Source organism: Centropristis striata, chromosome 14, assembly GCF_030273125.1.
Source record: "Centropristis striata isolate RG_2023a ecotype Rhode Island chromosome 14, C.striata_1.0, whole genome shotgun sequence".
Lineage (NCBI taxonomy): Eukaryota > Metazoa > Chordata > Actinopteri > Perciformes > Serranidae > Centropristis > Centropristis striata.
The window spans coordinates 15062722-15205266 of NC_081530.1; the positions used below are offsets into that span (position 1 = coordinate 15062722).

General features: G+C 39.7%; 9 protein-coding genes and 1 long non-coding RNA gene across 14 annotated transcripts; 5 read left to right on the forward strand and 5 right to left on the reverse strand.

Moving 5' to 3' along the window:
- Positions 1 to 4172: 4172 nt before the first annotated feature.
- On the reverse strand, positions 4173 to 9702 carry LOC131984324 (polypeptide N-acetylgalactosaminyltransferase 15-like). Its single transcript, XM_059349182.1, has 10 exons — positions 9101 to 9702; positions 8809 to 8975; positions 8518 to 8722; positions 7352 to 7519; positions 6386 to 6503; positions 5770 to 5964; positions 5527 to 5658; positions 5055 to 5156; positions 4831 to 4974; positions 4173 to 4745 (listed from the first exon to the last, which is right to left on the reverse strand). The coding sequence occupies exons 1-10, from the start codon at positions 9625 to 9627 to the stop codon at positions 4554 to 4556; spliced, it is 1950 nt and encodes a 649-aa protein (XP_059205165.1). The 5' UTR covers positions 9628 to 9702; the 3' UTR covers positions 4173 to 4553.
- Positions 9703 to 14985: 5283 nt separating this feature from the next.
- gpnmb (glycoprotein (transmembrane) nmb) lies at positions 14986 to 24510 on the forward strand. The gene is made up of 13 exons (XM_059350069.1): positions 14986 to 15058; positions 16496 to 16524; positions 16873 to 16999; positions 17080 to 17220; positions 17818 to 17991; positions 18078 to 18239; positions 18360 to 18683; positions 20692 to 20751; positions 20932 to 21150; positions 22061 to 22166; positions 22580 to 22800; positions 22913 to 23003; positions 23688 to 24510. Exons 1-13 carry the CDS (start codon positions 14989 to 14991, stop codon positions 23839 to 23841), a joined length of 1878 nt encoding a protein of 625 aa, XP_059206052.1. The 5' UTR covers positions 14986 to 14988; the 3' UTR covers positions 23842 to 24510.
- A 1670-nt stretch (positions 24511 to 26180) lies between these two features.
- On the reverse strand, positions 26181 to 50254 carry igf2bp3 (insulin-like growth factor 2 mRNA binding protein 3). 2 transcript variants are annotated; one of them, XM_059349628.1, is made up of 15 exons: positions 49508 to 50254; positions 48550 to 48610; positions 42805 to 42853; positions 38713 to 38764; positions 37270 to 37333; positions 36152 to 36430; positions 33579 to 33713; positions 33165 to 33287; positions 32897 to 33032; positions 31913 to 32044; positions 30595 to 30714; positions 30363 to 30437; positions 29982 to 30113; positions 29202 to 29315; positions 26181 to 29039 (listed from the first exon to the last, which is right to left on the reverse strand). In XM_059349628.1, the coding sequence occupies exons 1-15, from the start codon at positions 49680 to 49682 to the stop codon at positions 28938 to 28940; spliced, it is 1749 nt and encodes a 582-aa protein (XP_059205611.1). In that variant the 5' UTR covers positions 49683 to 50254; the 3' UTR covers positions 26181 to 28937. The 2 variants fall into 2 exon arrangements, with proteins under 2 accessions (XP_059205611.1, XP_059205610.1); XM_059349627.1 differs by having other exon boundaries at positions 30595 to 30717; positions 49508 to 50253.
- Positions 50255 to 53885: 3631 nt separating this feature from the next.
- LOC131985381 (uncharacterized) lies at positions 53886 to 55315 on the forward strand. The gene is made up of 2 exons (XR_009395630.1): positions 53886 to 53970; positions 54042 to 55315. It is a non-coding gene; the product is annotated as an uncharacterized LOC131985381 (long non-coding RNA).
- A 2242-nt stretch (positions 55316 to 57557) lies between these two features.
- Positions 57558 to 64880, reverse strand: tra2a (transformer 2 alpha homolog). Of its 2 annotated transcripts, none has more exons than XM_059349568.1 (9): positions 64707 to 64880; positions 63082 to 63215; positions 62723 to 62888; positions 61744 to 61797; positions 60160 to 60348; positions 58836 to 58951; positions 58513 to 58644; positions 58352 to 58422; positions 57558 to 58187 (listed from the first exon to the last, which is right to left on the reverse strand). In XM_059349568.1, the coding sequence occupies exons 1-9, from the start codon at positions 64740 to 64742 to the stop codon at positions 58177 to 58179; spliced, it is 909 nt and encodes a 302-aa protein (XP_059205551.1). In that variant the 5' UTR covers positions 64743 to 64880; the 3' UTR covers positions 57558 to 58176. The 2 variants fall into 2 exon arrangements, with proteins under 2 accessions (XP_059205551.1, XP_059205550.1); XM_059349567.1 differs by having other exon boundaries at positions 58507 to 58644; positions 64707 to 64879.
- Positions 64881 to 65562: 682 nt separating this feature from the next.
- Positions 65563 to 71331, reverse strand: ccdc126 (coiled-coil domain containing 126). Of its 2 annotated transcripts, none has more exons than XM_059349569.1 (3): positions 70987 to 71331; positions 67842 to 68525; positions 65563 to 67475 (listed from the first exon to the last, which is right to left on the reverse strand). In XM_059349569.1, the coding sequence occupies exons 2-3, from the start codon at positions 68077 to 68079 to the stop codon at positions 67225 to 67227; spliced, it is 489 nt and encodes a 162-aa protein (XP_059205552.1). In that variant the 5' UTR covers positions 68080 to 68525; positions 70987 to 71331; the 3' UTR covers positions 65563 to 67224. The 2 variants fall into 2 exon arrangements, with proteins under 2 accessions (XP_059205552.1, XP_059205553.1); XM_059349570.1 differs by lacking the exon at positions 70987 to 71331 and adding an exon at positions 70266 to 70906.
- Positions 71332 to 72032: 701 nt separating this feature from the next.
- fam221a (family with sequence similarity 221 member A) lies at positions 72033 to 75176 on the forward strand. The gene is made up of 6 exons (XM_059349571.1): positions 72033 to 72242; positions 72427 to 72600; positions 72700 to 72890; positions 72995 to 73068; positions 73147 to 73279; positions 74985 to 75176. The coding sequence occupies exons 1-6, from the start codon at positions 72178 to 72180 to the stop codon at positions 75095 to 75097; spliced, it is 750 nt and encodes a 249-aa protein (XP_059205554.1). The 5' UTR covers positions 72033 to 72177; the 3' UTR covers positions 75098 to 75176.
- A 12815-nt stretch (positions 75177 to 87991) lies between these two features.
- npy (neuropeptide Y) lies at positions 87992 to 89913 on the forward strand. Its single transcript, XM_059349448.1, has 4 exons — positions 87992 to 88065; positions 88383 to 88570; positions 89703 to 89792; positions 89874 to 89913. Exons 2-4 carry the CDS (start codon positions 88383 to 88385, stop codon positions 89893 to 89895), a joined length of 300 nt encoding a protein of 99 aa, XP_059205431.1. The 5' UTR covers positions 87992 to 88065; the 3' UTR covers positions 89896 to 89913.
- Positions 89914 to 91851: 1938 nt separating this feature from the next.
- pals2b (protein associated with LIN7 2, MAGUK p55 family member b) lies at positions 91852 to 115458 on the forward strand. 2 transcript variants are annotated; one of them, XM_059349446.1, is made up of 14 exons: positions 91852 to 91947; positions 99238 to 99300; positions 102624 to 102881; positions 106882 to 106982; positions 107798 to 107950; positions 110297 to 110449; positions 110688 to 110915; positions 111736 to 111867; positions 112111 to 112207; positions 112476 to 112544; positions 112852 to 113013; positions 113106 to 113308; positions 113399 to 113527; positions 114933 to 115458. In XM_059349446.1, the coding sequence occupies exons 3-14, from the start codon at positions 102749 to 102751 to the stop codon at positions 115107 to 115109; spliced, it is 1737 nt and encodes a 578-aa protein (XP_059205429.1). In that variant the 5' UTR covers positions 91852 to 91947; positions 99238 to 99300; positions 102624 to 102748; the 3' UTR covers positions 115110 to 115458. The 2 variants fall into 2 exon arrangements, with proteins under 2 accessions (XP_059205429.1, XP_059205430.1); XM_059349447.1 differs by lacking the exon at positions 102624 to 102881 and having other exon boundaries at positions 91858 to 91947.
- A 4299-nt stretch (positions 115459 to 119757) lies between these two features.
- On the reverse strand, positions 119758 to 141918 carry ago2 (argonaute RISC catalytic component 2). The gene is made up of 21 exons (XM_059349195.1): positions 141723 to 141918; positions 140400 to 140447; positions 137907 to 138087; positions 137698 to 137818; positions 137389 to 137570; positions 136747 to 136883; positions 136525 to 136659; positions 136078 to 136165; positions 135577 to 135724; positions 135350 to 135469; positions 134465 to 134587; positions 134169 to 134302; positions 132748 to 132932; positions 131711 to 131870; positions 131506 to 131596; positions 131090 to 131284; positions 130719 to 130853; positions 130126 to 130227; positions 129493 to 129692; positions 129208 to 129332; positions 119758 to 128767 (listed from the first exon to the last, which is right to left on the reverse strand). Exons 1-20 carry the CDS (start codon positions 141739 to 141741, stop codon positions 129224 to 129226), a joined length of 2613 nt encoding a protein of 870 aa, XP_059205178.1. The 5' UTR covers positions 141742 to 141918; the 3' UTR covers positions 119758 to 128767; positions 129208 to 129223.
- Between the last annotated feature and the right edge of the window lie 627 nt (positions 141919 to 142545).

A 142545-nucleotide genomic window follows, 5' to 3' on the forward strand; every position in this document is an offset into this window, starting at 1 on the left:
GAAAATTGGCAATAGAATGGAGACAAACTAGACCATTCCATACACATTCAGATAAAAAATAAACTCTGAAAGCTGAAGATGCCTTAAAAACATGTTTTTCAATTGTTATTAAGTCATTTAGTCAAACACAGGAGAGTTGAAAATTGTTAAGGTCATGTTTAAAAAATGGATCACCAGAGTTTTTTTTCTCACTTTTTTAGGGCTTCAGGTAATGAAAAAGCAAAAGAAATGTATGTTGCTCATAGTGAACTTACACCCCAGACAGGTTTAACAGAAATACATAAAGGCTTTTTTCTGTTGTTCGTGAAGGTAGCTTTGCATAAAAAATAGTGTCAACTCACAGGTATAGATCAATATCATAATCTGTTTTAACCAACCGTTTAACCACTTAAAGTTAGGATTTTTGACTGAATAAATGTGTTGTCTGACACATATAACCGGTTTAAAATCATCCCTATAGGCAGTTTTTCATAAATGGGTAAGTATCAAAACAAAACTCATATATTTTGAGTTGTTAAAGAGTGTCTGGGGTGTCATGGACCTTGGACCTATAAGGTTTGTCACTGGCTTTGACTTTTCCTTTAGTATACTTTATAGCTAAGCAGCAGTGGTGGAAAAAGTATTGATATCCCTCAGTTAAAACCCTCCTGGTACGTTCGTTTCTCAGCAATAATGTTCATGGGTCAAGTTGATCAACCAAAACCAACCAAAAAATCCCAATAAACATTGTTTATATTTCATAATTATCTCCATTACTACAATCTCAATCAATATTTAGTGCAATGGTGTTCTTTCCCTCTCACAGATCATGGTTCAATGAGGAGAATTCACTTGTTTTTTTTATTTAAAAAAATACATGTTAAAACTTTTTTGAAGTACACTGGAAAAACCTACATATAAATTCCATATTTAATTTTTTATTTTACATTTATAATTTTTTTCTTTTATGGAGTGAGTTGATAATTTAACTCGAGTCACCTCTTCTGTTCAGGGTCAGATTGACCATTGAACAGTCTCTATGTAATATAAACATGCAAATATGTGAAATAAACCATTTTCATTTTATATGTTGATTACACTTATTAAGCCAAGCAGAACAAGTTTTGTATATTAAGATGCCACACTGTTAGATTACTGCACTTAGGTAAAGTACAAAAGTATCAGCATCAAAATTTACTTAAAGTATTAAAAGTAAAAGTGCTCATTATGCAGAATGGCCCTACTCAGATTGTTATATATAGTCTAAATATATTACCAGTTTATTTGTATTGATGCAGCATACATTACATTTGTATGTAAGCAGCATTTTAATTTTGTGAAGATAGAGTTCATTTTAACTTCCTAATATACCGTTATGTGCTTTAATTTATAAAAATGTGTTATCATTTTAAATAAATCATGCTTTTCATGTTAAATCTTGACCTGAAAAGTAACTAAAGCTGCCAGCCAAATGTAGTGGAGTAAGAAGTACAATATTTGCCTCAAAATGTAGTGGAGTAGAAGTGTAAAGTTACACAACATGGAAATACTCAAGTAAAGTATATGCGCCTCAAAATTGTACTTAGCTACGGTCCTTGAGTAAATGTAAATGTACATTAATTCCATCACTGTTAAACTGCTAATGACTGATTGATTTTCACACTGAAATTAGCCGAACAATAAGTCTGTGACCTTTTGCCATCTTCTGAAGCCTCAAAGTAGAGAGATGCTGCCGTTCTTGCACAACAGCTCAGTCGCCTTTAGTTACGTAACTGACAGAAGACGTATTAATCAACATGTTGTTTGTGCAAGTGTTTGACCTATGCCTCGAAGCTGCAGACATACCATATGACTGATTTTTATTGAAAAGGTGCTGTGTAGTTGACTGGGCTAAGTGCACCATGGGTTAAGAAAAGCATTACTGGGACGGAGTATAGGCGGTTTTTAGCACTCAGTGCCCGGGGGCACTGAGTGCTACTGAGGAGGAGCTCAGGGTCTTCCCTGCCTGCCAGCTGCCATCCTTACCTCCAGCTCTGTGGCTGAAAGAACACCTACACTTATGATTTACAGTAGATATCGTAACCTATAGCACAAAAAAGACATCACATGCACTTCTGGATATATCTTATGGTAAGCGTACTGTATAGCGTAAATACCCAGGTTAAAAAAAAAAAGAGTACACATAATCAAGTATACTTCTATGTGCACTTGATTGAAGTAACAAAAGTGTGCTATTTTTAATACACAATTACTTAGTATACTAGTGTATATAATTAAAAAAATATACTGAAATCCAAGTGTACTTTACTCTACTAATGTAAGACACCACTGGCACTTCTGGATATATCTTATGGTAAGCATACTGTACAAATAATCAAGTATACTTCTATGTGCACTTGATTGAAGTACCAAAAGTGTGCTATTTACACAATTACTTAGTAGTGACATATAATTAAAAAATATACTGAAATCCAAGTTTACTTTACTCTACTAATGTAAGACACCAATAACATCTAAATATATTAAGTACATTGACGAATACTGTAGTTTAAAAAACTAATATTTTTTGTACTTTTTGAATATATTTCAATACACTTTTCAGATTATTAACTATTAATAGTATTATTAATATCCTTATATTTAAAATGCATTTATAATTCAATTAAAATGTGTGGATAATATATTTAAGTTATAATTATTAGAATTTGCACTGAAAATGTAATTCAAATTGAGACAAAGTTGACATAATTGAAAGTTGTTAAAATCATCATAAAAATGTAAAAATTGGGAAAATAGAACAGTCAAATAAACTACAATTGCATTTTAATATATGTATAGAAGCACTAATGATACACCAGTATCAGCATGTTAAGTACATCAGAAATAGCACACTTTTAGTACATTAATCATAAGTATATTAAGAATACTTAATCTAAGTCTACTTTTTTTTTTACCTGGGCATGTTAGTTTTAATGACAGAAAGTCTATATGAGAACATGTTCATGGAAATTCTCATAAGTAAATCATATGGGAGGTTATTGGTGTATGACAATAACAAAGTGATCAGTTGGTGCTTTAGGGATTTTGAAGGCAGATGGCTCCCTCTACTGTCTGCAGCTCATGTATGAACAGAGTCATTTATTTATGTGAGACTTAATATATATTATAAAAATCAAAATAATAAGATCCCAAACACAATAAAAACATTTTAGAAAACAATATATTAATAATAACAATATTTTTCGGGATGTTAATCACTTATACAGCCCATGTTTCTCACTCTCCTGCACCTCAGGTTTTCATTGAGGATGTTTTCGACATGTCATGACATGTGGAGGGAAAAGTGCATGTATAAATAATAAAATGAATGACAGCTGCCTCAGCTTCAGTTTTCTGACTCACTGTCACACTGTCATGTCTTACTGGGATACTGGGCCTTCATTATTGTGATTATAGTGACACCTGTGATTTCTCTTTTATGACAAGTCAAAATGTGGATGGATAACTCCACTGAATGGACATCTGATAAAACAGAATTAGTGAAAACACCTGGCTTTGCAGGGACTTTTTTTTTATTTTTTAACTTTCCTGCAGAACTACACTACATGGCCAAAAGTATCTGGACACCTGGATAGTAAAGACTTCAGGAAGTTACTTTTCAATGCAAATATAAGTGGCTTTTACCGGATCCCTACCAGTAATTAAGGAACCATTCAGAAAAAAGTTCCGATTTACTATTATAACTTCTTATTCTGCACGTTATATATATATTTTTTAAACTACCCTGTTTTTTATTCTAACATTACTTTAAGATAACGGGTGAGGGACCATGCACTGGCAGTATAGAGGTTAAAAGTTTGATTCAGAATAAAGAGACTGAAATCAACCATAGACTCATTTTTGGTGCTGTCTTCTACTTGCTAATAATCGGTTCCCTTTTACCAGGACATGCCTGTGTTCCCAGTGTCCTCTGTTTCCTACATTAAAATGGCACATAAAGGGAACATGACAAAGGTTCTATATTGTGTTCACAGAATATTGAATTGGGACCCACACAACACATGACCCTGGAAAAATAGATACCCTCCCCTCTTTCATTTTTTTTTGTCTATCAAACCTGAGGTCAGTTCACGAACATGTTTTTTTGATGTCATTTTATCTGCATTTTTTTCAGAAATGTACACAAAAACATTCACACATAAATTCATAAAAGAATTTACTTCAGTAAAACATGTGTTAAGATCATTTTCTCTACATGTTTTTCACACTATATTTGATTAAATGTACATAAATACAATAAATTCCTTCCTAAAAAAGCTTTTTTAAATAAAGACTTTGTTTCAACATAATCATATCTTGCATTCTATTATTTTCGATAAATGGCTGTTTATTATTTAACACAATAAAACGTATTTGCAATCCTTAAAACAGGAACAAAAAGTAGCAGAGTGGAGTAATGTTTTGTGCATTTTTCTACACAATTTAACTACTGTATGCCACTATTCATAGTACATATATGATGATTTATGTCTAGCATTTACATCTAGAAAATCCACAAATCCCTGCTTTCTGTTTCAGGCACCTTTAGGAGCTACTAGTTGCTCAAAGTGCCACTGTTGTCTGGGGTGATGGGTGCAGGGGCGCAGGAAGAGACTTCCTGTCCTGGTGTGGGTGTTGACTTCCCTTGGACTGCTCTGAGGAAGCCTGTCTTCCTTTAAGACCTCCAGACATAACTGGGACTGCTGGTGGACGAGTTGACCGCTCAGCTGAAACAGAAAACAGACACACTGAGTTAGCCAAACGCCCACTGAGACCATGTACAGATATATGGCAAAAAACTCTCTGCCTTGCCTTTATGAACTTCCACTGGAGTCTGCTGCTTGTTGGTCGATGTGTGGGGCACGGAGACAAGACCGCCCTCTCCCCGTTCGCGTCCAAACACAAAGCCCCCATGGGACCCCATCGCACTTCCAACTCAGAGTTTAGATCGCAGTGCTGCGTTGACAAGAGAGATCATCTTTGCCACTGTGCGCTACCTGTCTGTCTTCAAATTTCACAACTGTTGTCATGGTTACCTGGCTGCCCGTCCCGCTGCACGGTGTTACGATCATGGCGCCGTCCTGCAGTCCCTGTCCTCGGGGGTAGTCTGCACAGCTGCCGGTACCCACATTGTACAGCTTCAAACAGGAACAAATAGGACACATCAGTCCGTCATCTCATCTATGAGTATTATAAATCCTGTGTGTGTGTGTGTGTGTGTGTGTGTGTGTAGTAAGGACATTTGAGCTGGACCTAACTTCTTCTGGGGCCATAAAAATGTTTGAGGGTTGGGACTTGGTTTCAGTTTCAGGTTTAAATAACGTTTAGGTTAGGGTCAGGGGCTACAAATTCATTATGTAAATGAAGTGTCCTCAAAATGATAGAAGTAAGAGGATGTGTGTTTGTCTGTTCTCGTACTTCCTACTTGGTGAGGACCGTGGCTTTAACTAGGGAATGCATTTGGTCACAACAATAGAAGGACATGTGTGACGTGTGTGTGTGTGTTACCTCTCCTGACAGCGAAGGTCTGTCCTGGGGGATGTAAAGTTGTGGATAAACTGTAGTCAGGAACCAGTGGAAGTTCCTGCAGCCCAGACTCCTCTTTAGCCGCAGACGCTCTGTGATGTTAGGGCTCTCAGACTACACAGAAAGAAAGAGCACTTATAGCCTTGTATACTCTATTAAATATTATTATAAAAAAATCATCAACCGATCTCTTGATTAAAAAATTCCCACAGCAGTCATACGTACCTGCCTGATGAAGTGAGCCAGAGTGTCTCTCCTGTAGAAGATCTTCCTGTATGCGTCCATCCAGGTGTCTGCAATCCGGATCTTGTTCCTCTGAAGCTGCTCCTGGTCTGGGAAGCGGTACGGCAGGTGTTGGTGGTCTACGTGGGCCACACGGGAGCAGGGAACCACCTCCATGGAGCCTCCGCATGACCAAACCTAGGATAATATCTTTTATTTATTTATTTATTGTTACAAACTGGACTGTTTTACATTTCAATCTATCACATAACATGCTTTTCTTCCAAAATGTGAACTTTAATTGTAATCATGGGAAGACAAGTGGTCAAGCAACATTTTCTTCTCATACTTGTGCATTTGTCAACAGGCCCAGACATTCCCAGACCACTATTCAACCTGAGATTTCCATTTGCAAAAGGCATCATGTCCCCTCACAACATTCCTGAGGCCCTGACAGAAGGCAACTGAATCACTGTGAAAGCATCGCTTAGAAAGATTATGAGATTTAAGATAAAAAATTTAAAAAAAGCAATCTGTCATCTCTCTGTCCTGTGTGAGCAGGTGAATTGTGGGATTTGGATGGAAAGTTGATACTGTATATAATTATGTTTTGCTTTACCCTGATTGACAGCTCAATTTGTTCCACTCCCCACAGCAGCATCCCCGGGTCGTAGGCTCCCACACTCTGGAAGAAATGTCTGTCGATGGCCACAACTCCACCTCCTAACGCCGGGCTCCTGTCGGACACAGAATCACCATCACTTATTCTTCAGGAACAAATACAGGACAGACATTACAAACTTCAGAGTATTACAGTCTTAGTTAGGACACTGCTGATCACAGCACATAAACCAGAACAATGGTTCCTCACCTTTTTGGCTTGTGACCCCTTAAAACTAATCACACTCCTGGTCGAAGGTTATTTATTTGTATTAAAGCTAGAAGATTTAAAAAATATATGTATATTTTTAAAATAACTTTGTTATACCTTTTTTTATTTTTACAATAAAAAAATATTAACAAGCAAACAAAGATTAAATTCCCTATTGGTACTTATATATTACTTAAAAATGATAAATAAAATGTGCGTCTTTAAAAAATCCCATCCCTGAAAAACAAAGAAAACAAACACACTTTTGTAAACAAAATTAAACATGGTCCGACATCATAATCTCTTAAATACTAAAATTGATTTATCACCCAGCTCTAACCTGTATAAGATATGAGCACACTCAGCAAAGAGTGTCTCTTTACCTCCTTTGTTTTATTTATTTTTTTACTCAGAATAGGTTTTATAGGTCTAAAGAGAAAATGGAAAGAAAAGTGTCTTAAAAAATCTATTTCTTTTATATAATAAAATATACGACTTTTTAAAAAATCTTTTCAAACTTTTATTGCAGCTTTGCAAAAATGTTCCAGTTCATAAACCTCACTAAGCTGCAGATAATAAATTCAGCATCTACAAACATAAAAAGATAAAAACAAATTTCCTTAGCGATTCCTCTTAGGCTTCATTCAACATTATTATCTGTAAACTTTTGTATAAACTCAGTTCATGAATGCACAACTTTAGCTGTAAACTCACTGTACAGGTCGAACAGCAGAGTCTGGGTCGTTTTCTTGCAGAGGAGGGTTAAAGTCCCAGTGGAAGTCCAGTCTCCAGTCGAACACTCCCCTGACTGGCCACTGGGTGGCATTGTACTGAAAGGTCTGCCAGTCTATCACATCCATGATGGGGGACACCACTCTGGTCCTGCACAGTAAAACCACATTCATCTGAACACTCATTTTCATATTCGCCTTTTTTTCATTGACATTTATTAAGTAGGGTGAGTCAACATGCCGTTTGTGTTATGAATGAGAATTATGTTCCTGTCAGTCAGACATTTGGAAGAATAATAAAATTCCTAACCAGCCTCATTTAGTTTTATTTTCAATTATTATTCAGGTGTGTGCAGTAAGATTGGCACTGAGAAAAGGAAGAATGTCACCTCATCAGTGTGTGTGTGTGTGTGTGTGTGTGTGTGTGTGTGTGTGTGTGTGTGTGTGTGTGTGTGTGTGTGTGTGTGTGTGTTTGTAACAGCCAGCATTTCAAGTGTGTCTTAGGCTCATGTCACAAGGGCCAAGTTCAGAGACACACAGTCCTTTGTAGGGTCTGCTCTGGTTCACATATGTTATTTGAAATATTTCTCCCAAGAGGCCATGTGTGATGTGATGCTCAGAGGAAATGGAATGAAGAGATTATAGCAGAGGGAAGAGAAAGAGAGCATGAAATGGGAGAAGGGTCAAACATGTGGCTGAGAGAGTTGAGTGGTTGCAGATTCCAGGTCTGAGAGTTCAGCCTAATTACCTAGTCTAATTAGAGCCACGCTGCAGGCAGCCTGAGACATAAGGCTAGAGCCAAATCATGAGAGCTGAGCTTTGGATACACACACAGCACATGTATCTCATGCCTTACTAATGAGTCAGGACAAGTGATAAATCTGAACCCTCCATATTCTCACTTCTCTCAAGTGGTTCTGTCAAAAAGCAAAACACTAAAGAAAAGGAAGCAGATAGAATTATGAAGTTGCTGCTGGGTTTTTCAACACCAAATTCATCTAGATCTTAATTATAAATTCCTCTTACATTATTTATATTTAAGATTCATCCAACAGAGCAGCTTAAAATGAGTGTAATTAGTAATCATGCACTGAAATAACAAGTTTTTTGCACAATTACTTTTTGGTGCATAATTAGAGCAAATAGTACCTGTCCTGGGCCACTCTCTCCAGCAGGGGTTCCAGCCAGCCTTTCTGACACTCACAGTGGGAGTCCATGAACACCAGCACCTCCCCTGCAGCTCTGGCTGCACCCAGAGTACGGCACCCTCCAACACCCAGGCGCTTAGAGCTGCGAATCAAACGCACCCCGTCCAGATGGGACACATACTCACTTAGCACGCTCTTCAGGTGGCCTGAGAAGTGAACGGAGACAAAAACAATGAGGTCAGCACAAGTCAGGTGGATAGATGGATGGATGTGGAGAGATAGGGGAGCTCACCGTGCTGGCTTAGGTCGTCCACCAGCAGAACCTCCTGCAGATACTGTTTGGGTGCAGTATCCAGCACGCTGTGCACGGTGCGCAGGAGCGTGGACCAAGCCTCGTCATGGAAACAGATAACAACACTGGCAGACGGAAGCGACTCACTGTACTGCTCCCCTAAACATCTGTTATGTGGCAAACAAATTCACACCGTCAAAGTGACAACTTTATTAACTTTACCGCTAAAGTGGGCTCGTTTGAGCGCGCAAGTTTGGGTGAATCTTTCCAGTCGTGCGCTTTGGACACTCACTCGGGATGGAGCGTTTCGGGCAGCCTGCGATGAAGTGAAATTCTCTCGCTCACCACCTCGTTGAAACCGTACTTCTGCAGCGCCGAAACCTCCAGATCCCTCTCCGTGCCCTCCAGGTGTAGCCGCACTGCTTTCCCCATGTCCCCGTGCGTCATAGGCGCAGGGGCGCGGGTATCCTTATTTGCTCCAGGCAGAAGCACCTTGTAACTCCCCTTCTTCTGCGGCGGATTCTTGGTGCCCTGCGTCGATGGCACGAATAAAAGCTGGTCCTCTTGCAGAGATTTGAGCGGGGCGAGATCGACACCGAGCTCTAATGCAGGGTCCCGGGAGTCCACGATGACCTCCAGGTCCGGTGCGTTGGGAATCCGCTGGAGGGGGCGCCGAGGAGGGCCTGGGTTCTGATTATTGTGGCTCCGGTCCCGGTTAAACAGGTCCGAGAGCGCCAGAGTTACCAGGGCGAAGCCGAGGAGCAGCAGCCAAAGGCAGAGCACCCTCCTCCGGACAGCTGCTCTGCCCCACAGCCTCATGATGAGACACGCAGAGGAGAGAGGGATACGAAGTTGTCCCGGTGCAGTTTTGACTTCCCCATTATTATTATTTTAGCTAAACTTTGACTACATTTCACCAAAGTGATCGAAGATTATCCAAAAAGTTGAAAAACAAATAACTCGCCCACGCAGTCGTTTGGAGTGCAGCGCTGCATCCATGGAGCACCAGACCTGAGTGACACACAGCAGGTTCAGGACAACCCCCTCAACTTCTTCTTCTTCTCATGGTGGAGGTGCGCGCACTTTGCCTCTCATCCAGCTCATCCCGCGGTCCTAAAGCCCGCGTAGCTTTCAAGTCTGAGCTTGAAGATGCACCTGATACATCCACCTGCTCCTCCACCTGCAAAATTGATCCTCAAAGCAATCTCAACCGTTCAGATGATAATAACAGTGATTAAAACACCTCTTTGGACAATCTCTAATTGAAAAATACTAAAATATCATATGTCACTTTTATGTGTTTTTTAATGTTACATCACTTTAATATGTCTATTTATAGATTTAAATAAGTATGGAAGTCAGTATTTAAATCACATGGCGCCTATTGCAGCAAAAAAAAACTATGAATTTCAAAACTCAGTACATTTCCCACCAGAAACAACAGTGAGATATAAATAAGCTCACATTGCAGTGGAATGAGACAGTGTTTTTATATTTCCTCCACTTTGTGTGTCTGTCTGTGTGTGTGTGAGAGAGAGAGAGAGAGAGAGAGAGAGAGAGAGAGAGAGACATGGTTTGGTGCAGGCGTCTCCTCGCCCGGTGCGTCACACATCAAAGATGCTCTCTCCGGCCAGCTGGCGGCGGGCCTCGCAGTCCCATGACCGTCTGTCGGTGCCGGGAAGCGGGGCGGTCGCAGCTTCGATCTCCCCGGTTCTCCGAGGAGATCTTGGCAGCCCAGGCAGCTGTTTTCAACTGAGTGGAGACAAAGACCTCAATCCACCTCAGTTTGAGTTTTTCTTTTATGTGGAAATTTCCTTCTTTTTTTTCAAAGTGGAAAATTGTTTTTCCTACTTTATCACATGAATGTAAGTCAGCCTATACACAGCAAGTGGCACCAAAATCTAATTAGAGGGGGGAAACGCCCCCAAAAGTCATGTCAGGATTTCAGTGGAAAAAGTCTAATAATTTCCAAACGCATTTTCCAAGTGACCTCAGGGTGATATTTTCTCAAAGAGGTTATACTGTACTCTGTTTTTCTTCAGCACATCACTAGAAATGAAGACCATCTGCCTGCTCTGTTCTGCGTTGTGGTTGACTGGAGCTGTAAAAGGCCACTGCATGCAACTTGGCAGTGCAGCCAGTGGGAGCTTTGGAGACAGTTTTGGCTGTAATCAGAACCCAGTTCCTGGCCCTGGAGCTGCTGCTGGTGGTGGTGGTGGTGGTGGTGGAGGTGGTGACTGTCTGGTGTCTGAGTGAGTGGGTGGGTGGGTTGGATTAGCAGCTCCCACAAAAAAACACACCGCCCCTCTGCTCAGGATGACAGGGCAGAATGGCCTCTGATGATTACAGCACACAGAAAAGGGAGGAGGACACCTGGAGAAGTTGAAAGAGTAAAGGAGCGGCAAGATGAGGGTGTTGCAGAGAGGGTGGAAGTGAACGAGAGATCAGAGACAGCTAGATGTGTCCTCCTGTCCCCTTGTGGGAATATGTTTATAAGCCCTGAGATTGAAAAGGAAGAAAGTCTTCATGTATTTCCAGTGCTGCACAGTGAACACTCCCATATGTTCCGTCCTGCAGCCAAAACACACACTGAATTGGAGTTTCCACTGCCAGCACATTTGCAGACACACACACGCACACACATAAACACCAAAAGAACATGGACACACTTACACACACATGCACACACTGAAGGTCCAGTTCACATTGTCAGGAATGTGCCTGCATTCCACCATCGGACTAGAAGCCAGAGCTGTAAATGAGAAGGCACGACAAGTACTCGCATGCATCCATCCCTCACACGCACACGCACACGCACGCACGCACGTGCACACACACACACACACACACACACACACACACGCACACGCGCGCACGCACGCACACAGAAACAAAGACAGTGAGAATAACAGTGACTCTTGGCTGCATAATGCATTTCTGGGTTGTTGTTCATTCATTTCTGTTTTACAACCAGTGATGTCTGGAGCCTGCTGTGATGACACAGAACAGAGATTTCACTTTGTTTTATCTTTCTGAATTATTGGAACCAAAACAATTAGTTTATTCATCTAAAAGTCCATCAAAAGAAAATTAATCTGCTTTTGATTACCTATCATAATAAATCATTTTCAGTCATATTATGTAGCAGTGTCAGTAAAATGTCATTATTTTTGCTCATTCCAGCTTCTCAACGGTGGTGTTTGAATGTAACTAAGTACTTTTACTCAAGTACTGGGCTTACATACAAATTTGGGATACTGGAATTTTACTTTAGTCTCATCTTTTCATGCCGCTCACTACTTCGACTCCCCTACATTTCAGATGGAAATATTGGACCATTTACATCCACTTTACATCCGCTACATTTATCTAACAGTTTTAGTTACTTTACAAATTAAGATCTTTGTGCACAAAACATGTGAAGAGTTTATATAATACGAGGGTTTGTTATAAATTAAACTATCCAACAATAATAAGGCAAAAAAGTAGAGGTAAAATAATGAGCCAAGTAATCAATCAGTTGACTGACAGAACCTATTTGATCATAATGTGTTGTGTAAATAAAATTAAAAATTCCAGCTTCTCAAATATGATAATTATTTCATTGAGTACTTTTACAATTTTAAATACATTTTCCTGGTTGTACTTACATACTTTTTCTTAAGTAACATTTTCAATGTATATCTTTAATTTTATAATGTGGTATCAATATTTTTACTTAAGTAAAGGATGTGAATACTTCTTCCACCACTGGTCTTCTGTGATTGATTGACTTAATATTTCTGGGTGTTTGTGATAGATGCTTACATGATTCTGAAACAGGATATAGTACAAGAGTAACTGATAAAATAATCAGCAAATTAATCAATAATGATAGCATTGGTTAGCTTACTTGCTGCCATAAATATGTTCTAAGAAAGTGTACTGAATTTGTTATCTTATGATGGTTTGACAATTTTATTTTGTTAAGTAATAGACAATAATATGAGCTCAAGCAATAATGTAATTAATGCCAATAAATATGATTTGAGAGATAGAAATGCCACCCTGTATGTATGTATGTATATGACAATTTTGAGGCAAATGTCTTTTTTATTTTCTGTTACTTTGTACTATCTACTCCACTGCATTTATTTTAGTAACTCATTTCTTTTCAGATTCTGATTAATAATACTTAATAAATCATAACTAATAAATGAAGCAGCATGTAATATTATAGATAGGCCAAATGTGCTTTATAAACACACTGTATCTGTGAGGGGCCACCCCAACTGTCCCAGCAGGCTGTGAGCAGCAGCGGAGTGGTGCTGCCCTCTACTGGACGATGAGCAGCACTGTTGTTTTTTTCTGGATTTCATTTTTATCTGAAAATGAAATAACTCCACCTAACAGATTTCCTTCGGAGCCTTCAGTTTCATCTCGTGACCTTCATCAGTACATAAAGTTTGCTCAGTTTTCATTGAAAACTAATGAATTAATCAAACTCAACATATGATGTTTTGTTTCAGACACTCATTCATGTTGCTCAGTAAAGTCTGCACGACTATTGACGTTATATTGGGAACACGTGCATACACATGAAAGCTATTTAGTAAACTGTGTTATGTTGCCTTCTGCGCTTCTTTATCGGCCCTTTATGAAACACTAAGGGCACTGAAATGCAAAGAACAAAGCATAACTGACCTTGAGATTGCTATTATTATAACTTCATATAGTATCATTACAAAGTAGGATTTTTAAGAAGATATTTGTGGATTTGATTTCTAAACAGCTGGATTTAAAATTATAAAGTATGAAAGCTTTAATCAAGAAACACGATCAAATTATATTTTTGAATAATAGTGAAGCTTTTTCTCGGTGAATAAGGAAGTCGTGGATACATTTCAGAAAGACGATTTGTTGCTCTGTTATTGCCTCCAATAAATGAGGACAGTATTATTTATTATACACTGTATATGCTACTGTATCTATTTCATCTATGTTTCTCACTGATTTTAAACAGTAACTAGTTTTATCAACAGTTACAATATTGTATGTCTTCACAATGCGTTTTCTGATTCGTTACTTTATTAACTAAATATCGCGATATGTTTCCCAAATGTTCCATACAGCACACAGTCTCCCAATCACAAATAATAGTTTCTTTTTGTTTCAGGGTTAAAGAAAACATTTTTCTTGACTTTTGAACAGAATTTTAACTGTAAGTAAGACGTCACTCTGGTTTCCAAACAGTCCTTGTGACAGCAGCAGACCCGCTGAAAAACTGCCGTTCATCACATGTTGGATTGTGTTGAAAATAAACGAAACTCGGCTTCACATCAGACACTTTTCCTTCTGCTTTCAGCGGCGCAGATGTGGCGCAACGACCTGCTCGGTCCGCACATCTCACGCAGATGTGCGCTGCGTCTCACCGTGACACAGCTAGATCACTCATAATGTATTAGGTCATGTGCTCAGCTGGTACACGTGGGCGTTTAGGGTCGTCTAGAATTCAACAAAAACATAACTTATAATCAAAAGATATCTCTTAAATAAAATAACGTAATAAAAAAATTGGGTTACATTTAATACGATTCAACTCATTTCGAATTAGCTGTCATTCCATGTTTGCCCCTTTTATTAAACATTGTTCTCCAATCCTTAATTTTAGTCAAATGATGGCGAAATGACTTTTAATAATCAAACACAATTTCATAATTAAATCCCGTAAATTGAGGACAAAGATAAGATTTCAAAATAAAACTATTGAGAGAAATTTGTCTGCAAGTAACTTTTTTAATAAGAGACATTATAGGCTGCAAACATTATTATCACATTTTCAGGATTTGAAAAAAGTAAATAAATGAGTGATGATAACTTTAAAATAAATAAACTCTCCTTCGAATTAAAAGCCTTAATAATAATTTCTTATCAGGGCATAGAGAGACAGGGACGTGCGCAAACATCTTCCTGCGTCTTGGAGACTAATGAGGGATGAGTCGCGTCCTGTTAGGAAACATCACATGTTTGTGCGCTCAGCGGCCACCGGATTAAATTACTGAACATCAGGGCAGACAGGGGGAAGAGCTGGGAGAGCTGCAGAGAGAGGGACATCTCTGTCCGCCAACACAATTATTACTATTAGACATTTTCAGGTTTTTTAAATATACTGGCATCAAATTATCCTGCTGGAGACTGAAGATGGAAGCCTTACGATTTGTTTTTCTCCTGGTTTGTGCCTGCTCTGTTTACCAGGCTCATGGACGCAAAAGTAAGTTATGATACAGCATTAATAACAATAAGTCCAGGTCCAATAAGTCTAGATCTGCTATTGAAATATTAACTACAGACTCGTCATGTTTATTAAATGTCCCAGATTTATATTGGGATATTAATGCTTAAATATCAGAAATTATTTAACCGAATGGGCCTTGATTAACAAATTGTTTTGTCGCAGTAGATAATACGTAAAAAATAAATAAATAAACTTTTGATTTCCAGTGTTTGTGTTTTAAAGTGCCTGTTTGGTGATCAGTTCTCAGTGTCCCATGAGTCTTATTAACGCGTCTGACCTGCTGGCTGACGGTCTCCGGACAGAAAACTATTTAAAAAAAACGATTTTATATCAGTAGAAATAGAATATATCTTAATATATCTACTTATTTCACAATAAAGTATCTTTACAATAATTTCGGGCCCTTGTCACTAATGATTTCATATTCAGACAATTCAGAAACTTCAGAAATACCTTTCATTAAAAGTAAAGTTTTTTTTATTTATGATTATGTGTATATATATATGCTTATGTAATTAAAATGTCTAAATTATGCCATGAGATGGTTATCTACAGATGTCTGCTTACACAAAATATTTCCCCACAAATGTCTGGATTGTTTTTCCTTTATTCAAATCACATGAATGGAATCTGGGGGTTTCCCTCTGCTCATTAAAATATACCATTCACTAATTACAAGTCTAAATTCAAACAGAAGCCAGACATAAAAGCAAGGAGGACCATATAATTAACAAATAGATATGATCAGATCAATTCCACTATTATCTGGTATCAAATTCATGAACATTTCTCTTACAGAACAGCTGTGCTGGATATTAAAAAGTTATTCCAAATTTCCGAATTGCCCACAGTTTTTTTTTCTGTTTTATGTGTTCATTGTGTGCTATAGCCTTCTATTTGCATTTCAGTCAAAGTGAGCTTTTATTAAAAAACTACCATCTAGAGAAAACCTGATTAAGAAACCTGGTCCTCAGAAGGATTCCCGCTTCAGGTAGGGAGTAAATTTCTTTATTCAAGGAGTCAGATTATTATTTGGAGGAGGGTTTACAGATTCAGAGGTTTTTTTTCCTACATTGCATGTCAAGTGACACAACAGAAAATGTTAATGTCATGACAAAAAAACAATATAGAAGCCAACCACGGTTGCAGATTTGGAATCTAAACTCTTCTGGAGCTACTTAAAATCATTTTTAAGTTGATTAAAAATCATAATAATTAACCCATTTTCTGTGACTTTTTTCTTTCCAAAATAAAAGGGAAGAAAAAAATTCCAGGGCATGCTTCTTAATGTGTAGAATGAACTAAAAGTTTTCACTCAGGGACCCTCAAGCATTCCAATTAGTCTTAGTTTCCCTCAGTGATCCTCAAAACATTCTGAAGAGCCTGAAAATGTTCTTTGTTGTCTCTCTGCAGCGTACGCCGACATGTTCCCCCACAAGCACGCAGCAGCAGGGAAGCTACCATTTCCAATTCCACCAATCCCCGGCTGGGATCCTGACACCAACCCTGACATGTTCCCCGACAAGCAGGCAGTAGCAGGGAAGCTACCATTTCCAATTCCACCAATCCCTGGCTGGGATCCTGACACCAACCCTGACATGTTATCCCAAAAGAACGTAGCAGCAGGGAAGCTACCATTTCCAATTCCACCAATCCCTGGCTGGGATCCTGACACCAACCCTGACATGTTACCCCAAAAGAACGTAGCAGCAGGGAAGCTACCATTTCCAATTCCACCAATCCCTGGCTGGGATCCTGACACCAACCCTGACATGTTCCCCGACAAGCAGGCAGTAGCAGGGAAGCTACCATTTCCAATTCCACCAATCCCCGGCTGGGATCCTGACACCAACCCATGGGACGATTACCTCTACCCTCCTCTGAACCCAAAGCCCAAAGAGCTCACACACCACAGAGGTCAGTAAAGACAACTTTCTCCTCTTACTTATTCCTGTTATGTTTTGTGTTTTTCACCTGGAATGTCCACTTTTCTGCAGGTAAACCCAAAGTTCGTCTGACCAGCGACAGTCCGGCTCTCAACGGCTCTAGCATCACCTTCACTGCCAAGCTGGAGTACCCTCCATGCCAGAAGGAAGATGCTAATGGGGACCTTGTTTGGGATGAGCACTGTGAGGACGGTACGGAGCTCGAGGCCTCAGGTGCTGCCAAAACGCCAGGCCAGGCCACGCCCCCGAACACATGACATCATTGCCCAACACAAATGGCACTGCATCATATTAGACTGCCCACCCTCGCTACACCACAGAGCAGTCAGTTGGGGGTGGCACAATTAACTGTAAACACAACAACATATTATCACCTTATAAACAACAACAACAACAACAACAACATAGTATCACCTTATAAAAGTAATATGTTGGCAAAAAGAGCAATACAATAATTCATTGGAGTCAGGCTTTTTGTGAATATTATCTGGTGAATGTTAGTCCAGTATCTCCTTTTAGCTCGATTTTTGTTCTCCACCAAGCAATTACTAGTGATTAGGACGATAAATTCCTTAGGAAAATACTATTCTCAAGTGAGAAGTGTGGCCATTTTCTAATAGACGTCTATACAATTGGACTTCTTTTACAGCCAGTGGAGTCGCCCCCTGCTGGTCATTAGAAAAAAATGCAGGTTTAAGGCACTTCCACATTGGCTTCACTTTTCAGATCCATAGGTTATATTATTCATTTGAACCATTGCTTTGCTTCACTCTCTCTACTTCTGAGCAGCCAATGGACAGGTGCGTTCTGGCTACGTGTACAACTGGACTTCCTGGATGGACGACTATGGCTTTGGAAAGTGTACAGACAAGACGAAATGCAACGTTTTCCCCGATGGGAAGCCCTTCCCTCAGAGCAACGACTGGAGGCGCAAGAGCTATGTCTACGTGTGGCACGCAATGGGTGAGACACACAGGTTTACAGATGCACGCCCAAAAATAAAATGAGTAACTGTCTAAATCTCCATCCGTCCTCTCCGTTTGTCCCAGGCCAGTACTACGAGACATGCGACGGCTCCTCGTCCAGTTTGACCATCAACACCACCACTGTCCCTCTGGGGGCAGAGGTCATGGAGGTTCTGGTCTACAGGAAACGTGAGCGCCGGAAGTACAGCCCCCTCACCACTGACAACACCGTCTTCTATGTCACAGGTGGAGACAAACTCACACATTCAGCTCATACAACTATATCTGTCAGCTAAACAGACAGCAACAAACACAAACTAGAGAATGAATTATTTCTCACTCCCTTTCTCACTCCCTCTCTCTTAGATAAGATCCCATTGGCAGTCAACATCTCCCAGAGGGCTGCGGTCAACCAGTCTGACAATGTTTTTTTTCGTGGCGAGGACGTGGTCTTTAAAGTCCAGCTCCATGACCCCAGCGGCTACCTCAAAACCGCAGCCGCCATTGACTACATCTGGGACTTCAAAGATGGCAACCAGCTGGTGACACACCGCGACATCACCACACACACTTACAGTGCTCTGGGGAGCATGAGTGTGAAGCTGGTGGTGGAGGCAGCGTTCCCAATAGAGTGTCCACCCCCCTCTGCCACTCCGACTCAGAGGAGCACCACGTCAACACCGCCCACAGGTACTGGACACTGACACATGGATATGGAGATTTCACATCCTACACAAACTGGTCTTCAAAGTTAATCAGGCCAAAAAGATTTTACCACTCAATGTTTTAAAGGTCCCCAAAGTGGGATTTTCATGTCTTTTTTTTGTTTTGAAGCAGGTCTAGGTGCTATATAAACACTGTGAAAGTGTCAAAATGCTCAATCCATAGAGAAATGTCTCTAAACAAGCTGTCAGGACTTCTGTGAGGTTGTGATATCACAACTATATATAGGTAGAACTTGCTGCTACAGTGCAGTTACAGATGCACTGATGATGGTGTCGAGAATTGATGAATTATAGAGCTGGATATGCTGCCATCACTCAGCCTTGCATAGAACACAATAGTAAAAGAGTCCTCCAACTGCACACAAGGTCAATTATGATTTTTTCAATTATTCATTTTTGATCCGTGGAGTTGTTATATTTGTTAAACTTTCCCCAAGCTGAGAAATGTAATGTCATTGGGCTTAATGGGAAACTAAATGGTCACCATTTTTGGGTCTGGCATCCAGTTCTTGTAACAGCAGAGACAGCACAGATGAGGAGACCTGGAACTGACCACCAGATGGTTATATACAGTATATTCCAAATAAATATTTTGATTATTATTCTTGATGCATTTATGTAAGCAGAATTCACCCTATACTTATTTTGACTACTTAATAAAAATAATGTGGTTCAATTTATGAAAATGCATAAACATTTTAAAATTATAACATGTTTTCATGTCAAATCTTGACATTAACAAATGCTGGCAGCAAGGTGTTGTTTCCCCCTAAAGTGTAGAAGTATAAAGTTACATAAATGGAAACACTCAAGTAAAGTGCAATTATCTCAAAATTGTACTTAAGTACAGTACTTGAGTAAATGTATTTAGTTACATTTCAACACTGGTAAAAAGATGAAACACAAAAAGCAAGTTCGAAGTTATGTCCACATCAAAAAGTGCCAATGCATGTATAAAACAAATGGTGATAATGACCCTTTAAACACTACAACTGAACTTAAATCCAGAATGAACAAAGTCTTCAAAACTGCTATAACTTGCACACACTCATTCAGCTCACACAGATCGACAACGGAACAACCACGAATTGCAAAAAGGAACAAAGTGCTTATAGTTCAGACTTCTCCAGACTCACTGTAACATCAGCAATAACACAACAGCTGCAGTGTTAAGGCAAACCGAACACAGCACATAATAACATCAGCCGCTGGACAGCAACGAGTTCATACCTATGGTTAATACAGGTGAGCGTCATTGTGAGCGCTAACATTTTATCGAACCAGCAGTCAGGACCGATATTAAGTAGCGTAATGACGCTGCGTGACGCTTAAACTATAAATTAATATAAACAAAACTCACCAGCTAAACATCCCCGCTGTGTGTCTGCAGCGTCCTGCGTCACAGTTGCACGTGAGCAAAACAGAGGCTACGTCACATGATGACCTGCGGCAGGTGAAAGGTCATCATGTGACGTAAACTAACTGACTGCAGCCAGGTTATTGTATGTGTAGCTTAATTACTAATAATTGTGAAATGTTTTTCTTAATAAGGGCCACTGGCAGGCCTTCACAAAAAATACAGTTAAATGAAATAAAAGTAAGGACATCACATGCATGGAATTTATCATTCATTTTATGGCTTACTTCCAATAAAATACTTTTTAGTAACTGCTGACACAACTGCCTTTGAACTGTTTTAATGTAATTGATCACAGCCTTAAGCATAATAACATCTCAGGGAACATTGTTTCAAATCTTGGGTAAATATGTCTTTTGGTCATTTGGATGAACTGACCAGGTTAAGTGTAAATGCTACTGACACTGGATCACTGCTGTTACACAATCGGTCCTGCAGTCTCACCTTTGTGGACAGGACAAAGCAAAAGGTGGCTTTCCCTGCAGAGATCACCGAAGTGAGACCTCACAAAACTTGATGGGTCATGTTAACTGTGTTCGTTTGTCACTACCTGCAGAGGCTCCCACACATCCAGCCGGTACTCATGCTGCCACTGTCAGGATGGAGACCACTCAGGGTGAGTTACACAGCCAACAGTGTGTTGTTTTTTATGTTTAAAGAGAAAAAGAGCGAGACAGATTGAGGAAGTGAGGGCATCATTAAATATTAAAAAGAACCAAATAACTTCCATATAAAACACTTGCATAACATACACACATTCTTGTCCAGTGAGTCCATATCTTGTTTCCTGTTTCAGTGCCACCCAGCACCAAACAGCCCCTTCCCTCCTCCTCCTCTTCCTCTTCTACCACTGCTACAACAGTAGAGGTGCCCACTACGGAGCCCCTCCTCTCTACTGTTGACAGTGAGACCTCAGAGTCCACTGCTCTGCCCTTTCTCCGCTCCACGCACCTTAAGGGCAACGGGTGCTACCGCTACGCCCATGGGACCTTCATGGGCAACATCACCATTATCGGTAGGTAGTAGGCTGTCATCATTCAAATTGAATTATGTATTCTGAAAGCTGCATGCATTGCCGTCTGTCACTGTGTCTTTTATGATACTAACACCAGGTGGCGCCAAAGGCTGACATTTTTAAATCATGCACATAGTTGCTTTAAAATCATATATTATTTATTTAGTCACTTAGTTGCAGGAAACTTCCTCAGTGGGCTACTGACATTAAGACATTACTTTGTTTTACCAGTTTTTTTTACCTTTTATTTCAAATAAAGGGTAAAAAAAAAAAAAGTCTGAAAGTAAAGGTTTTGCATTTCTTAAAGCACTGTATCCAGATTCACAGAGCTGCTAGCATGGCTGTTAACTCTCAGTCTTGTTTGGAACACATTGTTGTTTTCATAAAGTGAAATATATGCCATTCCAAAACTCTTATGTAACTCTAACTCTTCTTTTCATTTTAAATTTCAAGTCAACAAGTAGAAACCATAGAGAGTAAACAAGTGACTGTGTTGTCCAGCTGTTAAAGGAACGCCCGCTCCACTGAGCAGAACAGAGCTCCAGTCACCCAGGAGGCAGGGTGAACAGCCAGTCAGTGGTCCTCATATGAAACTGGCCTTTTGTGTCCTCAGTTGAATTCTGTGATGATTTTTTTTTTTGGAAATCTAATAAAAAACCAAATTCAATTCCGTGTGACGGAAGGATTATAGTTTCATATCAAAATTGTTACTCCTTATTGTTATGGTTCAGTTTTCCCCCTTTAAACCTGTCTTTGTGGAGTCAAACACACACACACACACACACACACACATACACACACACACACACACACACACATCACCATCCACTAAGAAAGCTTTGTCATTCTAATTTTATGAGAAGATGATTATACGTCGAAAAAAACAACTGCATGAATGTGTTCTCTGCAGAGCCCAAGCATGCGCTAAAAAGCCAGCCAAACAGCCGTATTGTGGACGTGTTGGCTGCCAGGGTGACCAAAACTGACATCAGCTTCCTGGTCAAATGTCTCGGCAAGTGAGTATATCATTATTTCATTATCAATTATATGTCAAAATGTTGAAGCATGCTTTTTTTCATGATTTCTGTTGGGTGAAATCCAAACTTTTACCTCAATAAATACACATTTTCTCTCCGTAATCATATCCATAACATGTTTTAAATATTTCTAGCTGATGAAAATAAATCAATACAACACAGAAAGTATGTCATTTAGTTAAAGGTGAATTTTAACTATAGCATTGTGAAACAATTATGATAAACATACAAGGAAATTGGCGATTTACACAATTTAAATGTCATTGAGCAGAGTTAAAAACTTAAAACCTAAGCATTATAACATATTTCATAAGGAGAAAAAAAGGTTTTAGATAAAGAAAAGTATCTGTGATTTGATTTAACCCTTCATCTTTCCACCCCCTCATCCTCAGCATCCCCACATCAGCCTGCACCATTGTGTCAGACCCCACCTGCACTCATGTGCGCAGCATTATGTGCGATGATGTGCCGCCATCATCGGAGTGTGAAGTGCATCTCAGGAGAACTTTTCCAGAGCCTGGCACCTACTGTGTCAACATCACCCTGGAGGACTCCAGGAGCCTCACCCTGACCACCACCACCGTCACCATCAACAAGTCCCAGGAGCCACCTGGTGGGCCACACAAAGACATATCCTGCACATGTTCACAGTCTGTTTTCTGCATAACTAGGAGATTTGGAGTGGACAGATTGATGTCTAACTGTGCTGTTCTCCGTCCCCACAGTATCCAAGAAGTCTCACACTGCAGAGGTGGTGCTGTCCTCGACTGCTGTGCTGGTGGCTGTCTTTGCATTCATTGCCTATCTGGTCTGCAGGTGAGTCTTAAACCTGACTCGTCTTAAAGTTTGTGCTTCCACATACAGGGTTCCTACACCATTTCCGAAGACAAATCAAGCAATTTTCAAGGCACTTTGAACCTTTTTTTCAAGCACCTTACATATTTATATACAGTGCATACAGTATATACACCATACTGATTATTTTACTCCTTCATTTCATTAAAACATTTTTTTTTGGTGCTATAACCAACCAAATTTCTACAGAAGGGTGACAAAATAAAACACAACAAAGTTTGATGTCTCAAAATGTATCTGTTTGTAAGTAAATTTTGCATCCTATATTGGAGCTGCAACTAACGGTTATTTTCATTATCAATTAATTAGCCCATTATTTTCTCAATTTATTAATTGAACTATTAAAATGGTGAAAATGTCCATCCCAGTTTCTCAAAGTCCACGGTGAAGATATTCAGTTTGATATCATATAAAATGTATGTTCTGCCTTTTTTGCATGAAAATATAATATTTTTCTGTTATTTGACAAACTCTAAATTTGGAGCAGTTTCAAACACAATTCAAAGATCGAGCACCAACAAACCTTGAAAACAGTCTTGCCAAAGAATGTCCAAGTACCACTTCTTTCTGTCTCATTTTTCTCACCAAATCTTTCTTCTCTCCTCCACCTTCTCGTCTCTTCTCGTACTCTTCCATCTCTCCCAGGCGCTACAGAGTGTACCGTCCCATCCGTAGGTCACTGGTGGAGGACGCCTCCGGCCGTGCTGGGGTCAGAGGTCGCATGGTCCGCCTGAGGGAGACACTCTTCCCCTACACCGAGGAGAGCCATCACCTGCTGACTGAGAGACGCCCTCTGTAGGCTCTATGAAGGAGCACTAGAGCATTTAATGGCAAAAAACTGAAGAAGAATTATTATTGATACATGCAAATGCAAGCAAAGTTTTAACCACTGAAAAGTAAAGATCGCAGGAATACATTAATGTCTTTGGAGAAATAATAGAAAGTAATACGAATGTCTTTTCTGTGTCTCAGTTCAAGTGTTGGCTGCAGCAGTGTGTGATTATTGGGATGAATAAATGAAGAGGCTGTTAAATATCTGACTGAAGCGTTGCTCATCAGATCTTTTGGTGAAGTAGTTGCTAGGAGATTAATTGGGTTCAAGTCGTGGTTGTTGTCTGATAAAAATAATTGCTTTGTGTACATTTTGTGCCAAGTGCTGCTTTACAAAACTCTGCCTTACACTGTTATAATAATCAATGGTTAAGAAATGCTTCAGATGGTTTTTAAATATAAAATGTATACTACTAGTGACTTATGCATGCTCTTCTTCAGTCGAGTGAACTGAAATCAAAATTTTAAGAGAACTAATTCAAAGAACTGACTAGAAACTTTATGTGAGGACTTTAATAAAGGATATGAACTAACCATTCAATGCCACTTCTCTCCACATCTTTGTTATCTGACCAACTTCTCTTCAGTACAACGGAGATGACTCAAGGTTTGGTGAAAAACTTGTTGAAATCTTTTTTTTCCATTCACTTCGGTAAGTGAAGGTAGTCAAGGTTGAAGCTTTGAAAGCTTAGAATGACAACTAGTGACACTGAGAAAAGAATATTTAACACCTTCATCTGCATTAATATGGAAATAAAGACTATCCTTGGGGTTTCTTCACTTTGTTAAAAGTCAAATTCAAGCACTTTTCAAGCATTTCAAGGTGCAGTTTCAAACACACAATATATTAGTGGTGTCTCAAATCCATGCTACATACCAATTCAGCCCAGCCTTTCACTATGTTGTGTGTTCACACTGGAAGCCAACAACCCCTCACTTAAAAAGTGTGCTGTTGATGTGCACTATTCTCCCACGATGCAATGCACAAAGGAAATGGAAGAACAGACCTACCCTGAACTGCAGTGGTGGAATATAACTAAGTACATTTACTCAAGTACTCTACTTAAGTACAATTTGTGGTACTTTGAGTATTTTCATTGGTTACTACATACTTTTTACTCTACATTTAGCTGCCAGCTTTAGTTACTCTACAGGTCAACATTTAACATCAATTTAAAATGATTACACATTTTTATAAATCACATAACAGTATATTAAGTAGATAAAATCAGCCCTACCTAGATAACGGTAAAGCATTGCTTACATAAATGAGTCAATAATACAATAATATATTGGGAATATATATATATATATATATATATATATATATATATAACAGTGAGTGTGGTCATTCTTGCAGGAGTACTTTTACCTTTGACACTTTAAGTACATTTTGATGCTGATACTTTTGTACTTTTACTTGTAGTGAAGTAATTCTGCACTACAAGTAAAAGTCCCTTTTAAGTAAGGGATCTGAATACTTCTTCCACCACTTCCCCCACAGACCCTATCACATGAACATTAAGAGCCTCAGTCATGCTGGTTTGGTGAAATTTGTATTTATACTTCTCGTGGCTAAATCAATTACTTTTAGCTGCCTATTTGACCAAGTATTTTAAATGTTTGCGATTTTAAAACTACTTTAACGATGTGTACATTGCTTACCAGTTTTGAGCTATAATGACATGTATTCTTTATACCTTTAGGCAACTGTGTTATTTTTTGTGTTCTTGGATTTCAACCATTTACTTTTTAGCTATAACATCATTTATCAACAGCTATCTCTTTCAATACATTTTATTTATGGGCACCTTTCATGTCACTTAAGGTCACCTAAGAAACCCAGCAAAAAACATTAAATTTACCCACTTGTATTGTTTCATTTAGATAACCATGTTAACATTTAGCCAATACTCAACTTATGACAGCACTTTTATCCACAGTTGAGATAGTGTTAACTGTGTGTGTGTGTGTGTGTGTGTGTGTGTGTGCGCGTGTGTGATCACAATTTCAGCTTTTTTCAATTTGGCGGAGCACTCCACAATCTCCCCATGTAGCCCCCTAACAGCTTCAGTACTACCAGCAGCCCTTGTTGAGAATGACTCGCATTAAAACAATCCACCATAATATTACATTAAATCCAGTAGATACCTTGCAATATCAGACCTGTGTGCCACAATATTGAATATGCAAGTCAGTTTTCTTTAAAAAAAAGAAAAAAAAACACAACCACAAACATTTTTTCTTCTTTTTTTATTCAGAGGCATTTGACAAGTGGAGCTGTGTGTGAAGGGGAGGTGAAGGGGCACAAGCATGGTTGCAGAGAGGGGGAGAAGGGAATATCATGCTGAAGTTAGATCGCTTTTCCAAGAAACTCAGAGACCCAATCCCTCATATCTGTCTCATACCAAGAGGATGTTCCACATTACACAGCCAAGAAATGCTAACAGAAGAAAAAATAGCTACCAAATCAGCAAGTGAGTGTAGCATCTGTGAAAGACAAAAGGGAAAAAAAGACAGGACTTGTATCTATTCTGAAGTCTTACAAATCAGAAACAAAAAAGGCAGGCCCTTTTTTTTTTAAACTGTATTTTCTCGTTTTAACTATTGAATGCAAAATCAAACGCGTGATTTGACCTTTTTTCACAAAAAAAAACCCAAGCAAAAGTTCAAATACATGTAAGCCACACCACCAAAAATAGAAAGCAGAAAGAAATAACCATCTTTTGAGGATTTCAATTAAGCCAAAAAGAGTATATATAAACACTGGCAAAAGAAAATATTTTTGATCACTTTCGATTATTCGATTCTCAATTCTAAAGAGTAAATGATTTTAGTTTAAGTTTTCATTCATATCTGGGGAAGCATGGGGAGGCATAAAGGAGGGGTGGGGGTAAATCCTAACAAATAGAAGAATGCCTCTACTTCAAATACGTGTCTAAAGAGGTAGATCAAAACAAACTGCGGAGGAGGGGAAAGGGATGGGGAGGGTGGTTTGGCAGAAAGGAGGAAGCAGGGAATTGGGAGGTGTCGGGGATATTTTTAAGTATCACTTGTGCCCCTCAGTTAAGCGCGGTGTTAGGATGGCGCGCCCATGTAGAAACAAGTGTTCGGGGGGACTGAGGTATCAGTGCGCGCTGGCGCTCAGTGGGGGCAGGGTGGGGTGCCTCGTGCCACGACAACCCCCCACCCCCTCAGCTGAGGTAGACGGCGTTCTACTGTGGAAGCATGGATACACTCGAGCACTTTTACCACAATCAACATATTTACATTCGGCATGAAGAGACTAATGAAATAAATTGTATATTTAAGTTTTGGATTCCTTTCCTTTTTCCCTGTTTGAACAACAAATTGAAACATCAAGTTTACATTTGTGGGTTACAGAGAATGTCTTTTTGTTTATTAAATCATTTTCCTATAGCGCAAAAAAAAAATAAAAAAAAAAATGCATCTATCAATCAGTGTGACTCCCCCTACCCTCACCATGCAGTGAACGACGTTAACATTGATGGCCTGGCTACAAGGGCCACTCCGAACTGACAAAGCTTGCTCTATGAAAATAAACCTAGTCGTGCTTGGACCTTGCTAAGACACCAACGTCAAGAAGGTGGCAGATGGCCTGGGAACAGAACAGACAAAAAAAATTAACAGACGCTCTGCTGACTGTAGGGCAGCTAGAGAGGACCGTTTGAGCCCACGCTGCACTGCCCTGACCACAGCCCTCCTAGGAAGGCAAATTAAAGTACCATTACCAATAATAATGTCAATCCCAAAACTAAATGGCATTGCTGCAATTATGTACGGTTGGCATTATTTGCATGTCTTAGTTGTTTTGTACTTTTTTCAGAAGATGGTGGACCCTCAGGGGAAAAACTGAGGCGATTTTCTCTCGATACTCCTGTCAGCCGCCAGCTGAGGGGGCGCCAACTCTTGCTCTGGGGCTGCTATGTACAAATAGACTTTATGTACAAGATCATCTTAAGTCACACATACACATGAACAATGCCACCTAAAGCACCAGAGTTGAAGGCAAGGTCAGTTGGCAGCTGACCAAATTTTAAATTTTCTTAAAAAAATAAAAATGTTCAAAGACTATCAGCTTTATAAAGTATACAAAATACCACAAAAGCAAAATAAAAAAAGAAAAGGAACATTTTTTCATATATATATAATCATTTTCTTTTCTCTTCTGAGGTACTAGATCCTGAGGTAGTTAAGTAAAATGCATATTAAATTGGTTTTCCTGGGCAGCAGCAGTTCGGCACCGTTTCCCTAAGTGTCAGTCATAGCGCTGCCCTCACCTCTAAATATATATTCATCTATGTATATAGGTCTATCTATAAAATGCATCCAAATTTATAAAATGCCACTATCATTACAAGGGCAGGACGCCCAATATAATCCACCCTTTCAGGGGTCCTGTCCTGAAACAAGAATCTTTCCCCTAAACATGGCCCACCCAATCTGAGCCAACCCTCCCCCAAAATAAACCCCTCTGTTGGTCCAACCAGGACCTTGATAGCAATGCCTTTTCCTTTCCACAGAACTCATGAGAAAGCTTCATCAACCAAATAAACACTAATAAAAAAAAAAGAAAAAACTAAATCTGAAGTCAACCAAAACATCTTGTCAGGTTTGAAGTACCACACCAAGGAGGTGATAGGAGGGGGATCCTTATTTCTTCTTTGTGTTTCTAGTGTAAAAAGAGGACAAAAAAAAAAAACAACAACACACCCGTGGGGGGAGGAGGAGAGCGGTCGAGGGGTGTGTACATGTGAGGGCAGGTGACGTTGTTGGGAGCCCTCAGAAGTACATTCTCACAGAGATGCAGAGAGATGAGGTGGGTGGAGGTTCAGAGGCGTAGGGTCTCTTAGTAGCCACACTTGAAAGTTCATCAAGTTAGACAAGGAGGGGTTGGATGTTTGGTTTTGTTCTGATAACCTTTGACCCCTGAGATGAGCTTTTTACGACCCCTCGTCTTCTCCACCTGGACTCTGCTGCATCTGTCTATCTGTCAAGTCTTCTGGCAGATTCAGTCACCATTCCTCCAGGTTCGCTGGAGCTTTACTTCCTGCGGGGCTGTGGAGGTTGGGCTCCAGATGTGGGCTTAGGCTGCTGCTGCCTCCTCACCTGGGCCAAGATCTCTTGGATCTTTCTCTGGGCCAGCTAGACGACACGAGAATGTGTTAAGATCAAATCACAGCACAAAGTAATCAAATTAGCAGTTCTGATCATGACAAAGTCCGCTTACTCTCCGTGCGTTTGCCCAAGAGGACCATTATTCAAATACAGAGGTGAAATCAGACCTGGAGCTTTCGAAAAACCCACCTGGCATGCAAAGAAGTGTCCACTGATCTTGACTATAACCTGGTCGTTCTCATCAGGCGTCTGGTCCCTGGGCACCACCACCTCTGCACAGGTCAGGTTTTGCAGCTCGTTTACCTGCAGCCACAATAAACATAAAATAATTACTTAGGGTGAGATTACAGGCAGGTATTTTTCATACAGAACTGATTTTTTCAGGTTTTGAACTATTATGCTTTAATAACACGTTTTTATTTCACTCCATTTGTGTCTGTAGATTTCTCCTGAATTCAGCAAAAATTAGCACTATATAACGGCCAATTCAGAAAATTTGTAATGCAAAAAATAAAAAATACACCATTGTCTTTAAGTAATTAACAGGGGAAGTTTCAGGATGATGTCTCAGACCTATTTCACCTGTAGTGAATCTTATCTTTAAAGGCCGTTTTCTCAAAGAGTCTCCCACCCCCAAACTCTTCAGTCAGAAATCTCCACCTCAGTAGCACTTACATGACCCAACCCCCTCTAAAAACCTTTAAAATATAGACAGGAATGACACTGGAAAGTTGTGTTTGTATAATTTAACACTTTAACTTTAATTGCCTTAAAGTAAACAGCTGAGGAAGTTGGGACTCACTGGGACAGATTTAAAATGTCTCACCTGTAGTGTATCCCCTTAAAATCAAGCTTTAAATAAAAAGTGATGGTTGTACCCAGTTCTAAAGTGCAAAGTTAAACTTTGCAATCCTTGCATTCTGGTTTGTTCAGCATGTGTAGCGATTAATAATTTGGTGCTCTTTTTACCGTTTTTCCACCCTTCCCAATGACTCTCCCAGCAGCGAAGGAAGGAACCTTGATGTGAGCCTCCAGCTTCACCTCCTCCTTGGGTCCAAAGAAGTTCTCTTCCTTCAGCTTGCCGAAGATGCGACACTGAGCCTGCAGCCAGACAGTACAGATTTACTCATGGTGCACTTAGGAAATGTAGCATCTTAAGTAGAAAAAAAAAAGCCCAAGAAAAACATATTTACATACTGGCTGTAAAGAGCTACTAACATACAAATAAAATCTGTAAATGATACAAGAAAATTCTTACTGCCAAACAGCTGCTACTGTCAAATTTAACTATGTGGCGCCGTTGTTTTATTTCTACCAACAGTGTTTTATGGCTGTGGCGAGGTACAACACCTTAAACTGAGCTTCTGGCGGTCCAATAATGATGACCATCCTCTGTTGGACATCCATTCCTTCTGCAGGTGCGATCTGATGAGGGCAGACAGCCAGCATTAAATAAAAAAAAACAAAACAGCAACCTTCACTTATACTTCCAATTCCTATCAGTCAAGTGACGACGGGCAGACAGCCGGCATCGACACGTTATCATTAAGATTCCCAACTTCACTTCCTGTCCGTCACTCACCTTGATTGAGGCTCCGGCAAAGTGTGACAGCTGTTTGATGTGCTGACCCTGTTTTCCGATGATGGCTCCCACCGCAAGCGCAGGGATGAACAGGTGAACCGTCTCTGACTCCGGGTGTCCCTGCTGGGTATAAATACTTTAATGCTACTGTGACCGGGAGATCACAGGGACAGCAAGTGCAGATCACACCTCAGCCACCAATGCGCTGATGCAGACAGTGGATCTAGCAAAAGCTGTCAATTCTTTCAGCTGCATTGGAGCTCATGCCCTACAGTCTCCACATCCAGTGGGAATATGTTCACACCAATGGGTTCATACTTATTTATACGAGAGAGAGAACACTGAATGTTCCAAAAGCGACAACGTTTTCAGTCCATTTTGAAGTTCAGAATAAAACAGAATCCACTTGCTAAAGGTTTATTAAGCAGTTACTTTTAAATACAGGCTTCAGTTTTGCTGCTTAATTGCTACATTTTTACACATTCTTACAGTGTTCAGGTGTCATGGCCGACTCTGGATCATAATTTTTCAAATTAGTTGAGCAAACAACTGCAGAAGTACCCTCCAGAGTACAGGTAGCACCTGTTGGGAACCAGTCTGGATTTATAGATTGCAAACTGCGACACCACATCACTTGTGTTTTTAAGAATGTGACCAACTCGAGTTCTGGACAGAGATGGTTTCCAGCATCCCAACTAGCAGCACAGTTTGTTTTGGATGGAACATGTCAATATGTCAGGTAAGGGTTGGCTAACCACTTGCTTTGGCAGCCTCAAAATCTAGAAGGAATATTAGAGCTGAGGATGTGCCATTTGAAAAACATTCATCTTCCTAAAACATCTAAAATACAAGTAGTAGCAAAGCTACCGTTGCCCTGTACGATTTATGTTTCCCCATGCACACAGATTAAGGCCTCCCTAAAAAAATAATAATAAAAAAAAAAATGGTCAAAGATCAAGGGGGCAGTTGGAGAAGAACTTTCATGTAGCGACCCCTGCCCCCCTAATCCCGCAGCGAGCAGCCACAAGCCGTGCAAAGCACTTTGGGACGGGTGACTTACAGCAAGGGGCTGGCTGCTCGCCGACAGCATAGAAGCCCAATATGGCGCCTCACCCTCATAAGGGCTGCACTAAAGGGAAAAAAGACACATGAAGCCGAGATGCTCAAGACCAAATGTCTCTCTGTAGCTGTGTTTCACCACCCTGACAGAGTTGCAAAAACACAGCCATTCCCCGGGGTTTTTTTAAATTTATTTTTTTATAAATTGTAGCATATCGGGCAAACCACTTCACTCTGTGACAAGGAGACCGTCACTTACTCCAAAGGACGAGCATCCACCGTGGGCTCCGGGAGGTGGGACACTGGACATGGAGGGACCCATGCCTGGTGCTCCACTAGGGAACAAACCCAAAGCGTTCAGATTCAAGCCTGGGATCAGGTTGGACTGGAGCTGGAGAAAAAATTTGTAAATTTGAAAAGATTTGTATAAATGTAAATAAACACACAAGGCAAAAATCAAACATCAGCTTGAGCCTATCAGCATTGTTTGTCAAGGTTCTTCATACATTCTGTTAAACATTATGTCCATTTTGTAAACAGCATGCACACTGTGTAATGAGCTTTATTTTCCCCAGGTACAGTAATTTCCATCCCTGATTCAAAGCAGTCACTGTTGATTCCAACCATGTCCTGCTGAGGACAAGGGCAGCAACAAATGTATCTTAGCCCCCTAAAAAGGCCAACCTTAAAAAAAAAAAATTGTTAAAGTGTACGCTATTTTAAGGAATATTTTCACTACTTTACCTTGCAGTCAGTCAGCCCTTTCCCACGGGGAACTGAAGCCCTTATCTGTGCTCTCTTCAAAATCACCAGACTCCTGAGACAAAAATAGTCATTTTACATAGCAGAACGCGGAAGTTGCTGGTCTACCGCTGCCATGATCGGTTAGTGTGTTTGTGTTACTTGGTGAATTCAAACTAACCCTTTGAAACACCAAAGTCACAAACAAAGTAACTAACCAACCAAGCGACGTGGCGGTAGACCAACAGCTTTAGTGTTCTCAGAGTCAAAATTAATGTTTTTGTCAAAGGATTCTGGTGAAGAGTGGCATGGATGGATATGGCTGCTTCAGCTCCACGTCCGAAAGGCCTGACAGACTGTAGAGCGGTGGAAATATTCTAAATTTATAATACCGTTTTTAGGCGGATAATACATTTTGCTGCTGCCCTTGTCCACAGCAATACATTCCTCAGATTCTGTGTCCAAAGAATTAACATTTCCCTTATTGAATAACGATGCTTACGTTCATAGCGGCCATGTCACTATCATAGGATTCCCTGACTTTCTTCATCACCTCCACCTCGGCTTTTGCGAGGTCGTCTATCTGGCCCTTGATTGTGATGGTCCGCTCTGGGTTGTACACGGTCATCTCCTGGAGACTGGACAGAACAATTCTGTCAGGTTATAAATTCTCACACCAGTTTACTACAACATTAAACTGGTACTTTATGAATAAGCTGCAGAGACTACAAATTGTGTCAATAAAAACAGTGAACTTGAGCGCTTCTTACTTTGAGATTGTGATCTTGGTCCCCGTGTCCTGCTCGATTTTCTTCAGGTTGCGTCCTTCCTTCCCAATTAACCTTCCTACAAAGTTGTTGTGTGCAAGTATCTTCAGTACGATCTCCTCAGTGCTGCAGAACAACAGATGGGATGTTTATTTAAATGCTGCTACAACATTCAGATCAGACCCATGAATGCATTCTGTCTGCACTTTGGAAGATAATGCAAGATACCGAAGGTTCACATTTTCCATGTAAAAAGCTCATTTTCTCGGCCAATAAAGCATCCATCCATCCACATCTGCCAATTATGAACAGGCACAGCTGTGCACCATAGCATGTATACATTACCACCCATTTGTCTGGATTCTAACATGTGAAAAAGAGGCAGAACTAAGGCATTTTCATTGGGTGCAAACTCACAACTTTGTGTCGAGGGCTTCCTTCTGCATGATCTCCATGATGGCTGTACAAGCGTTCGAACAACCTTCAGGGGTGGAGTGAATTGTGATGGGCTTCTCTGCTGCACCTGCATTTTCTTTCCTATGGATGTCAATCCTGGAGCAAAAGCAAGGCAAATTTATCAGTACAGCACCATTCAAACAACAAGGTTGAAACATGAAAGAAACAAAGCAACTATATGCGAAATATAAGTATACATTGTCCCAAATTTAATCTAATAAAATGCAATGGCAAACAGACATGTCTTAATCCCAGATTTAAAAGAACATTTGTTTCAAACGATGTGTAAGTTTGTTCCAGATAGTTTTTTCCTGACCCTCCTGTTCTTATTGAGGTCTTTAACAGCAGCATTCTTAATCAGCTGCAACTGCCTGATCACTTTGAGAAAATTGTAAAAATGGCAATACTCGAGCCTACTGAAGATAAACGAATGGACTGAGACCCAAACCAAATCCAACCAAATTTCCTCCATATGCAAACAAAAACGGGATTTTCACCCAAACATTTCACATGCTAAACCTGTGTGCATAAGTTATGTAACAGACATTTATTTGAATCTAAACTGAACAAAGTAGTTTAAATTCAGAATGTAAACCACAGGTTCAACCATAGGTTCAAATAAATGTGTCTGTTTGTTTGCATATGGAGGAAATTTGGCTGGCAGGAAGGGTTGGACTTTGAAACACTCTGAGAAACCACATTTTTTCTTGAAACATTATTGAGAATGTAGTTCTGTTGAATGAGGACATCATTTTTAGGAGACAGTGCTGTCACAGTATATCACCAGTTGATATGGATATTTAAAATATGTGTGACATCTACAGATTTAAGGTAAACATTCTGTAGTTTTCCCATCGTGGGAGCAGGTAGATGTTTAACAGAAGAGGCCCGAGAAAGCAGTCTTGGGGAACTTTTGCAACAGTTAAACAACATACACACTGGGATTGACGGCACTCGGCATGCCAGTATTGTGCCAGTTTGTTCCTCGGTTCTCTTGCATAGTTCACTGATAAAATGATGACCGGTGTTACGGATAACAAATGAGAGGGAAAATGGTGACTCAGCTAAATGCGCCGTGGCTGCTCGTACTGAGTGACAGCAGATACTGAAAACGCAAAGAACACGCAAGTGTCCTTGTAAAAGCCTTCAATTTCTCTTTTATCAATTTAAAATATTAATTTGTGTTCATCAACGCCAATCATTAATGTAAGATATAACGAGCAACCACGAACACCTTGGTCTGAAAACAAGTCTGAGCGTCAGCCACATCTGCAATTAATTTTAAACAGCACAAATTGAAACATTAAGAAAAAAAAATTAACATGCAGTGGTTTATGTTTTGGGGCTGAATGTTTCCCGAATAATGAATGTGAACTCATTCTGGCTCCCTATGTAGAAATGAAGGGCTCATTCTAAGCTAACAAAATAATTTTCAGGTAATTATACATCAATGAAAACATTAGATTTACTTTCTGCTAATAAACCCCTTAAAATCCCATACAGCGCTCCTTCAACAAGATCCTTGTTGCTGTGGTGTGCTCGGATTTCTAACTGAAAAACATCACGATTGTTTCGGGCCGAGAGGCTGTTAAACTGTCGTCTTTTCAGTGATTTTACTGAAAAATCGGAGGTTTGTTATAGGTCTATAATTGTTTATTAGCGAGTCGTCTAGATTGTTCTTTTTATCTTTTTTAAGAGCAGCTTAATAACTGAGGCAAATTCGCACAGGTTATAAAAACTGCAAAGTAGAGAAGCAGATGTATTGACAATTTCCTGATGCTCTGTAGTAACACTTGAGCCAAAGCAGCAGCATAACAATTTCAAATATTGCACATTTCCTCCAAGGTTATATGAAGGACAGATTCAAAATGTGTCATGCAAATTAGATTTTAAGTGGACACAAGGACAATAGAGAACCTAGGGGTGTAGCGATACACCAGTATTGACGATAATCATTCAAATAATTAAATATTGATGTCATGTTAATAGAAATAATGGTGTAAATTGATGTATTTTTTCTGTAAGATTTTACAGCTATGGTTAACAACTCTCTCCACCTGCTTAAACTTGTATTTCAAGTGTAATTCATTTGTCAAAAGGAGACAAACGCACACAAAAAAAAACAAGGCTAAAAAATGAATTTGACTGATGTAACTATTGCAATAATATTGTTAATGTAAATTATTTCGGCCACAATAATCTTGGCGTAAAAATCTGATATCATGACAGCCCTAACAGAACCTATGCAGTACCTGATATGGAGGAAACTGACTGAATTTTGCCAGGAAGGAATGAGCAAACTCAATGCAGTTTAGTAGTCCCTTACTTTTATCCCCGACAGAAGGCAATACAGTAAGACATTGTTTTAGGGCCCTGCTTTTTGCTGAACCTTTATAGATTACTTTAAAAAAAATAATTTTGCCACATAGGTTCAGCTTTTAGTCGCCCTTTTGATATTTTCCAGCATACAGTACAGAAATGGGACAGGACACAGCTCACTAGTTCAGTGTAATTCCTGACCTCTGTGTACATACTTTGAGTGGGTCTGTTTGGTGATGTTGCGGATAGTGGCACCTTCCTTGCCGATAATCGCCCCTACAAACTGCGTGGGAACCAGGATGCGCAGCGGGATGTCCGATTGCAATTTGGGCCGGGCGCCCAGACCTGGAGAGCCGGAACGAGGGGTTCCACGGGCGTTATAGCCTCTCCTGCCCCCCCCTGAAGGACCCTCTGCTGTAGCGTTCTCATCTGGGATATACGACAATTTCAGGACATAGTCTTCCAGCATTTGTCCGTTCAGCTCGTCCATCGCCCTGGGGAGCATAAGGAGAGGTCACTTTAAGCCTTTCTGTGTTAAGTCATACCTGCTCAGTGGCTATCAAGGTTTTTTTATTTGTTTATTTAGACAGTAATCATGGAGCCAAAATGGTTCTGAATGGCTTGATTGTAAAAAATAAAATAAAAATTCTGTTACGGTAACTGACAAAGCCTCAGGTTTTACCCCCCCCCCCCCCCCCATCTCCTTATCATTGGGAGAATTAAACCGGACATTAAAACAAAAATCAACAGGCTTCCATACTAAACAGTTTGTGTCTCAAATGATGGGCACAAGAGAAAACGAGTTAAGGGCTTCTTACAAGCACAAAATAGTAAGGGGCACTGGCAAAACATCACTTCTCACAAGCTATGAGACATTCACTGAAGATAGCGTTCACACTAAAAACACATCTTCCTCGTCAGCCTCAAGGATTTACATTTGTAGTAAAACAATCAATTGGGCTGAGAGACTCCTACAACCACTCGTGCAGAGAACATAGTATGATTCATGTACACCAGGGGGCACCAGATGGCTAATTTACCCCCCCCCCCCCCTTTCTAACACACACACACACACACACACACACACAAAGACACACACTCCCGCTCCTCCCCATCATCATTGCATGTCAAATTAAACGGGACTGTTTTTTGGAAGGAGGAAATCAAGTGCACTGCAAGAACACTGGACAGAGGAAGTTGATTTTCAGCAGAGAATTCTGGGTAGAGTGAAAAACCTCAACAGATCCTTGTCAAAGACATAAAGACAGATGAGCTGGAGCTTAATGGTGTGAATACACTGCGTGCGTGCGTGCGTGTGCGTGTGCGTACTCACAGCTTGGCGTGGTCCCTGGCTGTATATCGAACGTTGACTACTGCAGTCTCTGTGTCAGTGTTTACTGTGGGAGAACACACAGCAGAGTCAATTGGGGTTCCTACACCTATTCCAAAGCCAAATTCAAGCATCTTACAGCTGTGATAAGTTATGTATTTATATTTGTTACAAACACAGGGTTCACGCAGCTCTTTATGAGTCATATTCAAGCACTTTCAAGGTACCTTAATCACAAATCTCTGCATAAAGCGTTTATCCTTTGACACTACATCTAATTTTTTTTCTGAATGAATACAAAAAAATAAAGTTCTTCTTTTCACCAGATGTTTTTGTAACTTTGTATGTTTTGATCTTGATAAGTTAATGCTTGCTAGTTTCCTAAATAAGAGATCAACAGAGGACTTAATAAGCTTTTGGTTAGCTTAGCTTGACTGCTGTGAGATGCAGATTTTTGAAGTATATTCAAAATCATGCTATTCTTAAATGGCTAAAATGCATTTTTTTCCCCAAACTTACAAGACTTTGTACAAACCTTCTACACAGTATACTGATATCTCACTTCACATTCATCATCAAGTTGTTGTTGTGGTATAAACAACCGAAATGTTTCATGACAGCATTATACAGCAGAGCTGCAACAATTAGTTAACTAATTGATTTGTTGACTGACAGAAAAATGGCCAACTATGTTGATAAGTAATGTTTAGTCATTTTTTATGCAATATGGCAGAAAAAGTGGTTTTCGGCCTGTCAAATATGCACATTTCTTGCCTTTCTCGGTTTTATAATCATTCTAATCTGAATGCTTGGGTTTGGACTGACAAATGCTTAAAGAGATCAACTTGGATTTGGATGTCCATCCAAGTTTCTCATATTCTCTAGACCAAACAATTCATTGGGGAAATAATTTAGATTAATTGTAATGAAAACTGTTAGTTGAAGCCATATTCTACAGAAGGGTGAAAATAAAAGGAAAAAAACTGTTTCATGTTTCAAAATGTGTAACCTGCTTGTAAGTAGACATGGCATTCTATATAACTTCAACATTTCAAGCGGTTTAATAAATATACAAGCACTTCCCAATCCTTTAAAAACGCCACAATAAAATTCAAGGGTTTCAAGGACTTCCAGCACCCACAGTAACCCCGGTCAATCCACACACATTCAATAGCACTGACACAATTTACCAACATGGGCCAGTTTTTCATGGTTAAACTACCAATGTATTAGTTACTTAGGAAATTGCAGTAATGCACTTTCGTTCACTTTCGTTTCACTTATCGTTTTTTATGACACAATGTAAAACACTTTTTTTTTTTTTACAGTTTTAATATAAAAAGCACATACATTCTGAATGCAGTATAAAAAAGGTGTTTGAGACAGGGTTTTGGAATTTATTCCAAGCATAACTGACACAAAGCTTAAACATTAGTCTGTATTTACCTTGTTCACAGCTCTCTACTGGACCATACTTAGCAAGCATACCATCCAAAACCTGGCAGAAAGAGAAAGAAAAGCCACAATTACTCAGATTTTGAAGGCTTTTGACCAGAACCTGTTAGCAAGCAGAGGCTCATCTGTGGGAACCAGCCCAGCTCGCTGCAAAGACACAGTCAATTAACTCTGAACCCCAGAGTTCAATGTTGAGTTACGTGGATAAATTTGCTGCCTTCTTGTAAAAGCCTGTCTACCTCAAATTATGACTCTCCCCTCTCGGTGCAGGCATGGAGCTCCAGGTGCTGAGCGGGTTTTTTAAAAACATTTTTTTCAAAGTACCCATGTATTCATTGTAAAGCATCCATTTATAGAAAAATAAAACAATTCAACTAAATACACAGAGAGCCTTCTATTCATAATACACAAGGATAAAAAACATTTAAAATCTGGTTGACCATTTCAGAATAAATCATGGGACGCTTTAACTTTTTAGACTTTTATATTGGCCAAATTAAAAATGCATTAAAATCACAGCATGTTGGAATCATGCATATAAAAATACAAACGGCATAAAATGCTGCTTTGTTGAAAATGCATTCAAAAGAAAGCCACACCACCTTGGCCACCTGCCCAAATCTGGAGACCGCAGGATTTCAATTCATAGATGTGATCAAATGTGGGCGAGAGGGGGAGCGAGGGTTCTAAGCTAAGCTAAGACATCCGACCATGCTCAGCCGAATCCAAGGCCACACCCCCAAGAGCTCAACCCCACTTTCTAGCCAACAAGACTGCTTCCCTGCCCCCCCAACTCCACCGACCCACCAACCACGCAACCTCCCGCCTCCCTGCCATCTCCACTCTCCATCATTGGCTGCTTCTGCGCTGATACGAGTTCCCTCAAGCCAAGAGTTGCCGGCTGGAAGCTCTGCCTGTCCGTCTACCAAGCGCGGCCAATGGGAATCCAGGCCATTCAGGAAAGGGTGGGGTACATTCCAGCAGGAAGCAGTGGCTGGGGGAGGGGTACGAGCTCATGCTACACATTCTGTGAATCGGCGCACATGGAAGGAAAGGGGAAACAGTCCAGGCCCACCCACCCACTACAGCTTGTGAACACGCCACTACTCTCAGCACTATTCGCTTGCTGTAGGGCTGCACAGACCATGACCCATTGTCTTATCTACCTGATAAGATACATACAAGGCCTTTGCATCAAAAGATCCCATTCTATTCTGTGCCTCCATTCTTCTAATCCCTCCCCCTCTGAGGAGGAGAAACCTCCATGTCACCTTTTGAGAAAGCAAACAGCTTGCTCGCTACATACTAGGAACATGGGTGTATCTGGAGCTTTAGCTGAGGAACATGCGTAGGCAAAACGAGCCCACATTACAAAACACTGAGCCTGCCCGTAGCCATTTGATCACACTGAGTGAATCAAGCTGAAATCTAAAGCCATGTGCTAACCTCACAATTTACAATAATACTGAACAATTGTGCAATTCAATAAGAAAATTCCCATTAGGGTTCCATAGTCTTTATGGAGCAGAAAATTAAACTGAACAACACTACAGGCACACGCTATCACAACTAAACCTCTGCAGAGAAAAAAAAGTCACGTAAAGCTGTGTTACTGGCACACGAGATTCCACGGAGGTTAACACTGGGATCTCCAGTTTGACAAATGATTCCTGGGAGAGAGAAAAAAAAAAAGCTATAGTGAAATTCGTCAGAAAACTTTTAAAATGTTGAAATTTAAGTCCATATGAATTTACGTTTGCCCAGCAGATTAGTGCTTAATTAAAGTAGAATGTGAAGCTGACACTGAATACCAAAGAGTTTTAAATTTAACGCTTATCACATGCAGAGACACAGACATGCAATGCATGGAGACACACACACACACACACACACACACACACACACACACACACACACACACGGCTGTTGCTCAACACTTATTTTTTCTCCTCTAATCAGGCAGTGGCTTTAAAATCTGACCATTTTACAGGTCATAATTTCTTTTGATATTATTCATTTTCACGTAAGGTCTTTTTGCCTGTTAACCCTTCATGGAATATAAAACAAGTGTATTGTATTTTAGATTTAACACTGACCTTGAGCATTAGTTTTCCTGCTTCAACTCGCTTTAAATCTGCTGTAGAAACCTGACATAAGAACATCAGAGTTCTACGTGCAACTGTACAGTTTTGCATGATTAATTAACATTGTTTAGGAAATTTGACGTAGGAAATGGGTGGGTGTATTTTTGCCTAAAACACCAAGGGTCACTTCCAGGCTTTATCAGTGATCATTTAAAAAAATAAATCAAATATATAAAAGTGCATTTTTAAAGTTAATTGTTGAAATAATTGTGTGTACATCCATCATTTTGGAAAAGATTCACAGGAAGTTGGAAAATTTCAAAGAAGCAAAATGGGCATAAAAGCAGTCATTTCAGATGTATTGTGCTGAGGGCATTAATAATTGTAGTACTTCTGTGGAGTTTATTCCATCGTATTATAGTTTGCATCAGAAGCATACAGTAATTTAAGGTGTTGGATTCAGCATTTTTGTTACTGTAACCATCAAATCCCTGAAAACATATTCTTGGACACCATAAACTAGGTCCTTAAATTAGAACACAGTTGAATCTGTTACTGACTCAAAGCTTTAGTATTACAGAGTTGTTAAAGAGTAAAATTCAAGTACTTTCAAGGTATCCAAGCAGGAAAATTCCACACTCTAACCCTTATCATCACCAACACTGTTTATTTTCCCAGCTGTTCATATTAACGTTGTACGTTTTGATTATGATTATTTAATGGTTGCCAATTTCCAGAGTAAGGGATCAACAGAGGACTAAATTAGCTATTAGCTAGCTTAGCTTGTTTGGTGTGAGATTACCAATGACACAGGCATCATTTCATTTCAAATAAATAGAAAGTTTTTTATTTACACAAGTGTGTTTTAATATTTTGTTAAAAAATAAAGCATTTTTAAGGAGTACATTTAATTTCAAGCATATTCCTCAGCTTGAAAACGTAATGGCTGAAATTAAGTTTTTCCAAAACTGTCAAGACTTTGTACTAATGCCGTTTTGGGCTTCAGACATTTAGCGTTTCTTGCACGGCCAGTGATTGGATTGCATTTAGATAAGATATGAGATCTTTACTGTCAGTGTACAAGTACACTGAATGTCTGTAGGAGCTCACTTATAGATGCAATAGAAATATTTTATGGCCAAGGTTAATATTATAATTAAATGGGACAAATGCAGGTTTTAGTTTCTCCACCTTCTATACGTCAAGGACATCAAAAGACATGTGCTTCTGAAATTAATTCAAATCACTTAATTTCCAAGGCACTGATCAACTTAAAAAAAAAAAAAAAGAATCAAATCAATAGAAATAGCCAGTGACCAGTGAATAGGGTTGGTCACTTCAACCGCCTTCCTGTCACATGAATGTTTCACCAACCCCTAAGACAACACACACTTTTATACATTTTCACAAGTCTGTTCCTCATTTTGCAAGAAAACTCCATGGTGTGAAAAGGCATTCACTTTAAAACTATCACATTGAACCATTGTTGAAAGACACCATGACCAAACAATCAAGAGTCTTCCTGTATAGCCCAGAAATCAATTCAAATTAGAACAGCAAGTTTTTTCAAAATGCTTTAAAAACATGCCAAGTACATAGCCAACATGTAAAGCCACAAGGATCATGTGAGAGCAAGTTCTCGTTTGCCTGACCCAGCCAAAAATCACCTGGAGATCCTACTCTTTAAACTCCTCCAATCAACTGTCACCACCTATCCAGGCTCCCCTGAGCTCCTGTGTAGACCAATTGGAGAAAATTCCACCTCCAAACATGAACTACCAAATTACCAGTGGTACTTTCAATCATTTGTTCAACCAATCACAGTTCCACCCACTGGTTGGTGCATTATTCTGGCCTTGTTCAAACAAATCATGAGGCGTGTGCTCAATTGAAACCCAAAGGGAGGCAAGGTGACTCCAGAGGCCACTAAATGAGAGCCCAGTTGGGCTGCCCGATGGTGCCCCGCCCTGGAAGCAGTTAGCAGCCTGTTAGCACTCACCTCCCACTGCATGTGAGGCGGGATGTTCCTCATCTGCAGCTTACAGCTCCTGGAGAGAGAACAAGGGAAGAAGAAGAGTGGGGGATGGATAAAGGAAGAGGGAGAGAATAGGAATTGATGATGGGAGATGGGAAGAGAGATGGGAGAGAAGAGGGGAGAGAGACAATTAGTAGATGACAATACCCAGAGCACAATGACACAAAAAGGTATTTTAATTAAAACAAAACAGAAAAAAACAGCATGTTTCATTCCATCTCTCCACAATCAAGCGAGAAGGACTACGGTGGAGAAGCTGCAGATATGACTTCTGCTTTAATTCCATTCCTGACCCAGCAGGTGCACTGAGACACCCTGGGTAAAATGTAGGAGGAAGTGGGGGGAAAAGCTGGCAATGGGGCGATTTTGAATCCTCACTGGGTGACCTAAATTAAGTTATGGGTGTTCAGAATTAAAATTACACTAAAAAAGGCACCACGCCCTTTGTCCCAAATCACTGATTGTGTCACACTGTGTGAGTGTGTGAGTGTAAAGAACGAGCTAGGGAAGAGAAGCAGGACTGCGAAGCAGCAGAAGGAGTTTCAAGGAGAGCAGAGGCGGAAAAAAAAGGATGGGATAAGACGAAGATGCATCCAAGTGTCTACACACTGAGTCAAGCATGTGCCCCCTAGCATTGCATCATGAGGATTCAAGCACTGCAAGGCTCACGCTCACCCTTTTTAACTAAAATAGACACTTATCCAGGAGCATCCAGCTGTTGTATCAGAAATGGGCGTGGGGCAGGCAGAGAGGGAGGGAGTGGCAGTGCTGCAGGTGCCAAACGGAAACCAAAGGGAATCTCCAGTAGCAGCGTCACACTAAATAGGAAGAGTCAAAATCGCGTGCCTCTTCACAGAGTGTGTGCAAACAGCAGTAGCAAGTGGAGACTAGCAGTTACAATGATGCTGCTGTGCTCTGTCTCAACAAGGACACAAGTCCCCCAACCCCCAATTCATCCTTTAGTTTGGAGGTTTCCAAATGTAGTTTCACTTTGTATACAGGGGTATAGTTGTTATGTGTGGAAGTCATGCAGACAATGGAACTTGTGGATCAATGAGTCACAGAGTGTCCACATGCATGTGAACATTGTATAAAAATGTGAGAAAAGTACAGGAGAGTCCAAAGTCCACTGCCTGTTGATTCACACAGATCTAAAGGAACAAAATGTACATATGGCTGGGAACTGAAGCATGAACACACACAATGTGGAATCACAAACCCTGACCCCCCCCCCCCCCCCCCCTTTCCACACCAGCTTACGCCGCACATACCTGATACATATGCAGCTAATTTAACTTCTATTGAGTGTGGACATCATTTCCTGTCTTCTGTGTAAATACTTTAAAGATTTATACTGCACACATCTCTTGTTCTTTTCCTTAAGCTTCACTGAGCTGGTAAAAGACGTCTAAATGCAGCTCATCTACTTGTACAAACTGCTGCACTGCTAGTGGTTGTTTCCTAATTTAATGCTGTGCAGAAGAAAACACCTTACAATGTGCAACACTTAGTAAATCACTGCTTACACCATGAACTTAAATTTAAGAAAAAAGGGTCTGACCATTTTAATTTATGTATGTATTTTTTAAAAATTGCACACCAGCACATCTACGCAGTACAACGTACTGCACACGTGCAACAAGGGCCGCAGTTGTTGAAATTCCTCAGCTTAGCCACTGCGACCGTAATCAAGCCAAAAGCAGTTCAACAACATATTCAATTTGAGACATTAGAAAAACTATTTAATTCTAAATGGGCAAATTGTAAAGAAAATTCCCAAATAACTTCCAAGAGGAATTCCAGCCCTTTCCGGCCCACTGTGCCATTCCTGGCTGATCCGGCCCCCCTCTCCCCACACATTCTGTATGCTCTGCATTGCGGTGGGAACGCCATGCGAAATGTGCAAATGCACCAAGCACTTCCAGTCGGATTAACCTATAGCTCTACACACAGAAGAAGTCAGCCAGGGTATGGGGTAGGGTGGGGGTTGGGGGTGGTATACATTCCCTAGTCCAAGCCTTTGATTTGGGGAGGGGGGTGAGTGGGGTGTGGTGTTTGGGGGTGGGCTGTGGGGGGGGACTAGCCCTGTTTCAGGCAAGGGTAACAAGGGCCCTCTCTGCCCTGTGGGGGTGGGGTCCTGTTGCCATGGACACGGACACGTCCACTGACAGGAACATGTAGAGCGGGGTTAAAAGTGGGAGGGGGAGGGAAGGAGGGGAGGGCCAGGAGTGACTGGGGTTGGCTCGTCATGTGATGGCCAGGAGGAGGCCGGGCTCCTTATTTACTTTTGAAATGGACCAATATTCTACATGTTCATCTGCTTCCTTCGTCGGCCCAGCAGAGACATACACGGGCCTGCACGGTGCACGTCATGCACACAAGTGGCTGTATAGACACGTATGCATGCACTAAAAAAAAATACATAAAAAAAAACAAAACACAGGAAGACTCACCAATCGAGCTCCATGACACTGCACCACACCTGCATTCACCTTCAATTCTTAATCATCCACCCTTAGTGAAGCACATTAACACAATCAGGGACGGTGAGGGACACACAAGACCTGTGTTCAACGCCCATCCACACACAGCCATCAACTATTCAGTATGCAGAGGTTCTGAATGACTGAACTCCACACAGTCGTTTCCGCTGCCCTCTCACAGGCCTTATATGCACACGGAGCTCCCAATAAGCTAAATTCAACACGTGCATTTGGATAGATAGGTTTGGAATTCCCTCAGAGAATTCCTATGAGTTGAATAGCAACAGTTAGAAATGACTCAACTTCCGCAAAACACCATTACACTTTTACATCTAGCTCCCAGCTACACGAAATACATTTTAGATACATTTAGGGGCCAGCAGAAATACATTGTGATTCTGATGTGAGCCTAGCAGGAGGGGAGAGTTAAGGAACCTTTGCTTGCAGTCTGGGTAAAACAAGGGGCCACATTCATAATTCTCTGGCACCCCAAGTCTCCGTCCCAAATCCCTGTTTTTTTGCAGGTGGGGCCCCACAGTGACCCCATGACCCAGAATTCTTGTAATAAGAGCCAGGAGCCATTTCTACAAACAGTACAGATAGGATCTACACTATTGTTTCAATTAATGGAGATTTTTTACAGCTTAGATTTAAATAAATATAAAAAGGGAAGACAAAAAAGGGCTAGAACTGTGCAATATACATCACAGAAGAAATAACACCCAAGTGGTACACCCATGATAAAAGTATATTTAACGTCTGTTTCCCTCTCGCTTACAGACACACACACACACACACACACACTTGGGGCCACCCCCCCTACAGCCATGCCATTTTCTTTCCTTCTGTACATGCGCATGTGGGGATGGGGAAGCTACATTTATTTTGTAGCAGTTAAGAGCGTAATCTGACCCAGGAAGTCTCGTCCGAGTGTATACAGTAATAACACTGCTGCAGCTCAGTCGGGCTTACAATTAAGGATTCAATAAAATATTTGGTGTGGATTTTTTTTTTTTTTTTTATGATCAAATTAGTAACTGTTGGCAAAATTAAATGTTGTCCAGTTGCACTAACAAGCAATTCAGTACACTTGTGAAAAGCTGGGTCAAAAGTGAAAATATAATTGCCATTTTTAAACACTTGCCAATTATGGAAAATAAGGCAGTTTAAACTAAAATGCAAATACACCTGTGAGATTCTGATCAAAGCTTGTCTTCTATTGTACAATTTACATGCCTTCACAGAGTAAAAAATAAATAAATAAACCGCAAGATATTGTCAAAGACGAGTGGGTGTCATCTTTAAATGCCAGATTAAAAATTAAAAATAAAAAAGCCAAGTACAGAGCGTTTTCAGAAGTCATGCAGTGGAATGTAAATGTCCATAAGATGGCTGAAAGGTTTAACAACTACATTATACTACTGATACACTGTGGACTAGACATTTTTAATTAAGTGAGTTTTGTCATGATACGTTAATGCATACATTTCCTGAAGTCACTAGTGAACGCAGCAGATGTTTTGCTAATACACTGGAGATAATTTTAGAGTGCTATTGGCCACATCCAGAACAAATTCAGAGGAATGTACATGAAGACGTTTGAATACATGGTGTATTTTGGCCATTGGGAAGCACCACGCTCCATAGCACGTCGTCCTACACATTTCTAGCTGTAGCCACTCCACCTTGATCTGTCTGCTGTAGCACTTCCCCTTGCTGATGGGTTCAAAGGTTAAGCCATAGTGATTGGCCGAGCCCCCAGTTGATATTTGCAGGTTGGAATGCAAAGAGGGGCCCCAGTGTACAAGTGTGTGTATGTGTGTGTGTAGCCTATACTCCGAATACTGTTCCCATTGACTACTGCTATGTTCCATGTTGTAAAGGGAGGGCACGTTTTACTTTTTTGAAGTGTGGCTGAAACTCGACTCTGTTGCTGCCATAGCCACCACAGCAGGCTGCACTAAAAGACAGAGCAACGTCACCAGTTTTTCATGATCAGGAAAATTTGGAAGGTCTCTAGATTCAACGCAAAATTCCCCACCTGGTTTATTTATCCACCCTACCCACCATTTAGAGCAACAGCCTACAAAGCTTCCAAGGGGAGCTTTTATGGTAAAAAATACAATTCACGTTAGGATGGGGTTTTTTTAATTCCCTGATTGACCTTTTTTTCACCTACACGCTATTAATGCACCAATTAAAACCACGTAGAAGAGTCTAAAAAGCCGTTACGTTTCACCTCGACTTTCTGATATCTCATGTGACTTTGCGTAAAACAGAAAATCATTCAAACTTTTTTTAAAACATAGCAAAGCGTGCACATTACGTGTAATGTCCATTAGAAATCATGAAACCAATTACCAAACGAGAGCCAATTTAATTTAATTCAACAGAAGGATTAATTGTGGCGGAATTGCGTCACTACTAAAAAATAGGCACACAATGCCAGAAAGAGACCGTATATTTACGTCCTCAGCACACATTACGTAAAACCATTCAAAAATATATTTACAGTACACTTTTAGGAATTCATTCACAGAAACACGACTGTCCAAGTGTGGCTACGGGGGTCTAACTCTCGGACTAAGGTTTTCCGTGACTTGGGCCCCAAACCTCCCATTCCACTCGCGTTTGGGAGTCCATCTCGTGCAACAGCAGCACAATGTGCAGAGGAGGGCGGAAGCGCAGGGCAGGCAGGCAGAATGACGGGCAGATCCTTCTCAAATGGACGACTCCACAAGGCCTGTACGCCTCAAATCCAGCCTGCACTCACTCTGCACACATAACAACCAGCACAGCCTGGCTTTTTGCGTATCGCCCTGAGGTTGGGAGCTCAAATATATCAATACTGTACGTACACAGATCATAGTAGCGAGGAAATACAAGCATGTGGTGGCTAAACCTTAATGCACGACGGTTTTAGGAGCACCCCATAGTCATTGCGAGAGGAGGGAGTACACCACCATACGCCCCTTTCATTTGACCCCAGAGCATTCAGAGGGGAAAAGAAACCTCTTTTCGCCAAAAAAATAAAAATACTGAATTTATGTTCAGCAGCAACATAGACACACATTTCTGGCAAATAACACTTGGTAAAAAAATAAATAAAATAAATGGCTTCTTAAAGAAAATGGTTGGAGGAATTTAAAAAAAAAAAAAATGGAGCTCACATGAGTTGAAGCAAGAAGCAGTATATTGTGAAAAAATAAATAAAAAGTCGACCTACCTTTGACGTTTAGGGACCGAGATCTCCACTTCGAGAAGTTTCCCATGAAGTTCAACTTTACCTAAAAATAATATTAAAATAAAAAAAACTATTAGTGTCATAAATCATTCGAGCTCCTTCGCTGCATGTGGAAATGTATTTAGGGTTAGTGTTTACTACTCGTTACGTGCAGTGTATTAAAACCTAAACTAGCATAAGTGCACATGCATGGTTGTGTATTTTCAGCTTAGTGGGATATTAGAAACACAGAAAGCTGAAAAGTGTGCACACAAATGAGCCAGGCCCCAAATCATAAAATTATACGTGTTTAGCTGAAATGTTACGTGTTCTGCAATGAGCAGGGCTTACTTTAATTTAAAAACAAACCATGAGACGAGGTGGATAATATACAAAAGCAAATGGTCGTGTGGCTCAGTAAGTTGGCCTACATTTGACCAACACAATTAAACCACCTGGTGTGTCAGCATGGGCGAAATGGCTTCACAATGTAGCGAGTTGTGGCCACAGGAGAAGGCCTATAGTTTAGAAACCTGGATAAGAGTGTAAGTTCAAATTGAAGCTGGTAAAAGCAGCAACACACCACGGACTCTGCTCCTAATCGTGCCAAAGTGGGCTGTGTGATAGAGCCCACAATAAGGTTCACTTCACGGCGTCCACAGCCCCGCTGCCCTGTACGGCACATTAGGAAAGCCTTGGTATTTCTCATCCTCATGATTGTGTTTACTCGACCATTTTATCAAGCTACACTCAGTGAAATTACAAGAGCAGAATTTCACTCAAAACCCATGGCAGCTATTTGTCTGAGCCCACAGTGTCAAAAGGCCAAGTAAAGGTTGTGTGAGAGAAAGAAATGCTTGGTACACCCCCACCCTACAGGAAAGGCAATCTTCACACAATTGCAGCAGTTCGTGCGTCTTTCCAAATAACACTTCTTTTTTGGTTATCAAAGATTTCTCACCTGAAAGTACATCAATGGCCTTCATTGCAGCTTTCTCGTCCGGGCAATCCACAAACGCATAGCCAGTTTTGACAAGAAACGGACCACTGTGCGGAATCTTCCACTGCTCAAAGATAGTTTCGAAGTCCTCCTCGCTCGCCTCAGCGCTCACGTTGCCAATGTATAGCTTATTCATGTTCTGCGCCGAAAAGGGACAATCTTTACGCTGAGGGAGAGATAGTTATTTGCTCTCACGGATGTGCAGTGTTTGGAGTAGCCTAAATCGCCTTTACTACTACGGAGTGGCTGTGGCGTGCTTCCCGGTCGTTCAAGCCACAGATAGATTTAAACTGGCAGCCTCACAGTGCGTTTGCTCTCCCTCGCCCCTCTGTCTCTATCGCGCAATAAATAAATGCTCAATTATTAATCTCGTGTCTCCAAACGATGGCGGGCTGGGTGAAAAGGAGGAGAAACTACGTTGTGGCTTCCTCCAAACCCCTTGGCAAAGAGACAGAGAATGTCACACACGGTAAGGCTGGCGCCCGCCTCTAAGTCTAGAGCCTAGAATAAGAAGAAGAAGAAGAAGAAGAAGAAGGGGGTGAAAAAAAATCCGCTGCTATTCCGGCTTTTTTGAATGAGCCACGTGTTCAAACTACAAATCAGCCCACACGTGAGGAATCCCAATTGCTCAATTAAGTGTTTGGGATTGGGGAAAATTGCACGGGAATCTGGGGTGGGGACAGCAGAGGGGAGTGGAGAAAAAAGGAGGGGAAGAGTGGATTGGTGTTGGGAAAAAACCTGGCGAGCTATGTGCGTAAAGGGATTCCGTGAGAACCCAGTGTATCTTTACTAGAATCACATTCGTGTGCCTTTCTCTGCAAAGCCTCGATTCTCATTGGTCGGATGAGGAATAGTAAAACGGCAGTGCGCTCACGCACGCCCATAGCAGGAACGACGCTGATATTGCGGGGGCTTGTGCGCACGGCTGTGCTAAGTGCGCTGTACTGATGACACAGTTGGAGGAAAAGGGGGTGGGGCCATTCATAAATGATGTTGCACTATATTGTTAAATTGCATGCTGGACACATTTAATTTTAAGAAACTTGACGAGGGAGGGCCCCTGCGCCGCTCCTCGGGCCTTCGCGCAATATGGGAATGACACGTACTACTTCTATCCACATGACGGCATCCATCTTCTCCAACTAGAGTGGAGCCATGCCCTCCCTGATCCACAACTCAAAGTCCAACAGCAGGCCCGGTTTGCAAGTGGTCACACAAAATGATACTGCGAGGGGTGTCTGTGGGCGAGTTGAGTGCTGCCACGCCACTTGTTTTTTCCAACTTTTACGCCATTTGGCACCACGAGAAGGCGTTGGCCATGTGGAGCGAATGCACATGGCGAATCCACTCTGCTATACCTCCGGCACGGATCTGCATTCACTGAGCGAGGGAGGGGTCTCCTACACTAAAGTGCCCCTAGCGTCCTATGTAACGCACAGCCCAATGCAATCACGTGTGGAATCCATGTCTAAAATATTACACAACTGTCAATAAGATCTTTTGTAAATCATATGCGAAGGCCGATAGTTTAGGCGTAGGTCACACTGCAGGAAAACGGTCGTACAGTTACAGGACTAATGGCTGCTGAATCCATACCTGTTGATGGCACAAAGGTCGATACAGTGTCAGAGCAGACTTTGTTCAAGTAATTCAACACCAATGACCCCAAAAATATAATTTACGCATAGTATGATGATCATAAATAAAATACATTTCAAAATGGAAATGTAAAGGGCGAAAGTGAAACATAATAACGTAATTTAATAAAGTGCCATCATACTTTTTCAAGGGTCTGGGTTAGGTGTATTTTACTTTTTTTAATCTATCTATCTATCTATCTATCTATCTATCTATCTATCTATCTATCTATCTATCTATCTATCTATCTATCTATCTATCTATCTATCTATCTATCTATCTATCTATCTATCTATCTATCTATCTATCTATCTATCCTGCCAGTTTTAGATACACACATTTAGAATATATATGCATTCTAATATAACTGTCATTTTCAAGGTCATGATGTTGTTTTTGTTTTTTTTGTTTTTTTTTACAAGTTTATGAGGCTGCATTTGCGGTTGACCTGTCTTGTCTGATACTGGGATTTTTTTTCTCTCATATTTAGTCAAGGGTGGATAAATTATTAGCAACACTTCTCAGTATATATGTGATATAATTCAACAGCACTAGAACTGTAGCTGCCAGACAGAGACAAGTTGATTCAGTACCTCTCCAAAACAACTGCAACAGAAATTTAACTTTATAAAATGAATGAAGTTTATTTCAGGATTGTTTTTATTATACTGCATTAGTGTCAGTCGGTGTACCTAATAATCTGGCAAATAAGTGTACCTATTTATATTTACTACATTCATAATATTAAAGTTAAATTTTAGTCCCAACATCAGCATCAGACTGAAGGTGTACATAATTGTTGATGCATGCTCAGCACGTGCCAGTCTTATTTTAGAGGTGTGTCACTTGTCAGATAGCTTGTTCTGTATCATGAGTAGACATGCCCATATAAAAGCGTGATTATCTCCCTGTAATTATGTCAAATGAGTTTCCTACAAATGTCAAATCATAAGCCAAGTTTGAAAAGCCAGAAATAACAATGCAAACAGGTACGTAATAGCACTACTACATTCATTTCTTGTGAATGAACAACCCTGATGCACACTTGTGACACTGTCAAAAACATAAAACAGAAGGCAATGATCTGCAAATACTTTGTGACCTACATTCAATTGAATACAGTACAAAGACCAGATATGTAATGCTCAAACTGGTAAACTATATTTTTTTGTAAATACATACGTTCATTCTGAATTTGATGCATTTTGGTTTTATTTATGTTTTACACAGCATTCCTACTTTTTGGGAATCAGAGTTGTCTGTTTTTCATTGCAACCTACTTATATGATTTTCTCATTCATTATTATTTAAAGCTATTTTCCCTTTAAAAAGCTGGAGTTTGAAAAGTTTGTTATTTCACCCTGAAAAAAAGTGATGGAAAAGTAAGTTAAGGTGGGTGTAACCTCCACTGCAGCCCTGCCATTTCCGGTGTACCAAGCTCTGCTTTGGGCTGAAATGATAGTAGTGTGTCCCTGCAGTGTTTGCTAATGAATAGGCCTAGGTGTGCATGCTCATGTAAAGCAGGTTACAAAAGGAGTGTTGGTTTAGTGGGCCCTTCAGCCACTAGCTCAGGCTGGGGCCATGGCTGTCTCAGTGGGTTTACTCCTCTGCTGCTGAACAAACACACGAAGCTCTCTGATTGGCCGGGGAGGCTGGCCAATCAGAGGGCCGCAGCCCCGCTCCGTACTACTGCTGCTGGCTCGGCCTCAACGCGCTCATTCATTGGCTCATCCGCTCGACTATTCTATATGAATCAGGGCGCCAATTATGCATTTCTCCCCATGTCTCCTCTGCTGGGCTTTGTCATAAGCCATAAAGATGTAACGAAACTCGAGCCGGTGGCCAAATCCGCTGCACTTTATATAACTCTTCGAAACTTTTCAGGAAGTTTCGCGTGTGTTTACATTCATCAACCACCGATATAAATAGGTTAAACGAAAAAAAGAATAAAACAAAGCGTTTAAAATTCACCTTTAACTACACCTCATGCTTACTTTTAATCTTTTTTATTATTTGTTTCACGTTTCAACACCTGAAAAGTTTCTTCAAAAGTTTTAACACAGTGTTTACGTCTATATATTCTCGCTGTATGGACTCTTATAGGGGATTAGTTGAACCTGGGCGCTTTCCGTCGGCCTATTTAGGCGCATACAATTTTTTATAAGCTAGTTTATTTGGCTTTAATGATTTCCAGCGCGGGTGAAATAACGAAACGCACAGCATGAACTCAGCCTGCTCCTGCCTGCTTCTTATAGATGCTACATTATATAGAGACAGCAGTCATGTGAGAGCTCGCCTGACTGTGTCGGTTTAAATGAATTGATGCATGGCTGCAGCCTGTCCGTGTGTGTGTGTGTGTGTGTGTGTGTGTGTGTGGCTGCAGGCTCTGCAGGAGGAGTAGTGAATGTATCGCTGAGGAATGTACAGAAAGTCTCCCCGCCCCCAGTTTCAGGACTCCTCGCTATGGACAAATTCCATAGGGGGCAAACTGACATAAAGTTTCAGACTAGACTGCATCCTATGTGGGAAGATTTCTGCGGTTAATGTCAGTGCAGGAAAAAGAACTGACAAAATCGATCTGGTTAAACATAGTCTGGGATATTTCTAGAGAGGAGGAGAAGGGGAGAGGACAGGGGAGGTAGATTGTTTAAGTAAAACGCAGTTTACAGCCCAACTTGGAGCTGTTGGCCTCACTCCAAGATATATAGATAGTCTACGTCGCCAAGCGCAAGGCTCCTTTCACAAACCCCTTTAGGCTACACTCAATCAAGGGATTCTGGTTTCCGGTGAGATTGCTTTATTTCGTATTTATTGTTAGGCGATTCTAATCTTTAACAATGTTTTCTTTCCACTTGAGTTGTAAGCATTAAATCTACTGAGTGACCGCTTCGGACAGAGTCAGGGAGCACAGTGGTGAACGCCATGTTGAGGAGAATCTGGAGCCTTTTACAGCCACATTAACTGCTAGAAACAAGGTCCTTATCGATGTTAACGCTTTTCTTTTCTTTTTTGAGCCAAGATATGTTTTCTATTTAGATCAAAGAGTTGAACGCAGGCTCTCAAACATAAATGCATGTGTTTTCTCCACAGATTCTCCTGTGTGATGACACCCTTCATCTCATTAGAAAATGGCGGTTTGTGCCCTTTCAAAACACATGTCAAGGAAGATTTCTTTTTAACAGTAAATAACGAGTTAATGCAAGCTAGGGGGGTATTTAAATGGTGTATATATTCAAGGTAATATCTCTGTTATTTTTAAAAGAATAAAAGCAGGAAAGAAACTGTAGTTTTTACTCGTTTCCTCGTCACGTATGCTTGATTTTTCAAACAAAAGCCAAATCCTGCAAATTAGCATGAGGAAGTTTACTCATTGTGGATCAACAGTTACACAAAAGATTATTTAAATGTGAGTATATTTTAAAGGGGATCATTTGAGTCTCAATTTGTGAAAAACAATTTTAAAAAGCTATTAATAGCAGCCAGACACAGCTACCGTTACACTGATTTTGTTTCAAAACTGGCAAGAACTATCTTTATATTTTTGGTGAAATACTTGTTTAACTGCAAATCATTTTATTAAATTCTGTGTTTCACACGCTGTATAATGTGAAGAAGACATAGCTTGGGATTTTCATTTTTTTTAGTTTTTCAGTATTTCAGCAAAAAATGTAGTTTTTTGTAATAATCCTCTGTAGATTTTTGCTTTTTTTGTGATTTTGAAATTACTGCATTTTTTATTGTTGTTGGGCATTTGATCAGTTGAACACACATGTTCAGGCAGCACGAAAGTCTGATGAAAGGGGGTGTTTTCACGCACAGTCACATGCATATTTGCAGACTTGCTCACACATTACATTTATAGCCTGCTGTATGCATGCATGTCTTTGTCTCTCTCATGTGATTTACTTCCCTTCTGGCTGCTGTTATTTTGCTGGTTTCAGCACCTTGATTGATTAGTTTCACTGTGATTTGTGTTGAGAAAACTGGCTCTTGAAACAACTCAAAAGCAATCAATTTCTTCAATATCTTGCTTTCTAAAAGAAGAGAGAAACATAATTTGTTTTCACACTTGTAATTTTAAATTGGATAATGTTTATTGCAAAATAAAGTGCCTTATTTGTTGAACCTGGAGTTGGCTGTATTGTGTATTTTCTCAAGTGGAAAAGTTTTTGCAAATTCTTGTTTAAAATATAGCTTTTATTTACTGTTTGTGAACACTGGCTTGTGATAAAGTGTTGGGAGTAATCATCTATCAACATGATGCTTTTGGTAAATAATTTCAATAAAGAAAAGCATTATTTGATGTGGATTTAAAATGTTATGGCTGAGTAATTCACTATTCCGCCATCTGTACATTGTCAAAGAGTTTATTGTGTGACAGTGAGCACAAATGTCAAACTTTTTAAAAAATGATAATGCAATATTTTATTATGTTGATGCAAACCAGACCAAAGTCAAAAAATAATAAAAACACATTACTGGCACAGAAAAAAAGTGTTTGTCAGTTGAATTTCGTAAACATATAAACATTTAATGCATTTAATCTGTAAAAAAATATCAGAAAACATTTCCTAATATAAAGACCTTTACGGTTTCCCAAAGTAAAATAATTAAAAGGGTCGGGTGATATTTCTTTTTGACACTTACACCATCAAGAACTCTGACTGATTGGTATCAGCATGTGCTGTTAATGTTTCTTTTTTTTTTAAGTGGAGCCTCATGTTTACTGCTCAGACGAACAACTCAGAGGTGCCTCCACCCCCCACGGGTCATCCTGTGTTCAAACCTTATAGAATACATGCACATGCTGTTGCCTGTTAACCTTCAGACATTGCCCTGTACGTTAGGAGGCTACACTCCCAGTTTGATTCCTAGAATTACATGATTTGAAAGCTACATGTTGCACCTGATGTAGACCTTTGATTCTTTGTTATAAAACCCAGAGAACAGCTATAAAAGTTAAAGTAAAGCTGATGGAAGTAGTGTATTTTATGTCTGTGTGGCCATGATTACTACAATGATTTTGCTTATTAATTCTATTTTCTGAGATAGATGTGGACTTCCTTCTCCAAGAAAATAGCTGATTTTACTCCCAAAAATATGCTTTCTCTAAACTAGAATATCTACTTGTGTCCATCTTTCTGAACATTTCAGAGATTAAATGGAATCTCAATAATATAAAGCTATCTGGCCGTTCTGTCCCCTACTGGTCAGCCTATCGGTAGATGGCCCCTGCCACGCCATGACATATTATGCAATTTAAAGAAAATAAATTCATATATAACAATCTCACATGAAACCATAAAATCTAGTTATTTTCTTCAATCTGCACCACATCTCTACATGAGAACTGTTAACAAATGACTGCCCAAGACTATAAATTAGTTCATTAAAAAAAAAAGTATCCGTTCAATTACACAAATGTATACATGTATTATATAGTATATCTGAAGGACTACCGGTGATTGAAGTTCACATAACATAAAAAGCCATGGTGAAAATGAGCTCAAGTGCATACAATAGACACCAGCTATGGCTTTGAGTGTTGAATCTTTATTGAGAAAGACCTAATACTTTGACCCTTGTATCCTTCCAGCTAGCGGTTACCTTGGAACCTTAATAATTATCTTTGAGTCAGTGTGAATGAACGCATAACTCTGAGGGGCCCCACAACATGTCAGTAGTGATTATTAACCCCATTTGAATGAAGTGCTTTATTATTGAGGCTAAGGTTTACAAGATAAAGAGCCACGAGGTTTACTTTTGTGATTAGCCGGTCAGATTCAAGAGCTTGTTTGTCCCAACTGTGGCTTTTTGGGACAAAAATGTGGTGATGAAATCTGCAAGGTTTTTGTTTAATGCAGGTGGTCTTAGGTAAAACTAACCTGTTATCCTTTCTTAATGTAAAGGATACATTTTGCTACTTTTAAATAAGGAAATGTTTGAGAGGGCTTTTTTTTTTTAAGGTGAAGCCCATCACAGTCATATGAAAGTTAATTCTTTTTAATGTATTTATAGGTCTTCAGTTATTCTTGTGAACATGTACTGTGAAATGTCCCTGAACAAACTGAAAATAGTGGATTTTCTTACATATTAAGCTACCTGATAAAACTTCTTATTTTCAGGTCAAAACTCAACTTTTGAAGAATCTATTGTGGTTTCAAAGAGTGTCTCCACATCCACTACTTTAAACTTGTGTGAACATTAACTTAAGATGCACAACATCTTGGCGCTGGTCTTTTTCTGTGAAACTCTCCAAGCTCGTTTTTCCACCTCACCCACTCAACTTAAAGCATTAACTCCCACCTGTACGACCAAAGCTCAACTGCAATTTCATGCACTTTACGTCAGAAAAAGACATTACAAACGTTGGAGTTTTAATATATTTGTATTTACATACAAAGAAACAACAATAAAAAATGTAATACGTGATAATAAAACTCTCTGCAGAAACTGAAATCATGACTTCCTTGACTAAAACAAAAGAACGTGAGCAGAGAACCAACCACCGATTGCTGGTAACACTTTATTTTACAGCCCGATTCACCTGCTACTTACCAGTAAACTCAGTGTTAATAATGACATGAATCTGTAATCTTTACTGTTCATTTATAGAGTTGATTGTTGCATTTACTTCTTACAGGTTGTAGAATTAAGTGTTACCATTATTTACTAAGAACCCAGCTTATTTTCCCCATCATGACAAGGACCCCTTCAGTTTTAAATGCAAAAACCCAAATTTAACCATCAATTCTGAGGACAGGAAGGATGCGAGTCTGAGAATTAAGCAACAGTTGCAGAGTTCTTTGCTCACACTCAACATGAATACATCAAAACGTCTAAAAATTAAGACATCTATTGCATGTAAACAAGAACCATCTCAAACTTAAAAGAGTTCTTTTGATATAGACATGCTTATTCAAAAGGTTCCCCTCAGAAACGCCTTGATGAATCAAACACCATCAATTATTGGAGGGATTGAAAGAAGGAAGTCAGTACCGCCCTGCAAAAAGGAAACAAAAAAAAAATCATTAGTATGTTACTAATAAAATCAATTTGCTTTCAACACAGATCAAGATATAGACATCTGTTTAAAGATGCATATTAACAGCAGTCTGGATGCAGTAAGGCCAGCTTTCTACTGTTTGCATTTCTCTTTATACTTACGTGGGCTGTAGGAGCGAGACCGTGAGCGAGACCTGTATCGACTGTAGTAAGGTGATGGAGAGCGCCTGCGACTGCGACGAGACAAAGAACATTTAATACATTTACTCCCACGTAACAATGGAACGTTCACTTTGTGCTCACAAACTATTACTCACCTGTACCTGTAGTCGTACTCGTCGTATCTGTCGTAGCGCTCATAACCACGGTCGTAATGAGAGTCTCTCCCCCGCCTGCTGCTTCCACGATCACCACCGCCGCCGCCGCCACCGCCGCCGCCGCCGCCACCACCATTGCTGATGAATAAGAACAACAAGGCCATGACATCTTATCTCTTGAGAAACACAGCAACATGTCAAAACCGATAAATATACATTGAACATTACTCCATCACTTTTTACTCCTGATGACTATAATGTACATGAATGCCTTTTAGGGACTTCAAACTATACGCTCAATAGTCAAAACTTGACAATAGTGTTCTTACTGAGTTGGTCGGCCCATGTAGATTCCTGGTGTGGGGGTATGAGGACGTTTGGTGATGGAATAATCCACTCTGATGCGCCTCCCGTCCAGCTCCATGCCATTGGCTCGCTCCATTGCCTAAAGAGATATAGGAGTGGAGAAAAGGTAAAGATGTTACCATTATTGGAAGCTTTTTGATACAAATCATTTATTTCATAAAAGGCCTACCTGCATAACAAACTCTCTTGCTAGGAGATGCATGGCTGCTAGTGAGGGAACCTGTGGCAAGTCGGACACCTAGTGGTTGATTTGTGTAATCACACCTCAAAGTTACAAAAAAAATTGGGGGCTTTAGCTGAAGTGGTGGACCTTTGAACATACAGTAGTGTTCAAAATAATAGCAGTCCAATGTGACTAACCAGATTAATCCAGGTTTTTAGTATATTTTTATTGCTACATGGCAAACAAGGTACCAGTAGGTGCAGTAGATTCTCAGAAAACCAACAAGACCCAGCATTGGTGATATGCACGCTCTTAAGGCTGTGCAATTGGGCAATTAGTTGAAAGGGGTGTGTTCACATTCACATTGGACTGCTATTATTTTGAGCACTACTGTACAAGTTCATGAAAAAAAACCCATTGTAGTTGACCATATAAGGATGAAGAATCTAGTTTTGAAATGGACTATTTAAAAAAAGTAACAAAAGGCACTAATATTAGATTTAATATTTAATATTACCCAATATCAATACTCTTCACTTTTAAGCCACCTAATCAAGGAATGATTTCCTTTTAACACCAGATGTTAATCACACTACATATGAGTCGCTGGGACCAGGACTGGAAACGATCCATCATCTATCTATAAAGCCAGAAGCGTCTGTGTGTGTGTGTGTGTGTGTCTAGGGCATATCTCGCTGACCGTTAGCCAGTCTGGCCTAAGATTTTGTATGTGGCTTGCGCATGGGACGAAGGTGTTTATCCTCGATTTTGAATTCATATTTCAAAATATCATTATTTATGTAGGACGTGTTTCGGCATTGCACGGTTTCTGATCGGAGGCCTTTTAGGGGAGCTCCGCCCCATTGTGTGATAGGCCTACACCTGGTCAGTAATCCAATTCGCTCTGGATTTCCACGGCTGACTCATCTCATCTGTAAGTCTATTCAGCCTACCTATCTTTTAGAGTTTTAAAGTGCGCTACAAGGTTCAATTTTCCAATAATATTTGAATACTTTCCAGCGAATATCAATGTTCAATGTGTATGTGCTGGATGGTTTGCGTACCTTATGAATGGACACTGCACTAGTCTAACCAATAAACAGACGCACAAATGTTTCCCATACCTCTTTGGAATCCTCGATCCTCTCGAAGTAAACAAAGGCAAACCCACGGGAGCGACCCGTGCGCTGGTCGTACACCACGTTGACCCCTGCCAGGGGACCGTAGCGCGAGAACACTTCCCTCAGGTCACGCTCCGTGGTGTACAGGCTCAAGCCAAACACCCCCAAACATGTGCTCGGGTCAGGGTTCGCCTGGAAGGGTCAACATCAAAGGTTAGAGTTTGATGGTGTGGCTCACTGCATCCAACGCTCTAATGATTTGCATACAAAATCTGTTTACTGGATTAAGTATGCAAAACATGCTTCTTCATGCACAGTTTAATGCACTGGGTGAATGGACTGTGGAGGTATATTTCTCCAAACCTTGCTGCACCAAGAGAATATCATTGATTATGAATTTAAAACATACAAAATGTATACATTTGTGTAGTGGTAGCTTCATATATGTTTTCATTGGTCAGAGAAGAGGTTACATTCTCTTACAATATGACATAAAGCTCACAATTAAGGCGGTAATCAATATTATCTATGTTCATTTTTTGAACAAGATAACAGAATAGTTCCTTCAAACCATCTCCAGCTGTATCAGTCCAACAGTAAAAGCTCGGTAGGTAAGCTATGACAGCTTTAATAACCCCTTACAGAGCTTGATGGGAGAATAATGTCTCCTGCTTGGCTGGAAAATCTAACTTGAGAGACAGTTCACCCCAAAACGAAATTACACATTTTTTCACTTCCATGTAGTGTTATTTATCAGTCTAGATTGTTTTGATGTGTGTTGGAGACATTGGCTATAGAGATGTCTGCCTTCTCTTCAATAAAATGAAACCAGATGGGTCTTGGCTTGAAAGAGACAATTGCTGTTGAGTTTTTCAAATGTATTTTTTTTTGGAGCTTTAAGCACCACAAGTGCCATCTAGATCCATTTATATTTGAGAGCAGGCAGTCAATGGCTCCACCTCTACAGTCAATATCTCCAACACTCTGCAACTCACACCAAAACAATTAGATTAATAAACAGCACTATAGGAAAGAAGAAAAAAAAATGTGGATTTTTGATTCAGGGGCGACCTGTCCCTTTAATTCTGGCCCTGCATTAACACATGGACCTCTTAAAGCAGCAGTGCATTATATGACATTCTTGATATTACACAAACTGTAGTCTAACATCGTGCTTTTTAACACTACCTGTCCTGATTTAATGCTTAATATCAATGTTCAGTAATCAAAGTGCAATTAAAAATTATTTTTATGATTATCTTGTATGTCCTTTAGCAGTTGAATCAAAGCTTTAAGGGCTTTGTTACATGCTCCTAATAAGATTTTCTATTTATTATCATTATGAAACTCATATTACAACTAAAATATACACACACATGAAATCATCTACATACTATACTGATGTGTTGAAACAAACGTACACTAATTTAAATGCCAATTAAACTAAAGAATCAAAGTTATATTTGATCTCTACATTATATTAATCCCTTTATTCCTCATCCAGTGATTCAATGGGAGCACCACCTTTGATATATCACACAGATATTACATTGCTCTTGCCCAAAATATGTCAGAAGGTCCACATACCCTAACATCAGCGTCTCCGCCATGACTGTTTGCTTCTTTTGTGAAGTCCTGGCTCTGTTGATATAATGAAAGGAATGGGAGGTTAATATGAAAGGGGTTATTAAATCTGTAGTTTCCCACAACATTAATCACGATCGTCTGAAATATTACACTTCCACACAAATAAAATAATGAAAAATGTACTTGCTCATGACTTTAATTGAAATGTTCTGTTAATCATTTAATCCTTGGGAATATGTTGGAAATATGGAAAACACTTTAAACACATTGTCTTTAAACACAAGTAATTTTGCTTGCTATAGCAGCTATAATTTCTCTTAACAAAAAAGATAAAGTACTAAAACAATGAGATACTAAAGAAAAAGGCAGTTTTGAGGAGATTAGCCTGATAATTGTGAAAGCATGAAGTTTGTGTACTTATGTGAAATTCACTTAAATGTGTTCTTACTTAAAGGAAGGAAATCCTTTCTAAAAAAAGGGCACCTTCCAAAAACATTTTGAGCAAGTTTAATTAATAGTCACTCTGTTAAGTCGCATACTTCTCTATTTACAGGCTAGGATGTGCAAAAAGTCAGTCTCCCCAAAATAATATGTTTGAAAGTCAGCACTAACACCATGAAAATGTGTAGACCCAAATACCCTCTGTTCACCAGATTAGCTCTGAATCTTAAACCGGTTCTTTTCAGGATTCTTTGAGATTTAGTGCAGTGTGTTTCAAACCTGCCCGTGTTACCATCAGTTTTGAGTAGAACCATTGTTAAGTAATAGCAAGATGGCAAATTACATTAATTAAAATCAACTCTTTTTTTGGTTGCATATGGGAACCAACTTTTCAGGTTCAGAACCAATTTATTTTTGGCGGAAATGCTCTTGACGGTTCAAAATTACGTGTGCAAATAAAATCCCAGTAGATACTTGCAGAAAAGGGGTAAATGTGTTCACTGTACTTTGCCCTAAATTCAGATCTCATCACACTCACCCTGCTGCCAGCATGGCGGCGTCGGTTTGACATAGGGGAAGTGCTCTGGCTCTTCTTCCGGCGGTACTCGGGACTGTAGGAGCGAGAGCGGGACTTCCTCCGGTGGGAGTAGGACCGAGAGCGTGAGCGGCTATAGCGGCGGTTTGAGTGCCGTCTGGAATGAGACCTGAAAAGGATGTGGGAGAGGAAGAGAGACGTGGAATTTAATGGAACACAACATGAAAATCGGTGACAGTAAAGCGGAGGAAAGGGAAACATCTGAGTACCGCATTGCAGCCCCTAATTAGCATTTATGTGTTTGTATCATGATGTGTTCAGAGTATCACATGAGGTATCACATATATATATAAACAACATACCTAGATTTGGACCGAGAGCGGGATCTGGACTCAGATCGCTTGGAGGCTCGGGCTGGACTCGGGGAGCCGGACCTGCTCTCCGACTTGACCCGAGCTGGACTCCCACGATCCGATTTGGATGGGGAGCGTGACCCCTATTGTCACAGCAGCATGTTAACATCATTCTCATGGACAAATGCATGTATTTCTTTATACAGAAAAACTATCAAGCACAGAGTTGTGGGATTGAGTATGTTGGACACATACAGTACACCTGTCTAAAATGTAAAGCTTATATACTGCGGAGAAAAGGGTTAGTAATCTTAAACTACAATACATAAATCTGATTAAAATGTGGGCAATTATTAACCATAAGTATCAAATGTACATAACAGGTCTATTCCCCTGTCCACCTGGGCCATCAAGGGAAAAATAAAACATGCAGTTTCATGTTACAGAAAGTGAGCATGGTAGAGAAAAGACATTTGTGACACAAACAGTATATTTACTTAACCTAGGGACACATTCATTCTTCCAGATTCTTTACACGCTACTCCCTTTTCTCAGGATTTCTATCCTTCTTCGTTCTTCTTTTTTCAGTTTTCTCATTTTCTGATTCCAGGTCTGTTTTTCCTCTCTTCACCCAAACTGAAACCAGTTTCATTTTAGCCATAACACTGCAAGCGCTTCTATCTGACACCATTCTTCCGTCACACTTCCTCCCTTTCCACTTCTATGTTCTGCTCTGTACATGTTTTCATTAGCCTTCTTTTATCTTGAAAATTTTCTTCATCATTCCTGGATAAAACTCTTCAAATCCTTCACGATCAATAACCTTAATGAAAAAAGAACATTCAATAAAAATTAAGATCATAGCTTTAAGAGGAGAATATTTTAAATGAAATGAAAAGGAACACTGAATGCAGTACAATTACATTGTTGCTACATTAAGTTTTAAACTTCCAGAAATTATGTAAATGAGCAAAGTTACAACAATTTAAGCTACATAGTTACATGTAAAGAGCTCTAATATATGTTGTAGCAATGTTTTAATTTGTTGAATAAGAGCAAGAAAGCAGGGAAGGAAGAGATGAACAGGACTAAAGTAACCTCAAATATAACTGAATTCTAGGTCAGGGAAAACAAATACACGGGTTGCCAATGTGCGATATTGGCTGCAGGAGTCATATCCGCATACAGGACGATATACAAACGTCGTAACTTAGTGATATAATTTTATAAGCACATGAGTCAGGTGCAATACATTCAACTCTCATAATGCAAACATAGAAAACCAGTATACACTAAGGTCTAACCACGGTGATTTTTTTAGCTAACGACAACTAGCATGCTAGCTATTGTGAAAAGAGGCTGGTCGGAGCAGTCTTGCAAACGAAGCGATAATGTAAAAACTAACGTCACTTTATAAATTATTGACGATTGATTATTGACACTACTCCGCCTCTCTTACACAGATAACGTTAGACAACAAAACATGTAACGCCAGCGGTAAGCTATTCAATTAGCATTGGCTCAGAGTTAGCTGATACATTAGCTATATTAGTGGTGAACTCGCCTGATCGACAACCACACGAGAAGAACAGGAAGAAAGGTGAGATTTGATATCATTCGAAGTAGGAACTTACCCGTGTTTCATAATTTCCATCCTCAATATCACTCATTGTTCAGTATAGCTAATACAACCAAGTATTTGGCTAGAAATAAACTGCACAGAGGTTTTACAAATTGTTTTATTCTGCCCGCTTATTAGCTAGAAGATGGCGCGTAAAGGTGGGTGGTATGTTTACTGCAGTGCCTGACGTCACTTCCTGTCCAGTCGGCCACGCCCCCTTACATGCAAAAAACGTGTTGTGCTTGAACGCCTCATTACAGATACTTTATCAATGATCCCCCATGATCAGCGTTGGAAGTAGCACTACTACAGCATAAAAAAGCACTCCATTACAAGTTAAAAGTCCCGCATTCAAAATGTTTCAGTCAAATAAATGCTATTAAAATATTGCTAATGAAACAATATGGTAAGTAGTATTTAAATGCTGAAAGTGGATGAGATGGAGCCACTTTAACCTATGCTTTTAACCAATCAATTTACTGTTGGATGGCTTCATTTAAAAGTAAAAATATAAAAATAAAATAATGGATCTTGTTTTATAAGCTTACCTTTACTTGTTACAACCAGTGGTGGAATGTAACTAAGTCCATGTACTCAAGTACTGTACAAATTTGAGTGACATGTACTGTTGAAAATTTCAATATATGCTCCACTACTATTCATCTGGATATATTGCAATTATTACTTCAATACACCTTTCTGACAGCTTTAGTTATTAGTTACTTTTGAGATTAAGATTATACATACAAAACATGTGATGGATGTATAAAACATGAAAAAAGTTGAATAAGTTTAGCATTTTTTTGACACTTGTATACACTTGTACACTATACTTTATGTTCATTTTGGAGACAATACATGTGCTCATATCATTTGCAGGAATTTATTTAAAAATGAGTAATCTCCAAAGTGTGGTATTAGTCCTTTTACTAAAGGATATGAATAGTTCTTCCACTAGTGATTATATCATCAAGGCCCTCAAAGGTTTGCAGTGTAGTCAGTAAAACTTAACGAACCCCAAACTCATCTTCATACATTCACTTAAACATTCACACACACTCGAACAGGGGATGCCCTCTTTGGCAACTGAACTGGATTAATTGTCTTGTGGGGTACATGCTCTCCTAAATGACACCAGGCACATTTCCCCCCCTCACATTTAATGTACAGCAATAACCTAAATTTAAATGAGGGGAGATAGTTTTTTCCATAAGGTCAATTTATTAGTAAAGCTATCTCACAGCAGCTGACCGGCTCACCATCTTTTCTACTTTAGCATTATGAAGCAAAGCAGACACAGCATAGTCAAACCACAGTTTGATAATTCAGTCTAAAGGCCTTCATGTATATTTAAGTTTTATAAGCAACATTATGAAGCAATTTTTTGCCTCATATTTAAGAAGTACAGATGAAAGTATCACATCATGATGTGAAAATTAAAGATCTTTTTCCTTTGGGTAGGTGCCAGATCTTCTCAGTATTATGGAAACCATACTCAGGACCACCAGAAAGTCTGGAAGAATGAATACTCCAGAGCCTGACTTTCACCTTCCTAAATATCCCTCAAGTCAGAGCTGGATGAGCCCAGTATTTTTAGAAAATCTCTATAGAGTCACAGTGCAACATGAACCCTGAACATGTGTAAGCAGTAGGTCAGGCATCTTAACAGCACTAAAGGGCTTAAGACTGACTACACAAACAGTACATTCAATCTGCTACACACCTAAATCAAACATTTGTCAACACTGGACAAGGGCGCCATTGGATTTGAGACAAAGAACACACACACTCATGTTTACAGTGGCAAATAGGCATCATCCCATCATATTCTTCATAACCCTCAAACTGTCTTCCAGCAATTGTAAATACATCATTATCCTGCCTTCAGATGAAGTGCAAATAACATTCTTTGGATTATCTGGCGAACTATACATTTTAATTATTCTTAAAACTATGTGTAAGCTAAAAGTAGAATCTTCTTCATACAGCAATTAGCGACTTCACCAGCTAAAACCTGACAAACCAGCTATTCCTAACTATCATGAGTGTACTGTTAAGTTCAGCATTTTGATATATTGAAGCAGTATTGTAAAGTAGTTTACTGATGTAGATAGGGGAGTATTTCAAGCCATTATTTTTTATGATGAAGCATATGAGAATCTGGTTCAGTTCCACGAGTATTTATACCTCACTGCAGTTGCTTGAACAGTCATAAGATTCGAATATGGCATTATAAAAAGAAAAATCTAATCCAAATAAAATCAGCAATGCAAATATAAAAACATGTGCTGGATAGTCTTGGTAAAAAATAAATAAATATCAGCATATGATAAGACAGAGCATAAAGAAGTCCCTCTTCCCTCTGAGTTGGCTGAACATTTCTGAGAAGCATCCCAAATTTTCTGGATGTCCATTTGTCTCTCTATTGCTTTTCATTTGTCTGATGTTGTAACATCAGTGATAAATGCTGGAAAAGTGTGCTGTGCTAAAAAAAAAAAAAAAAAAAGTTAAAATCAATACATCTATCAAGACTATGCTCCTTGATGTGGCCTAGGCCTATTAGGGATGTGGGGGTGAAGGCGTGACGTCCCTGGGTGGCTGCCATGTGACTCCTGCTTTGAGGATTTCTGTAGGGCAGCGCTAGCAGAGGCGAGGACGCCCCCAGCTGCATGGGAGGTGTTAGTGGAGGAGGAATTGCCCGCCAGCTCGATTTTCCCCTCCAGTTTGACCAGCCGCGTCAGAATGTCGTCTAGTAGCACAGCGATAGTCCTCTTCAAGTCAGCTGTGTGTGTGTGCATTTGAGAGGACAGGAAAACAAACACGAGAAATAAATAAATGAATGCTTGAGTATGACTGTTGACAGTAATGAAACACAACTGGGCCTCATGCAAGAACCACTCACATTAACAGATTCGTTCTTAGGCATTAACCTAATTTATGAGATGTCCAGATCTGTTGTAGGAGTCATGTGCATTTAAAATATATATATATACTATATTACTTTCTATGTGAATAATAAATAACAGAAAGTTAAGAAAAGAATACGAAAATGTTCCTTCATGAGGTCATGTGTTGAATGTTTAAGTACAGGAAAGAGTGTAATAACCCCACATTGCACAACATCCCTGACTTCCACTTGAATGCTTACCATAACCAGCCATGGAGGTTCCCTGCGGCCCACCTGGTGCATTCTGGTTCTCCTCTGTCAGGACCTTGACATACCGCCGGCTGAGCTCCAGGATCTGCTCACGTAGTTCAGCACTGCTCTGATGGCGAGGCTGCTGCACAATGTAGCGCAGCAGCATAAGTCCCCACGCCAGGCCGAATACCACCAGCAGCACACTCAGCTTCTGGGACATGTTCCTCCGCAGGAGTGTACCCAGCATGGTACTGGGGTGGCGAAGGGGAGGGGCACTCCAGAGGCCCAATCGGAGGCTGAACGTCTTTTCTTAAGTGATGTTTTAACACCTATTCCTGTGAGGAGATCCTCTTATCCACTGTCTGTCTCTGCAGTGAGGTCAAAGTCCACTGCAAAGCATTCCAAGACCCAGCATGGATTTAGTGCCTCGCTCAAGTAAACTCCAGAAGCACATGTGCTTGCATTATACCAAGACAGCTGAAGAAATTACTCTGACTACTCAAAGCATTCTGCCCCTCCTAAGAGGAGATGAGAAAGTGTTGAGCAACAACAGAAGCCAGGAAGTAGAACCAGAAGGAAGCTGACGCCCACAGACACCGACCGTCAGGGTGTTTTGTAAAGGTGCTCCGGTTGCAAGATGTCTAACGCCAATTCACCCATGCAGACTGTGCGTTCAGGCACTGGCATTTTTGCCTGTGTTGGAGAAGTTTAGGAAATAGACAGAACAGATATTATCAACAAAAAGAGAGTAACACATACCTTTTCCAAAGTCAAATCCAAGAACAGTACCAGCATTTCTAGGTGCATTTGAAAGTTTTTAGTCACATTACAACTCTGATAGTTTACCTTTTTATATACAGTATACTTTACCACATTGACTTAGATGTTACTGTGCTATAAACAACTAAAATGTTTTATTACAGCATTTTGAGAAGGGTGACAACCTGAAACACAATAAAGTTTCAGGTTTCAAAATGTGTCACCTGCTTGTCAGATTATATCACTTCAACTTCAAGCAGTTTCAAGACCTTTTCTTAAAATCAAGCCTTTTCAAACCTTGATTTTCAAGGGTTTCCAGAGCCTGTACAATTCTTAAATTTTCATTTTGCAATGCTGCAATTTCATGAATTGGGAAAAGAAACTTTTGTAGCTTCTGTAGCTATTCCAGATGAGCATTGTGGTTTTTGTTCATAATGACCGTGAGGATTTCTGGGTGGATACATTCACTAAGATTTTCCAACAGACACACAAACACCACTGCATGTGCTGGATGAGGAGCAAAATCCACCTCATCATTGTTGGCAAGGAGCTGGTTGCGACATCAAAGCGGCTTCCGAGAGTATTTAGCGATTATTAAGGACAGATTTCTTTGCTTTGCACAATGGCCCACTCATCAACAAATGTTTTTCAGCCTTTTTAGCCCAGAAACCTGATTACCAGTTTAGATTTCATGGGACCCAGTTTGCAGCTCCATATGGGAGACACAGCAACAGACAGAGAGGCATAGAGGGCATTCATCCTCTAATCCAACCTCCACAATGGCTACTTGAATGTGAGTGCACGGTGCACATGCAGAAGAAATTAGGCGATCATTTCTCAGTTTTCACAACTTTGTCACTGGGTTCATTCTCTCTGTGCTCTCTCTTGGGTGTGGGAGTGTCACATCCTATCGAGGTCAGAGAGGGGACAGTGACTGAGGGAATAAATTATGAAAAGAAAGGTAACAAAATCCGTTTAGGGATGCTACCCAGTCTATCTACCCACACAAACATGTCCTTCCTATGACCTGGGCACTACTGTGCATCAGCAGGCAAGAAGAAGAAAGGAATTAGAAAGTTGGGTGTAAAGACGTAATGATAGTAACAGCTGAAACTGGGCGGTTAGCATAATACACTGTGACTGAAAATATGTAACTGCATTGCCAGACTTCACGAAAAAGCTCTGCCATGCACTTTAAGTGTAGCAACATTTAGTTTATAGTTCCAACAGGCAGAGTGAGAATGTTTTAGCATCACATTTTGAACCTGAAACGAGTAAAATCCTTTCCCATCGTATTTCATGAGAAGAATGTAGAAGTCACATAAATTTAAAAAGACGTAATTATGACATTTAACAACAGATAACAGATATGCAAGTACAAGTGTTACTATAGCTGTGCATTTAAAACAAAACACTGAATGTATGATATGCAGGGACTTTCTGCACAATCAAGTACAGATAACATTTCAGGCTGGCATTTAGATTTTCTTTGGCAGGTGCTAAGTTAACAGGTAATGTATTCCAGCCGCAGGGCAGGAACTAATAAACCTTCAGAATGATTTTCTGTGCCTTCCATATGTCAGGCAGCCAATCACGTCCATCTTGCTTAATCCTAGGGTTGACACTTGATAACAACCAGAAGAGTGTTGGTATCAGATACTGTTGCGTCTTTACCGTCATGTCAGGCTATTCACCGGGCCTCATTATTGTTCCATCATGGAAAGGCACACCAGCTTCAGACAATGAATGTTCCACTTGTTTAGAGCACTGTTAGTGTACCTAATGGGAGGATTGACAGTGATAAGGCACACAATGTCAGTCAAAAATACCTCATCTAGAGGTTAAATATTGACCACAGCAGCTGTGGCATGTGTATCAACAGCTGGCAGGCGGGGCAACAAACTTTATCAGGTGACCTGTATAATATAAACTATAAACTGAAATGCCAAAATCGTTAGGGTGGAGGTAAAAGATATGACTACTCAGATATATTGGGTGTGACATGACATTCACACACACAACTTTTCCTAAACACACACTGAATCTGAAGGACAGCCAACCTATCAGACATGTTGACTTGCTGAACTTGTTTCTAAGCATGTTAAGTTGCACACTGCACATGCATGGTTACATGAGAGGTAAACTAACCCTACACCCAGACAACGAAAGATGAGGAATGAACCATATACTATTTTTGAGAACATAGTTTCTTGCCTTTTTCACCTAAAAGAGATGTTTAAAACAATGGTTAGCACTGAAGCTCAGTTGAAGCTATTTTCAACTGCAACATTCGTTAGCTCGACATGTTAGGTCGCAACGTTCAAACTTGACCGTCAACAAAAGGTTAAATATTATATATAAATGTAGCTAATTCTATCAAAAACAGATACTTTACCTCAGTATGCTGTCTAAGAAGCTACCGTGAGGTTGAAGCAGGGACGAGGAGCCCGAGAGCTCCAGCTGCTACCTCTGGCTGACACTGAATGATGCTTGTTGTTTGGCAACCCTGGGCGGTCGTTGCTGTCGCTGGGGGAAATTTCTCGAGCAGCCCGTTGTCCCCGTTAAAATGGTCAGCTGCCCAGCTTCATGTTGAGGTCAGTTCACTCTGACAGTCATTTCGGCTTCTTCGTCAACGGTCTCGACAACGATGAGGTCCTAGCAAGCAAAAGTCGGTAGCTAGAATTCCAAGCATGCAACTGTGCGGACTGTCATGGTTCCCCTGAACGTCTATTGTGTGCGTCATTACTGCGGCATTATGGGAAATGTATTAGTTAGTTTTCGCTGAATTGAACACAAGACGTAAAGATTAAATAATTCTTTATTGTCATACCAGAAACACATGCATGCACATGATGAGGCACGAAATTAAGTACTGAGGCCCGGTCAAGCAAAGTAAATACAATACAATACAACACAACACAGTGAAATATAAAATCTAGTTTAAGAGAAGTGTGCGATATTTACAAGTATTTGTATACATTTAAATATACAAATATAGTACACAGCAGTCAAGCTAATCTAGCCAATATTGCACCTGTCCATGAGGGGGCATGGTGTGTGATTATTGCACATTTGACGACAGGTAAATAAGCAGTGACATCAGCAGCAGGTGCAGTTTATCCGTTTTAATTTAAACAATAAAACCTGTTCATAGAGGCAGCGCTACATCTACAGGAATAACTAAAGTTTGGGAAAGTATGCTGTCCAGGATGTTAGCAAAACTACAGGGCTGCTAACGTTAATGTAGTCAAGCTAGCATAATTTAAACAATTATAAAAGAATTAAAGAATACAATATTAAGACCAACAAATTTGAATAAAAACAACATAAACAGTTAATTTAGAAAGTGCTTAATTCAATTCAAGCCTAATTTGAGTTTAGTTAGATATACTAACTCTTCTGCTGTTCTTCTCCCCGTGTGTGTGTGTGTGTGTGTGTGTGTGCGTGCGTGTGTGTCTGCAGTTCACTTTGTGACCGTTAGAGGGACATCTTCTACAAACGTTTCCATGGCAGTTACTGTTGTAAACAGAAGTTGTTTACTGTGCAAGACAAAACGCCCTCAGCAATCCGTTTTTGATTTTTGACAATGGAGTCAATATGTCTTGATAAATCAGCTTTACAAGCAGTGGATGACTACTGGGAGTACAGAAGGTTTGTCTCAACGTTTGACTGCATACCTGTCACTCCTAGCTGTTATCTAATAGAGGGATTTCATACACCTGTATATGAAAGACAAATGCCACTATAATAACACTATACCACTTTTGTTATATGCAGGTCACTGTAGATAACTTATCATGTCAGTGTACTATTGTTGATAGTTTGTCTTTTCAAGGATTGTGGGTGAAGATGATGGAGGAAAACTGTTCACTCAAGAGGAATATGAGGAGTACAAGAAGAAGGTGCTCCCTCAACGAGTGAAAAACAGGCTGTACGTGAGCTTTGGTGTACCAGGAGGTATCGACTGCAAACTCATCGGCCCTGAGACACAGTGCTTCTGTACACACAGGTAGTACATTACTCAATAACACCTGAAACCAGACGTCCTTCTCCGCCACCACAAACATACTGGAATAAACACATTTGGGAGTAATATAATTTTGTCCAGGTACAAGCAACATAAGACCGACTTTGAAGTGGTTCCCTCTGAGCGTCCCCTGGCCCTTCCATGCCAGGTCAGGGGATGTCATTGTTCTGCCTACCAGTATGTACCCCGGATTGGGCCGAACTCTGTCCGCTGCGGGTGTAAACACTTTCCTCAGGATCACAGTGAAGCTACTGGACATTTGTGCAAAAAGTGTGAGTCTGAAATTGCCCAAATTAACTCTAACTCCCATGAGTCATACATACAGTTGATGTTCAAGAGGATTTTCACATACTTGTATTCTAATAATAATTTTAAGGCAGTTCCTGTTCTGGCTTCAAGAGCCCCTTCACCTGTGGGTGCGGCCAGCCCAGCTCTGCCCATCAGACCCTGGTGAGTAGAGTCAAATGTCAAACACAGGTTACACACTTGGACCTTAATTTAAACTCGAATCACTTTCTTTTTTGGCAGGTTGAGACAAAAGTAGAGAGGGAGGCCCGTGGTCGGCCCATAGGCAGGGATGTCCCTTATGCTGCCATGGGTGGGCTGACGGGGTTCAGCTCTTTGTTGGATGGTTACCTCGCTTTGGAAGCCAGCAGCTCAGGTCAGCACCAGATATGTAGCCTATATGTGACACTTTAATTTGGAATGGAGAGCTGTAACAGAGAGATTCATTTTAAATTTGTGTATGCATGCTACGTGAGAGACGTGCTTTGTTTCTTGGAATTAGTATTTTGGTGATCCAGCTTTTATTAGATTGTTGTGCATGCATTTCACTAAAGGTGTAGAAAGTTCCTTCAAGAGGCATGTGAGGGCAGCAAAGAGCAGCACAGCATTCTGTTTTGAGTTTTGATCAAGCAAGTCTGCATAGTAGAGAGATGTTCAGGTCAAAAGTGTAAAGTGTGCCCCTTAGATTGAGATTTTTCACCAAATTACATATGTTGTAGAAATTTGAGGGATACAAAAATGCACGCATTTAATTTTGTTGGGAGGTTACCAGAGATTTATTTCTTTGACGACATACCATGTCTTTAGTATATGAGATGATCACGTAGTGTTCCTTTACTAATTATTGGATGTATCAGCATGCTCAATTAAGTTTGCACCTTAAGACTTGACTTCTGCAGGTAGTGAGAAGTCCTTTTGGGCCACTTCTGAAAACCATGGAAATATAATTAATGATGGAATGTGCAACATTTATCACACTTTTTTTGCCCGTTTATGTGCAGTTAATAATGTATGATTTAATATGCCTTTGACTGATTACTCCACAATTTAGCATTTGCTTTGCACAGAGTTAAGAGTTTGAAAATCTCATGTTCATTGAGAATGAACATGAGATTGTATTGTAGGCACCATAACTTCAATTTTAAAGTTATGGCTGGTAATCAGGAATCAGCTTCTGCTTGCCAAAACTGAAAATATGTTTGCCATTTTTACATTACATTACATTACATGTCATTTAGCTGACGCTTTTTTCCAAAGCGATTTACAATAAGTGCATTCAACCTGATGGTACTAGACATATACCACAGGAATCAAGTAAGTACATAACTTTAAGAGCCAACTGTCATTGCTACAGGAGTTTTTAATTATGTTTGAGTAATTAAGATATTATGGAGTAATACCTCAGCTTAGGATATATGTTATATATGTGGGAAGAGAGGGTATTTGGTACCTGTGCTACACAGTGTTGCTACACTGTGCTGTGCCTTTTTTTTTTTTTTAAATGTATGCTGTCCTGAAAAACCTGACTGTGTGAGAACAATTATCCCTTTGGGGACAATAAAGAACCTAACTAACTTTATTAGTGAACTTTAACATAAAAGAGTAAGAGCTCTGTAACCGTAACCCAACAACATTCTTTGTAGTTTGTTTTTTTATTTTGAATTGTAAGTGTTGTCAGTTACCATGTCCACCCTGAGGTATGGAAATTACCAGTACACATAGCAATATTTAAATATCATTAATGCAACAAATAAAATAAAAATGTTTATTTAGGGGAGCACAATTTGCTGTTTACTGTCCCTATTTTCCATACTGTACTTTAAAAAGGGGTTACCACAACCCCCAGCATTGATTGCCAATTTCTTAAATGGTTGCCAATAGCAACCTGGCAACTGTAATTGTCAGGCTTTGGCGTTCTATAAAATATAAGCCTTTACTTTAACCAGCATCTGTGCCTCTAATCCTGGGATAATAATTGCCAGAAACATAGATTTTTAATTAAGTTTCATACCTGTGAGGTACACAACATGCACTGCTGGTTCACATCACATGATTTTCATAATCTTTGCCATGTTTTTCAGATCAAGACAGAGAAGATGGCTGCCAGCAGCAATGCTCTGCATCAACGATCAAAGAAAAGTCAACTAAAGCATCTGGCTCTATTCACCGTAAGAGAGAGAGCAACAAACCTTGAAATGCAACATTCTTCTCAGAGTCCAGGTGTCAATTTAATACTGGACATTTACAATATCAAATAAATCATACACATCTTCTGATCTGTAACATTTAATCTTTATTCCAAAACTTCAGAACATTCACTCACTAAAGTTCTTTATTCTTCAGTAAAGTGTCTGTCTTTGTTAGTGTCGTGACACTGAACTGTCAGCAACAGTAGTGATTAAATCCCACCGCACAACTAAACAATTAACTAACAATATATTGATCCAGTCAGAGCGTGGGTAGCATTAGTATGATGATCCAGATTTCCCAGTTTGAAATGGTTGTCTGTTCAATTTTTGAGAACATCACAGTTTGACAGAGCCTATACCGATCATATATGCGTTGTTTTCTGTATTCCTGCTGCCATGTAAGCTGAAAGTGATAGAAATAGCTGAAAGCAATAAAATAAATAGCGGAAATAGCTAAAAGTAAAGAAGGTTAAGATAATGGATAAGGGTTAAATAACTAGATAGCTAAAAACTTAACTGCTAGTATTTGCATAAAGCTTAGAGGAATGGATACACAGTTGAAACAGCTGAAAGTAATGGATACAATGTTGAAATAGCTAAAAGTAATGAAATAAAGAAATCCATTTCCTTCTATGCATTCTTCCATTTTCTTCCGCTTATCTGGGACCGGGTCGCAGGGGCAGCAGACTAAGCAAGGCATTCCAACCGTCCCTCTTGACAGGTTGAAATAACTAACAATAATGAAAAAATGTTTTAATTATTCAGCTAAAAGTTCTGGATAAATGGTTGAAATGTCCAACTATATCTGCCACTCTGAGTGGTTATTATATTAATGAGAATGACAGAAAACGGTCCTTAACATTGACAGTTAAATTGTATGAAAATAATTGTAACAATATCCACTCGAATATCATTATTAGTTGATCAGTTTAATATGTTCAGATAAAGATGTTTGGAACATGACATGTAGTAGTGATGTGAAGATACTTCAGTTTTTTTTTAGCCTTAGCTAACCCATACTTATAAATATTGCAGTTTTCCAGCAATGCCTTATATTTCTCTTTTGAAACACACTTGATGAACCGGTCAGTTAACTCACAGTTTTGTGCGATTGATGTTCTCCTATTGAGAGAAAGCCGCCCACTCACCATGTCACCAAAATAACACCAGAACGATAGAGCTGCGTCTTCAGTGATGAGCGCCGTTTTTTAATTTGCAGATAGATGTACTGTCTCCGATTGATTAATCCCATTCCTCACGGCAGATCAGCAGTGATGAGAGCTGATTTAATCCATGCAGTGAATGGAGATTGAGCAGGTTGTGTGTTCTCCATTGGCGGCCCACTTACTAACGTCTTTAACTGAGAAATAAAATTAAGTATGATCTAAATGAGGACTCACTCCCACTCAAATGTTTACACTCTGGCGATGGCAAGTCAAACTGGATCAGCATCTACCCTGGTGCATCTCAAGTCACCTGTGTCATAATGTAAATATTACCTGAGGGTACTTGGTGTTTGTGTGTGTGTGTGTGTGTGTGTGTGTGTTGGAGCTGAACAGGTGGTCTCAAGGGAAAGGAAGTAGGGCTCAATTGAGGGATGGAATGGATGCACCTGGGTCTCTGCATGCAGCTCGATGATGAAGAGGAAGTCGAAGGGATCCCATCTGAAGCTGACACTTTAGATTCAGTGTGTATCTACGATGACCATGGTCTCAGGTTGACAAAAGATAAAGTATGTACACACACACTCACAGCCGCATACACGCTTTAAATCACATGTCCACTTCGCTACCCAGAACAGCTCTATCGACTGCTAGAATCGAGCATCCTTTAAGGAAACACTTGACCTGTTTCTACTGATTACTCCTGGACATTTTTTACTTGCAGAGAAAACCCAATTAATATAAGAGGGAAGGCCTGACGCATTAGTCTGGCACAATTACAGTTTAGGGCAATTGCCTCTCCATAGCAACCCCCAGTTTAGTTGGCTACAGGTAATTTATTTCGGCCACTTGTTGAAGGGAATGACTACGACACTTTCCTTATCCCCAGGGAAACCACGCCCAGCTTGACTGACAGACACGACACTGCAAATCAGGACGCAAGCACAGAAGATTAAATTGGCAATTACTGCTCAAGGAAACACTTAATTACCCCAGTGACAGTTACGGTAAGCACACACCGAGACGAAGAACACACTCCCCTAATTTCCCCACAGACAGAGAGAGGTAACAAAAACTCAGGAGCACAGAGAGACACAACAGACCGACAGTTACTGACGATTCACTTAAAACTGTCAACCTGATACTATTTAGAGAAACAGAATTTTCTAATGCAAAAAAAGATGGACACGATCATATGTAAGCTACTTTATTGGCATATTGTATACGTGGAAAACAAATGGAGTCCTTGAAATCGGAGCATTTAAGCATTTCTAGGCTGACTGTTTGTTTCAAGTAGGGCTGGGCGATATGACCTCAAATCAATATGACGGTTAATTGAACATTTTATAGTGATATATCAATATTGAATATCTGTGTGATTTTTAAAGAAATGATGGAAACAAAAAATGATTAACTATTTTGTGATTATTTAGTGAATATTTCAAACCGAAATCAAAGCATCACTTGAAATGAAAACGTCATATTTTAGTTTTAAAGTTTTTCCACAGTGTTAACTTTTGACCTATTGTTGTTCTGTGTCGTCTTCTCTAAACCCAAACTGTGTCCAAATGACGGAAATGGCATTTTCCTGGGTACAAGACGCTGGAGTTTCTCAGTTGGCTCCGTGTTTGAGTCCTCCTCCATGTTGCTTTCATTTACCGGATTGGAAAAAAATCTAAATACTGATCATGAGGCAAGATTACGTCAATAAGAGGTTCTGAATGTCGGTTTTGATGAATTGCCTGTCCCTAGTTTCCAGCTTGCAGCTTTACTGTTTTTCCTCCCTTTTACCTGTCACTACCTGAATCTGTACTAGAAACCAGATTCTAGTCCTGTCACCTGACCAATAAGCCATCCTGACCCTAACCAACCTAACCCCAACCATCTTCTTCATCATGTGTAGAATTAATCAGGTTTACGGTAAGGACCAGACATTGACATCCCCGCATCTCATTTTTATTGTTTTCTGACACAACGAGAAGCATTTTTTAGAAAAAAGCTCTGATAAACAGCCTGTGCACTACATGTTCTGCACCAAACTGCAGGCAGCAGATAAGTGGCTAGATAGTGAACAAAGTGGAGCATTTAGCAGTTAAACATCCAGTGAGAAGGATTTCTATTGGCAGAAAATTACTATAATAGATTAGATTAGATTATACTTTATTGATCCCACAATGGGGAAATTCACTTGTCACAGCAGCAAAAACAGAAGCAGAAGGTGTGAATAAAAATTACAGGGGGAAAAAAAAGTAATAGTTTGAATGAAAAATATAAATATGGATCAAGATTATATAAAAGCTATAATATTCATAACTACGTTTTCTGTGGTGTTTAATAGCTTGAAACAAAGAATCGTTTTTTTTCCTCATTACGTTAAAAATAAGCCCTTTATATCCTTATAGGGAACAGATCCTTTTCCACAGAGTCCATGTTACACCTATATGCTTCTACAGTAGCCCAGAATGGACAAACTCTAACCCAGTTATTGTAGGTAAAAAAGTTATGAATATCTGAATGACCTAAAGGCTATACATTTTTATAATCTAATATACAGTACCATATTAACAGAATAAATAACGCATACATGATTTGTTTCATAATAACACAAAAATAGCCATGTTTTTAATTTAATAATTATTGTTCACATATCATAACATGACTGGTCTACCGTTCCAATAGCTTTCTGTGGTAGCCAAACTTTGAATCAGCTTTTTTTTTTTTTTTTAAGTGGACCTGTGTGCTATTTTCAAACATCATCAACTCAAATTTTCACAGTTTCAGAATATTCTCTTTCCTCCAAGTATCCTCCTCTGATTACCAGAGGGACCTGCTTTTTTTCTATTCAGCACAGATCTAACATGAACAAAATACAGTTTGTTCTGTCTCTAACAAGAACAAAAAACCCATCACAACCTCCTAAAAGCGAAGCACAATCCTACGTATGACTTTGACACATTGGACACATTGGACGTGTGTGTTTGTTACTTCTCCTTTGTGGTGGAAACAGTGGGAAATTGACAGTGCAGCGACTTCATAGAGGCTCTGCTTCAATCCCCTCTGGTGCCGACAGACTCCGGGAGGGGGATGGAGAATGAGTCGTGAGAAATAGATTTTGCTTTCTCACAAAGCACAGTGATAACAAACAGAATGGGATGTTGTGTGGCTAAATCAATAGTAATGTTTGACTAACACAAGTGTGTTTAAACACATGCAGCCGCACACACATATACAGAGATTAATGGAGTGCATATGACCAGAAAGACAAGTATGGCATACTGTATGTTTGACAGAGACTTGGTTTGTTAAGATCAGTGTTTTTTTAGTGCCACTTAAGGCACTTAGTAAGGGGTTATAAGTTGTTGTATTTTAAAAGTGTAAGGTCAATAACACTGGGTCTCCATAACACAAAAAGTCATCACATCTTCTGTTATAAATCAATAATTGTTACGTTTTTTCTCTATAAAGAATGGACAGATTTTATCCATTAACTTGACTTGACTTGACATGACTTAGTAAGTAAGTCAGAATTTTAAAAATCAATTCAAAGTACTTGAACAACTTGTCAATGAAATATAAATGCTGAGTTTCAGAAATTTAAAGCTACCAGCCAGTTAGCTTATATTCACAAAAACCCGTCTGAACACAAAGTAAAAAGCCCCTTAATTAAACAACCAAGCTACAAACAGGATATTTAGTGATGCTGGTAGGAAGATTTTGTGTTTTTTTATAGATAGAACCAGGCTAGCCACACTGTCCTCACCCAAAAAAAACAAGGGCGTCCCTGAAAGCAACTTATCACGACCCGTATTTACTGTTGCCACCTCTAGTGGCCGTAGAAATGATGAGGCGAGCCTGTAACTATATCACAAACTTATTTGAACCAAAACCATGATTTTTCATAAACCTAACCAAGAAGTTGTGCTACTTAAACTTAACCAAGTAGTTTGCCTTCAAAACTGCAACTATTTTATTTGTTGGGCTAGCTGTTTTCAGGTCAAGGAACCGGCTACTGGCTGTAGCTTTACTTTTAGCTAAGAGACGTGAGACTGGTATTGATCTTTTCTATGTCATTCTTGCCAGGAAAGATATGAAAATTTCCCAAAAGTATTCCTTTAAAGCAATTTAAACTTTGTGCCCTGGCTATTATGTCAGGCCAAAATATGATGCTCATATATCTAGATTATGTTTAATATCTTTCTTGTCTCAGGCCTAATTTTTGACCTGGTCTTAATTTAAAGGATCTTAAATAAAACACAGTAGCTGAGTGTGAGTGTAGTATGCTTCTTGTAAGTCTGTGCCGGTGCGTAACAGCTTGTACTCACATAGATTCAGCATTATGTGCTTAAATAATAACATTACATCTGTAAATGCATTTAATTTGCAGAAAAAGTATTTGGACACACTGAAAAGCTGATTGACAGCCATGTAGAAAAATGTTTCTTTCATGAATGCGGCACATCCTTGAGGATCGACGCTTTCAGCCGATTTATTATGCATTAGCTGGCCTGCTTAAATCATACATTTACCCTCCATTAACAGGCTCTTCTTCAGTGAGGTCTGCATCTAGCATTGTGTCTGACATGCTGTTAATATATTTACCCTGGCTGTGCCAGCGGTTATCACATTTACTCTTCAGTCCCACGGCATGCTAAGTGCTGTCAGAAGTGTACTCAACAGACATATTTAAAAGCTTAACCACAACAGTGACGTGATCTGGGCATCATGACGTTCTTATTCAATTGTCTTGTTTTTAAATACATTCATTTCCCCATAAACATCAAAGCCTGTTGAAGGTTTTTAATAGGGGGCTTAAGGGTGTTTTCCTCATATTGCATTTTGTAGATTAAGGTCTGCTATTTAAATCAGAACTGCCGTATTTAGACACCACATCCGCCATAACCTTCAAGGATAGTCAGCCATGTAATACTGATTTTGTAGTTTATAGTAATCGCTTCTTATTTACTGAAGGTGGTCATCAGTTTAAAATGTTTCCGACGATTAGATTGATTTAGCGTTGCCGGATGGGAAATATAAAGCTGTCGTACCAGAGGCTTAAAAATGATTGTATGCAAGTCCTTACCACAAGACCAATTCGCATAAATGTGTCCTTTAAAATAACCTGTGAACCCTCTTAAACTTTTTGAGATGGATACAAATATACGCACATTGTTTTATTTAATTTCAAAGCATATTAGATCATAGCTCACATCAAGCATGATTGGCTGGAAAGAGGCCAAGTGAGAAGAGATGCATAAACACAGACGTAGTACCCTTCTTTTTGCTATCCTGATCCTGCCTGAAAATGAATTAAAATGAGACAGCACAAACTTTAACCAACTTCTAATTGTAAGAGTCAGAATTAGGTAAAATTATTGTACATTATGACACTTTTGGCAATAGACATTAGGGCAAAATTATCGTACAATTCCAATACTTATAATGCTGGATTCATTCATAAAAAAGCGCCAAAAAAGAACACAGCCAGTTGCAAGAAATACAACTTGAAGTTACAAAGGTAAAAATCGATTTACTGTGAATACCGAGCACTTGTAATAATAATAATAATAAACAACATATACAAGCCAACATATATAATATGTGATTAGAATCTGAATTTATCTTTATAAATATTTACTACTCACAGAACTGTGACACATAAGGTCACAACGGGTATCAAACTAAAGTTTAGTGCCCTTTGATGTGGTTACAACTTTCATCAGGTTGCTTAACATCAAGACTGAGGACTCTGACCTGCACACCTGAGCCGAACAACCTGTCGCTGCGTGGCGGCTTGACCTTCTGTTCATCTGTCAATCAAAAAGCCCTTATAGGATGTCATTGTTGACGTGACATTTTTTCTGCGTTCACCTCAGGAGCAGATGCGGCAGAGACACATTTATACAGACCGACAGACACAAATAGATCACAGGAAACAGCAAGGAACACTGATAGAAGAGGTAAAAGACAGGTACACACAGAAACTACATAGGGTGACTCTCATACCAGTGGGGGCTTAATTAGAGTGGTAGAAGAACAACTGAAAAAAACGGAAAAGGACTTAATTTCTTATTTAGCAATTGTCAGTATTGTCCTTACTCTGAACTGAGAGTGGAGAAAACCTTGTGTTCTCCGAGATGCTGTATGGTTCAGTAATTGCTTGCAAAGGCTGTCAATTAATGTCAAAGCCAATACAAAGAAGAACAATTTGGGGACTTGCTTCTTTGAAGTGATGCTAGCTCACAGATCACAGAATTGGATAGCAGGAATGATACTTTTTGGGTGGTAGACCATTTCTGTGAGAACAAGCCAATTATGGTTGTGATTTATGCAAATTACATTGAATCAGTAATGAAATCTAAAACGTATCCTTAGATTTAACAATTTAACGTAGCTCAACACTAAATAATTAGGTTTTTATGGATAAAATGTAGTAATCTTATTTTAGCTGATTGATCCTTTAAATGTGAATCTAATATAAGAACCTCTTTACTCAGATCACCTTCAGTTTGAAGCTGCAGCCCACGTAGCCGACCGGGGGGCTGCCGATGCTCTATCTAAGTAATAGTAGTGCTTGCTTACCAGAAGTAACACATTGTCAGCATAGCACAATAGCATAGTAAAAAGCAGCAATTTAGATGTCAGACGTCTATGTAAAAGTGGTGTAATAGCCAAGACTGTGCAAGATTTTGCCTTTTTTCACTTGTGTTCCTAGTCCGTTTGCATGCAATTGCCTGATCGTGAATATACAGGCAGCCTGCTTGTCAGTGTTTCCTTTTACAGTCGTACTCACTGTAAATTTGAAAAGTGTGATTCACAGCAGCGGAAAATTACAGGCCCTTTCATCTTAACAAATCTTGGGAGAGAACTTATTGTCCAAACCAGGGGGCTGATGGGAGGAGGGGGAAAACAAATTTGCATTTAAACAGCTTGCTCTCTAAACGACTCGTTCACAACAGAAATTATTTTTTTATAACGACCAAACCAAAAAAAAGAGAACAAAAATTTCTCTTGCACAACATTTACCTAAAGATGCCACATTTACAACATCACTTTATCAGTGTTGCAATGTTAATTGTGGGCATTTTATTAGCATAAGCAACCATGACCATATTGGAGATGATTGGTAGGTATCTTTTTAATAGCATTGATATTATTAGTGCTCGGATTAAAATGAATGACCATATTCCCCCATTGGACTTGTCACATCAGCCATTTGTCTCCCCCTGAGCTGGAAGAACGGCGCCCTCTTCCTCTTTTGTGCTGCACAGAAATCCAGCAGATTTCTCCCTAAATCGGACCTGGTTGTCAGAGCTATTTTAATTATAGAACATGTTGTAAATATTTAATGAACAGAACACTGGCTGGGACTAATACCACCCCAAGCATGGACTAATCCACTGTATGTGCAGTGATAGTTTAGATGAGAACAAAACTGCAAACCAGCAAAGCAGATGTGTTAGGGAAAGTATCTTCCACTTTCATGGTGATATATTAATTTTTTTATTACCTTTTAGTAGTTTTATTTGCATATTTTAACTCACTATTCACTGTATACTTTAAAAGGGTACGATGCACCTTGAGCTCACAGTGCAAGATGCATTGAAGAGGCTGTAATATGTTTGCAGAAATTTCACAAATGTCCCAAAATGAATGTGGTGATTCACTGAGTTGCATGATGCAATGTTTCATTCAACCTGCAGAAGCAGCACTGACATGAAGACGTGTGTTTGTATGTTCATAATACTAACTAAGCCGCTCTTTCTGACTGTCTCAAGGCTGTTTGACTCCTGGTAGCAATAGTACATTATGTTCAAAAATAAAAAAAAAACACATCCCTAGGGACCTGGATTTGTGTGTGTGTGTGTGTGTGTGTGTGTGTGTGTGTGTGTGTGTGTGTGTGCGTGTGTGTGTGTTTATTAATCCAGTGTGTGACAAGCATATTTAGTTCCACTTAAGGTTGAGATCGAGGGCCAGCTCACGCTAAAAGAGTAAACAGAAATTATTGTGGCTTTAGTTGTAACCCCTTTGAATGCATTATTTCGCAGTAAGTATTAAAGAAAGTGACTGTGACCGTAGGTTGTACATAAAGATGGACAGCGTATCTTAACGCAAATGAAGCTGGTGCTGGTGACATTATGTGGAGCCAGAGTCTGTACAGGGTGTGATCAGGCTGTGAACTTAATTGCAGCCTGCAACCTTTTTTTCATGTGGCCACAACTGCCCGATCGTGTTGATTCTCCATATACAACATTTGGAAGATCAGACCCTACCTACATAGCATATGGTAAATGGTAAATGGACCTGCACTTATATAGCACTTTTGCGACCACTCAAAGCTTTACACTACAGACTGCGCTCATTCACCCTTTCACACACACATTCATACTGGTGGCAGAGGCTACCCTAAATGGTCCCACCTGCCACCATTGGGAATTCATTCACACACCGATGAACACAGCATCGGGAGCAATTTGGGGTTCAGTATCTTGCTCAAGGATACTTCGACATAGGCTGCAACGGTCAGGGATCGAACCACCAACCCTTCAGTTAGGGGCCAACCAACTCTACCAACTGAGCCACAGCCGCCATATGAGCAGCTGTGCCTCAGGTGGAACAGCAGCCGCCCACTGATCGAACGGTTGGTGGTTCGAACACCATGTTGAAGTATACTTGGGCAAGATACTGAACGCCAAGTTGCTCCCTATGCTGCGTTCATCGGTGTGTGAATGAATTCCTGATGGTGGCAGTTGGCACTGTTTAGGGTAGCCTCTGCCACCAGTATGAATGTGTGTGTGAATGTGGTCGCAAATCAACTAGAAAAGCGCTATATAAGTGCAGGTCCATTTACCATTTACCACAGCTCCTGGTACAGGCCCTCGTGTTACCACATTTAGACTACTGCAGCTCTCTACTGGCAGGTCTTTCTTCATGCACCTCCAGGCCTCCAGAACACAGTGGCATGTCTGGTCTTCAACCAGCCCAAAAGACCTCATGTCACTCCATTACTCATCTCTCTGCACTGGCTCCCAGTTACAGCCCGTATCAAGTTCAAAACCCTGTCTCTTGCCTACAAAACAGCAACTGGCACAGCTCCTGCCTACCTGAACTCCTTTATTCAGGTCAACTCACCCTCACATTCACTACGTTCCAGTGAAAGGCGTCTGGCTCCTGCTGAAGGGCCCTACTTCCTAAACTAGACTCTTCTCCTCTGTAGTTCCCTGGTGGTGGAACGAACTTCCTAACAAGGTTATGATAGTTTTAGATTTTTCATGTTTTAGTTTTAATTTCGTTGTCAATTTTTGTTTTCAAATTCAGTTAGTTTTAATTAGTTTTTAGAGTGTGTTTGCTAGTTTTAATTAGTTATTATTTTGGGGAAAATGCTTAGCTTTAGTTTAGTTTTTATTAGTTTTAGTGTTAGTTTTAGTTTTTTTGTAATGGGGTCCGTGTTGGGTGCGAGATTCAATAAAGTCACAATAAATATTTCCTTTATTTCTTTTTTCTTATCCATCTCAGCCCCAATAAGTTAAGTAATTAATAAAACCAGATAGATGAAATAGCTTTCATATCAAGCAAAAAGGTTTATGCATGAAAAAGTTGACAAAGACGAAAACGAAGGGCATTTTTCACTATAATTTTAAGTTAGTTTTGAAACCACAAAATACTGTTTCAGTTAGTTATCGTTTTTAAAAAAAATCGTTTTTATTTTTATTTCAGTTAACGAAAAAAACTTTCAATTCTAGTTTTTCTTATTTCGTTAGTTTTTGTTAACTATAATAACCTTGCTTCCTAACTCCGTGTGATGCTGAGTCCCTCTCAATCTTCAAGAAGAGATTAAAGACATCTCTTTACTGAACCACTTCACACATAATCTACCCAGATGGAGAAAAAAAGAAGCACTATTTGCACTGTCCATATGCACTGCCTGATAGCACTTACGTCCTATTGGACTCAAACTGAACCCATGGCACTTACTCATGAGTAGTCTTGACTTGTATCAAATGTACATCGCTTTGGATAAAAGCATCTGCTAAATGACATTGTAGTAGTGGTACTACTGTAGTAGTAGCTTCACAAAGCTGCTATTATGACTGAAGACTCCTAGTGTTGCTGTGTTCTTAGGTGACACATGTGTAGCCTAACATGGCCTCTTCTATTTTGGCCAGTCCACTTCATGGATCATCGAGTTGTGCATTCAGAGGATGCACATTTGGTCAAATCTTAAAATGTCACCTGTGTCTGAAACATTAGAACTGATGCATCATCCTAAATCATCATATTGAGTTACTTTACTCAGTCTGATGTTTGAGCAAACATTAACTGACCTCTCAACTTAGTCTGGCTGCTTTATACATCTGCTTCATTCATATGTGAGGCACTTACGTAGGCACAAGCTGTTTGCTTAAAAAGGTGTTATACCTATTGAAGTGAGCCACCGAGTGTGTATGTGTGTGTATCCCTGAAGAGGACTAGAAGTTCTAATTCCCTGCCTGCGATCATCATGATTCGGTCATGACTTTGTGCTCCATGTTCTCTCACTTGTGCTTCATTCCTCATCTCCCTCGTAACATCCTGTGTTATACAAAAAGCCCTTAACGCATCCTCTGCACAGCTTAAAAAGCAGCACTGCTGAAGAATACTGATTTTGATAGATTATATGGCTGCGAGCCGGTATACAAAAGGATTATGAATAGGAAGTAAATGAAGCACTTGGTGATAGAGATTCATTTAAAGTGCTATTTGGGTTTTCTTATTAAGTGGGTTTCTTGGAGATTGAGCTCTTCTTTGACTGACGTGTCTTGATATTCACATTTAGGCCTTTTGTTCATGTTGAGTGTCCCAGTCTCTCTTTCCTGATGGAACGAACTGCAAAACGAAATTAGTGGACCGATTCAGTCGAACAGCGTGTCGAGAAAGGGGCTCGTGTACATGTGAGTCTGTTTGAGATCTTTTTATTCCAGATCACCCGAGGCGTCCTTATCGGAGCTTCTTTTGGTGAGGACGATTCATTTGAAGTTCGCCCACGGTGTCACATTACTGCCACTCTTTTGTGTCTTCAGATGGGATTATTGATCCCATTATGCAGAAGAATCACTACTTGATTGTGAGATAATTTATCACCTTCTTCCTCAGCCTCATAAACACCAAAACATCAAACTCAGCATGTGTGTAGCAATCTGCTTGAAAGTGTGTGTTGAATGCTACAGTCACTAGAAGGGTGTGTGTGTGTGTGTGTGTGTGTGTGTGTGTGTGGCAGTGTGTTGTGCCTGTTTATATACACACACACCTGCATTTGAGACATATAATGTAACAGTAGCCCAGTTTAGTGATATTTCCAATGGAAATATTGTGTATCAGATCCTCCACAGTGGCTTTGTAGTGAACTTATCACACTTTCTCTGCTCTATTGTTGTTATTGCAATTTTCTAAGTAATATTCCTATTGGGACATTGGTCCTATTTGGTTAGTATTTTAATGTGTGTGTAGCAGCCACATTTTTTTAAATAAACGATTTAATCCCTAATCCTTTTTGACTCACTGGAAACATAATGCTTATTAACTCACTCTATTTTTAGTTTGCATTGTTATTTTTTACGTATTTTAAATTGATGTAAACAGCTTTTTTAAAAAGCACCCTAATGACAGCATCAGCAGTGACGTTCACGTGGAGAAAGGCACAGACTTGCGCTAAACGGAGCGCACCTCTGACGCGTTTTCTGCGGATATAAAACCCTCCGCGCACCAAGCGCCCAGAAGAGCAGAAGAGACGCCTCGGGACAGCGCGCAAAGCTTTTTCTAAACCTCTGGGAAATGTAAGTACCATGATAATTGATTTATAGTATTACCTTTATTGTTATGAAACTTATCTAAAGTCGCTCTTTGTGACTTTTGATGTTTGTCTGCTGGTTATACAGCTGCAAAAGTCGCGGTTATTGGAAAACTAATAATGACTATTAATATTTTTGCATGTTTTTTACTCCAACTATAAATCAATTACTCAAGAAATACCCAGTTTTAAATATTACTCATAAAAAAGTAGTAATTAATTTAAAAACAGAAAAGGGAAATTGAAAGCACGGTGTGATGTGGCATGAATCAACAGTTCTGACTTTTTGTTTTCCTCTATTAGATGCATCCTAACTTGATGAACTGGCTGGGGACTCTGGGGTTCCTGCTGTGGGCGCTGCTCTGCCTGGGCGCCCTGACGGAGGGATACCCGGTAAAACCGGAGAACCCAGGGGATGATGCCCCGGCGGAGGATCTGGCCAAGTACTACTCAGCCCTGAGACACTACATCAACCTCATCACAAGACAGAGGTAGGCGGATTAATTGCTTTTCTCTGCAAGAATAGAAAAGAACAGAAAGCTTATTGACAGAGTTGGAATTCATTTGATTTCGGGTTTACTGATAACAAGGACTTTGCCATTTTTTTTCTCCTCAAATGACTGGATTTGTAACATTTCTCCACTGCCTGGTAGCTTCCCCACATTATTCTAGTCTATTACATTGTATTCTGTCCAATTCTACAAATTTGCAACCACTGACTATAAAGAGCTGGCCACTGTTAGATATAACATGCTTAACAGTTTAATAGTGGTATCTTTAATTTTAAGTCATTTTTGCCAATAATACTGTACTGTACAGTTTTTAGTTATGCTGAGCAGGAATGTCTGATTTTAATTTTGGTGGACTGTTTGTCATTACGGCCAAATTCCACAAACAAATTATATATATATTTATGTTAAAAAATGTACCATTTGTGTTTCTGTTTCTCTGCTATCACCAAGTAGTCAACTATGGCTGTAATGGGAAACTTTCCTCAACATTTTCTGTTATGTTTTTGAAATAGTAATCTGGCAATAAAGCACAAAGTTTTGACATCAAACAAACCAAATGCACTGTTTTCCCTGCTGGAGCTGCCTGTCTACATCTTACAGGTCTGTCTGCAGCTGCTCACAGCTTATAACAGAACAGGCAGAGAACACCCGCTGTCCATTTACCACCTGCAAAAAAAAAAAAAACCTGAGGAGAAATGACTGCCACAGTCAGCATGGCGTGTCCAAACACCCATGGTTTTCAGCTTTCTTCCTAATGTCAGGCTTGCCATGGCGGCTGCAGGCGTTTAGCCACCCAGGGGGGACAAACACCCCGGCACAGCTTATCATCTGAGGGACAGAAAAGGAAATATGACCACCCGCGATGCAACTCCTGTCTGCCCCTGCAGGGTCTCGGTTTGACTGTGTTCAGTCTTCACTGAGCTTATAATTGGACTTACGACACAAGGACATGCAGAGTTATAGGTTATTTATTCCCCTGTTCTCATTTCAGCCAGGGTCCCTCTTTTTCTCTGAGATGTTTCTTTTAATTTGACAGCCAAAAGGTCAATGTTGGTGCTAATCCCTTTAAATTTCCATCTGCCTGACTGTCTGTCTCCTTCTCCTGTCTCAGGTACGGAAAGAGGTCCAGTCCTGAGATTCTGGACACACTGGTCTCAGAGCTGCTGTTGAAGGAAAGCACAGACACGCTCCCACAGTCAAGGTGTGTGTAGAAACAGTGAGTGTAAGAGCTCTACATTTTCTCACAGGAGGCTGACTTTGTCCTTTGCTTCATTCTCCACAGATACGACCCATCATTGTGGTGATGCTGTCATCAATGTTGGCTCCACCTCACTGCTGCCCCGCTGCCGCTGACATTCTGACCTCTACACATCTGTCACTACATACCCTCCCTGACTCTGCCCTTGTACCTTTATGAGCCGCCACGTATATTCAACCCCCTCCTCCTTACTCATCAGCTATAGTCACAACTGCTTATAGTATGTGCCATAAAATTGTAAATAGTTTATTCAGAGTTATCATCTGTGAAACATAAGGAAGTGGAGGAGGGCATGTTGATTGTATTGTAAAATTGTGCAATTAAAGGTTCATTGTTTGAAGAAATGTATTTCTTTGCTTCGGTTGGAAATATGCCACATTTTAATTAGATTTTAAACAAACTGCTGTCGAGGCACTAATACAGGAAACCACGGAAGAGCTGTCTGATATTTGTTTGTACATGAGCAGATTTAATGGGTAAAATGGAGCAATGACTGATGGTTGACATAAGATTATATATTCAACCTGACACCCAGTTGTCAGATTAGGCAGAACACGGGTCCGGAATTCTCCCCTGGTGTGAAAATGGTTTTTCACAACTGCTCTCCTGGCACATCCCAAACATTGTTTTCTTGATGTTTCCCCACATTATGAGATCAAGTTTGGACTTGCTGTGCCGCACCTTGCCTCCCAGCTCAAATCCATGACTATAGCAGCTAATGTAGCTCTATGGCACTGGGTAATGGGACAGGGGTACATTTAAACTGGGTCCAACAAGCATGAATGGTTCAGAAAGAGCTTATATGGTCAGAAAACATCAGTCAATTTGAAGCTGCCAATTGGGTGGCTAATGGCGCTCTCTTGTGGCCATAAGGATAAGTACCTACTCTGAAACTAAATGAAGGAAGAAATGGCATTTCAAGGAGCATTATTGCAATTACACGAGTGGTTAGCCGGCCGCAACCTGACATCAAATCAGCCAATAGAGCACAAATCGAGCAGTTAAGAGGCACTGCAGACACACAGTCTGCAATGGGGGGAAAAAGCTTGGTATTCATGTGGTGGTTCAGCATTTTACCCTAACTGTGGAATGACTATTCAATCATAGGGTCATTGCCATCAATGTACCATGAATTGAAGACTTATCATATTCACTGTATCGTGGCTCTCTCTCTCTCTCTCTCTGGATTCCCTGTGGAGAATACATAAAAGGAGATGAAAAATGAATGCGGACAGTACACGGAGTCTGGAAAACTCAGGACCTGACTGTATGATATATGCTAAACCTATAGGGTCTGCAGGTCGAGCCAGAGATGTGCATGGGCCCCTTCTGAAAAAGACAGAAGCAGTTCATCATCTGCCATAACCTTTGTTCAACTGAAGTCAATCCAAGGGGGGTTGTTGAGGGCTTAGGACCTCCATTCCATCTGTGGACCTGTGATTTGCTTGAAAAAGGCTATTAAAACCGTTGTTATTAAAACTGAAATGATATCCTCACCAAAAGTGATTTTGTCGAGAAAGCCAAATAAATGCATATAGTATTTAGTATAGTATTAATTAGTGCTTTTGTTTGTGTGAAAATAGCAGTGTGCCAAATTTTGAGAAAAAACATTTTTAATGTTTCCTTGTGTAGGTGTAGCTTATATGTTGTCAAAACAAATAATTTATACACTAGTTTATGAAATAGGCCTGTATACTGAATGTGTATGATTGTAGCCTGATAACTCCATAGAGTATTAAAGTACAACATCCCATTTAGTGTTATACTTTTCTCTAGGAGCCTAGTTTATATTTATCCATTGCATACATGGTGCGTTTGAACTTGTGCTAACATGTATTTATGTGAATGGAGGAGTGTATCACTTGTGATAGAAAGAAAATACTACATGCTACTATGTATTCACTCAGCGAGGGTTGTACCTCAGCTGCCATTGGTCGATGTTGTCTGACGTCAGGAGAGGAGGCGGGGCGTGGCTGTTTGATTGGCGTCGTGTTCTCTGGTAGTCTGCTGCGGGACCAGGACAGACAGCTGAGGGGGGCCTGAATGTCCAACCGGGACGTTCGGTGGACTACCGCGAACTCACACGCACGATTCACAGGTAAGTCACGGCTCGTGATCATATTTGTGATGTGAAGATTTTGAATTCATTCATCATCTGGCTCTAAAACGGGAGACAAAGACACTTTGCCGTGTTTGAGGTGCAGTAGAGTTTGACAGAAGGGGAGGTTTGCCCCCTATAGAGCCCGCTCTGCTGCGAGAACAGGCTTTTTATTCAGACACATATCACTTAGCGTTGGGCGCCTATTGTGGAGTCGCGCGAGTCCTTTCCCTTTTCCTGCGTATCGTGAGGAAGGATACGGCGGATGGGTTGTAGTCGTTAAGTGTGCGCACGCCACAATGGCTCGGATGGGTAACAAAAAATGGCCGCACGTGTGGCGAGATCGGTGTGAATGTACAGTTGTCTGGTCAGCCAAATCGGCGCAGGCGTTTGGCACGGATCTTGCGCACGGTTCAAGCGCACGGAATCTGGCGCACGGATGTGGCCATGCGTCAGAACCGCAGCGTCGGTCCCTGTGTGACTGGGGCTATATGAGTGAAAGAGCTGCAGGTTATAGTGCTGACAGAATGAGGAGGTTGGAACGCGCCACCGTCCCGAAATGATAGACTGCAACATCTACCAGCAAAGGGTGGTGGGCTCGAGACAAGACACAGCGCGCTTTTACTACAAGTCATACAGTAATATGTGCACCAGATAGAACATTTTCTCCTATTGAGGTGTCTATTAAAACTTTCACAACAAAGCCTTTTTTGGATGCTGAATGAACACGGAGAGCGGGGACCGGTGGTTTGACACAGACTGGCTGACCGGAGACGCAGCCAGACGGTCCTATTGATTTTTATTTTTTGTCCTCCACTGAGATGTATGAGTGCAGCACCTAATAATAATGCACTAACACGATGTCAAAACCACTTTGTGTGAGCACTTAATCGAAACATGAAACCACTTCCATATCGCCAACACACTACAGCGCTCAATGAATCTTGGGACTTCCTTGCTCAGAGGAGCACAGGGTCACTTGGCAAGGTTTATAAGCTGTTTAGCCTCGCGCACGTGATGGGGGAAGCCCATGCACATACGCAACATCCTTGGGGATCCTTCCTGGGAGGTACTTTGTAGGCCACCAGACCACTGAGAGGGGCAGCATGGATCCTGTTGCATCCAAAGTAGAGTTTATCGCTCTTTCGGTCTTGTAAGAAGAACTAATCAGATTTGTTGAATCTAATAACAGGAACAAAAGGAGGAAGGGAAGGAGACAGAGACAGTTTAGTGCATTAGAGTAAATCTGCAGTCCCTGGGCGGGATATCCAGCTAGACTTTTGAGTCAGGATCCAGGATGACCTTTATTGTTCTGCTGAAGTAGATGGAATAAGGCGCAAAGTTGGTTTCAGCCGTCATATTATACATATCCTTTCCTGTCAGCAGGGCGGAGGAAAACATGAATTTCAAGTTGAACACGTGCTCCCCATGTCAGAACATACTGTCTGTGAGTTGTCAGTGAGTCATTCAGGGCCCGGATCCAACACTTAGAAGCTTCTGCTTTTCCATTATTAATTCACAGCTATGGGAGAGATTGTACAGAAAAAAGGAGGGAGGGGCAAGAAAGAGCAAGACAGAGATGGAGAAAGGGACACACACTCATACACAAACATGGACTGGCATGACTCACACTTCCCAGCTATGAACAACACATGTATCAGAGGGTTGTTATCTACACACCTACAATCATCTGTCCCTGCCCTGCACCATGGCTGCACCTCCCTAGAGTTTCTGCATAACTGACCCCATCACATTTAACATGAGCTAAATGCATTTCTCTCAAGAAAGTACACAGCTAAATGACTAACCTGTGTGTGGATGAATCTTGGAGGGAACTTGATTTGCTACAAGGCAAATGTTTTTGGCAGTTTTTGCTGCAGCCCATAGTGCTGAATCGCCAGATTTTGTCCATCACTAAGGTCTTAAAGGGGCAAAGCACTGCAGATAAACACAAAATATCCATGTAGCATTACAGAGAAACACCTCCTTTTGACTTTCATCGCCTTAATTAAGACAGAGATATTGAATCTGCATTGCAACACTGATAAAACTCCACAGACAAAAGACTGATAAAGATGACAAAATAATGATGTATGATAACCAGCATATTTTGTGCTGAAAGTCATCTGCTGATGATATTATTTAAGGCCATCATGTAAGCATACCACCTCAAAGTCACATTCATTTGAACTGGAGCAGCAACAGCTGCAGCATTGCTCTATGAAGGAAATGCATTTTCACTTCTTTCTGATGTTCAAAAATATGACGAGATGAGCTGAGGAAAAAGGCAAATATACGCTGGGCAAACTCATTTGAGACTAATTTACTTTCCTTATCTATTCCTCTCTCTCTCTCTTCTCAAATTTCCACCATCACACATCACACAACATCAATTTCCTAATTTTTAAACTTTGCAGTCATGTTAAGTGCTCTTGCATCACTTCGCCTTTCCCCCATCCCCTCCCTGTCGTTTCCTTAATACTAATGATCAGGAGGCTGGGAAGGCAAAGCAACTGAGAAGAAGCAGGCGCAGCCATGTGGCGGGTTAGATTATGTCAGTAGGTGCTCGCTGTGCGCTTGGTGCCGAAGGGTTTTGACGAGCTGGGGACGGCCGTGTAATTATATCATCCCAAGCTGTGAGGAAAACACAGACACACCACCAGCTGGAACATCACAGCAGAGAGGAGAATGAGGTCATTTTTTTAAGTGAAGCGTGGAAAGTGCAGTGATGCAACAGTTGATGCCTTTGTGTTAAATTGTGGTAATTTAAATTGCACTGTCAGGTGAAGAGAAGAGCATGAATCAGCAGAAAGTTGGATAAAGCTGCATCATTTGTGGTAGATTTGGAGAAGCTGAGCGGATTTAATTAACTTTCTGTAGACAGCAGCAACAGTAGCTGCAGAAATGGGGTGATAACTGTTTAGAAAACAAAGTTATGGTGCATTTTCTGCAGATTTGAATCTGTTTGAATGGTCATCTTGGGGGCAACAGTGTTATCCTGATATTGGGCAGCTGTGTTAACACATAGAGTGACCTACATAGGGTTTGTCTGGAGGCAGAGGGTGATGGGCATGAGGAAGGGGCTGGTTATGCGGGGGGTAGTTATCGGAATAGCCAGTCATTACGCAAACATGTAGGTACACATATACGCTCTGCTATCTTGAATGTCTTGACTCCCTCTAGCTCTAACCATTCTACAGTCATACAGTGGGAGTGCTGCAGCTCAGCGCTCAGGAAAGTTTAAAGATTGCTCTTTGCTACCCCTGGAGTCAGCCTGGTCAGAGCTCACTGGCCTCTTTTGTGATTCTCAAGTCATTGAGATGAACTGAGAATGACGGCTGCTCTGAGAGCCCCGTGCCCCCGGCTCTGTGGTGCACAGGAGGTTTTTGTGAGGCAGAGAATAGAGGTAGGGAGAATATAGAGGCACAAATTGAATGGTTTCTCCAGGATGGATGCGCTATTTGCTTGACTGTGTGTGTGTTTGTGTTTCATGACCCTGAAGGATGCAGCATCGTGCTCCATCCGAGACTGTAAATTAACAAAATGTGCTCGTTGAGACACAGAGCCGGAGGTCGAGTGAGATTTCCCGCTAGCGTGACTAGAACTGGAGGAATTAAAGCCAAACAGCCGGCTGATGTTTGTCGATGCTTTTTATAGTACACACACACACACACACACACACACACACACACACACACACACACACAGGTTTACATGTGTGAGACAGCAATGATGTTTTGTACAAAAACAAACCCTCTGATCCCTCAATAATCCCGCTTCCATGAACTGTCCATCATCTGAGTGCTTGGCAACCAGGGGGCACTCGGAGGGCGTTTGGTGGTTCGTCCCTTCCTACGCACCAGCCAATGGCAACTGGGATCACACATGACCACTTCCTGTGATTTTCCCCTCTGTCCCAAGGGGAAGAAAGAGGAGCGGACAGTGATGGTGATTAAAGGACATCAGGGGAGTCCTCAGTCCAGTACTTGCTCAGAGTTTGAATCAATGTAAAAAAGGTCGATCTAGCCGAGTCCCACTTCCTAGTCCTTGAGATGAAATGGCTCTTGCATGCAAATAAGCGCGTACATAAACTTTCTACGTCTATTCTGAGAAAAGTAAATTCTCAGAAAGCATTCATGGATTTACAGATACAATAATATTTTGAATAGATGCAGCTATCATAAAAAGAACTGCAGTTACCTAGCAGTTTCTGGAAACCGCAGAAAATATTGAGAAGGTGTTTGTATTCGTCGACCACTGCACCTACCCTTTTTTCTCTCTTTCTCATCTTATCATCCCAAGACTTGAGATACTTTTCCCAGAACTCTATCTAATCTTTGAGGATTCTCCTTTCTTGCTCCTCTCTTTCATGACTCCCAATGTGCCTTTTATCTCTTCCTTACTCTCTCGCTATAAATCTCTTCTCAGACTCCTCTGAAATTCTCCCTCTGCCCATTTTTATACTTTCCCTTAATTTTAAGTTTTGACCCTTCCCATCTTTTCCTGCTCAGATGTTCACCTCCTGTATTCAATAGTCCCTTCCTGTTCAAACGTTTGATTGGCTCAGTCCCGTCTCCTGTCCCATGGTGCGCATGATTTGGCGAAAAATGCACCGGTGGCTTTGCCTCCATTAACATTCTTCCAAGGGATATATTTCACATCCAATAAGTGTGCCGAGCCTGATTGTAATCTGTGTTGTGTAATGAATCAACCCCACTCTCTCTCTTCCTCTCATACAATAAAGGACCAATTAGCTCCAGTATGAAGTGTGAAAAGACCCCAGTACAGAAACAAGGGATAATGGCAAAGCGGTGATGAGTCGATGTCCCCTGTGTGCTGTAATGCCCATGTAAATGTGTTGTCCATTATAAAGTATTGAGATAATTTCCAGTGGGGACTGGACTGGTTTAACTGAGACCAGGACGAGCTTAAAGTGAAACATTAAGTGGATGGTGTGACGTCCCACTGAGTGTGTCTGAGAAGGTATACTGCAGAAAGTTCTCATTCACTGATGGTAGGTATACCTACCAAAGGTAGTGCAGTCTATTCCTAGAAAACACAAGTTACGAAGTTTGATTATAGGCGACAAACTCTTGTGGCTGTAGTAATTATGACATAGTAGGGAAAAAACAAGAAGGTCCTTTAGTGGTGTAAATCATGGGTTTTGTTGTGTTAAGATATTACATCAATTCATTAGACAAAGACAATTTTTGCTGATTTCACAAAGTCTGCCACGGTACGATTTCTATTCGGTCTGTTTGAAGGGTCAGTGATCAATATGAGAGGACATCATATGCCCATTTTATACAACCTGTTCACTATAAAGTGCCACATTGCATTTAAGTGGAAATGTTTTTTATGGGTTAACTTAAAGAGTCTGTGATGAACAGGGAGACTGTCAAAATAAAAGCATAAATTAAAGATGGCAATATGCATAAATGTCTGGGCATTGTATCAGTGCAGTTGGATTTTTCATAGATAAATCGATATCTCGATCTATATCGATGTATCGTTACACCCCTACTTTAGTGTGAACATGTTTTTGTTGTGGATGGCTCAAACAGTCACAGGACTTTGACCCAGGAAGCTGGTGTTAGTGTCGCCTGTGAAACCATTATTTTAACCCAAACCCAGAACTTCTTCCTAAACCTAACAAAGTAGTCTTGTTTCTTAGTAGTTTGGTTTTACAATGTTAACCACCTGTGTAAAACTGTGTTCAAAACAGCAAATGCGCAAACATTTTATTTTATTTATTATTTTAAAATACAACGTAAAATAGGTAATTTTGTGAGACATCATAGGAACCATTAATAAGGATAGGTTGCATATTAATATACTAATATTGTGAAGTTTAAGAAATATAGCTGATGCTTTTACACACTGTCTTAACAGAGTGAGCGGGTAGAACCTGTGATTTTTATAGGACCATATTTCCAGCCAGCACATTAACCCTCCTCTCCTTGAGGCCAGAGAAAGAGGGTGAAAGAAGTGAAACGTGTGAGAGTGATAATCTATTGTTGTGTGGGTGATTACAGGCATCAGTTATTTGTAATCACGCCATTTTTTATTTTTTATTTTTTGCTGGTTTGCATTTTCTAATGGTCCATTTCACAAAGGCTATTGAGAGCAGCATGAATGGGTTTAGCGCTGCCAGACTTTGCAATTCTATTAGACGGATGATGTTTGAAACATCGAGCAGGGGTTGAGGTTGTTGCAGGGGAGAAGTCTTTTATGTCCACATTCAGAGTCACTTATCAATAGAAGACAGAGGAGAAAAGTAAGGAACTCACCCTTGAAACTGTGGTTTTAGACTAATATAGATACCAGAACCTGGGAGTAGAATTCATTCTGATTACATGAGCTTGACAGTGTATCCTTGACCTTCGAAATCTGAACTCAAGTTGCACTTACTTACTTATTTCAAGCTTTTGGTCGTTCTCACAGTTCATATCAGCAGAGGAAGTTGGCTCAAATGTCACAGAACAGTAGACGGTAAAACTAGCCATGGTTTTAAGCACATCTGGAACTCTTCCTACATGTAAGTGTCAAAGCTGAAGACTATAGTTATTTTTCTTATGAGGACCACATACAGTCAAAAGCTCCAGAATAAGTGAGTAGGTAGACCTTGATTTGAGATTTATCATCTAATCCAGATTAAGATTTTTGGCTGATATTATTATTCATCCATCAATTTTGATTTGCAAGAAGAAGCACTGGTTCCTGTGTACCACATTTGTTTTGGGATATCACCCAACAGCTAAAATGATATAGATATATCTTTGATAAACCAATATAAGCTCATTATAGTAATTCTCAAATATACAGGTTTAGTTCTACATAATACACATATAGGAGTGTGTGCATGTATTCTCAAATGTAAGTGAGAACAGAGACTTTTGTGGAATGAATGCGTACTGCTTCGTCATTACTTTCCGAGAACAGCAGCCATTTACTACGTTGACGGCGCCGTGCCAGCTGATGGTGCAGGCATCCTTGAATAGCGGAGGACAATGAATCGTCCTGGATGACTCTGTGCATCGCTCTGAACGAACAACGGCCTCACTCTGCAGACGAGACTCCTATCTAGCTAGATAAGGGGATGACATAGATAGATGAAACAGATAATCCACTGGGAAAAAGATGGAGTCATTGAATGTGTGGAGGGGATAAGCAGGAGTTTGAACCTGAAGCGAGAAATTATGAAAACGGGTGTGCAGGAATGCAAGTATGAATATTCGTCCCTCATAAGGTCTTACAAACTTTCACACATCTCTCCGTGTCTCTTTCTAGGTCTTCACAGTTGACTGATGAGCAGCCAGTAGGACCGGGGTTGGGCTACACTGACTGGCACAGGTAAACACAACGCCTCTTCCTCAGTACTGACACACTGGAGACATTCAGACATGTTTTTCAGCATGCTGACATGATTTTGGCAGTTCAGTGTGAGGACGGCCAGTCTTTAAAGCAGGGATGTGCTGGTCACTGCTCTTAAAAACTCTCTTTTAAGGAAGTAAGGAAGCAGCTGGCTTTTCCGGGTGTGTTTATATGTCCATGTGGATTACACGGTTGATAAAACTTTCTCTGTACTTAAGGGGCCATGCTAATGTTAATCTAAAACTGTGAAATTGAAGTTTCAGTTTTATATTATAAATCTATCCATTTGCTGCCTGCTGTTACATTCTTGGCAATTGATGGGTAGCATTATATTCAGTGCAGGGTAGTGTATAATATTTGTCTGATCAAGGGTAAAGCATTCTTACTCATGCAGGCTTCTGTTTTCTGTCAAAATACCAGGGTGCTTGCATACGTAAATTGGCTTATTGCTGAGTGATGAACCAATTTAATTAATGAAACATAGCACGATCCAATTTTACTCATTATAGACTTGGAGCTTGGTGATGAATTATTCTCTTTAAATATGTGTTAACTTCCCATGATGCTTTGTTTTGCAGAAATCAAAACACTTGTTTGTTTCTCACACACCTGTTCCTCCCAAGTCAAACTCTGCGTGACCTCTGCTATCATCTTGCTATTTTCTAAATAGGAATAATTAGGTTGGCATTTTAGAGGAAAGTCATATGTGTGATCAACAAAGTGTGAACTGCATTTAGTTCTGTTGGTGTAAATTCCAACTAACGACAACAACAACAAGTGTATTGAAAAATCAGAGCAGTCGTAAGCAAGTTACCTTAGTGTACATCAGCAAATCTATGCCATACAAGCCAGGGCATTGTACTGTTAGCTGTGTAGAGATGTTTGAACACTGGATATGGTGAGAGAAGGAGAGAGAGAGATTCTGTAATCCTGTGCTTTCGTGGCCGGATTAAAATCCCATGTCCCGGGTGGGGGGAGGGGTTGACTGGTCATGTTTAGGATGGGGTGGAGGGAGAGGTGGGGCGGGGCGGATTAAAGCCTACAGATCTGTTCCTTGCACAGCTGTGTCGCTGTGGGAGGAGCCTGTTTTGGATGACGCTAAACACCAGAGTGTATTAGCTGCCTGTTTTGCTTTTCCTCTGCATCTTCACAGCCTTGATATTTAAAATGCAAGAAGGACAACCGAAAAATACAGCTGAGCTTGTGCACTTGGATTGTGTTATGTTATGTTGTAGCTAAAACACTCATGTTTACAGTGACTTCTTTTTAGCCACAGCTCGAGGGACGGCAATGTCGGCCCTTTTACTTATTCAGTCTTGACATCAACTGGATGAAAATGATACATTGATACATTCCCTGGATACATTTTAATAACTAATGATCCACTGACCAACATTGGGTCAAAATTAAAATTTCATGATCAAATAGTCGCCTATTAGCTTCAGCTGTACTGTACAAATGTAAAGATGTTGAAGATGGTAAACATTATACCTGCTAGCAGGTTAGCATAGTTGTATTGAGCATGCTAACATGCTGATGCTCTGATCCATACTACTATGCCAGAAAAAGAGTGTCCCAATGCATAGTATGTTAAATGCAGCTGCCAAAAATTCCAGTTTGTCCTTCTGCATCTTGTCAAATTTTGCAGCATGCATAACAGTAGGCGACGAGTGACCTATGCAACTAGGAATGTGTGCAAGCATCAATAACACAGCTAGCTATGAAGGGTTAAGGTTAGGATTAGGTTAAAAGACTGGTTATGGGTTAATGTTACATCTTTCGATTTAAAAGGTTAACCCCTTGTAAAATGATTTATAAAGTAGGTTACTGCTGCATTGGCCTCATATTTATTCACTAAAATGTTGTGTTGTACAAGGTTCCGATCTTCTATTTTGGATACATTCTAGCATGTACCATGCATTTCTATTTAGATCTACAATCCTCTGTGCTGCATATACAGTCATGCAAAAAAACATTGGTTTTCTTTTATATTTGTCCAAACAAATCTACCTTTAGTTGTAACAGGCATTAAAATGAACAAGAAATTGACGAAAACAAGGTGGACTAATATTTTTTTTCCCTGACTGTATGATCAAGAGGGTTTAAAGTTCAGGGGGCAATGTCGTGACGAAGTAGTATCTCCCAACTTCCCAACATCTGCCTACTTATGTAAAAGTGCATCAGCCTCACAGAGCTTCTCACATGGCTGTAGTAGACTTCTTTGATGTAAATTGTTCACACATTTATTCTATGTGTAGTGATCATTAATTTCCAGCATCTTCGTATAAAATGAGGCACTGGGAGAATAATATGCATACATATAAAAAAAACCCAAGGTTCCTATTAGGGATGTAATGCGACAGCAGCTTCCCCCAAAGTATTTAGTCTAAGATCTGTAGCAGCTTAAATTGTGCAGCAAAATGTGCATAATCCAGTCAGCACCTCCAGTTAACTGATTTACTGAGAAGTAAGGTGGCAAGGGCACATTAATTTAAGCAGGAAGAGAGACCGCAGAAAAAATGAGAGAGGGAAAAAAGCTCCCATTAGGCTGACACATGCTGCTTTAAGGAGGTGGACAACCGCTGAGGGAATATGAACGAGCACAATCTGCACACGCTGAGAGTTTCTGCACATTGCTGCAGCGGGGTGTCCAAACCCTGACCAGTGTGAATGAGAGAAAGAAGGAGGGGAAGAATGGGAATGTAGGGTCAGGGCCCCTTCAGTAACACTTATGTAAGATTACTTACATAATGACACATTCAACTGGTGTGTACGTGTGTGTGTGCCTCTGTCTAGACAAGTGGGGCAACTCGACTTTGGGTGGGGTCGGGGAAACAAGAGGAGGGGTACTCAAGCAAGCCTTCAACAGCAGGAGAGGATTGTGGGATTATTTGTGTGTGTGTGTGTGTGTGTGTGTGTGTGTGTGTGTGTTATCAACAGAGGGGGTTGATGGTTAGGAAGGGAAGGTATTAAAGCCGGAGTGGAGGGAGGGGACTGACAAGCATTGAACGCTTGTCCACATCTGTGTATGCGTTCCAGCTTTCTACCTCTCTCTGTCTCTTTTCATGCCTGTCTTTCTGAACTTATCTTTGCATTAGCCTCTTCCCTTCTTAAAATTCTCCCCCTCATCTTTCCTCCTCCTCTCCACTACTCCTTCCCTCCTTGTCACTTAATATCCCCGGATCTTAATCCCACTCTATTGTCGCTCTCATTGTGTCTCTTTGCTTTTTTCGCATTCTCTGTCCTCAATCTCCTCTCTCTCTCTCTCTCTGTCCTCTCTCTCTGTGTTTTTGGGAGTTTAGCGGGTCAGCAGTGCCAGACAAGACGATTGGAGGACAGAAGACATAGTTGCAAAACTACTGGTGGTTTACTAGTGGTTAGCCTTAGCATACTTGTGGCAGCAGAGAGGAAGAAGGAGGGCTTGGCGATGGTCACAGCTATGGAGGATGCCTGTCCCAATGGGGTACGGGAGGAGCAGGAGGAAGTGACGCCCCCAGGACAGCCTGGCGTGGAGGGGCCCCCGGCAGTGCAGTCCACCCAGGAAGCAGATACGTCTGGAGGTGAGGAAAGGAGGAAGAAGAGGTGGGGTGTCAACTGGGTGGGTCGAGTTAACATAGTCTTTGATTTTCTTTTAAAACTTGAGATGAAGCATTTTTTGAAGGGCATTATGAATCTTTTCTTTTTATAACTATCAGACTGCAGTATAGTTTGCCAGGTAACTCCCAGCAGAGTGAAGGTTGTCAGTTTTTTCACTTAGATAAAGATGATCTGACCATCCTTTAGAGAACTGCTTCCCAACTTTTATTATCTGGTGTATCCCCACAGCTGTCACACCAACTTAGTACCCCTTCATCATCATGTTCAAAAGCTGTTCATTAAAATGTATATTAAACTAGATGTTTTTTTTAACACTATTAATTATAGAAAACATTTTTTTTATATAATATGAACTTTCAGTGTTGAGGTTGATTTGGTCATGTTTGCATTTGTTCTACTACCACTTGTTAGTGGCAAAAGCTGGACACTTCTACCATTTATCCATGACTTTTAGCTTTTCAACCATTCCACTATGCTATTTGGTATAATGGCTATTGGTATAATGTTATTTTACCTGTTCATCCATTAGTTAAGATGTCTATTCCACCATTTATCCATTAATTTTAGTTAACATTGAATATTCAAATTGTATATTCAATAGCTAAAGGTTTTAGCTAACCATGTATCCAGCGCTTTTAACTCAGCTATTTAAACTGTCCTTCCATTATCCTTAAGTTTTAGCTTACATTTCAACCACTTATCCATTACTTTTAGCTAATGTTAACTATTTCAGCAGTTAATACATTATACATTTTAGCTAGCTATTTCAACTGTTTATCCATTATCCTTAAGTTTTAGCTAACATTTCAACCATTTATCCACTACTTTTAACTAATGTAATATTTCAACTGTTCATTCATTATATTACAGTTTTAGCTAGCATTTTAACTGCCGATCCATTGGTTTTAGCCACATATTTTAACCTTAGCTATTTATTTTTCCCATTCATTCATTACCTTAAAATAACTCAACCATTTATCTTTAAGATTAGTATTTCGACCCTTTAATCATTACTTTTACCTAACTATCTGAACCATCTATTTGTTACTTTAAGTTAACTATTTGAAGGGTTTGTTCATTACTTTTAGCCTCCTGTTTTGACCTCTCTACTTCCTCACTAACTAGCTAGTTAGCTAGTTTTCATGCACACTCAGTTGCAAGTTGTTGCAGCATCTGTACACTGATGCAAATTGCAATAGGTAGTGTTGAGGAGCTACAGGTGACTCAATATATCTAGATTTTTTTCTTATCAAAATGTAATGTGTATTTTCTTCAAATTACTCTAGCTAGTCTGCAATCGTTCCAGGGGCTGCTAAAGCATCGGCCCTGGTTGGAATCACTATTTGCTGTGAGAGTTGCCAATTTCCCCCGGAGGCGGTTCAATTTTTGACCTACATGACTGGAAAAAAAATTGTTTTGGATTATGTTAGTTTGATGTCAGTCAAGGTGCTCTTCTGATTTCCATCTTGTCTGGCATTCCTTGAGAAAGAGAGTTAGGAATTTGTCAGGAGGCAGGTTTTGCATTGGCATTCATCACACACAGTGCTAGTAGGTGTACATACAGAGGTGGTGTTTAGTTGGTGAGCGAGACTGCAGACCACAGTGCCACAGAGGGAGGAATTAAGACCAGGTAAGCAGGATGATTCGTTGTGTATAGATGAATGAACAAGCTGTGAAAAAAAAACACTCTACTGCAACTGTCCAGTGCAGTAATCTCTTAGCTTTTACAACTTCTTCAGGCCAGGCTTAGCGAGAGGCTCGTAGGTGGTTGTAGCCTATCACCATGCCATATTTCATTGGATTATAGAGACTTTAGGTGGGAGGCTTTAGTTCATCTCCTATCTCTCACAGGGTAGAAAAGCAAGCAGGGTTGCTTGTAAGAATGAGTAATATACACACAAGTACACGTGGCAGGGGGCTGGGATGAGCAAACATTCCTGTGGTCGAGGACTGAGTGACACAACGAGCTGACCGAGTGGGTAAAGGTCAACACTGAGAGCACGTAAAACTGTGTGTTTCTGTTTGTTTATTTTTGAGGTTTTTTAGTTAGATGTGTTCAAGTATGTAAGCGAGGTTAGTCTGATGAAAAATTGAAAAACACATTTCTCACCATATTTCAGGAGGTTGTACTTGAGTGCAGTCAAGGCTTGTTTTTGTGTTTGCACATGTTGGTGTGTGTCGATTTGTTCACAACAATTACAGCTCTGTTCTGAGACATTACGTTTATTCTAGCTGTGTGTGGTCACCTCAGGAGATGAATATCCTGTTCAAACATACTATATATATGTGAATTGAGTTTTAGATTGTGCTCCTGTGTTGTCATGCAATAAATATATATTGCTTTGTGGATATACAGGTTCAACAGTCTGCAGAGCAGTTTTTAACCTCCCTCCCCTTTTTGTCCTTCTTTGAGTGGATCATAAATATTTAAGGTTTGTTTTTGCATGGAGCCTTCTGTTTATGCAGTCTGTGCTCTGTGATTACCAAGCCACAGTGAGGTCTTCGCTTCATTGTTGGATAAATTGTATTTTTGTCAGTCTCCCTCTCCTCTTCCTTAATCATACAACTGTGCGACTTTTGTATGTATGAAGAATGAATGATGAATGATACAAAAATGACATTGTAAACCTGTAGTTTAACCGATTTTTATATCATTTTGTACTCCAAACCAGAAAAATATAGTATAATGAAATGAGACTCCATCTAAGAATAGGAGAAATTCACATTTTCATACTATACAGTATGTTGTCAAAAGTCTTTGTTGTGCTTAAAAAAAAATCACATAAACCAATGAAATTATAATGTAAAAAGCTGCGACATGAAATATAACAAATTATTCTTGACATCTGTGACATAATTTTGTGCTCCAAACCAAAAAATATAGTATAATGAAATCAGACTCTATCTAAAAATAGGAGAAATTCACATTTTCATACTATAGAGTATGTTATCTATGTTATGCCTAAAGATCACACATACCAATAGGTGAAATGATATGAAAAGCGGTTACATGAGATAAAACAAATTATTTTTCCCCACCCTTTTGCATATGCTTTCGAGTTCACATAAAATATCTGAAACCGCTGATACTGTATGTGAATTAAACACGTGAAATAACCCAGCTTTTTTTTCTTTCAGAAAGTCGAATTTAAAAACCAGTATATCATGTTCAAGTGTCACATTTTTTCTAAACAGGAGGTTGACGTATTATAGTGTGACATGAGTCAAGGTTAAAGATAATAATCATACACCCATCATTATACACAGAATCATCTGTATACATGTGCTGACTTGACATATTTACTACCCACATAAGGGTATGATGACACAGAGGGACACACACTTACACATACGCACACACGTTCCCATGGCTTTAAATGTCTTAAATGGGCTTACTTAGACTTTGAGACCCCGGCATTATGGTGTTAGCTGGCTGATACCTACGGTCCACCCACCTCTCCCTCTCTCTCTGTTTGTGTGCACAGAAGACAAGACTCAACAGAGTTTGTTTGTTATGAGTTTTATGTAAGTTTCATGTCAATTTTATGTAGGTCCATGCTGGGACATAAACTGTACTTATGCAATTGGGCTCATTCTGAACAGACCAGACTTACTGTAAATTCAGATGGAGCTTAATTTTGAATTTTAAGGCAGGCTGTGTGGCTTGTGTATTAAGAAAAAGAATGGGCTCCAAGTGCAGTTGATCAAGGTCTAAACATCAGCTATGTTATTTATTTATTTATGTGTCTCGTAATGGGTAGAGTTTGGCCTAGATTTTCAGTCATAGTTACATGAAGTTAGAGGTTTGACATTGATATGCAGTTCTTTATCAGCTGCTGCAGTATCTTAATATATCGTCTGTGTTTATACTTCGTATGACTTTCACGCCTGGCTAACCATCCTTATCTCTGCCTCTCTTTGTCTACGTCTGTATCTTTCTTATCTCTCCACCCGTCCATCCAGCCATGCAGCAGGTGTTAGATAATTTGGGTGAGCTCCCCACCTCCACGGGCGCCAAAGACATCGACCTGCTCTTCCTGCGCGGCATCATGGAAAGTCCCATTGTACGCTCCCTGGCTAAGGTAGCACACACACATAGCTCGGGGTGAGCAGCAGCGAGCAGACTAACCGCTAGCCACCTCCGAGCCCGCCCTCACTCTGCTCCCAGCAGTGCTTTTTTGCTCGCTGTGGCTGAGGTGCTGAAGTACAGTAAGGCTTTTGACTAACAGAGTGCTCACTGCATCTGCACACAGAGGAGTCGCACAAATGCATAGACACTGTCTGTGACCAAGTGACCTGGACCTGTTTTTTTAATGGCAGTGCGTGTATTGCACCTTTGCACACAAACCGTTTGCTCTAACCCACGTTGTCTCTGCTGTGGTCCAGTGAGTTCAGTTAGAGGACAGCTGTTGTCATTTTTAGCCATTCAGCTCATGACCAAACATTAATACTCTTGAACATCATAACACAAAGCAGACAGCTTGCTTTAAGTGCAAAATAAATCCAAAGTAAATCAGCTGTTGCCTGAATGTGGAATCTAATATAATGTAGGGCTGTGCAATGACTCAATATGATGATTTATGGTCTTTCAGTTGAATCATATCCTGATAAAATACCATGTGGTTATTTCACATAGACCATTTTATCATTGAATTACTAGAAAACATGCTATATCATGATATATAAGGTCATCAGTATATAAAATTGACCTTTATCGAGAATTGTTGATTTTGACCCAGCCCTAATATAATGTCAGGAATTACTAACACACAAAAACTCCAGTTTAATTATTTCAGCCACACATCCAAATTAATTCTAACATTCTAATAACATGTAAAAAGATGATTACCATCGTTCTGAGCCTCTCTGTCTCTCCCAGGCTCACGAACAGCTGGAGGAAGTGAAGCTGGAGGCGGTGCAGGACAACAATGTGGAGCTGGTGACGGAGATCCTGGGAGACATCAGCAATCTGAAGGTGAAAGACGACAGCGCGGCAGAACTGTCCAAGATCCTCCAGGAGCCACACTTCCAGGTGAGACGAAGGGCAAACACTCGATGTTGTACACACACACACACATGATTTTTTGATGTAACTTTCTTACTAGTGGATTAAATATTAATTCCATTTAGAAAGTAATGTACAGGTGCAAATTGACACAATATTGAACAACTTTTTATAGTTGTTTTGCTCAACTTCTTTGCATTCAGCACCACTGAAAAATAATGCAAAGTGTTAATTTTCACGCTCAATGTTGACAGTAATTCGACGTACATCTACCTCAAAAAGGCTTTCCAGGTTATGATTTTTTTTAATTTATTATTTGGACCAATTGAAAACCAGAATTTTGGATTTTGTCTAGGGCTGAACAATTGATCAGAATAATTATTATTTCTCAAAGGTAGAATATGTCAAAAATTACAACCCAGATTCCCCAAAAGTTGGGCTGTCTAAAATGTAAAAGACAAAAACAGAATGCAGTCATTTTAATTACACTAATGTATACATTTTAAATATATTAAATTGACAACTATACAGAAATAACATATCTTATGTTCAAACTAAAACTTTTTAAATCCTGAATTCTTAATTTTATGCATTCTGTTTTTACACAGCTTCACATCTTCTTTGTAATCAGGATTGTAGCATTCTGAATTAAGTAATGTGTTGCTGCAGCGATGTCCCTGCCCACAAATATATTCTACAGACTTAGATTCTTTGACAGAGATAGTCACAAAAAGTTGTGACTTGTCATAATATCATTCAAAATGATCGCAACTTGTTCAACCCTTACTACTGTATGTCAACGTATGTAAGTGTGAACGAGAAATAAGTCTTAAAACTGTATAGTACAGTGAACATTAAGCTGGTCTAGAGTTGTAATGTTTGACTGTAGTTACAGTAGCACAGAGCTAATGTTTTGGATCACGTCCTCATGCATCAATAGAACATTAACCTTTATCCTTGGACCTAACAGGGGCTTTACATAGGCTCCACCAATGAGAGTTAGACTTCTGAGCCAAGCAAAGCCTCCTGCACCAATAAGAGCCCTTTGTGCTGTAAGCTGAAGGATAAGACCCTGTTGACCTACTGAGAGAGAGAGAGAGGGAGAGAGAGAGGGAGAGAGAGAGAGGGAGAGAGGGAGGGAGGGAGGGAGAGATTGGGAAGAAAAGAGAGGAACTGAGGTAAACAGATAGATCAAATATTGAGTGTGAGTTAATAGACTAGTAAATTGTCTGTCTGTTTAATCTATCAGAAGATATTTTTTTTAAAGTAATGATGGTAGCATTTAAAAAAAATAAATTTAGATGGAAATTGATGGCTGGATAGCAGTAAACCAAGAATTAATTGATTAGATTTCGGTAATCCATATTTGGGATTTTGAGCCATTAGTTGATTAGTTTTTATTTTGCCACAATTAAGGAACATGTTTCATAATTTACTGTGTAAACAGCTTGGAGATTTTTATTTATTTAAAAAATCAAACTCAGGAGACACATGATAAACTGCCACAGATGCTGCAGCATTGCAAATTAGACAATTACTCAGTATTTGTAAAAGATTTCACTACATTTGTCCTCCTACTATCCCACCTGTCCACATAGTCTACCTTATACAGCTATCGGCTCATCTTTGCTTTATAACAGCAGGCAAGCCAATGTAACTGTTGCTAAACAGTTTCTGCTGAGGCCACAACAATTACAGGATAAAACATAGTGAAACAGCGGCCCAAGTAAAAAAAATCATAAAGGCAAAATAATTCAGTAATGTTACTTACATGGCAATATTTTATATTTAATTGATACCAGCTAATATTTAAATGCATTAATTTTAATGATTCTTACTGTCAAATGCATCAAATTATTTATTAAAATGCTCTGATCAGATTCTCTTTGTAGTCTGCTTCATATCTCACTTCACTTTTTCTCCTCATGAAACGGATTGCTTGTTTTCAGCAATGCCGTCACTGTTCCCGTCTCTGTTTAGAGATTGATCCTTGTGCTTTTGATTGTGCCTAGTCTGGGGGTGTTTTTTTCTCTCTTAGTTGTTTGTTTTGTCATTGTCGTGTTATATAACTTTGTGTCTTATTCCATTCTGTTTCCATTTGTTTTGTGAGTATTTGTTTGGCACCTCTTTGAAAATGACATGATACATCTCAAGGAGCTTATCCTAATATAATACAATTTCAGTATCTTTCTAAAGCTTGCTAAGCGTAGCCATATGTTACCGGTCATACCAGACCAAGAATAACAGCAAAACCACTGTTGAATTGAAGGAACATGGGAGCATTTCACTACAAATACATTTTTTATTCAAACATGTTTTTGCTTCTTTCATCATTACTTTCCCTCTCAATTTGTCCTCCGATCTTACTTTCAGTCTCTTTTGGAGGCACACGACATGGTTGCCTCTAAGTGCTACGAAGTCCCGCCCCCGACTGAGACGACCAATGATGCAGCAGTGAACAGCGCTCTGATGCAGGCTGATGCTGTGCGCATGATTGGCATCCGAAAGAAGGCCGGAGAGCCACTGGTGAGCAGAGAAGAGTGTGTCTGCATATGTGTGATGTGTGTATGTGTCTGTGTGTGTGTCGATACTGCTGGAGGGGAGTTGTTGAGTACCCGAACGACCAAGTGAATCACTAAGTGTGTGTGTAGATGTCCGAACACTAGGATTGTGGGTGAAGGTGAATGAATCAGGGTGTGTGCGTGATGCAATCAGATACGAGAGAATAAACCTCACCCTGCTATCTCCTCTCTCTCTCTCTCAGGGCGTGACATTTCGTGTGGAGAAGGACGACCTTGTCATTGCTAGAATCCTTCACGGCGGGATGATTGACAGGCAGGGTCTGCTCCACGTGGGCGACATTATAAAGGAAGTTAACGGGAAAGACGTGGGCAACAACCCCACCGAGCTGCAGGAGATGCTCAAAGACTGCAGCGGAGGGATCACGCTGAAAATACTCCCGAGCTACCGGGACGCTCCCGCACCTCCGCAGGTTAACACACGCAGTCTCTAATGAGATGATAATGTAAACACAAGCATACATACTTATGTAATGAGTGGCAGATGTTGGGCAGTGGTACGGGGCTGGTGAACTGTCCTACGGCCCTCCCACAATCCCCTGCTCAGGAATGTGAACCCTGGGAGCCCTATTAATAACACTCCACATGCTATCTGGGTCACACTAGCTGTTTCTGTCACACACACACACAGACACACAGACACATGCTTCCTATAATCTCATGCTCCCTCACATGGAAAGTACAGTAATTTACGATATTTTTAGATATTTTCCCTCATGCGTGCAACACACATTTCTTGACCAGGTTTGTCTCCTGAGTAAAATAAGATATTGTGCATCCTGACACATAACCATGGAAATGCTTATAAGGCTTGAATTGAATGAAGAGCAGTTAAACTGAATGAGACATAATGCAAAATCACATTCAGCTCTGCGGGCTCCGAGCTTGCTGCACAGTATATTTTACTGGCTTGTTTTATTGCTTCCTCTGGCTGCTTGTTTAATCGAATACATCAGCCAGAGCACTTACCCTTTCTGGCAAAAGCTTCCACTGTTGGCGCAGCGTGAACAGCTGTGCCGGGTGCAGTGTGGGACGTCAGACGTAATGGGTGTGAATGAGCGACTGTTACTGTGTCACTGTGTGAGACAGCATGCAGAGCTTGAGTCTCTTTTTTTCTAGTTTTTATCATGTATGACTATGTGCTTCATCCACAAGTTTTTTTTTTATTCTAAGAGCCTATGAATATGGATTTATTCCCGCAAAGACTCAAACCTGTGTATGTGTTCATCGCAGGTGTATGTACGGCCATACTTTGACTACAACCCAGCAAATGACAACCTGATCCCATGCCGAGAGGCGGGGATGGCCTTCAAGAGAGGTGACATCCTTCAGATTGTCAACAGAGAGGATCCAAACTGGTGGCAGGTGAGCTCTCCTCCATATTTCCTTAAAGTGTCATTTAAAACCACAGGGACATAAAGATTTGTAGACTTAAAGGGACAGCTCAGAGTTTCCTTTTATCTGTAGTGCTATTAATCAATCAAATGTCAGCTTCCACAGCTGGCCTTTAATGATAAATACAACTACATTTAAGAGGAAAAATATGCATTTTTTGATTCAGTGTTGAACTGTCCCTTTAACTGTGACCTGATCTGTAATCTGTGCCAGGCGTGCCATGTGGTCGGTGGGGCTACAGGACTGATACCGAGTCAGTTCTTGGAAGAGAAGAGGAAAGCTTTTGTCCCTCGAGACTTTGATGGATCAGGTACGTTAGTGTGTGCTTTTCTCAGTGGTAGTTAGAGGTTAAACATCCAAAGGTTTCCTGTTTCTCTCTGTAGTAGTAATTATGATGTTAAAAGATTGATCATCTAAAGTCTGTCAACATCTCCATCAATATCATCTGTTGCTTTTACTCAAAACTGATTTATGGCAAGAAGGAACTCTCAGAAAATGGTCCACGCCTGCCCCCGTCTGGCCAAATGCTGTAATAGCACAGATATACCAATGCATAAATGTTCTGTCTTGTTTTGTAGGGATCCTTTGTGGAACCATAGCTGGAAAAAAGAAGAAGAAGATGATGTACCTGACAGCCAAGAATGCAGGTCAGGAGACTTTTAATGCTGTTAGTTTTTAGCTCACATCTTTATATGTATATATATATATATATATATATATATATACACACACACACACACACACACACACACACACACACACACAGAATGGTTATTCTTTTCATTTATAAAATATTGTTTTCATTTGACTCCTAGCTGGTATATAAAGGTGGAGCATGTTATCTGTTCAATAGCTGCAATACCCTGTAGAGCCCTCTGTCTTCCAGGACATCCCAGGAAAGAAAAAGGTATCTCTTTCTTTCATTAGCTAATGATTGTTCCTGTGTTTAAACAGAGTTTGACAGACATGAGCTGCAGATCTATGAAGAAGTGGCAAAGGTGCCTGCGTTCCAGAGGAAGACGCTGGTTCTGATTGGTGCTCAGGGCGTGGGCCGCCGCAGCCTGAAGAACCGGCTGATGGTCCTCCAGCCCACACGATTTGGCACCACCATACCATGTACATGCTTCTACCTTCTATCGCATCCTATCACAAAATACGTTTTTATCTTTCACAAATAACTAATCAAACATTTAACGGCAAATTCTTAGACACTTCACGGCGGCCCCGTGATGACGAGTTGGACGGCAACTCCTATCACTTCACTACAAGAACGGAGATGGAGGTGGACGTGAAGGCAGGCCGCTTCCTGGAGCACGGCGAGTACGATGGCAACCTGTACGGCACCAAGATAGAGTCCATCCACGAGGTGGTGGGCACAGGACGCACCTGCATCCTGGATGTCAACCCACAGGTACGAGGTTCAGAAAGGGTGGAAATAACAGTGTTGAGATGTCTATGGAAACAAATGAGGGACTTACCTTCTGTCACTGTCTCTCCTCAGGCACTGAAGGTGCTGAAAACTGCAGAGTTCATGCCTTACGTGGTGTTCATTGCAGCGCCAGATTTTGATACTCTAAAGGCCATGCACAAAGCTGTGGTGGACGCAGGCATCACCACTAAGCAGCTCACGGTTGGTAAACAATTGCCATGCACATCATTATTACATTATTACATTGAGCCAGCCAAAAAGCAACATTACACATTTAATGGCTGATTAATACATTCACAAATCTATATCCATACCCCCATGGTGTAGCAGCTGAGGGGCATCGTATCAAGTGAACTTTAAAACTAGTAATATAATGCATACTTCTTTAAGTTTTATTCACGTAAAACTTGTAGTAACATTTACATAAAGTATCAAACTTAAAATCAATATTATCCTTCTAACTGCCCCTTTCATTGTATTATTATGTACTATTTTATTTTATTATGTCATTGGATCATTATTACTGATGAACATGGATTAACATGGAGATATGGCTGCTATCATTTTTGTTTAACAGTAATTTTCTACTGAAACACACTGGTGTAAAAGTATAAATTAGTGTTTAATTGACCAAGCAAATGGTACTTGAGTAAATGTATTTGTTTACAGTTCCACTGTTATGATCAGGCCTCACATTAACCTTTTGAACCGCGCAAGCAGGATCGAAACCTGTTTTCTTTCAAATATTGCCAAAAATTCACCGTTTATCATCTCGTTAAAATAGGAATTATTCTCTAAATCAGAACTTTCCAACAGTCCCTAAACATCCATCCATCCATCCATCCATCCATTTTCTTCCGCTTATCCGGGGCCGGGTCGCGGGGTCCCTAAACATATCATAGGTTAAAAAAGTTTGTTTGAAAAAGTCACCAAAATTAAGCTTAAAATTTTCATATTTCTGTCAAAATGACTTTATTCCACGTCTCATTTAAAGCGTCACCAAAAACAAACTGTTAAGAATAACTACATTATGTAAAAACATTAAATTCCGAGACAAACGGTCAGGGAACAAATATTTACTGAAAATGAAAAGACAGGGAGAGGTTGTAAAAGTGCAGATAGTTCAATATGCATAGTAAGTGGAGACCCAATTTTCTTTTCCAGTATTCTTGACACTTGTGGGCACTGGGAAAAGTGTTGTATACATAGATTCCATGTTATTCCAATTTAAAAAAATAATTATTTTAACAAATTCAACTTTTCTTTTTTATGATTGTCATTGTAACTGTGTTATTCTACACAAACACATTTTTGATTTCTAGCCATGATTGTGCTGATTTCATAGAGTTGCAGGACTTCAATATTGCAGTGAAATACAAGATCACAGTGAGTAAAATGTAAAAAGAGCAAAAAACATCCTTGAAACTGCTTTGGGGTTCAGAGAGTTAAACTCTTGAGACAAGATAGGACCAGCTGTTTTCCCCTAGAAAACTAAGAAAAAAATAAATAAACACCACTGTATGTTCAGTCGCACATATTAGCGCATATTCAACAACATATGTTGTGGTGGGTCAGTGATTGTGACGTGCCTTCTGTGTGTTGGCAGGATGTGGACCTGAGGAAGACGGTGGATGAGAGCGCCCGGATCCAGAGGGCTTACAGCCACTACTTCGACTTGACCATCGTCAACGACAACCTGGACAAGGCCTTCGAGACGTTACAGGCTGCCGTGGACAAACTGTGCAGTGAACCGCAGTGGGTGCCGGTGAACTGGGTGTACTGAGGACCAGCGACACTCTGAGCGGGTCACAGTGACCCACCAGCATGTCTGTGACCACAAAGGCCAAAGAAGAGGAGAAGAGGGCACAGATACTAATGCAAAATAACATAAATAATAAAAAAAATCGTATTGCTCTTTCTCGTCTTGGGCCTGCACGCTGTGCAACTTTTTTATTACTCAAACTCAAAGGGAAAGAGTGCTTATTTATTTTATAACTTTTTATGAAAGATCTTTCTATTCAATGTGGAATTCCATTGAGGATGAAACAAAAAAAGTCTGGTCATGTACTCGGGCCATATTTTTGCATTAATTTATTGTTGTAGTTTCACGTCTTATTTTGTAGTCTTTTCCCTTGGTTTCATTTGTCTCTGTGGACATCCAGGATGTACGATCACCATCCAAGCTCCGATGTGAAGACAAGGAAAGGAGTTGGATTAGAAGATCACTGAGCAGTCATTGTCCAAGAAACAGTCAGTGTCACACATCATTGCCATGCCTGAGCAACCTGTGTAGCTGTTTTTATTTTCACGTCCAAACTTAACCCTTTAGTGTTTTTATGTAGCCGGGTAAACTCTTCTATCAGTATCCTCCACTGGATCAACTGGGCAGAAATAAAGAGGCCTGTTTGCGCACAACTTCTCCAGTATGTAAAAGAAAAACTTTATAATGTACTTTTTCAAGATCAAACACTGTCTGTCAGTTAATTTTGTCTAGTTTTGTTTTCTTATACTAGTTTTCCATCAGTGTGGTGATTTATACATGTAGAGTGTAGTGTTTTGTCACACTTGCTCCATCAATTTGTTTTTAATGATCCTGTTGTCAGCCTGTCTGTGTGTCTGGAGTATGACCTTCTACATTGTCTTTGACCATCATCTTTGCTGTCTACATAAGCCAATCTGTTAATGTTTTATATATGTGAATGTGGCACAAACAAACTCTCTCCTTATGGTCCTTCTCTTAAGTGTTGCAGTATGCCAAAGCCCTGATCATACTCCAAATAAAGATTGAAATTCACTGTTGTTAAATTTGATTGGTATTTCAACAGTAGGCTATACAGTTTAAATGTGTAATTTAAGGTCCAGTGTGAAGGATTTAGTGGCATCCAGGTTGTAGATTGCAACTAACTAATACCGCTCCTCTACAGAGAACCTACGGTGGCCTTCAGGTAATGTAAAAAAGCAAAAGGCCCGATCTAGAGCCAGTGTTTGGTTTGTCCATTCTGGGCTACAGTAGAAATGTAGTCCTACATGAAGAGAACCTGCTCCCTGTGTAGATATTAAGGGCTCGTTCTGAGCTAATGAAGACACAACTTAGTTCTAATTTTCAAGTGATTATACACAAATGATGAATATGAATTATATATTTTAAATTTCTGCCACTAGAACTCCCTAAATCCTACATGTTGCTCCTATTACATACAACTTTGGATGGTAAATGCACCTTGCAAAGCCAAAGGGTAAAATTAGTACTATTGTACTAAAAAATGTAACTAAAAAATGACAGTAGTAAAATATGGAAGAGGATTAGTGCCAGGTAGAGGAAAAATATGAGGCGGGAAAAAAATTATGCACTTTGAGAAAAAGTTGAAATGTCAATAAAGTTTTTTGTCAAGAATAAAACTTTTTGAGTTTGGTAAAGTAGACTGAAAGATACAACCTGCTTTTCCTCAATATGTTTAATCTATGTCTAAAAACACCCAACAAATTACATAAAAGCAGATTTTCCCAAAAAAATTCAAATAAAAAATAAAAATTTTATGACAGTGATGAAAATCAGGTTGTAGCTTGCAGTGACTGTTCAGATCAACGCTGTTTCTCTGAAACAATGTTCCTCTGATGATCTTATTGACACGTAACAACCAATCTGAATATCTTTCCAACTTTACAAAACACAAAAGGTTGACTCATCATTTACATTTTTTTCACAAACTGCATAATGAAGAAAAAATTCCTCCTCCTCATTATTTTAATTTCGTGGAACTATCTGCAAGATGAAAACCACTTAAGGTAAGTGAGAAAATGTGTAATTTGTGTGAACGAACATTTTATGGCTTTGAACCCAATTGCAAAGAGAGACGTGAAATCCAGAAAGAGGGCTTGAGATTATCTGATAAACTGAAGTGGTCAATTCAGAACCACAGAAACAAAGTCCCTCCTCAAACACTTGATTATATTATATACAGTGGTGGAATGTAACTAAGTACATTTACTCAAGTACTGTACTTAAGTACAATTTTGAGGTACGTGTAGTTTACTTGAGTATTTCCATTTTATATATTTCTTCTTCTCCTCCACTACATTTAGAGGCAATTATTGTACTTTTTACTCCATTACATTTAGCTGCCAGCTTTAGTTACTTTTCAGGTCAAGATTTAACATGAAAAACATGACACATTTAAAGTGAGTTGACATTTTGTTTAAATTAAACCTCATAACAGTATATTGATTAGTTAAAATGAGCCCTACCTTGAGAAAATTAAAATGCCATATAAATAAATGCATCAATAATAATAATAATCCAATAATACATTTAGAAGATATAAAACAATATGATTGAGTTCATTGTTTTACTTTTTATACTTTAAGTAAATGTTGATGCTGATACTTTTTTTTACTTTTACTTGAGTAAATTTTGAATACAGGACTTTAACTTGATTAATTACACAGTGTGGTATTAGTACTTTTACTTAAGGGGTCTGAATACTTTTTCCACCACTAATTATATGTCACCTTACAAGTAATATGGTTAGTCAGTTGTTCTTTTTTAACCCCTTTATCAAAATGTTAAACAATATGAATAACATTTATACCAGACAAATAATGTTTTGTGATAGTCAAAAGTGCAACTTGACTATAAATAAGAGCTGCATATTAAGAGTGGTATTTCTCTCCTAATAATAGAGCTGAAAACAGCCCTTTGAGGTTCAGTTTAAAACCTTTTTTAACTAAAAAGTTTATTCATACTTGTGTATATTTAACATTACAATCAGTGACTCATAATAATAATAATAATAATAATAATAAAATAAAAAAAACTCAAACCATAAAACAAGTCTAAATCATGACATATGATTTCAAAGAAGAGAAAGAAATCTTCAAAGAAACATAATTTTGGCCAAATTCATTTTTTTCCACCAATGAAAGATTATACAACATGCTAACTTTTTTCTTTTCCATAGCTCCATCAGGGATTGTACCTATAATAGAATACAATGCTCAAAATGACTAGTATTTTTGTTTGAGTCCCTTCAGAGTACGAATTCATTTTTGCACAACCCCCCAAAAAATATGGGTGAGACTGGTTTACAACCCCTCCAGCAGAGTTGTTTTACTTCTATCATATTTTAATACAATGAAAATCTTCAGTGGTGTCCTGACTTGTGTGCTTGTTAACATTTATACATTTGTGACACAATTTGTGAAAAATTATATTACGACATGCCACAGTTGGAAAAGCACAGGTGTAAATGTCAGTAAAATCTCATGCCTGTCATTTTTTAGTCCTGGTGTGGTCAGGGTTTGTACATCTTTTTAAAGGTAAAATTGAGGCACTTTTCAAGATACATAAACCCAAAAAAATCAAACACTTATTTTACTATAAATGCAACTGCCAAACATAAATATTACAGACTTGATTTACAGCCACAGCAAACCATGTATATTGATGTTTTAACAGCTGTTCATATTCTCATTATGATTCTCATTTAGGGTTTGGGTCAGCTTCATGTCTGATGTGAAATGCCAGAAGATTACAAACAAATGAGTGATCAAACAATATTTTGGGGATTTTGTTATTTTGAAATATTACTTTGATTTTTATTATCTTTGCACCAGATAACGTTGAAAATCAAGCATTTTTTAAAATTAATATACTGGAATTGAAGCATATTCCTAACCCTGAAAACATAACTGTGACAATTAAGCATTTTCCAAACTTTCAAGACTCTGTAGGAGCCCTTTACTGTACATGCTGGGACACTTAAATAGAACAGAGCCGTAATTACTTCTATGCTTTTACTACTATAAGTGAAAATGTCTACTGCAAAAAAGAAGCTAATTGTGCAAACAATTTCAGTCATGAATTATCCATAAAAACATTAAATTATCAAACAGAAAAGTCACAACAGGAAAGATTTTTTTAAAACATTTTTATTAATTAACGCAACTTACAGTCAAGCCAAAGAGTGAACTATATTAAGTGATACGTATTCACATTATGTCCTAACAGGGTTTACAGCATATCTTGTGTTCTGTAAGCATAATTGTTAACAAAAAAAATAAGGAAATGTAAAATAGAAATCAAAGCTTACACCTTTTACAACAACAAGAAAACAAGGAGCTTAGCAGTGGATGTGAACAAATTAAAATCAGCAACATAAAGACCCTCACCAGAACAGGAATGACAGCAAATTCAGTTTTGGCATGTCGTGGTTTAAATAAGGGAGAAGAGAAAGAGAGAGAAATAAACAACAACTCAGAACTGAGCTCAAAATGACACAAATGAAGGGAGGTTTGAATTCACACGGCTGTGCAGGGCTGCCTTTGCCAAGAGACTTTGGTCACTTTGCTTCTCCATCATGGCTTAAATTAATTTTAAAAAAGCACAATGTATAAAATAAAAACGGCCAATGAGAGAAAAAAAACAAACAAGAAAAATGGAGTGTCCTGGAATCACTTCTATGTATGAATGAATGAATAGGGGGATATATTTTATATTTTTCAAGAAACTACAGATGATTGTCTGTTTTCCTTTAAATGAGCAAGAAAATTAAAAGTTTTGCAATAGACTACAACTCCAGGACAGCCCCTACATTCATAGGAGGTAGATAACACGGCAATGACGCGGCGCAAACTCTTCAAGAAATGTGTCTGAACGGGAATCGAGCTCTCTGTCAAGTGAAATTGTAGTGCATAATTTGTTCAACTTTTAAGGCCAAATAGGAACCTCACATGTAGATCTAAGGCTATTTTAAGACAAAGGTGCAGAAGTAGGGGTGGGGTGGGGGGTTGGGGGGGAGGACAGGGACACAGTAAGCAGATACAGCCCTTTTCACGACAATACCTGAGTCAACAGTCGTGTTCTACCGCGGAGCCTCGCAGGATGCTCGGTGCGTGTCAACTCTTCGTCAAACTAAACCCGATATTTTTGGCTACACAGACACAAGATTATGCAAAAAAACCAACAAAAATACCCGAGACAGAGCACAGAATCTGATGTGGCTACAACAAGTGAGAAATAATCTGATGAGATTTGCGTAGAAATTGCATAAATGACACATAATCATTTGGCCACAAAGTGTAACGTACTCCTCTGTTACAACAGAACTCTATTAGATTTACTGGTTGTGGCGTGTGCACAGCCTGTAGTGACATTCAAACCTCCCAAAAGGGGAAAATTAAAATTTTATTGGACAATATGAAGTACACTACAGAAAAAAAAGTCAATGCAGCATATATCAGGCTTATGAGGTACTTCATGAATATATATAGATATATCAACCTTTTTAGAAAAGCTCTTCAAAGTCATATTATTCCTTATAATTCCTATTGATAGCATAAAATACCTCGTCAGTTGTTTTTTTTTAAACTTTCTGCCCAACGTCAAGTGGGCCATTTCTTTTTGAGACTGCTTTGAAAGTGCAAAACACAAATACTGATCGTTCTATGCAGCATCTACACGCAAGGTTGCATGATAATTAAAAATTGATTTTATTTTTTTATTATTATGTGGCGCAGAAGATTTTGTCAAACCTTTTATGTTCAAAGGACTCACAAACCCAATGCTGGGGCAGATGGAGAAGAGAAAGATCCGACAAAAGGCACACATAAAAACGACTACGAACAACGCTGGATGTTTTCAGTTTAAATTACAACAATCTGTAGTTAATTGCCACACAGCCTCATATGTACCTTTCGTTGAAATTACAATGTTCTGCTACATTGTAAAGTATGATCAAATGTGTATATTCCCTTTTTGTAAATTGTCGCATGTAAAAACTACATCTTATACCCTTAACATAAATGGCGTTGAGTCTGGCTATTCGCAGGAGAAATGAACTGAGTAGGAGACAGGGACATCGACCCTGATTTTATTGCAGTACTGGGTTAACACGGCAGAGAAATGGAGGCATTTGATCACGTGGAGTGGCTCTATCCTGTATGAAACCTTAATATTTTAACATTCCGGTAAAACAAAGACAGAAAAAGCTGGTTCCAAGGTTTGAGACAAATCTATTTGCAAAGTATTGTCCAGCCGACTAAAAGTCAAATATGTTTATTGAGCATTGACCTGACCTGCGTAAAGAGGACAGACTGGTGTAAAGACAAACTAATTACCAACGATCCATTATTGCTGTACATACATCCTCCCAACAAACCTCCACCGCCACTACAAACATTCGTCATTATCGCCAACTTCTCGCTGGAATATCAACGCATTGTCATAGTGAATAACAATTATTTTATGATGGCACATTTGTTGACAAATGATCCGGTCATGATTACCACGTGAATGAGTCCTCGCTTGTGCTAGGTTGTTTTTGTCGCTATCGTTTGAAAAATGAAGGACTCGCATGAAACAATGAGACTCCCAATTACAAAAATTTGGTCCCCTAAAGTGTAACCAACTAAAGCAACCAACCAGTCATACACGATTACTTGGTTTTCCATTTATTAAGGTTAAAGAAAAGAACAGTGCTCTCACACGATATTGGCTTGTATTGGTTTGGTCACAACAATTTTTGATTTTTGTTACCATTATTACAAATGAGGGCTAATATTAGCTAGCACCTGACACTGCTCTGAGGTAGTTTTTTGTCCAAGTTGGTAAATAAAAAGCCAAGTCATTCTGAAGACTAGAAATGCTTTGAAAATACAAAAATACCCACAGGAGTCTTGCATGATTGGATACATGTAGATCAGCTGGATGGCATTGGTTTGGTGAAGCTTGTTAACAGTTCTCCTCAGTCAACGTCAGATTTATGACAGCCCTCGAACATGACACCAAATGTCCATCAGGAGGCAGCTACGACACATTCTGGCTTGATTATGGTTTCTTTCTTGCTCACGCCGGATTTCTCTGTTCTCCTCAAGCATTTAACACATACATAGTACATACATGTCTTAATTTAGTGAAAACTGTTATTGATAACTGACCAGCTCATCCTTATTGTCATGTATTTGTTCCCACATTGATCAAAAATGTGTTTTCAATGTGTTTGTGGGACACAAAGAACCGACTTGCAAGCAGCTCTGCGAGGCTGAACTCAAGCATCGTGGTTCTTTGATTCATCATAGTGTGGCATGCTTGCTAACATTTTTTAATTAGCAGTCAATACAAAGTAGAACTGAGGCTGATGCGAAAGTCATTAATTCTGCAGGCTTTTTGTCAGAAAGTATTGGAAAAAATGGTGGCCCAAGATTGAAAGTCAAAAGGAACAATGTTTAGGATTTAGTGGCATCTAGTGGTTAAAATGCACACTGCATCTAACTGAAAGCCCTGCCCTTTCCAAACATGTCACAAGAACCTACGGTGGCCTTCAGGTAACTTCCATATCAGAAATTTCCATTTCTGCAAAAAGATCCCCATAAATCCCACATAATGCTCCTTTGAAGGGATCATCAAAGTTATTGGGCTTCATTGTCTGGAAACATTGAATGTTTGTACAACATTTTGTTCCAATCCATCATATACATGTTGAGATATTTCACTGTTTAAGCGAAAACTTTGACCTGCTAGTGGTGCTAGAGGAAAGGCCAGCGAATCACCAAAGTCATAAGTGTACATTCTCTTGGGACGAATGTCTCAACAACTATTGGATGGATTGCCATGAAATTTTGCACAGATACTGAAGCTGATTGGTGAAAGAAACGACTGCCCAACAATGCTATGCATACAGCCTTGGTGCGAGCATGGAAAAACATATTTGCTAAACAGCAATGGAAATGTGACTGCTCAAAGATGCTTTGAGACACTTCTCAAGGTACAGTGAAACCAAGACTAAAACCAGAAGTGATAACAAAAATGTGATGTAGCTGCATCCACAGGACATGAGTGTTGGTTTAATGGTTTTTCCTCAGGTCTGTCAGTACCCCATTTAAATTTGTGCTCAATAATTCAGACTGGTAGCTAAAAACTATAAAATAGGCAATCTTGAACTGCAAAGACCTTGTGAAAACCACACCGGTGTCACATGGCTATAGGTAATTGGACATTGGCATGATAAAGACCGACTGTCAAGGACAATAGTGATGCTTCAGAAAAGTTCATCTAGGAATAGGAGGAGGAAAATTATGCTATCTGAAGCCAGCAGAGTGCAACATAAATCATAAACTGTCCTTTAAAAAAAAAAAAAAAATCAGGTAAAACAGCTGCGTTGTAATACAATCACCAAAAGTAAGGAACACAAGCGACACTCAAAAAAAAACCTCAGCTTGTTTGCTTTCAAGTGGCACTGCGCTAAAGAGTTAGTGAGTTGAACTCAGGGAGGATTTAACAGGACAGGAAATAGGCTAGAGGGCTTAAGCAGAAGCCAAAAACTCTAACAGGAAACACACACACCAAAGCAACCATCATATATACACACACAGCTCTTATGTTACAGCACCTCACACAAGCATGACGCCAAAAACAGAAAAGATGACTACTCTTTGCAACAGTGTGAAACATTTGTCTCCTAAAACTACAGTAGCAAACATCCAGAGAAAGACATCTCAACTGTAGACTTGTATACCTCCTGTTAATCAGTGAAAGGATTAATGATATCAGCTGTGATGTGGGCGATATCTAAATCAATGAAGAAAACATAATACTTTCTGCAATCATTAATAAAGCCTATAAATAAGAGAAAAACACCAAAAAGATCAAGAAAAGGCTATACACAAGAAAGAAAAATGAGTATAAATGTACTGGATGGATAGCCTATACAATATTACAAACCAAACAGGCTCTAAGTACATTCATTGTTATTATTTGGAGCTAGGAAAATAGGTTCTACTCTACAAGAGGTTTCTATATGTCAGCAATAGTTTCTCTACAAGAGACGGATGAGAGGCAGAGAGAAGAGACTTTACTATATACGGTCATGGTTTGGATTATGTATAGGCTGTTGGTTCATCAGAAGTTGGGCTTTGTGTTATTCCAAGACCATTTAGAAGCCAAAAAGTAAACAGGCTGAGCATTACACTTGGAGGAATTGTATCAGTCTCCCTATATTTAAACATACTTACAAAAAGGAAAAAAAACCTGGTATAGAGAAAATAAAATTAACTGATCAGTTAAATTAGCTTATGATATGCCATTTAGTTTAAAAACAAGCCGTTTCTACAGCCTGCGTTGTCCTAGTCTTGGACATTCGAAACAATACAGAAAAACAGCCAAACCGAGGTGAAGTAAAGTCATTAGGGTTACCACTGCAGGGGTTTTGAATGCTTAACTAAGCACCTTGGACACCATTAAACATGTAAAATAGTGCCACATTCATCCAGGCTGGTGTATTCATTTCTTTCATAAACATTCTTGATTTAGTTCATCACGATCAAGCAGATTTATGTAAAAAGGAAAAGCCTCTTCTGAATCTTGATATGTATAGTCTCTGGTGGTAAAGAGGCCTTACTTTAAGTTTTTCTGTGCACATATGCAGTCTTGAACAGAAATCCTACAGTCCATATCTAATCGGCTCCCTTCAACACCTGTCAGTTTGTTTTGCATAAAGCACCTTTCTCCCTCATCACTGTACAAAGGCAACCCACCTATGCAACTACAAGTTTCACTCTTTTGTTAACATTTAAAAAGGCATTAGGACATTTCTAAGACGACATGCTGAATGCTGGTTAGCTAGGTAGAATCCCTCTGGATCAGCAGGCGTGGCTTTCTGAATGGCATGTGCACAACACCAAGGCTGTGAAGCCCATCAACTGTGCCTCTTGTATAATGACAGCTGCTCCTTTCTAAAGTAAAAAAAGCCTGCCAGTCTGCCACCTGATAAATACTTTAAATGCTGCAACAGCTACAAAAGTCCATTCTTGTTTAGTGCAAAAACAACATTGTCAAATGTTTGAGTTTTATTTTCAGGAAAAGCAATGCCGCTCTGATCTGCTATTTTAAGGTGCTGGTATAGGTAATGTAAAACAAGTAAGGAGCAGTAACAACAAGTACAAGGCTATCTCCCAAACTGATGTTCTGAAGTTCAGCACGCTATCATTTAGAACACCCGATCACTTTTCCACCATCTACACTTTGACATTCATATTTCCAAACAGTCAACAACAGGCCTCCACCTCCATCGTCTCCACAAAACAACGGCAGATCACACTTAAAGATTTCCACGAATTATGGCATTGGATTACAAATTACATAATGTTCTGTGATTGAAGGTATCTGATCAAAAGCCTTCCTGAATCACATTCATTACATTTTTGCATGGATTTCAATACGTGCTCAAAGTTTTTTATGGTTGAAGAGGTTTGCTATTGTTTCTGGTTCGCAAACAACTTAACAGTCTGACTAAGGCTCTGTCCAAACTTACACGAATATTTCTGAAAAACAGGGCATTTCCTTCCTTTGTTCCAAAAATAAAATTGAGTCCACACAAGCACCAGTTATAAAAAAATATCTGTCCAAATAAAAACACAAAAATAAAATTGAAGTGCTGTCAAGAGCATGCTGAACGAACAGACTGTATGCATTTCCTCAATATAGTGGTAAATTAACTGTACATTCTTGTACAGACATGTAAAAGTCCTGTTCGAATGTTAAAATCAGCACAAAATGTTGCCAAATCTGCCATTGCATGGAAATGTCTTGTTTGTGAGGCATCACAAATGAGGTGAAAACAGGGCAGTCTGGGAAAAGACTGAGCAATACGGCAAAAATCTTCTATTCTGACATTGGTAATTTAATGTCTCTGTAATGATCCCCATCACCATACAGCATGTGTTTATGAAATACTAGCGTTATGAGCCAAAAACTTGCTTTTCTTGTTAGTGAAAATCTTTATCCTGGCAAGAGTTTTACAAGAAAAAGATGATTTCAGGGACCTAAAACACAGTTTCATGTGGACAAGTAGCCAAAACGCACTAAAACAGCTCAGTTTTAAGAAATACCTGTGTATGTGTGGACTAGGCTTAACAGCACCACTAGGGTACATTTACAATTTCTCCTACTCAAGGATATGCGATGATGATGTGGCCTTTGCATTTGTTGTTATACTGCTCAGGCGGAAAATTATGTTGTCAAAAAAAGTCTGTCATTTAACTGGTGCATAGAATAAAAAGGAAAGAAAGAAAGGAAAACTTTGTGTGAATACAAACACACTTCAAGAATTTGGTCGTATAGCTCAACGCTCAAAACCCCTAAAAGAAAAAAAAAACAACACATTCTCTCATATCAGTTTTAGTAAAATATAAAATAAAATATCACAACTACATAAACTGAGAAATCGCGTCATGCACACCAAGCGTTTAAAACCTCTACTGTCAATACAAGACTCAATGCCAATTTGATAGAAAGCAGGGGTAATTATGCAGAAATGGCCAGCAGTGTGATGTTACCATAACACTTAAACAGGTAACAAGAGGTAGAACACACGGCCATTTCCATACAATTACACCAGTGTCATGCAATATGGCCGAGCCTCCTGCTGCGATTGAGGAACACAAATCTGTCATTCCAACGTCCTGCTATCAAAAGTGCATCCAAATTTACATGTTGTGAGACCAGCACCGATAACAACAATATTGACATCATAACAGTAAATATCAAGTACATGATTTTTCAGAATGCCCCACAAACACAGTCAGTCGGATTTCTAGTTGCTTTACAGGTAATGAGTAAAAAGGGTTAACACAGAGAGGTCGTCAAAAGGGAGAGAAAAGATCCCCAAATGATGAAGCGTCTTTTAAGCATACAAGTTAAAAAGCCTCGTTGACCAGTCCAGTGAGGATTTAAGGTGGTTTACAGTGAAAACTTCTAGCACCCAGAATCAAGATGTCCTTTTGTGCTTTCATTGTCTTATGAATATTAATCATGTAAAAGTTTGTAATCTTGTTTGGCTAAGAAAGATTGTATGTTACAAAGGATAGACCAATTTTTTTTTAGGCTATAAAATCTACAATGTTACAAATGACCACATAAATACTTCATCCCGTTAGAAAGGCATGAAGACGCTGATAAGCACTAAGAAACGCTACTAAATGCAACATGCTAAAAAACAATAACAAAAAAACAAACAAACAAAAGCCCTGATTATCTACCTCTATAAATGACCCAAATTCAGGTGAGATACCCCACTGCTAAATCTCTTGGTTAAAAATGATGCATAGTTAGAAAATATAGACTACTCGCCTCCAATCAAGACTAAGAGAACATTCGCCAGCTTAACTTAGTAGTAAAACTTAGGTGGGATGTTAGGAAATGTCTAGAATTATTATTATTATTATTATTAGTAGTAAGACTGTTACAGTCTTAGAAGGCAAGAGAATATTTGCATTTAAAATCTGTATACAAATAGACAGTGTTAATTTAGACTACGTGTGGGCCGGTCATTTAAAAAAATCTCTAATATATTTTCAGCAGCCTCCACTGAAAGCTTATTCAAAATATACCTTATTACCAACATTACTATATAGTATAAAGACTCACAAAAAGTCATTTGCATAAAACCCAAGCTTTTGTGCGACGACTGCTCCCAATTCAAGGAGCAACCACTATGGTGTTTTGTTTTTTTAAGGGAATTTCAATTAGTTAAACTCTAAAATGTTGCAGCTTTCACTCCACTGTACCGAATGCCTGGATATCAAGACGCCACACAAATATCCCGCTCTGACAAAGACACTGCAGAAAACACTATCCTGCTGCTATATACATTAAAACATAGATGGGTTAATGTGTAAAAAGGAGGAAATAAAACAATTATCACAAATGCCTAAGTGTCTAAAACATGAGTCAGCTACATGCATATCCATTACAAAACTGATTGAAATTAAATTAGACTATTAAAAAAACAGAAGGGAACAAAAATAAAAGGGGGGTTTCATCAAGTTCCCCTCTATGTTGATTTCTAAATCATGTGTCTTTTATCAACACGGCTCAGACTACATTAAAAAGGTGTCCTTGTTGGGAACCTGTCCCAATACTCTGACTCGGCATGGGAATAGGGTTACTGTTTCAGTTCAGACAAGAGGCCAAGAAGGATACAACTGTTGTTTTTCCAATCTCTATCTGAAAATTAAAAGCCCTCATCTAGAATAAACCAAGTGTTGGTTCGAGGGTTGAAAACAAATCTGATGCAAAGAATCCTTTTAGTCAATTGTCACCAGATTTGGCATTAAATGGTCATCAGTGTCAATCAAGGAAAAATACTGAAAACCCAGCAGATATGGGCAGAGTAATAATTCATAGTTTTACACAGAAATGACAACAGAAAGGTGGTCTCAAATGGCACTTTTCATCACATAGTGCCCTATGTGAAAAATCACACACAACCCTCAATATATTAAGTACTTTTGTCCTGATTGAAGTACCCATTCTGGTCAGTGCACTTTGCTTTGATTGGCTGATAAATAATGTTTGTCAGAGGAGCAAATCTTTAGGCATATTAACAGTAAACAGTCCCCCTTCATCTTTTGATGAATTTGATTCTTCTCCCTTCGAGCACCAAGACCCTAACGAACGAATTAGAAACAGGAGAAGAAGGATAAGGGCTTGTTCTAGATTAATAATCACCCCAATGTATAATGATACTGCCCACTAGTTTAGAAATGGTAGATTTCTTCTCTCAGTGTACACACTTTTCCTTTTCCTTTCATTCTTTGCAACATATTTCCCTACAACAAATACAAACACACACTAATGCACAACATGTAAATAAAACCTCTTCCAGCACAGACCCCGAGAAAGAGGGATTCTTTTGCATCTTACAGTCTAATAGCTGGCTTGATTTAGGTGGGTCAGGGGCTGAAGTACAATTGTAGACATATGGGGGAACTGACAGGTCTGTTAGGTAGAGAGATCACTATGTGAAACCACTGGGACGCTATCTACAGCTGACGGTGAGACAGCGAGGATTAGTGTGTTCCATCAGTGGGGTCTCACCCACACCAACCTGGGGTTGTGTGCTCTCAGGCAAAGTACATGGTGCGCAGGGTGTCCTGGTGGATCTGCACGGCCTTGGCCAAGGCCTGTTGGTCACGGCCGTTACTCTGGCCTGATGTATGACTGCCCTCGGCACTGAAACAGAAACATTAAAAAATGAAGAAGTCTGAAACAAATTCAGGTTTTTGTGGACATTTTAAAGCAGGCTTAAAAGCTCCTCATTTCTTCTTCGGCATTATTTTGACTTCAGATGATTTGCTACCACCACACCAAGTGTCTGGCTCCGAGTCCTTACCTGTCGTGCTCTTTATCCACCAAGTGATAGCGAGCCCGGAAAGCCACCAAATGGGCGTAGTAAGCTGGTGCTGGGATGGAAACTGACCGAGTGCAGCGCACGTAAGTGTGACATAGCTGATAGGTGAGGACCTGGAGTTCGTCTGAAGAGAAGTGGTTGTCGTCCCAGAGCACATGGTAATGAGAGGGCCTGCTGGTACCCTGCAAGGAGCGATCACAGTCATTTTAGCAAAACACACTGTTAGGGCCGCACCCTCTAGTCGGATGGTTGATTTATCTGCTGTTTTGGGCTTTTTTTAATGCTTTATTTCCAAGAAACCTATGAACACATCTCTGGAAACACAACATTTAAGTGCCGTTACATCATTCTTTTTGGAGAAACTTTACAGATCTGTCATTTACATCCACTAATTGATTAACTAACAAAATTGAATGTGTTAGCCAAAGATTTTTTTTAAGCCAAGGACAACAGTCTTACGTTAACGTCAGTCTTAGCTGATAATCCATTTGTTTTTCCTGTAAACTCAAAATAAGTAAAATATGCCCCTTAAGTTGAATTCATTTTTCTAAAATACTTCACAGGAACTGTTCCACATTTTGCTTGAATTGAAGTTGATTCTGAATGAGTTCTTACCTGAATGCCAGCGTGACTGCAAAGGTAGAAGTCAAATTCTGATGGGTGAGTGATTTTGGTGTCCACTGTGGTGCCTGCGGGAATGTTGCCACTCTTTCCAACCTGCAAAATTCCACATAGAAATGCATTAGTGAGTTAGGATGGAGTGTAAAAAAGAATGGGCTTAATGCTGAGTTTGAATTTCCCCATTGTGGGACTAATAAGGGAATATTAAATTAAATATTTTTCTTACATGTTTGTGTAACAAGCTTAAAATATGTGAAGCAAAGGCACCACGTAACATTTTCTATGCACAACTATTTCTATTGCAAAGTTAATTTCCAGATATTGGAATGGAATTTCAAAATACAGGCTTAAATGCGAGAGTCAAATGACTTAAGATTACCTTGTCTCACTAATATAGGGACATTGCATAAGACAGAACAACAGCAGTGTCTGCTGGCTTGGAGCCATCTGTGCATGACTATAGCTTTGGTACATGACAAACAGTACCAAAAATGTTGACTTTGGCCTTAAACTTGTGTGCTCTCTCAACTTCAAGTTGGTTGCAAATCTGACAAAAGTCCTTTGTCTACCAATGACACAATACTGACCCTCTCGTTTCTGTCCATACAGAACAGTCTTGTGTGATGCCTCTTCTGCACAACAACAAAGGTGATACCCGGCTGGTAGTCCTTCTCGAGCTTGATGCAGGCCTCACGGATCGCCAGCAGCTCGTGTTGAAGGACCTGCGGCTCATAACATTAAAGATTAACAGGGAAAAGTTGCATAGATGAAGAGAAAAATCTACCTAATTAACAATTATTTGCACTGACACAGACACATTAATTACCTTACACCAATGTTTGCAACGTATTATTTTGTAATACTGGTAATAGTGTCCAAATCTATATTTTGTGACATTTAGTTAATTGTATAGTATATATAGTATAGTTAATTTCATCATCCCTGTTATTTGTATCACCTGGTTGAACTGGCCCTCAGAGATGCCATCGCGATAGTAAATGATCCTGGTGGGCTTGAAGCGGGTGGACTTGTAGAACTGAATGAGCAGCTCCCTCACCATGGTGGCCAGGTCCTGGATGATGTCCTGACGGTGCTGCTGCACCCGCACTGTGGCACAGTATCTGCTGGGATGTGCATCCATACTACCAACGACCTGAAGAGTACATATCAAATGATAGGATTAAATTATAGGGTTGCTGGGAGCAGCTGAGTCTCAGACATACAATAAATGTTCCTACCATAAAGGCAAAACACTGTGTTGAAAGAGCTGAAGGGATTGTTGGTGATTTTCTATCATTTTGGCAAATGCACTACACCCCATTTAACTAGTCTGTGAAGGGTAGATGTTGTGCTGTGTGATGTGGTGTTACTTACAGCAGCAATGGAAGGCTTTTTTCCATCTCCTGCAGGCGGATGAGTCACATCTGCACCAAGGAAGATCACAGGCTGCTGGAAGACCAATGGCCTGGAACAAGAACACAGAGTGTAATCAGGTTGATTTGGCACAATTTGTTTTAAATATTGATACCAGTGTCACATTTCAAAGGTATACATATTGATCATTATTATCTTCACTAACCTGCCCTGCGGGAGGAGGATGTTATTGACACCACCCAGCTTGACGTTGATCTTCAGACACAGGTTAGAGAGGGTCTGAGGTGTCGTCTTTTGAACATTCTTCACCTGCACACACTGCGTGGCCATGCCAAGTACTGTGTCCCCAACACGTTTCACCTCAGCTGCAACACACATCAAGACAATAAATAATTAATTAGACATGATAAGGTACAGCGCTGTTGCTTAGAGCTCTGGTGTCAGCTGTGTGTAGGTATACTGTTAACTATTTGGGATTGGTGGCAGGTTTAGTTCACCACACTGGTGACCGTTAATGCAATATAAACGCATTTTCTATACGAGGGTAAATCCTTTAATTTAGTTGTTATATACTTGGGATTACTGATGTTTAAATGACAGAGTAACTTGGGAAGCAAATAATCAGAGGGAATGTAGCTTTATTTGGTCTGCATTTCCTTGTGGTTATTTCCTAAAGCAAAAATAGACAGTAAAATTTGCTCAGCAGGCCGAATAACTGCCAGAGCTTCAAATAAAAATACTCTCTAATCACACAAATCCTCATGGACCTGGAGAAGGGTTTGTTTTAAGCCATGCCTTAGCACTGCAAAAAAACTTAACAACAGGAGTTCCAGTGAGTTTTGAGTGATGTCAGTTAGCATGACACCAGCCTCAGTTGCATGCTGTCATGGTGTTATTATTAGGTCTAAGGTACTTTATATTTGGCTTCAAGAAAATGTAATTAATGCCAAGAAAGTCAATCTGATCACCAAAAATATAAAAAAATATATATATTGATAAATAGTGAGCCTAAACTCTAAAAAATAATCACTAGCAGCTATAAGTGATGGAAAACTGTGGAATCAGCTAGATGTTTGCAGTTTGAAAGAAGTTGAACTACGAGTAATCGTTGCCAGTCAGGATTTCACTTGACAAAAAATGATTGCATCCATGTCCTGAATGTTTGTTGTCTCTGTGCAGGAACATAAATCATGCAGCACTCAATAACACAGCAACAGCAGACTGCATGAAAGGATCCCTTACCGTAGACGGGCGTCTTCCCCGGTAGGATAACGACCACCAGCTGCAGGCCCTGGTAGGTGTACTTGAGGTGCCTGAACATGGGCTCCACACTGTCCGCTCCCTGGGCGTACTTACAGAAGCAAGGCTGACCCTGGATGGGCATCCCTGCATCCCGAGAGATCTTCCTCAGCTGATCTGTGAATGCTCTGAGACAGATGCCCACTTGTTTATTCACAGCTCAGTGAGATTTAGCAGTTTAGGTTGCAAGAGAAAATAATGGCAAGTGGCAGGAAAAAAATAACCTAAGAAGAGGTCAAAGTCCAGTAATTCTCATAAACATATGTGGAAACCCAACAGTCCCTGAGCTACATTGGGTGTTTGACTTTAATGTTCAAAAATCAATAAACTCAAAACTCGCCTCTCTCCGGGTTTTAGAATATGAACCTGGGGCAAAAACATCAATTGCAAATATCAGATCAATTTTGCAGTTTTAAAGTTAGAGTAATGTAAGATCTATTACGATTTTAAAATGAGTAAAATCTTATTTCATTGTAGAGCTCTCAATAATGAATTTTATTTAGGCCATTGCTGAATGTCTAACATGCCACACATTTTTCCTACAAGTGATCGCTATTAATTTTTGTTCAAAAGGTGAGGTTAGTTGAGTTTAGCTAGATAAAATTAAGGAGGATGTAAGGCAGGTATTTTGTTTACTGTACGTGAAAAGGAAGTAGGTTTGTAGGTTTATTAATCAAGCACTTTACTTCATGTATTCGCTTATTTGACAGAAGGGTATGAAAAAAAGGTGCAAAGGACAGAAGAGAGGAGGAGGAGGGGCAAAAAGTACAGTCTACAGTTGAGTATAGATGTTTGTCTGGAGCACATTTTGTATGAGCGACACATTAAAAATCTTCCAGTGGCGCAAAATAGAAGTCATGCACAGCAGCACTGCTGCTGGTAAAAATCCTAGGGCAAGCACTGATATTCAAGTCTTAGGACGTTCCGGTTTAAATACCCAAATGTGAAAGACAAAACCTAGCAAAGGCGTTGCAAATGAATGGCACAGCTGTACATAATCAACATGCACTCTTACATCCCTGTAGAGTTAAAATACCTCGGTCCTCAGGGGGGCAATACAGCCAAAGACTCAGTAAACTGGGCTGTTGTGAAAGACCCAATAGAGGCACAAATCAAATACGACAGCTTTGTGCAGTTTGTGTGACTGCAACATTTAAACTCCAGCTCAGGGCTCAATGCATCCTTGTGTTTGTGCTCTTCTATACAAGGTGTACTTTAGGCTCTACATTACATTGCAACCTTTTACCGCCAGCTCTTAATCATGGGCTGCCTGCCATCGAACCTAACAAAAGGCACATGTACACAATGACATGAAATACATTTGCTTCATGCTGGAGCACATGCGGTTTATTTATCTCACTTACTTGAGCAGGAGTTCAGTGCACTGCCTCTGCGGTGCAAAGCAGGCGATGGCCCACACTTTGATCTCAATGCCAGTGTGGAACTGCTTGTTCCTCATGTCCCATACTCCCTGGATTGGTGTGGCTATTGCTTTGTTCTGCAAATTGTAATGACGGCAGGCTTATTAGTGCTTGTCGCTGTACACAAGATGCAGTTATTCCAATACAAAATGAACACCAATAAATTAATTCAGTTGCAGCTAAATGCATGAAAAGATGAAGCCACAATCAAAACACATCCAAACCGGTGATCAACATACCCTGCCTCCATACAGAATGGAAGGTGCTTGTAGGACACGGCCGTTCACTTCTGTCATCTCGTCTCTCACCATCACTCCAAATTCACGAACGTAAGGGTCAGTGTTGAAGTTGGCACTTCTCATCTGAAAAACAAAAGAGAAACACAGCGGTTGAATTAAATGTGAATGTTATTTGAATTCCTGTACACTTAAACCAAAATTTAAGTTTAGATTTTTCTTCAAAATGCAGTCATGAAATATGAAATAAAAAACTGGAGGTTTTTTTTTTTTATATATATACTACAGGTGTATAGTTTCCCACAAAAAGTAGTAATTTTAAATACATCAGTGACTATCAGTTACCCTTATACTTACTCTAACTTTGTCTCATCTCTTCAAAGCAGTCAACTAAAGCTGATTTCTGAACATAAGTCAAGAAACCGGCAACCTAGTTACTGAATCTTGATACATTTTTAAACCAGAACTATTTCTGTTCTTGTCTTTTGCTGCTACCAATTTAAAATGTCCTGACTGATTATTGGACCTATAGACTGTTTAAAGAATGGGCGACAAATCTTCACTTCCTCCCACTGTAAAAACGAGAAGCCAAAATATCCTGGATATGGCCAGCGCAGTAGTGTGCCGCAGTATAACGTTCCCACAAATACATCACACCCCTGTTTATAGCATCTACCCTAAAAGTGAACATGCCTAGAACTATCTTAACTGACAGAAACCATCTTTAAGAAAAATGTGTTTGAGTTTTTAGTTGCTTCCAGCCACCAGGGGACGAATGAGAAATTTTGGCTTCACTTCTGGGAAGTCGTCAGGCTGTTGAGCTTCATATCCAGTCTGTGATTGTATTATTGTGTCTTTCGTATCAATATGAATCTCACTGTGACTTACCAGTTTACTGATCTCGTCCTGACGGTCTGGTGCCGATCGGGCTGTGGCACGAATCATAGTGGAGGTCTGATTGTCTGTCAGCTTTTTGATGCAGCGCTGTCCTGCCACTATGTTACACACCTGTAGAGGACACACATGAAACAGAACAGGTTTAGAGGGAAACTCAACAGCGAACTGGGTAACTTTTTAAAAAAGCAAAAGGAGTGCAGGCAGAGAGGGATGCTTACCTCTAGAGGTAGGTAGGTGTGCTTCTGCTCCTGTCCCACCTGTAGACACGGGAGGTGGGGGTATCTCAGGATGAGCTTGTACTTGTCTTTGAAGTACTGTGCTACTGTGCATTCAATGGTTTGGCCATTTTCCTGCTGTAGGGGGAACCTGAGGGGAGGCACACACAAGACATTACAAGGAAGAAAAAAAATACAGTTTACAGTTTTTTAAAATAATAAATCAGACAAAAGTATCAATAACTTCCTTAACCAGACTCCATTCATAAGCTGATCAATGGATTTATTTATGGCACTGATTAATCAAAGTCCTGGTTCAACATCAAATTAAACACTATGTAGAGGAAAAATATACAGAAGCAAGCACCAGTCTGTCCACATTTTTCACATTTGTAGTATTTTACAGTACTATGCCATCCTATTCCTGTGTGCATTATGTTCCATGCAACAGTCCACTAAACAATGATATCATGTAACAAAGGTGAGATAGAAGAGCTCGTTTACGTTTGGTGGCTGGCTGGTCTTCTGGTCACGTTGCACACTCTATACTTCCTCTTCATCTGCCCACAGTGAGTGATCTCCACCTTCAGGCCTGGAAGGAGGAATCACGATAAGGAAAAACAAAAACAAAATTAGAAAAATACCCCAAAACTGAAATAAAAGACCAATTTGAATATCCTGTGACAGAGGACATAGGTCATAAGTTCCTACCAGGAAAAACAAAAAGTATTAAGCCCAAAGAGATTTTAGAATAAAGATTCTTATCCTCTATGACTCTAAAGTGAACACTCAATCAAGTATAAATTATAAATAAATATTAGACACAGAATAAAATCTTAAAAACCCCCAGCCTTATTATAAATATATTCAATAGAAAAAACAACAAATAAAACTTTGACATCTCTTTGATAAACAAAGACTTCAATAGCAACTACTAACGGATTTTCTTACCTTTGATTTCCTTTGTAAATTTCACTCGTTGAGAGTCCGTTAAGGGCTTCTGTTGTTCTTCAATGCTTTTGAAATCCAAGACCTCACACATGAACTCAATTACAGGCTGGGCTTTGTAGAATGCAGTGGCAGAAACTGTAAACAAAACAAGCACACAGAGGTGAGATTCACATGAAACAACTTTATACAACTTGTCCACAATGGTGGTAACGGGAAAGTTACCATCGATGTTGAGCATCATTTTCCAAAGGGAGGGCCTGACAGACTGGTGGAAGCCAAACCACACCTCTCTGCCTCCACCGAGGGGGTTCGAACATCCCTCTGAGGGAGTGAAGAAAGAGCGGCCCACTGGGGTATACCTGGAACAGAGAGTGAAACCTGATGAACATGTTCTGAGAACTGGCTATAGGAACACAAAGTAAATAAAAATCCAACAAACAGAAGCAAGTTCATTGAAACAAATGATTTCCATCTCTGCTTGGAAGTGGGCTCAAAGAATCAAATAAATGAAAAGCGGGTCTTACATCTAGTCCTAAAAACTAGAATGCCTTCAGCAGATTGGTAAAGGAATTTGTTTTTTTGTTTATTTCAATAGACCTGGGTAATCACTCATATTGTGCAACCAGGTTTTCACTTATTTCAATGGGGGTCTGCATCTCACAGGTTGGAAGCTTTAGAAGATGGTGAGCAAAAATGTAAAGTATTTCCAATTTGTAATGAGTGCTAAAAAATCCACTGCAGTCATTTGACAAAAATAGGCATCAGGTTGGCTGTGCATTTATAACATTTTTATGACAAAAGAAGACATAACATATGGACAATCAATTCTTCATATATAATCAATGTTCAATAATAAAGACCTACCTCATAGAGGGCAAATGTCTCATGACCACATCCAAGGCTTGGACGGTCTCAAAGGGGACGCTGGGTAGCCGCCCTGATAGTGCCTCATGCAGCGCTTGCAGGCTAACACAGGACACCCACTTGATAGATACTTTGAAGCTTCGGTCTTTGCCTTCACCAGGAATGGTTACCTCAAGCTCCACCTGTGTGGTACATGGGCAAGAAAAGAAAAACAATTAGACACTGCTGATTTTTTTTTTAACAAATGTTGATGCAATTTCTTCAAAAGTGGTGATTTCATCATTGCATGTTGTCCTGAACAATACATACTTTGTCTCTGCCTATGGGCAAGGGCATGGCAGTGTAGAGATTCTTCCTCCCATCATATACTGGCTTTCGATCACCGAAGATTTGTGTTTTAAAGTGCTGGACCATGTGCTCCACAATTTCTCTGAGAACAAAATTAAACAAAGTAATTCAACCCAACAACTGATCCAGCACATGCCGCATGTGCACATGAAGTATGCACGCATACACACCGGTTGACCCTCCTGGGGCATTTCTCAGGCTTGATGTCAATGTCATAATGGTAGACCTCCAGTTTGGGGATTTCCATCTCGAAGAAGTTGGCCTGGAGCTTGATTGTCCTGCCCATGGTGCCGAAGTCCGGCCGTGATGGTGGCTTGAACACATATTCTGGCACTGGGGAGGATGGCGGCTCTGAAACAGGGGGGTCAAATGTAGGAAAGTGGCCAATTGCATAGTTAGGATCGGCTTATAAAGACATCGGAAAATTCCAAAGATCTTACAGGCCCAATTATGTCTCAGCTGATCGCCATTGTGACAATGCATGAAACTGCTTTGACATCTTAAATGTGCCACCGAATCCCTTTGTCAGCAAACGTCGGCACTTCATCAACTGTACAGCATCGTTTTGCAGGCTGACTTTTTTTAAAGATCTGGATAATGTGATTTTTTTAAATTGCGGTTGCTTTTAACAGTAGGTAGGCCATCTAAAAAAATGGCAGGTTTGAACACAATGTCCCGTGACAGAGATGACAAGACAAAGACAGAGTCGAGCTGAACTGTGCCGAAAAGTGGCAATAGCATGTTTGACTGCATATATAAGAGGCATGTGCTCACAAATAATTAAACACTCTGTCTATGACTATCTGAGTGTCACTTACAGGTAAAAAAAATTGTTTTTTTAACTTTAAACATGTGTCTCAGCATCAGAAAACATTAGAAACCATTAATGAGGGCATGAGTAAGGAATTTTGTAATTCATGCATACGAAATTACAGATGTGAAAACTCTTCTTTTTGATGGTTACTATCTAAGACATGTCTAGTGAGACATGTCTCAACCAGTTGTGCACAACCTGTTCAGCCATGTCAACTAGTACTTTTTGTGATAGGTGATCAAACTAACTCATAAACTTAGCACACTATATTTTGGAATACCATGACTCATAATGTTTTCCAAAGAAAGGCAATTGTCATTCTAGATTTGATTGGCAGAAGTTATTTTATCTAAGGTGCACATTTTTCACCTTCCTAAAGCAAGTTTGTAGAGTTGAAGCTCAAAGGGCATTCATGGGCGTCATCACGGGACCAAATGACTCAGCGAGCAGTTGGTTCAGACCCATACAGCTGCCATGAATTTTCATTTGATGGCAGCTGTGTAAGTGCTCTTTTCTAGTGAGACCTTACCATGAAAGCTTCTGACATCTTGTTGGACAAACATATCACTGGCTGGGCAGTTTTGTTTATTTGTTTCCAATTTAATAAAAGAAAAATGACAATTTTAAATGTATTTGCTGAAATAAGTTTCTGAATAACTCTGAAGTGAAACGTGAGCACACAGTTAGAGTATCAAGCCATCTTTCACATCTGCAGCACTATTAGTTGTTCTGAAGTTTAATAAACATTAAGAGCCAATGAGACAAGTCATCATATAACACCATCGCTCAGATAACAGATTTTTGTGGCTTGCACATGGCAGACACACATGATTCTTTGAATATATATTCCAGATTAAATTATTCTAGAATCATTGATTATATTTACATGCACTGTTATAGTCAATTATTATTCAGGTTATGGCAATATTCCATATTGAATATGGGTGATGTAGAAATTAAATACATTAAAATAAGGCCTTGATCAGAATGTAGGGGTTTGGATTGTCCCAACATGTGGCATATGCTAATATTATTTAGGTTTTAGGAGCATTCTTTGGACATGTATACAGCACTTTAATAATATGCATCAACTGTAATTGCAGTTTTACGACAGACAGCCTCTTGCCTGTTTACGGGCAGCTTTGTGTTGCTATGGTTATTGTATACAAACCAACAAGCCAACGGTTTGCAAGGCTGGGACAGAAATGCACACCCGAAAAAAAGCTACTTTTTTTTCAGAATAAGAGCAGAAAGCAGAATATTTTGTGCATGTGAATGTAGTCAATGAGCTATGTGCGCATTTGGATATTCCCTGCTCGAAATCAGAAACAGTCTTGAGATTTTTTAAAGTTGGCGTCCATTCTTTGTATTATCCTGGAGAAGCTAAATTAAGCTTTCATCATTGGCAGAGAGCTTAACCGAGAAGCACTACCTTCAGATGTTACAGTGTGAACTCAATTCCCCTCAGTGCCTTATCTTTGTTCTCCAGCTCTTTTCATTCAAACAGAATATAACCCATAAAACCTAGTAGCATATAGTGGCTAATATTGAATAACCTTCACTGTGTAAAAGTGCATTGCCATTCAATGAGGTGCATTTAGAGGAAATAGACTATGGAGAATGACATTGTCTTTTTTAGAATATCACCTACAGCACCAAGTAGCATGTGTCCCATTTCCATTTCCAGCACAATTTCCTTATTCAGTCAGAAGGTTTGATTGCACTAAAGATAAGTACATACTGTGATGCTTAAATGATGTGAAAAAAAAGTGATGATGTTGCCACTTAACACAAGACCAATGTTGGGACCAATTTAAGGCTTGAAATCCCAAATATGGGAAAAGCTTACCAGAGCTCGCTGACCCAGAAGAACGGGGTCCCTCTTGCATCTCGGTGACTACAGAGGACAAAAATAACATTTTATGAATGCCCAAAATTCCACTTGATGTGTAACACCCTGTACTTTAATACCTAGATTGGTGAAAACATACAATTGGGTCACTTAAACATGACATGAATCTATCTTTACTACTTGATAGGTTAACAGGAACTATTTCTCTTTATAGCAGGTGGAAAGAACAGGCAAAGTACATAATGCTACTCCTCTTTACTTGTACATTTCCATTGCAAACACTTGCTTCATTTAGTATGTCTCGCCCTCTTATCATTTCCACAACGCCATCGTCCACAATCAAGGGCGACTTTTTCAACCCTCTTATCAATATGCACACAGAAGGAATCAAGCAAGCTGGCAATCTAGCTCTGCTGAAGCCACCCTGTCTCCTGGAAATAGCCTTATCATACACACCAATTCATAGTTAAGTACAAACGGAGATCTGGCAGCAAAGAAAACAAACTCTAAAACAAATTAAATTTAAGGGAAAGACAGTACATAACGCCATTGTCTTTTCCTCAGGATAAAAGGTAATGACGGAGACAAAACCTTATACAGCAAATGCTACAATATTCTGACATAATTAGTCTAATTGCAGAATGAGAGTCAACTGTAACTGTACCGAGACTCGGACAAACGTCAAATACATATTTCTCCTTTGCCGTTTATAAGCTCAATGTCATAAAACCCGTGTCACATTGACAGGGTGGTTTGACAGTGTCGGGTCATTTACATCGAGGGCAAAAAAAACAGCAGCATAACTAAATGTACCAATTTTAAGTTGGCTACTGTTAGCTAACCACAGCTAAGATTGGTGATGAGATTAGATAGCATGGTCGGCCGCTAAATTATGCTTTAACTCTTGTTCTTAGGGTTAAACTGCGACCCACAATGCCCGCTGTGTTTATACTTGTAGGATTTATTAAGAAAAATACACGCCAATCGATCCCACTTAGAGAAATTACATTGAGAAGCTAACTAACTAACAACAACTTCGGGAAACGAGGCACCGTTGAAGCTAACTTGGCTAACAGCAGCTTCTTGTTGTTGCACGCAAGCTTAGCCTGCCTCTACTACTAATGCCTCCACTTAACACTGGGACGACATGTTCTTCATCAAAGCATGTGTTGAATTGTATAATAACTGGTTAGCTAAATGAAACCGGGGTCGACTCTGTGTTTCAGCAATGGAAATGTAGCACCCAAACGCTGCAACTAGTGTGTTAATGTATGCTAGCTGCATCACTTAGCCGATGCTAATGTTAGCTGCACCACTTACCTCCAGCAGAGGAATACATTTTGTCCACTTTTTAAGCGTGTGTCGTGGACGTACGGATACTCCACTTTATATTCGCGAAAATCCACCTAAACTCATGCGTGGTCGAAAAGTATATATATGTACAAGAGCGAGGGAGGAAGCTCAGTTTAGAAATAAAGATATTTAGTTAGCCAAGTGGTAAATATTTGGAGTCTCTCATCCTCGGCACGGCCCCATCCCCCCAACACACAAAACGGGAGCCGAGAGAAAAGATAGCAGAGAAAAGACCCATGCAGCGCAAGAGGTTTCCCTCCCAGACACTTCCGCTTTTGGCCACTCTCCGTCAGGCAGCCTAACCCTTTATTTTTCCACTTTTTTGGGTTGTCGTCACCATGTTAAAATAATCGCCTAACTAATTTTTTCAAGTTTTGCAGGAAAAACAAAAAACTTCACCAAAAGTGTAACATATGACATTTATTGATCATTTCACTCAAAAAGGATGTAGGCCTAACAAAGGATGGCTATTGGCATAGTAATAACACTGTGTGTAAATTATGTAACTTAAGAGAAATAAATGACTTAGGCGATTTTTGAACATGACTTTGTGACTTAAGGAAGATATGCTAACACTTTGTTTTTAAAAGTGTCTACATAAGAGTCACACAAGCCTGTCAGAAACATGACAAGTATCATGAGCATTAATGTTACTTCAAAGTGTCATTGGTGTTCATGACACATCCCATGTCATGTTTATGACACGCTCATCATGACACTCTTATGTAGACACCTTCAAAATAAAGTGTTACCATATCTTGCTTAAGGCACAAAGGCATGTTCAAAAAAA

What these genes read in the sequence shown, in the direction of transcription:
- LOC131984324 (XM_059349182.1), bottom strand. Translation starts at nt 9,627, where the DNA reads ATGAGGCTGTGGGGCAGAGCAGCTGTCCGGAGGAGGGTGCTCTGCCTT. An exon ending in AAATTGAGCTGTCAATCAGG is followed by an intron (nt 5,965 to 6,385) that starts GTAAAGCAAAAC and finishes ATATTATCCTAG; the next exon opens with GTTTGGTCATGCGGAGGCTC. An exon ending in GACCTTCGCTGTCAGGAGAG is followed by an intron (nt 5,157 to 5,526) that starts GTAACACACACA and finishes TCCTGTTTGAAG; the next exon opens with CTGTACAATGTGGGTACCGG.
- gpnmb (XM_059350069.1), top strand. Translation starts at nt 14,989, where the DNA reads ATGGAAGCCTTACGATTTGTTTTTCTCCTGGTTTGTGCCTGCTCTGTT. An exon ending in GGGCAACATCACCATTATCG is followed by an intron (nt 21,151 to 22,060) that starts GTAGGTAGTAGG and finishes TGTTCTCTGCAG; the next exon opens with AGCCCAAGCATGCGCTAAAA. An exon ending in CTGGTCAAATGTCTCGGCAA is followed by an intron (nt 22,167 to 22,579) that starts GTGAGTATATCA and finishes CCTCATCCTCAG; the next exon opens with CATCCCCACATCAGCCTGCA.
- igf2bp3 (XM_059349627.1), bottom strand. Translation starts at nt 49,682, where the DNA reads ATGAATAAGCTATACATTGGCAACGTGAGCGCTGAGGCGAGCGAGGAG. An exon ending in ACCAAGATCACAATCTCAAA is followed by an intron (nt 33,033 to 33,164) that starts GTAAGAAGCGCT and finishes TGTTCTGTCCAG; the next exon opens with TCTCCAGGAGATGACCGTGT. An exon ending in GTGGATGCTCGTCCTTTGGA is followed by an intron (nt 30,718 to 31,912) that starts GTAAGTGACGGT and finishes ATTTATACCCAG; the next exon opens with CAGGGACACCCGGAGTCAGA.
- tra2a (XM_059349567.1), bottom strand. Translation starts at nt 64,742, where the DNA reads ATGAGTGATATTGAGGATGGAAATTATGAAACACGG. An exon ending in ATGGAAATTATGAAACACGG is followed by an intron (nt 63,216 to 64,706) that starts GTAAGTTCCTAC and finishes CTGTGACAATAG; the next exon opens with GGGTCACGCTCCCCATCCAA. An exon ending in TACATGGGCCGACCAACTCA is followed by an intron (nt 58,645 to 58,835) that starts GTAAGAACACTA and finishes CTTATTCATCAG; the next exon opens with CAATGGTGGTGGCGGCGGCG.
- ccdc126 (XM_059349569.1), bottom strand. Translation starts at nt 68,079, where the DNA reads ATGCTGGGTACACTCCTGCGGAGGAACATGTCCCAGAAGCTGAGTGTG. An exon ending in AACCTCCATGGCTGGTTATG is followed by an intron (nt 67,476 to 67,841) that starts GTAAGCATTCAA and finishes ACACACACACAG; the next exon opens with CTGACTTGAAGAGGACTATC.
- fam221a (XM_059349571.1), top strand. Translation starts at nt 72,178, where the DNA reads ATGGAGTCAATATGTCTTGATAAATCAGCTTTACAAGCAGTGGATGAC. An exon ending in CAGTGCTTCTGTACACACAG is followed by an intron (nt 72,601 to 72,699) that starts GTAGTACATTAC and finishes AATTTTGTCCAG; the next exon opens with GTACAAGCAACATAAGACCG. An exon ending in GCTCTGCCCATCAGACCCTG is followed by an intron (nt 73,069 to 73,146) that starts GTGAGTAGAGTC and finishes CTTTTTTGGCAG; the next exon opens with GTTGAGACAAAAGTAGAGAG.
- npy (XM_059349448.1), top strand. Translation starts at nt 88,383, where the DNA reads ATGCATCCTAACTTGATGAACTGGCTGGGGACTCTGGGGTTCCTGCTG. An exon ending in AACCTCATCACAAGACAGAG is followed by an intron (nt 88,571 to 89,702) that starts GTAGGCGGATTA and finishes CTCCTGTCTCAG; the next exon opens with GTACGGAAAGAGGTCCAGTC. An exon ending in GACACGCTCCCACAGTCAAG is followed by an intron (nt 89,793 to 89,873) that starts GTGTGTGTAGAA and finishes CATTCTCCACAG; the next exon opens with ATACGACCCATCATTGTGGT.
- pals2b (XM_059349446.1), top strand. Translation starts at nt 102,749, where the DNA reads ATGGTCACAGCTATGGAGGATGCCTGTCCCAATGGGGTACGGGAGGAG. An exon ending in TCCAGGAGCCACACTTCCAG is followed by an intron (nt 107,951 to 110,296) that starts GTGAGACGAAGG and finishes TCTTACTTTCAG; the next exon opens with TCTCTTTTGGAGGCACACGA. An exon ending in ATTTGGCACCACCATACCAT is followed by an intron (nt 113,014 to 113,105) that starts GTACATGCTTCT and finishes GCAAATTCTTAG; the next exon opens with ACACTTCACGGCGGCCCCGT.
- ago2 (XM_059349195.1), bottom strand. An exon ending in TGCCCATAGGCAGAGACAAA is followed by an intron (nt 137,571 to 137,697) that starts GTATGTATTGTT and finishes TGTACCACACAG; the next exon opens with GTGGAGCTTGAGGTAACCAT. An exon ending in ATCCTCCTCCCGCAGGGCAG is followed by an intron (nt 131,597 to 131,710) that starts GTTAGTGAAGAT and finishes TTCTTGTTCCAG; the next exon opens with GCCATTGGTCTTCCAGCAGC.